We start from the raw sequence: 144179 nt of genomic DNA, 5'->3' as shown, positions 1-144179 counted from the left end.
ACCCAGAGGAATCGGGTGGAGAGGGAGGTGGGAGGGGGGATCGGGATGGGGAATAAGTGTAAATCTATGGCTGATTCATATCAATGTATGACAAAACCCACTGAAATGTTGTGAAGTAATTAGCCTCCAACTAATAAAAAAATTAAAAAAAAAAATACTGTGTGCACAAATTTAATAGCCGTATTGCAATAGGCAAACTGACAAGGGAGAAAAGCTTGATATAGTTTTACATCTCAATCCCACCTCTGCCTAGCTGTGTATTCTAAACTTAGGTTTCTCATCTAGAAAGTGGAGGTAATAATAACTTTCTAAAGAAATTGTTAAATGAATTAAGTGTGAAACTATGAAGAATATGCCTGGATCATAGTAGGCATTCAATAAAACACATCTTTGTAAAGGTTGAAGAGCTATAAGAATGTGTGTGTGTGTGTGTGTGTGTGTGTGATGTACAGTACCTGGAAGTGGGTGACAATTTCAAACAGTATTGTCCTGACCAGTAAACAGGGGAGGAGGAGCAGGAGTGGGACAGCTGGGGTTTTGAAGTTTCATATTACCAGTGAGAACATTCCCATGTATTAGGACATTTGGTCGAACATAGAGGTGTTTCCAGCTGTTGGAAGAACCTAGAAGACTGACTTCTTTCTTTTTAAAACTCCAGGATGCCTTGCTTTCATGCATGATCTTTTTTAAAAAATTGGAATATAATTGCTTTGCAGTGTTCTGCTAGTTTCTGCTGTACAATGAAGTGAATCACCGTATGTATACATATATCCCCTCCCTCCTGGACCTCCCTCCACTCCCCAACCCTACCCCTCCAGGTCATCACAGAGCCCCAAGCTGAGTTCTCTGTGCTATAGGGCAGCTTCCCATTTGCTATTTATTGTACACACAGTAGTGTATTGATGTCAAACCTGATCTCCAATTCATCCCACCCTTCACTTTCCCCGATGGTGTCCGGCCTCCTCGTCCACCACATCTCTACAAATGCAGATCTGTTATACCCAAATCTTATTATAAAGAAAGAAAAGTTAGGAAATAGCTTTTCCACTCACAGAAAGGATTGTTTGTTTTGCTAAAAGATTGTTTACTGCTAAGGACTTGGATGATAGTTATTTTCTAAGAATGGTTCCCCAGTGAGGCCGTATCCTCAAAATTCCCTTTTATATTCAGTAAGTGATACACTCACTACATAGATTGAGGATTCATCAGGGCCCGAGAGAACGTGTGTGTGGGTTGTTCGTGCATGTGTGCTTACTCACTCGGTCGTGTCCGACTCTTTGCCTACCTACCAGGCTCCTCTGTCCACGGGGATTCTTCAGGCAAGAACACTGGAGTGTGTTGCTATGCCCTCCTTCTGGAGATCTTCCCAGCCCAGGGATCAAACCCGTGTCTCCTGCATTGGCAGATGGATTCTTTACCGTCTGAGCCACCAGGGAATGTCCCACTTAAAGGGAGACGATGGTGGTTTGAAGTGTACGGGAGTCAAGAAAGATTCGCCTAGAAGCTGAAGGACAGAGAAGTTCGGCTGAGACTGACATCCAGTAAATCACCTTCTTGCCTAAAATTTCCCACCAAGCAGAATCCTTAGGTCATGGTGGTGACTAGCCATGAATAGCAGGCCTCTAAGAGTTTCAGTTTGAATTAAGAGTTGCACTTTTGCAAATGTGACGAAGGCCTGCCCAACTTTATAGCAAACTCAGGCCCGCCCAACTTTATAGCAAACTCAGGCCCAGGGTCAGGGACACAACAGAAGGCAAGCCTTCCTGGAAAGTTCTGCTTTGCTTTAGCGCTTTATTCTCATGATTTTTCACAGTTTGTCTCATGCCACCTTATTACTTAATTCCCACACCTTGGAGGGAAAAATGTGTAATATTTTAATATTTATGTTACAGATACTTAACATTATGCTTCTGCATAGGTGTTGCCAAGATGGCAAAGCCAACCTTTATTTATAGAGGGTAGAAAATATAAATCTGTCTAAAATCTTTCGTGAAAGGAAGGTCTTAATATTTCCAGAGTTGATTTTGGTGCCTACTCTTGGAGAGGTTTAGAGAAGCGTTGTCAACACAAGGTGCCATTGTTTTAGGTTTCCTATCCATGGCTTGCGTTTTTTTCCCCCAAACTTCCCTCCCTTTTGGCAACTCTTCTTTACATTCTGTCCTACATTTGGCCTCGAGACAGTTGAAAGCTTTGCAAGTTGATTTTCCGTTCCCATCTGAATTTTAGCTTAGCCGTGGAACTGTTTTCCATGTGTTTTTAATCATTTGTCCATGTGTTATGAGCTTATAGGGACAATATGGTTCCCTCAATCTGCCTGCATTGTAAAAGCAGAAACTGGCAGGGTGGCCAGTGGGGGAACCGTTTTCAGACAGATGCCCCCTACACTCATTTCTGTTGGTGATACACCATCCCCATCTTCCAACTAGAGGAAAGCAATTTATGAGCTGTGTAAAGTTCCCTAACACAAGAGTTTGCTGGCCTGAGTTGCCTTTTCTGGGAGTATAATCATCTTTCAGAAGAGATTTGCCTGGGGCCTGCGGCTGGTATGACAAAGTTCAAAGACCTACTCTGAGACTATGGCCAGGTTGGAAAATAAAGTTTTATTTTGAGTCTTCCCAGATCTAATGGAAATTTGATTTTAAAATAGAGTCTAAACACAGAGAATTAAGGATAAGTTCTCCAGGACAAAGTGATATCTCTTAGAAAGGAAAGCATGACAAGGACCCATGGCAGAAGTTGCTATCCAAAATTTTTCCTGGATCTGATGTGTTGAAGCCAACATTCATTAACCTAAGCATAGAGTGAGGCGCCAGGAAGGGGAAAGAAGCAGAAAAATGCATTCAGCAAAATTCCTGTTCTCCAAGTTGCTGACTGTGCGGTCTCCAGCAAACATAGACCTCGCCTCTGAGGAGAGTCTCCTCCTGGTTAGGAAGACACACATGCGTTCAAATGGAGCCAACGCTGAGGAGTCACTAAATGGCAGGGTAAAGAAGGAGCTGCAAATAAATCCTGGTGTTCTGGGTAAGGTGAAAGTGAAGTGAAAGTGTTTGTTAGTTGCTCAGTCATGTCCCACTCTTTGCCACCCCATGGACTGTGGTCCACTAGTCTCCTCTGTCCATGGGATTCTCTAGGTGAAAATACTGGAGTGAATTGCCATTCCCTTTTCCAGGGGATCTTTCCAATCCAGGGACCAAACCTGAGTCTCCTGCACTGCAGGCAAATTCTTTTCTGTCTGAGGCACCAGGGAAACTCTATGGGTGAGGTGATTCCTTGTAAAACTTCTATTCCCCAGGAAGCTGGTTGGATGATAGGTCGGCTCCTGGAGGTTAAGATTTCAGGTTTCTCATAGCTCTTTTGCCCACCCTGATCTCCCATTCTTTCTCCATTTTATTTAGGACCAAATTCCTAAGAAATGAGTTTAATGTTGCAGAGCATTCTAGTAGCTACACAGAGTCATGGGTGATCCTCGGAAGAAAGATTTAAAGGAGTGCTGGAGCAAAAAGCTAGACTTCAGTGGGTTGATATGTCAGTGGAAGTGAGAAAGTGGAGTTTGGGCTTGGACAATTTTTTCCCAATATTTGTCTGGGAAGGCAGAAGACACCACTGAAGAATAGAATCTGGAAACTGCTGTGAAATCAAAGAGGCATTTTTAAAAGCTTCAAAACAAGCACACATTATATAAATGCTGATGGGAGGCAACCGGTGGAGTGAAGGGAATTGAATGATACAGGGTGGGAGAGACTATTAATAAGGGAGGTGGGAAAGGATGGATTCCAAGAACAGAGTGGAAAGGAGAAAAGAATTGTTGTGGTCTGACAGTCCAGTAAAGAAAATGCTCCCATCTGATTGCTTCTGTCTTTCTCTGTGGAAGACGGGGGTGAGATCATTTGCTGAAAATGTCGAGGAGAAATGAAAATGAAAGGCAGAGAAGTCAGAGCTGTGAGATTATTAGAGAAGACTTTTAAATGATCTACCTGGAAAATGAAGAGAGAGCTGACTAGAGAAATAAGAAAGATTGCTGGTGGAATTGACAGTTCAGTTAAAATGGGAGATAATTTATATAGAGTCAATTTTCACCATTTTGTCATTATCTCTGTCAGTATTCTATGTCAAAGTAGCCCAGGGAAGAGGGAGCGGGGTGTTTCCAGGTTTGGAATTCTACTAGGTCATGCAAGAAAAAGGGGAGCGAGGAAGTTGGGAATACTGTAAAAATTTGAAATGACGGGCCATGGATCCAAGCTGGATAGGGAAGAAAATGAAGACCAGAGAATTATAGATATTCATTCATTCATTTTAAACAAGTATTTTTGAACATCTACTATAAGAAAAGACCTGAGATGGTGACTAAGAAAGGCAGAACCCCTGCTTTCATGGACTTCAAACCCCGAAGTGGAGACAAATATTAAATGTTCACACAAGTAATTATTTAACTGCAATTCTGGTGGAACCATTATAAGGATGAAGCAGAAAACAAATGCTGTGGAGACAGTTGAGAGAATAGAAGCCACAGAAAGTTGCACTGAGAAAGTGGAATGTGACATTCACAGTCTAGAGGTGGAACAATTCCTGGGGATAACAGGGGTCAGAATGTAAAGGGGATGGAGCGGCCTGTTAAGTGGAAGTTGCCAGGCTGCAGCCAGGGTATTGAACAGGACATCATGTAACACTGACGGCAGGTTATTTGTTCAGACCTGTCCTGAATTGACCCAGGATCCTGAAGTTCATCCTGAAGTTACCCAGGCTAACAGTAGGATTTGGGGTGAAGAGAAAGGCAATGAGCCAGATGAGGAAGGCAGGGCAGGTAGTATTGTTTCTGGCAAGGTTTAGGGACATGAAGTCAAGTCCCTGAGATCATGTTGCTCATAAACTGTAAAGGCAGAGCCAGGAATCAGATAAAGCTTTTCTGGCTTCAAATCTGAAGCCACTTCCACTTATATTACTCTCTCTCAGCTTTCTGCAGTGAAAGTTGATCAGGGTAAATTTTAAGAAATAGCAAGAAGGTGATGACAGAGGTTTAGGATCAGTGAAGACATCTTGGACTGACTCTAACTAGAGGCTGTGGGTGGTGAGGGATGGATGGATGGTGGAGGGTGGGGCACAGGGTGAAGTTGCCTCGGCTGCCTTGGCCTACTTTTCAGATTTATAGGAGCCCTCTCTGCTACCTTGGTAGGTAGCTTATTTGTCAAATTTAGGTATTGTCCATGACTTGTGCATGGTAATAGATATAGCTCCAGCAGAAAAAATAAAATGCTTCCTCAAGGTATGGGAGTGATTTGGACATAGAACAGTAAGTTCGCTGAAACTGAATAATCTGACCTTAAAAGGTAATACTGGAATCCGTACCTAAATATGGAAATAGAGAAGTTTTATAATGTGGTACACCATGTGATATTTGTCCTTTGCTATTGGCTACATTTTTTTTCTTCAAGTGGTGTATTAGTTTGCCATCACTGCCATCACAAAGTACCACAGGCCTGGCGGCTTAAATGGTACAGATTTGTTTTTTCACAGTTTTAGAGGCAGGAAGTCTGAAGTCATTGTGTTTGTTAAGATTGTTTCCTTCTTTCCTTGGCATGTAGACAGCCGTCTTCTTTTGTCTTTGGTCTTTCTTCCGTGTGTCTTTGTCCCAATCTCTCTCTCTCTCTTTTTTTTTTATGAAGACATCAATCTTACCGGTTTAGGACCCACCATAGTGGCCTCACTTTAATTACCTCTTTAAAGGCCCTGTTTTCAAAAACAGTTACATCTGAGGTACTGGGGGTTATGACTTCAACATATGAATATGGAGCAGGGGGGACACAGGTAACATTTTTTTTTTATAACTTAATTTTTTTTCATTTATGCAAAGGTTTTTAATTAAAATTTGACTTAAATTTCCACTCTCCCTGACATCCCTCAGTGGCTCTTTCACATTAAAGTATTTTAATTTAAAATTTTGTTTATTTGTTTTATTTTAAAAGACTGACTATAAACAAGTTGACAACAGTGATGGCCACATGGCAGGACAGCAAGCCTGGGAGGTCAGAGGAAGGTTTACCTTTTATCATACAATTTTTTTTATGATCTCAATCTTGTTACTATACCTATGTATTACCTAATTAAAAATAAAATAAAATATTTGCATATATGTACTATACTACATTGTGCAGTTTTTATTTGCAAATATTTATCAAATAAAATGAGCAGAAACACAGTCCACTGTGCCTTTCTAATTAGTATCCACTTGAAAGTCCCCCATCAGTACTAGGAATGGTGTCTGCCTTGGTTTTCCTTGTGTTACTCATTTTGAATAAACTCCCTCTAGATCGCAAATTTCACTAGGCCTGGACAAGGACACTGTCGCTAATTTATCCCCAGGACCTAGCACAGAGTTGGCACTCAGATATATTCTGTGTGAATGAGTGTATCCATGAGTCCAATAAGTGAAAGTCCCTCCTTTGGAGAAGAAGGACTTCCTAATGTTTTCTTTCTATAGAAAGTAGCAGGGAGGAGAGTGCAGGGGGAGAATTCTATGTTTTAAATACTTTACTAAACTAAATCATGATGATAAAGGGTTTAAGGGGACATCACTTACTCTTAAACCTTAAATTTGCTGCCTTCCTTGTCCTTTGGTAAAGGAAAGATTCTGCCTTCTTCTGAGTTCTTTTTAAATAATCTAAATTCTGACGATCCTGTTGCTACTCTATATTTTGAAAAGACAGATAGTTGTGAAGCAATGGCATGTGCTCTAAACAGATTTCTTCCACAAATGCATCCACCCAGATTCCCCTTTCTGTCTCTCTGTTTAGCTCTAGTGCCTACCTCCTGCCCCAATACTGCCTCTCACCTTTTGTTGATTTAGGTCTGGGATTTTTAGAAGAGAACTGTCTGTTTTCCCTTGGAGAGCACTATACTGCTTTTAGCTTCTTTCTGAGAGTCTGGAAGAGGGACAGAAAACCTGTCTGTTACTGTTCTCTCACAGACACCCTGGGAGCTCCTGAAGACAGCCTAGCGCCCACACACACAGGTCAAGTTAAACTCGGAGTTCAGGTCGTGCCTAGTACAAGTTGTCAATTGAGAATAGTACAGTTGCATTGTTTAGTGCAAAGTGCACTATTAGTGCACTATTTAGTGCAAAGATAATAGTACAAAGCACTATTATCTGCTTTGGCATTTGCTACCAAGGACATCAGCAATTTGTGGTGTTGCCTCCACACCACAGCTCCCTGCTGTGTCTGGAGACCCCCTCCACACCTACCTCCATTTGGTTTCATCCGAATTGGAGATCACTATACGCTTATATTACCAAAGACCCACAGAGGCAACACATTTTTTTGCTGAAAAACCCCACAGTGTTTCTGTTTTGGAGAATAAACTGTAATGTATCACATACACAGCTTTAGCACTGAGGGAAGGACACAGAGGTGAACGGTGAATGTCTCCTGCCCTTAGCTGCAAAAGCCAGGGGTTGAAGACAAACGTCCATACTATCGTACTCATCACAGAAGGCTTTACTTTGCTAGGTTTGCCTTCAAGATACTTACACATTTCTCAACAGGAATAACAGAACGGCAAAAGCAAATCCTCCCTGAGCAGTTTTTAAGTGACATTTATAAATACCAAAATTAATATCAGAAGAAGAGGAGTTAGGACTAAATAAAGGTTAAATATGGATAACTGACATTCCTACAGCTAGTATAATAAAGTTATAAAATGTGTGACACCATTAGACTACTTGAGGGCAGAAACTAAGTTTTCATCATTTTTTAAAAATCATCTTCTAGTGTCTAATATGATGCCTGGCCCACCAAGTGACCCTTCTGTAAATTTAAACTCAAAAGAAATTATTTTAACTGTATCCTATGTTCAGAGACAGGCAACCTGAGACTCCAAGGAGAATTTCTGGAATAGACTTCAGTCTGGGAAAATGCTGGACACTGTGATTGATGGCAGTGGAACTTTAGGCACTGAAGAGTAAAGTCTAAAAGGAATTAGGAACCTAGAGGGGTGGGAAGGATGCTTAAGGGCAAGGCAGGGAATATATGTATACATGTAGCCAATTCACTTTTTTGTACAACAGAAGCTAATGCAACATTGTAAAGCAATTATACTCTAATAATAAAGATTTTTTAAAAAACTGAAAATAAAAAAATAAAAGGAACCAGGAACATATCATAGTTAGCTCCCATACCATATTTATAATTAAGTGGCCAGTTAATATAAATTATGCAATTAGAGTGGCCAGTTCTGAGAGGTCTATTGCATTGTATGGCTGAGGGAAATTAAGAAATTCAAACAGCAGGCAATTTTTAAAATATACTCTTAAAAATGACAAATACTAACATTTATTTAGTAGGGATCAACTGTACCTTAATTAATACTAGCACCGGTTCTCTGGGTATTTGGTACAAGTAAAATACATCTCTTCTGATTAGATTTCTGGAAAAATGATGGTTCATTTTTAAAAAATCATTATTGTAGGTAAAAGGACTTATTTGAGGCTTTGTATCTTAGAAAACTGTGGAAAATTCTGAAGGAGATGGGAATAACAGACTACCTGACCTGCCTCTTGAGAAACCTGTATGCAGGTCAGGAAGCAACAGTTAGAACTGAACATGGAACAACAGACTGGTTCCAAATAGGAAAAAAAGTGCATCAAGGCTGTATATTTTCACCCTGCTTATTTAACTTATATGCAGAGTACATCATGAGAAACGCTGGGCTGGAGGAAGTACAAGCTGGAATCAAGATTGCCGGGAGAAATATAAATAACCTCAGATATGCAGATGACACCACACTTATGGCAGAAAATGAAGAATTACTAAAGAGTCTCTTGATGAAAGTGAAAGAGGAGAGTGAAAAAGTTGGCTTAAAGCTCAACATTCAGAAAACTAAGATCATGGCATCCGGTCCCATCACTTCATGGCAAATAGATGGGGAGATAGTGGAAACAGTGACTGACTTTATTTTTGGGGGCTCCAAAATCACAGCAGATGGTGACTGTAGCCATGAAATTAAAAGATGCTTACTCCTTGGAAGGAAAGGTATGACCAATCTAGACAGCGTATTAAAAAGCAGAGACATTACTTTGCCAAGAAAGGTCCGTCTAGTCAAGGCTATGGTTTTTCCAGTGGTCATGTATGGATGTGAGAGCTGGACTATAAAGAAAGCTGAACGCTGAAGAATTGATGCTTTTGAACTATGGTGTTGGAGAAGACTCTTGAGAGTCCCTTGGACTGCAAGGAGATCCAACCAGTCCATCCTGAAGGAGATCAGTCCTGGGTGTTCACTGGAAGGACTGATGTTGAAGCTGAAACTCCAACACTTTGGCTACCTCATGCGAAGAGCTGACTCATTTGAAAAGACCCTGATGCTGGGAAAGATTGAGAGCAGGAGGAGAAGGGGATGACAGAGGATGAGATGGTTGGATGGCATCACCGACTCAATGGACATGGGTTTGGGTAGACTCCAGGAGTTGGTGATGGACAGGGAGGCCTGGCGTGCTGCGGTTCATGGGGTCGCAAAGAGTCAGACACAACTGAGCAACTGAACTAAACTGAACTGAGCTCTTAGAAATCAGGCATAACTATTAAGAAGAACAGTAGTTCTGGAAAAAATATTCCAGTGGGTCACTTCTTAGAAAAAAAGATTAATCATTACTGAAAAAAGGGGTTATGTTCCAGGATTATGTGTGTTACTGAAAGCAAGAAATATGATGATTGAATTAAAAGGGGAGAAAGGCAAGCAGGTGTTAGGCTGATTCCCAATGGAAATACTATTCAAATATTGTAGAGGGTTGATGGAACTGAATTCTGATATTCATTTTTGTGAAAATGTTTCTTTCTTACACCTTTGTCTGATTTATAATGTTTTAAAAATGATAGTCATCTAACAAATTTTCCTTTGATCCCTGAATACTCATGTTTGCCTCCATCTTTATTTAACCTGGTCATCAATTATTGCAGAATAAAGAAAATGATGTGGGCCAGCCAGCTTCATGCCCCAGAGCTATCAAACCTGGTTTGTAGAATCCACGTTTTCAAGTCTGGCTCTTTGTTTTGAGAAAAAAAAATGTCAGTAGGGTGGCTTGAGGGAAAGACATTTCCCCCTCCTCACCGAGGGCTAATGAGCTGTCAGTCTATTACTTAGAATCCTGTTGAGAGATTTGTGTGAACAATTGAAAAAGTTTATCTGATGATTAATCAGTTGTGAAATTTAGCACCAAGTATTTGATTCTTAAGGTGAGGGGATTATTTGGGAATTGTGAGTTTCCATGTGTGGAAAAGGAGACTATACTCCCGTTACTGTTACCACGCAAAAATCAACAACCCCAACCACATCTCAGTAGTAGGAGCATCCCCTTCTCAATGAATGTAACATCCCTCTATTCCTTTCTCTTTCTTACAACTTTTATATATTTCTTTGGCTGTTCCTGTGTGTGTGTGTAGAGCCTAATGGCCTGAACTTTGGTTAAACGTATACATTAATTTTTACCTGATACACTTCTCTCTTAAAGAGGAGAAGGAGGAGAAGGGGACAACAGAGGATGAGATGGCTGGATGGCATCACTGACTTGATGGACATGAGTTTGAGCAAGCTTCGGGAGTTTGGTTGATGGAAAGGGAAGCCTGGCGTGCTTCAGTCCATGGGGTCACAAAGAGTTGGACACGACTGAGAGACTAAACTCTCTCTTAAAATCATGTCAGTTCGATCTCAGCACAAAGCAGATGCACCACAGATGTTAGCTTACTCTGGCCCTAATAACAGTGATGGGAAATCCAGGCAAAGAAGTGTTGTTTTCACTAATACTGCTCCTTAAATCTCAGACGATAAAGTGTCAGCTAATTACCCCCTGGGTCCCTGGCTTTCACTGGAGCCTTCTAAAATACACAAAACCAAAATGAAGGCAGAACACTATTAGCACTCCATAATTCAAGCAAACAAGAGATGTGTTTACTCTGCCTGGCTACTGACCACCTGCCTTCCCATCCCACAAGGCAGGTATCCATATATAGCATCTCCCTGGTCACATTCCTGCAAGGAGTGAACCTCTTTCTGGGCCTCACAGTCTGTGAATCTGCAAGAAGCGGGCCCCGACAGCATGCATCTTCTCTTCCTTCAGCTGCTGGTGCTCCTGCCTCTAGGGGAGGCTGTGCAGCACGGGGATGGTCGCCAGAGGCAGAGTTCTGTCTCTCTTGTGCTCCTAGAAAGGAATCGCAGAGAGCTCTCCATGGGCACTCAGGAGGAAGCAGAGGAGAAGCCAGATCTGTTTGTGGCCATGCCACATCTGATAGGTGCCAGCCCTGCAGAGGAGGGCCAGAGGCAGAGAGAAAAGATGCTGTCCAGGTTTGGGAGATTCTGGAAGAAGCCGGAGAGAGAGCTGCACCCATCCCAGGGCTTAGTCAGTGAGCAGTTATTCCCTGGGACTTGGGGCCTCACTCAGCCCAAGGATAGGATGCCGATGGAGAAGTCTCCTCTCCGGGAAGAAGCCAAGAAATTCTGGCACCACTTCATGTTCAGAATGAGTCCAGCTTCTCAGGGGATCATCCTGCCTATCAAAAGCCATGAAGTACATCAGGAGACCTGTAGGACAGTGCCCTTCAGCCAGGTATTTGTTCTGGGTGGGGGCGGGGATCCAGATTTTCAGGAGGGAGTAGACAGCTGGGGTGGGTGAAAAGCAGGGATGAATGTGCCAGGAGTCTGAGTCTCCTAATTTCCAGATTTGGTCCTTGGACCTTCATCATGAGATTTGGCAAAGTATGCTCATATTCCCTAAATTTGTTTCTAACCTTGGAAATGCTGCAAAGATGGTATGAGGGTAGTGCTAATGTTAGTAATCATTCATATTGATCACACAGAGCTTTGTGTTTTTTTTGGGGGGGGGTTATTTATTTGTTTTTACACTGGTGTGGTCTATCTGGAGAAGTAATTGATTGTACCCCCAGTTACGAAATTGGGAACGTAGAGTGATCACTGGAACTTCTCCCTAGCTGCATCTCTACACTCCATTAGACATGGATGAGCAGGTGGGTTCCATCTGCAGATAAGTGGGATATGCTGGACTCCTCCCCAAACATGCATGTATGATGGTCTTAATCTCTGTATTTCACACCCAGCTACTTCATAGGTCTATCACCTATGTCCAGGTTGTCAGGCAAAAGTTGCCAGATTATTTCTAGCATTACATAGCAAAAATGATTTAATACAGCAGATTTTCTCATAAGCTTTCAAAAAGTAATCTTGATATGAAATCACATTTCCTCCCCTTAGAAAAGCCTGTCTCCCAATTCATGTGGTGTTGGCTGATTTGTGGTTAGGATGATTGATTCCACACTATTAAGACCAGGGAGCATTCTACTATCTACTTCCTCCAGTCAGTCTGGCAAAGCCCACGCTCCAAATGTTAGATTAAAATTGAGAAATTGCATCAGGTCCTTAAACACAGAGATAGTGAACCAAAAGCAATGCAGGGTAGAATAAAATTTTACAGTCCAGTAAAGCTACCCAATTAAGCAGGCAGTATTATAAGGTAATTGACTGTGCAAGGCAGTTAAGTATTCTGAAAAGGCAAGGATACGTACAGTGACGAGGCAATGATCAAATAATAATGACTGCTTTGTTGGCCCATGTATAATTAGAAAATTGCTCCTAAGAACTGGGCAATCAAGTTTCCTTTGAACTCTTATTTTGAATTCTATTGCTAATCAAATTAAGAGTAAGGTGTTTGGCTCATATATTTTGAAGGGCACATAAAGCTAGGTGTCTGGGGTTACGGGAGAGGCAGAGATGATGTCACACAAAATGATTTAGAGGTGTAGGTGCTGCAACTTTGCTCCATGCAACTTTAATAAATTTGAATGTACTGTAAACACTGCAAAATAGGACAGAATTAAACTCTTGATGTTCTGATCTATTCTGTGAGCTATTGAACAAATATGTAATGAGAATTTATTATGTACAATGCACCGTGAAGAGTAGAAGGGTGAGACACATTATTGACAAGAAGCAAGCCATTAGAATTTTTCAGACCAGTAACATCAAACTTAGAGTTTGGCATTCAAGTGTAAACGTTTTCATATTACCTTAGGTATTTCCTACAGGTTAATTTATTAATTTACCCAATAAAAGAAATTTACTTGAGGTAGCTCTATGCTCTTAAGATACCATCACTTGGATATTTGCAAAATGTATCCAACATTGGAAAGATTTTTAAATTTTAGTCTAAGTTATCCTCAGGCTTGGAAAGGCCTCCATGGTGGCTCAGATGGTAAAGAATCTGCCTGTAATAGAGGAGAACTGGGTTCAATCCCTGGATCGGGAAGATCTCCTGGAGAAAGGAATGGCAACCCACTCCAGAATTTTTGCCTGGAGAATTCCATGGACAGAGGAGACTGGTGGGCTACAGTCCATGGGGATGCAAAGAGTTGGACATGACTGAGCAACTAACATCCTCAGACTTAATAGTCTAGAGCTTCTGCATCATGTATGTTAAAGAAATGATTCAAGATAATTTAATGGAGATGTGTTTGCCTTTTAGACTATCACCCATGAAGACTGTGAGGAAGTGGTTGTACAGAACAACCTCTGCTTTGGAAAATGCGGGTCCCTGCCTTTTCCTGAAGCTGCGCAGCATCCCCACACATTCTGCTCCCACTGCCTGCCTGCCAAGTTCACCACGAGGCACTTACAGCTCAACTGCACCGGCCTGGCTATGGTGGTCAAGGTGGTGATGCTGGTGGAGGAATGTCAGTGCATGGGGAAGACAGAGCATCAGCATGGCTACCCCGAACAGGCTGGCTTTCGGGCAGAATTTCATGTCCAAGATCCCTTTATCCCAGGATTTTCAACATAAAAAAAAAAAAAAGAAAAGCTATCTTACCATTATCAGCAAAATTACTGGTTACTCAGTCTGAAATGTTAAATGGGTATGTAATATTTTAAGAGAAAGATGGTTTACAAAATAGTTGTGAAAATGAGTTAGAGGTCATGATATTTATTCATCCATTTATCAGTGCACATTTGGGATCTAGTCTCGACTCTGACACTAACTGGGTATAGCACGTTAATGAGCTGCAGAAGCTTTTTCCTGAAGTTTTTCATCTATAAAGGAGGGACTTGAACTAGACAATTGCTAAGGTCCTTTCTGCTACTATTATTACATGATTTATTGTCTACAAGTTTTGGTAAGAGCCCTCCATCTGAAGATGGAAAAGAAATAAACTAGACCATAAAATGGGTTTCTTTAATAGCTTGTCAAAGCATTAGCAAATATACATATGTATTTATATATACATATATATACGTATACATCTGAGCCACAGTCAGCTCCAGGTCTTGTTTTTGCTGATTGTTTACAGCTTCTTCATCTTCAGCTACAAAGAATGTAATCAATTTGATTTGGGTATTGACCATTTGGTGATGTCCATGTGCAAAGTCATCTCTTGTGTTGTTGAAAAGGGGTATTTGCTATGACCAGAGGCTTTCTCTTGGCAGAATTCAGTTAGCCTTGGGAAAGCTGGAGAAGATTGAGGGCAGAAGGAGAAAAGGGCATCAGAGGATGAGATGGCTGGATGGCATCACTGATGCAATGGGCATGAACTTGGGCAGACTCCAGCAGATGGTGAGGGACAGGGAGGCTGCAGTCCATGGGGTCACAAAGAGTTGGACACGACTGGGCGACTGAGCAATATATGTATGCATGTATGTATACATATCTATGTGGTGTTTGTAGAGAGGATTCCTGATCCTTGTAGCTGTCTTTGCTCTCAGGCCATGTTTTATTTGACTTCTATCAGATGATTAAGTAGGTCCATAAGTGGAAAGAGTTTGGTGTTTGGTTGCCTCATTACTTTTTATACTTCCCATATAAAATTCTTAATGTCAGGTCTCTAGCTTTGAAGAAGGAACACAGATGTTACTTTTAGTGGTTTACATGGGCAGAAGGAACAATCAATCATTGGTAAACAAACCAGTACCTAAATTATGGGGAAGGAAAATATATGATCAGTATCAGGTTTAAAGGTTAATCCAGAGATGTTGATGCAAATAACCAAGGAATTCCTGTAGAAGTCAAATTAAGTAAACTGCAAATGATTTAAAATTTAAAAAGCAATTTACAGGTGGAATCCGTTTTCTCATGCATTTTGGTTTAGGTAGTTTAGTAATGGTTCTGTGTTTGTATGACTGTGTTTGTGTTACTTCATAAATACTCTGTTACAAGTTTTATTCTGTAAATGCCACAGTTGCAAATTCTGAAAAGATTCCAAATATTTTAATGTATTAAATTTTCACATATGATGCATTCTGGGAAATGTTATAGCATTCATTTGTCTTATATTTTGCCCTTATTTGTTTTACCTCTCCATTAATTTAAAGGCACTATTGGGAGATTATCTAGTAAGAGTATTTCTGAGATGGTTTCACAGGCTAATGACACTGGCCCAAGTGTTTCTTTTAACACTGCAAACCGCTTTCTGTTAAGGTCCTTCAATCACTGTCCGTCAGTCATTTCTCCTGTGTGTATTTATTTGTATGAAAAGCGTGCAGAACTAACTTTCCTTAGCCACATTTCTTTTTCTAAAATCATTCTTTAAAAATTCATCTTAAAAATGATTTTATTTGAACCTCTTTACTTTCAGTGTACCCAAGAATGCGTATCCTGGAACAATAATTTTTTTTTAAAGAAATTAATGTCTATTTTAATTCTGTTCCTCTTTAGTCACACCATCTAACCTGGTGTTCTAAAGAAACAAATGCATTTATATTTAGTGTATACTCTACAACACATCAGTGCAATAGAATATGTGCTACAGAGATATACATGCAACATTTATATTAGAATATATTATACCCTTCTGTGGTCAAAGACAACCTAATTGGCCAAGATATGGTCATAAGGATAAAACTGTTAAGCATTAATGATATCCCAGCTGGTCAATATATTTTGGTGCCAAAAGCTATTGAGCAGCTGTCTAGTTTGCAATTTCCTCACCCTGATTATGTAAACCTATCTCTGCCAATTGACTATCTTTCTCCTCCTCACACACTTGCAAATCCCTTTTATCTATCCTTGCAAATAGACTCTCCAGCCCAAGCCCCAAACAATCATCAATTTTATTCAAATTCTGCTCTGCCCTTGTTCATGTGTGAATTTGAGATGAGATAGCTGATGGTTGTAGCGGAGGTCACATTCAAAGAGCAGCAGCATGAAACTCACGAAATTGCCCACATTCGATGAGTTTTATTTACAAAAAAGGCAGTGTCTAACTGTTTGACATAATACATGGCAGCATAAGAAACAGAGGAAACACACAAATGTTGAACAATCTATTAAGTGCAGATACTGTCCTGAGTCTCTTAAATAAATTGTATAATTTAAGTCATGTGTAAATACAGAAATAGTACAATACTAACAAGAATCACATGAGGTATGTAAATACCCTATTTTGGAGGAGAGGAAAATAAGCCTAAAAATTTTATGCAACTTGACTAAGATCATGTGAAGCATATTTTCTACTTGTATTAAAATGTTTGCCGATTTGCTGTTTGTCAATTTAGATTTAACTCCTCTAGGTCTCTTGCCTATAGCTCTCAAGGCTAATTTATTTTTTGCCTCTGGTCTAGCCCTCATGTTTGAAGGACAGTGATATTATCTCTTGAAAGATAGGTCATCCCTAGGTCAAGTTCTCAGCCAAGCATTGGCTTGACTTAAGAGGTGGTCATGGCAAGCTCCCTTCCTCAATTTTGGTCTCATTTTCCTCCTGTATAAAATAAGGCTGGTAATAATTACTTCAGAATTACTGTGATGATCAGATTTAGGTAACAGCACATTAGAGAGCTTTAGATCCTATAAAGCTAGGATAAATTCACTCTTCTCTATTCAGACTTTTAAAAAAAAATTGTTTTGAGACATTTAAAGGACATAGAAAAGTGCAAAAAGCAATACAACAGACCCTTAATTTCCCACTACCAGAATAGTTAACGTTTTGTCATCTTGTGCTTCTTATCTATTTTCTTAAAAGTATGAACCGCTTCACATATATGTCTTCTCTAACTACCATGCTGATCTATCCCCCAAGTCCCTGAGCACGCAATACTTACCACCCCCCAGTCTTGTTTACACTTCCAATACCTTTTATATTTTTGTAAAGGTACATACACATCCATAAGTAATGCATACTATTTTTGTGTATATGTTCCTTTACTCAGCAAGTATTTATTTGTCCACCAGTTCTGTGCAAGACAGAGCTGTAGGTCTATAGCTGTGTCCACAGCAAGGAAACAAGTCAGACAAGGTCCCTGGTCCTACAGAGTTCATATTCTAGTGCAGGGAGACAACCAACTTGAAAATCAATCAATTCATCAATCAATCACCTGAAAAGGAAAAATATCAGATGGCTATAAATGATAAAAAATAAAATAGACAAGTGTGCCAGAGGTTAATTATGTTAGACTGAATAATCTGTGAAAATGTGACAATAAAGCTGAGTTTTAAATTACTACAAACATGATATTCTATATAAATTGCTCCATGGTTACTCTTTTCTCCATACAGGATTCCAGCTTGTTTTTACAACAGTTTTTAGAGGTGTTTTTTCTATACTATTTTATCTCTATTAGAAAGTATAGCATGAAGTATTCCTTACAGGGAGTGGTTAACTTAGCTTTGATAATTTATTTTTTTGGTGTGTATAGTCTCCTTAACCTGTCAGTTTAATTCTTAATTAAGAATGTTATGTATTCTCTGAATTTTCACTGATTATTTATGCTATACATGACATTATTCTGAGGACCCTCAGATAAGCAAACATAGATAAAACACATTTCCTCCCACCCTGTAGCTTATAATATAATATCAGAGATAATATATGCAAATTATAAAGCAATAATAGTGAGCAAGTCCTATATATTATACATCTTTGTTAGTCTCCCATTTCTAAAGTTTTATATATTATATTATATATTACAATATATATATTACATTTATATATTACTACTATATATATAGTCTCCCATTTCTAAAGTTTTATATATTTACATTACATTTATATATTACATATAATATATTATTAGATATATTTCTTTTTATTTCTTATATAATAGTATTATTATTTACATATTTTGATATTTTTATATATTTGCATATATTCAGAAACATACATATATGCCTACAATGTATAATTTTAATATTTTGTAAGGAATAAAAACTCAATATTTGTAAAGGTAAATGAATGAATTTTGGGAACTACTCTTGAAAAGGTCTGTGGGGTACATAGGGTGGGGAACTTGGAATGGCAGCCAACAGGCTTAAAAATGTATTTGATAGACTGTGGAGAGTTTTTGAAGATTTCTGAGCAGATTAGATGGTATGGATTTACACAGTAGATTCAGAGGGCCTCATGACTCCCCCCCCCCCAAAATGTGCATAATTGTTGTGGTTATGGTCACACTTCAGGGGAGATCATCTAGAATTTTCCTGAGCTTCTACAAGATTTTCATGAGCCAAACATTTTAACAGTGGAGCTGGTCAGTTGGAATGGAGAGAAAGCATGGAGGCCAGAAGAGCTGGAAGAAAACTTGGAAATCATGTTCACAAACCTCTTCCGAGCTAATCTCAAGAAAGTCAAGTTTCCATTTCAAGAACAGAGAAGGAGTTTTAAGTATACATCAGTGGGTCCTCTTCGCCTTGTTTAATGTTCACTTTCAGGAGTTGGCAATGGTGAAACGGGTGAGTAATCATACCTTAAGCAAAGGAATGGACTTTCCCGTAATACGAGTTTTCCAAAGCCAGGCCCTAGTCATCCACCCGCGTTTCCGGGAGAGAGCTCAGATTCTCATTTTATCGCCGTGCTCCCTCCTGTTTGTTTCATTCCTCGTCCTTTCGTCCAAAAGAAACAACCAGTGACCCATCTCTGGGTGTGGACTTGGGTTAATGTTTCTCAAGGAAATGGTCACAATTTCCTCTTGTCTACCAGCCGAGGGAAACACGCCTATTTATGTTCAATATCCCAGGAATAAGAGTTTCCAGTACATGCCTCTTTATGTCACAGTTCCAGTAATGAGGGGAACCTGCATCCTGCCTAAACCCCAGACAAGAAATAGGTAAAAATTTAAATGGATGCACAGATTTTACCTCTTATGGCTGTTCACATAAAACACTAAAAGGATGCCTCCATCAAGGTCCCTGGGATCCATGGGATTTAGTAATCTTTGAACATTTAAAAAAATAATGTCCTGGAGCTTCTTGGGACCATGAGAACACAGGGTGAAACTATCATTGAAGGGGCCTCCTCCATGTGCAGAGATTGAAAAAAGAGGCTTTACGCCCCTCATCCCCCTGTGCTATGGCCATGGCTGTGCTGAGTCACTTCAGTCATGTCCAACTCTGTGCAAACCCATGGACTGTAGCCCGCCAGGCTCCTCTGTCCATGGGATTCTCCAGGCAAGAGTACTGGAGTGGGTTACCATGCTCTCCATAGGGGGATCTTCCTGACCCAGGGATTGAACCCATGTCTCTTATGTTTCCTACACTGGCAGGCGAGTCCTTTAGCAACAGTGCCACCTGGGAAGCCCCCTAATTCCCCTGGCCCTCTGCAAAGGTGACTATGAGTCCAGGCATAGCTCTAAGGAAAATAGTTCAAAGCAGGTGGAATTTTCTTTGGTGTCTACTTTTCCTCCTTTCTGCTTCACCCTTGAGCTCCCTTCCCTCTCTCACCTTGATTCTAGGATATTCAAATTGTCTACAGTTGCCCAGGGCTCCTAATTCATGTGCATTCATCTATGTAGTTCATCCAGTTAACATCTATTCAGAATGGATTAAACGTCAGGCACTGAGCTGACCCACTGAGGTACCAAGATGGCTATGACAGCTTCCTGCCCTTGAGGATACAGAATTTACCAACTGGAGAGTTCAGATTTCCTATACAGGTAACTACTCCTTCACCTTGGCTGTGTGTTAGAATGGTCATGAGCATTTAAAATACAGAAGTTCTGTTCCAATAATTAGAGGTAGGTGTTGGGGACATCAGACAATTGTCAATGTATTTTTAAAGCTCTGCTGGTGATCTTTCCACCAGGGCAGATGATGAGTGGGTGGGAGCTACTGCAGAATCAGGTCACAGGAATTCTGAACACTGGCTCAGGTTTCTTCTTGAATTAGAACATCATGCTGTTCTCTCGGTCCTTCTTGATCCTCCTGTTGTTCACCAAAACTCTCTTCTAAGTTCCTCAAATTTCATTTTCAGGCAGCTTATGAATACCAGTTCCCTTGCTCAGTTAACTAAACTGCAGTTTTTGCCCAGAGGAAATAGAGGTGTTCAACTGAATTTTTTTTTCTCCCCCAAATCATTACCTCTTTTTTTTATATACCTATTACATGTACCCCTCTATTAGCATTTAGCTCTATAATTCGTTAACTCTCATATTTTAGCATGCCTCAAACTTACTTCAGGTGCTCACAAGTAAGGCTTTTTTGGTTTCACACCCAAGGCATCTGATTCACTGGGTTTGAGATATGTTCTGGCATCTAAATTTTTTCCACTTCTTTATCATGAAGATTTTTCAAACATACAAAATAGTTGAAAAAAATTAGATCCCAGAAGACTTCCATAGCCTCCACTTCAACTGAAGTGACTGTTATGTTTGCCATATTGACTTATCTTTCCATTTGTGTGAATGTGTGTATATGTGTGTTCACTACATATTTTTATACTGTAGGCCCATTCAAGAGTAAATTGCAGATATCATGCCATTTCACCCTTAATTCTCCAATACGCATCACCCAAAAATGAGGTTATTTTCCTATGCAATTAAGGATAATAATATCATTATCACCCCTAAGAAAATTAACATTTCCAAAATGTCATCAAGTTATTTGCAGTTTAACAGTCACCATCTGGATCTTGCTCTCTCTCAAGTAGAGAGCTGGAAATTTCAGACTTTATGATAGGCTCATGGAGGAGATCTCAGGGGAGCAAGCAGGACTTATGAGACAGCCCCAATAAGTCTTGAGTTTGCTCTGAGTAGATTTCACAAATCAGGACATCGATCCCCTGGAGTAGGAAATGGCAACCCACTCCAGTATTCTTGCCTGGAAAATTCCATGGTCAGAGGAGCCTGGTAAGCTACAGTCCATGGGGTTGCAAAAGGTCAGATACAACTGAGCACATATAAACGTAATGTCCCAGCTGGCCAGAAGGCCCATTCCACTTGACACAAGGCCTAAGAGAAGCCAGACAGTCATACAACTCCTAGGGTACACTCCCACATACTGGCTTGAACTAGAAGGAAGGAGAAATGTTCTCTCTGGCCCTGGGAAACTTCAAAGAAAATCCTCCTGTCTTCATGTTTACAGTAGAAGTTGGGTGATGAGTGTAGAGAAAGGCTTCTATAATCATTAAATACATACCTAGTTTAAGGGATAAGATCGGCTTCCGTTGAAATGATCAGTTGAATGAATCTTTGCTGTGATTAAAGCTGCTTGACACTGCGGCCCCGCGTCAGGCTTCAGGAGAGCCGTGAGAAACAGAGATGGTGGGAGTTGGAGTTTGATACTTCTGCACACTCTCTAATATTGCCTCCATAAAATAGCGTCAGCTGTTGCTGCACATGATGTAATATTAACATGCTCCTTTAATATCTACGGCATGCCCGTAAAAGACTTCAATGATGACAGCTGGCGATTTCCGTGGTAGTTAATGAATGATAGCACAACGGTGATCAGATTGCTTCAGGAAGGAGTCTCTCAGAATGCTGGTATTCACAGATCCAGACCACAGCATGAATCTGGGTGCAGGACTTTCTAAACCTAAGGCTGACCCATTTCATTGTTGCCTACATGGTTCTATAGGGTCGTATCTCTAGGTTCTCCCCAGACAGTGGATGTGGACTGGGAAAAGGTGAAGGGAACAAGGGGGTCGCTTGCTAGAATAGGTATGAACTTAGGGCAGACTTTTTGTTTTTATGATGCAGTTACAGCGAAAGTATTTTTTTTTCTTGTTGCTGTTTAGTTGCTAAGTTGTGTTTGACTCTTTTGCGACCCTGTGGACTGTAGCCTGCCAGGCTCCTGTGCCCATGGAATTTTCCAGGCAAGAATACCAGAGTGGGCTGCCATTTCCTTCTCCAGGGGATCTTCCTGACCCAGGGATCGAATCCTCATCTCCATTGACGGGCAGATCCTTTACCACTGGGCCACCAGGGAAGCCCACAGTGAAAGTTACTGCTTGATTAAGAGAGCAAAGAACAAAGACGTGTGTGTATCTCGTATGCACGTCTATCAGTCTGGCAGGCATTGCTATCCAAAGCAGCACAGGTATTTAATAAACTGAAGATGTGGTCAGTGTATTCTAGCTGTTCATTAATCTTTCACCATCGCTTGCACTGAATTCCTCAATTATGCATTTGCTTGCTTCATGCTCATCTCCACTGTAACACTCTAAACCTGCATTGCCTATGGAATTTTCCCGGGCATCTCTACTATTCCACCCATGGCAACTATATTTTTACCACTGAAGGCTGTGACTCCCTGCTGTGGCACTGCAAGTGTCAAAAGGTGAAATATCAGGCATTCTCTCTTTTTTTTTTTATCTATTAGATGTAGATTCCACGAACCCGAAGCAGGTCTGTTGAGTTAGTAGGCTCGGAAACCAACAAAAGTTAAGTCTCTAAAGTGTTTTACAGCCATAAATATGATTATGCACAACAGCTGAAAGTACTATTTTCATTACCTCTGGCACCTAGGTTTTCTTTGAAGGACTCAGAAACGATGTTCTTCTCCTGCTGCTGCTGCTGCTAAGTCACGTCAGTCGTGTCTGACTCTGTGCGACCCAGTCGACGGCAGTCCAACAGGCTTCTCTGTCCCTAGGATTCTCCAGGCAAGAACACTGGAGTGGGTTGCCATTTCCTTCTCCAATGCATGAAAGTGAAAAGTGAAAGTGAAGTCACTCAGTCGTGTCCGACTCTTAGCGACCCCTTGGACTGTAGCCTACCAGGCTCCTCCGTCCATGGGATTCTCCAGGCAAGAGTACTGGAGTGGCGTGCCATTGCCTTCTCTGGTTCTTGTCCTCGTCAACATTACCTCCACATGAGCCACATGGGCTGTCCCTTTCAGTCTCCTCATCACCTTTCCTGGTGCTAAACAGTCTCATGTTTTCTCTTCCTTTCAGAGAGCCCAGCATCTCCTGGGCTTCCCTTGTGGTTCAGCTGGTAAAGAATCCGCCTGCAATCCGGGAGACCTGGGCTGGGAAGATCCCCTGGAGAAGGGAAAGGCTACCCACTTCAGTGTTCTGGCCTGGAGAATTCCACGGACTGTATAGTCCATGGGATCACAAAGAGATGGACACAACTAAGTGACTTCACTTTCAGCACCTCCTGTTCCTGTTTCTACACAAAGATGGAAGCCATTCAGTTTTAACCCTTCGTTTTCCTCCTGTCCCCTTCAAAATTTCCCGCTTGCTCATCCTTTGGCTTTTCTTTGCTTCTGACTGAGAATTAAGCAACTGTTTCTTTTCTAGTAAAGATAGCCCTCCTATTTGGACTCTTGATTCTCCTGGTGCTCCTGCCCTTCACTTTGTTCAAGTTTCCAATTCTGACTTGTATTCTGCATCTCTGTTTTTATGGTCTTGTCAGTTATCTCCATCTCTTTTTGCTATTTTCTTTATAATAACATCTCTCAAAGAACATCTCACTCAATTCTTTCTCCATCATGCAAAGAGGTCAGCATCATCAAAATTGCCCTATTTTTAATATGTTCTTTGCATTGAATCAGAGCAGAACTTGCCATTGTCTTTCTAGGCCCATTTTATTTCTGTCTTGGAACTCTGTTAATCCTGTTTACTTAGAATAAGCTGTTTTCTGAAATACCACCCACAAAAATAGTTTTTCAAAGCAATAAAAAGCCTTCTACTTCAATCCATGTTTCTCCAAAGGCTCAGGGCAGGCTCTGCCCAAAGCATCACTTCCTCCCATGTTGGAAGAATCCATGTGGGAAACTGCTGAGTCTCCCTGCTGAGGATTGCAGTATTTTGCTGTGCCTTTGACACAAAAAGGGAGACCTCTTTCCTGAAGAATCTTGATTGTTGAGTCCTGGCAACATCTGGCTTTCATTATCAAACGGGCTCTTAAAACTTACTCAGCCCAGGACTACCAGGAACAAGTCTGTAGCATAACAAAAGCAGATTTATTGCCTTGGGAAAAGGGAGGACGCATCAGAGGAGTGCCTGCCACTAGGCTGGTGGGAGGAAGCAAGCATCTTTGTGAACTGGGCTTTTACTGAAGGACTCTGAAGATGGTCTGAGGGAAGCAGGGATCAGCTTCCCACTGGTTGCTCTTCTGAGGTGTGATTTGAAAAAGAAGGAACTTACTAGGAATTGGGTGTTGTTAGCAAGTGAAGGTGTCAAGAAGACTGAGCAATTGGGTATCCCTAGTAAGAAATGAAAAGAGCACGTGGTCTGGGGCATCACTGGTCAGTAACCACCTAAAGAGAGGGTCATTATTGTAATTTCTAACTGCTGCATGACCTTGGCAGAAACAGTGTTTTCTATTAACGTTGCAGCTGCCTTCATCTGTGTCTGTCCTCCCAGCCTGATTAGTGGCAGGGCTTTTTTTTTCTCCTCTTTTCAGTCCAAGTTAATTTTCGCTCTTTCAATTCCAAACAGATTTTAACTCTTTCAGCATCGTAGACTCTAAACTCACCTGATCATTCACTGGGATACATTTCCCCACCTAAACAGTTGTAAGCATTTTAGTTCATCTTGGTTTAAATTAGTAGGAACTTGTAGAGCAAACATCAAGCAACTTAAGAGCTTGAAGCAAAGTCATGTGGCTTCACTCATAGGTTCCATTTTAGGATATTTAGAGCTTTTCCAAATGCCCCACAACTCCCCACAACTTTTGATAATGCCACTGCCCTCACAAAAAGTCTTTCCAGAGTACAGCAGGTCTATTGTTGTTCAGTTGCTCAATTGTGTCCAAATCTTTGCAACCCCATGGACTGCAGCACGCCAGGCTTCCCTGCCCTTCACCATCTTCAGGAGCTTGCCCAAACTCATGTCCATTGAGTTGGTGACGCCATCCAACCATCTTGCCCTCTGTCGTCTCCTTCTCCTCCTGCCTTCTATCTTCCCCAGCATGAGGGTCTTTTCCCATGAGTTGGCTCTTCATATCAGGTGGCTAAAGGATTAGAGCTTCAGCTTCAGCATCAGTCCTTCCAATGAATATTCAGGGTTGATTTCCTTTAGGATTGACTAGTTTGATCTCTTTGCAGTCCAAGGGACTCTCAAGAGTGTTCTCCAACACCATAGTTCAAAAACATCAACTCTTTGGTGCCCAGCCTTCTTTATGGTCCAACTCTCGCATCCATACGTGACTACTGGAAAAATCATAGCTTTGATTATATGGACCCTTGTTGGCAGGTCTATTACTCTACTCTGAAAGCTTAATGACTCCTCACTGGAAATCTCATTGTCTTTGAAGCTCACCATAATTGGGCTTTTTTCTACCTTTCCATTCTCCTCTCTGTCTTTCTCTGTGTTTTACATTTGAGCCACACCAGAGGGACTCTTGCACTTCCACACCTCCATGCCTTTGCTTACACTTTCCCACATCCTGGAGGGATCCTCTGTCTAATCAAAATCTTACTCTCATTTATCTGATGCAAGAACTTTCTCCATGAACCCACCCCTGAATCATCTTGTTGACACTGTTAGCTGCTTCTTTAGCACTTCCCATAGTAACTTGTCCATACCTCTGGTTAGCATTGCTTTTCTTCTGTCTCCTAAGAATGCAGTGGTTTTTAGAGTTATCCTTAATATTTTGGGGGAGAAAAGAGTTATTTTACCTACTGTCTATTTCCTAGGGAAAGTTCTTAACCTGAAGCTTGTTACTTCATTGTGGTTCTTTGGGAACATGGGAAGGTAGAGCATTTTGTGAAACTCTAGGTATAAATCTGGAGAAGGCAATGGCAACCCACTTTAGTATTCTTGCCTGGAAAATCCTATGGATGGAGGAACCTGGTAGGCTGTGGTCCATGGGGTAGCTAAGAGTCAGACATGACTGAGCGACTTCACTTTCATGCATTGGAGAAGGAAATGGCAACCCACTCCAGTGTTCTTGCCTGGAGAATCCCAAGGACGGCAGAGCCTGATGGGCTGTTGTCTGTGGGGTTGCACAGAGTCAGACATGACTGAAGCGACTTCACAGCAAGTATAAATCTAAATGTATAAAACATATATGTACATGTTTATATACTTGTGTAATTTGTTAGGAAGAGAGTCTATGACTTTCTGCAGATGCTCAAAGAGATGCATAACCCCAAAGAGGTTAAGAAAAACTATTCAAATATTAGATTGTTGTGGAATGGGCACTCTGCCACTCAAACAGATGGGGGAGATGACTATAAGCAACCAAGAAATCATGAATGTGCATCAAATGTGGGTGCTTAGGGCATGGTACCCAGCTGGGCAGGTGGAGAACGCTATCCATCCCAAGCTGCCAAGGGCTATTAGCCAGTACTGATTAAACTCTGGACTGCACTTGTACTGACTTTGGGAAATTGCAGTAAAATTCTGTCCTCCCCAGTCAAGGCACAGAAGCACAGTCGTTGGCTGAGTTTATCCACATAAATGCCCTGACTGTGCCTTTGTTGAGAAGCCAAATTGGCAGTGGCAGCAGTGCTACTTCTCCTTTCTACTTTTTTCTATTCCCAGATAAATATTAGTTTGATTAATAATCACGTTTCAGTCAGTCACAGGCACCATGAAAAACTAAAATTCTGAAGGGAAAAAAATAGTGCATGGCATATGTCTTCTCTAAAACTAAGTAGAAAAGCTCCTCAAAAAGATTACATGATGCCATATCTTCCTATTCTTTCTCTATAACATAGGTTTCTAAGTGTATATGTTGCAGCACAATATAGTCAATGTTTAGCATGAATGATAAAATTATGACTTGACCTTCAATGTAAGGGATAGGCCCTTGATGATACTTCTTAACTGCCCATGCAAAAAAAACAAAAAAAGACTCATGATTTTGAGAATATCTTTCCTGCCACTTATCTCCTTCCTTGCCTTCCTTAGAAAATTCTTCATGGAACTGATTTGGCTAATAATATTTTAAAGATGCATGATTACATGCAAGATTACACTTCCATAGTCATGTGCATTCACATGCTCATCAACTAAGTCTCATTTTGGCACCTGTTGAGATCATTTGCCACAAATTATTCTTTCACAAGGGTATACTAAGAGACAGCCAAATAATATGCACTTCAGTACCAGGGTTTAAGGGGGTAAAACTTCACATGTTTCCTCTTCCTCAAAATGAGTATCATTATGACTTCTTTCTTTTCAAACCAATCCAGTTATAAAAATCCTACTACATAAAAAGCATTATGATAAACAATGATAATTCTTCCAAAAGCAAGTGTGACAACCTTCAAACCTAGCTATTTGTGAATGAAGGAGCTTAGTTCTCAAGCTAAAATGCAAAAAAAAAAAAAACCCCAAAACAAAAATAAAACCTTGCATATAGCCAAATCAACCCCAATCAATGAGTTCCTTTGGGATTAACAGGTAATGTTCCAACTCAGTAATTTCATTTTTTATTTATTTAGTTTTGGTTGTGCTGAGTCTTCATTTCCGCATGGGCTTTTCTCTAGTTGTGGCAAGCAGGGGCTACTCTCTAGCTGTGGTGTGCAGGCTTCTCATTGTCGTGGCTTCTCTGGTTGCAGAGCATGGTCTCTAGGGCACGCGGGCTTCAGTAGCTGTGGCTCCTGGCTCGAGAGCACAGGCTGAACAGTTGTGGCACGCTGGCTTAGTTGCTCCTCAGCGTGTGTGATCTTCCAGATGAGGGATTGAACCCATGTCTCCTGCACTGGCAGGCAGAGTCTTTACCACTGAGCCACCAGAGGAGCACTCCAACTCAGTAATTTTAACATGAGCATGTATTAGAATCATCTAAAAGGCCTGTTAAAATGCCGATTGTTGGGCTTCACCCCCAAAGTTTCTATGTCAGTAGGTCTGGGTACAGCTGGAGAACATGAACTTCTCACAAGTTCCTAAGTGATTCTGCTGCTCCTGGTGTGGGGACCACACTTTGATAACCACCAATGTAAGACTTTAAGATTGCAAGGTCTTATATTTGTAACTAATTCAGAAACCAGGACATAACACCTTTGAAAATACCTAGCAATACAAGGTAACATGAGGGTCCAAACTAAACTACAGTGTGTGAGATATTGAGAGAGAGGAACTCTGGACTGGCAAGATTTGAGCTGAGTCCCAGGTCTGGATAGAATTAAGATCATGAGAGGAAGATGGAGGGCATTTTAGGAAGGGTAGATTCAGAAGCAAGATATGTAGAGATAAGGCTAGAGGGATAGGTAGGGACCAGTTTGTGAACAGCGTTCAATGCCATTCTGTAGAGTTCAGATTTTAGAGTTCAGCAAATAGAATTTTTTTTTTTTTTCTTTTCCATCCACACATTATTCTTCCTGTGGCAGACAGGCTCAAAGATCCAGCATACTGCAAACTTTTTAACCTTCCCAAAGTACTGTTCAGCAGAGGTGAGGGGGAGAGGAAAGCTTTTGATTTATCTTTGGTGTTGGACAAAGATAGGAATTGAGATTGAGAGGTGGATTATTTGCAGTGTTGAGTCAATGTGTTTTTCGTAGGTTGCAGGGATGGGAAAGCCAGTAATTTTTGGATGACAAACACAAAGCAAAGCTTGTTTCACTACGAATTTTGGTTGCCGACAGGAAAAAGAAAAATCTTGGTTGTCTTGGGCAACTTTGGCTCTTGTTACACAGAGGGTCTGAAGTGGGCAAAACCATTCACTAGAGTCCAGTGCTTTTCAACCTTCAAGGTGCACGTGTGGGCATCACTTGTAACCCTTCTTAAAATGTAGATACTGATTCAGCAGGCCTGAAATGGCGCGTTTCTAACAAGTTTCCAGAGGATACTGATGCTGGGGACTGCAATTTGAGGCAAGGTACCAGGGGCCATCCAGTGTGAGTTAGGGGTAGAGAGGCCCGCGGGACAGCCCTTTCGAAGGAAAGAGGATAAACGCGATCCTTAAAGAAAGGCCCCTCTCCAGTCACTCAGGAGAGTGGGGACAATGGTGGGGAAGGAGGAGGAGGAGGACGGCCTGGGCAAAGCTGGGAAGGTGGCAGCCCGGGAGGGTGGCGGCGCCGAGGTGCGTCAGGTGCGAGTGTTCGGGGAGCGGCTGTCCGGGGGGCACGTGGCCGCGGCGCGTCAGCGCCCGCCCCAAGCGCGATTTGTGGTTTTTGGGCCCTCGGCGGCTCCCATCGCGGCCCCCCGGGCGCGCAGCGGGGACCGCGGCGGCAGCCGCAGCCGCAGCCGGTCACTCCACCGCGCGGGCGGGTGCACCTCTCCCGCCTGCCCGGCGCTCTGGCTCCGGAAGCGGAAGGGGAGCGCAGGCCCGGCTGGGCGGCGGCGGCGGGACTAGAGGAGAAGGAGGCGGCGGAGGTGGAGGTGGAGGGGGACGAGCCGCCTGCAGCCGCGAGAGCAGTCGCGGGGAGAGCGAGCCCCCGGCGCCGGTGAGTGTGTGCAGGCGCGGGAACGCCACGGCAGCCCGGCGCCCGCCCTGCCCCGCGCGCTGTCCTCTGCCGGCACCTGCCCTCACCCCTGCTCAGAGCCCCGGGGCTTCTCCGTGCCCTGCACCCCTGGGGTCTGGCCTTTCAGTATCTTCCGCCAGGGAGCTGCAGCCACCCGTCAGCTGCCCCTCCCATTACTGGTAGTTTGGTGGTTTCCTGTTCCAGTCTAGGTGATTTGGGGTAGTTTTTTGTTTGTGTGGTGGTTTTTTTTTTTTTTTTAATTAAAAGAAAAAAAAAAAAAAATCTGTGCCCTGAGCTTCTCACGTTTGAACTCTAGTTTCCCGTCTCTGTACGCACGTCCGGGGACCTGCTAGAGATCTGGGATTTGTTCTTGCGATCTCAGCTTTTCATTCATTCCCAGATCGCTGGGGTGAGGCTTCAAAGAATTTGCGGGAGGAGAAACAACTTGCTCCTTTGCTGACCTTCTGCCTCCCTCCCCCAGATCCAAGAGTGGTTTTGAGAAAATGGCTTATGGATGGCAGCAGTTTGCACTTGTTACCATTCACTATAATAGGCCACTGAATTTTAACCATTTAATGCTGTGGTCTTTTTCAAGCTGTATTTGGGTCATGCATTAAGATCCTTTGTGAGTCTGTGGAGGATGTCGGTACCTCCAGGGCTAAGGGAACCTGACTGGTTATTATTTGAAAATATTGCAATATAGCCATCTATAAAAGTACAAGAGGAAAAAAAGTCAAGGTCGTTGTGGGCGGGTCATAAATCATAGTGTGAAGTTACAGTATAAAATAAAGACCAGTAAGTATAATTAAGCACACAGGTTAAAACTATTTGTCAAATAGATCCAAGATCTGTTATGCTAATATGCGTGCTTTAAATATTCACTACCTTCCTTGAAGTAAAAAGTAATAATGATAATTTTCATTTGATGACTATTTGGTACATGCCATTCCTTGACTAAAGACTTTTGGTGTAGTGTCTTGTTAAATCCTTCCAACTCCTCAGATTTTTTTAAATTTTAAGAATAAAATCCGGAGAGTTGCTTTATTTTGCCTTAGGTGTGCTGTGTTGTCATGGCAAAAAGTATTTTTGAAAAGATGAGAAATCAGTTGGAAAGAAAGAACCAAATAATTTGGTGTTGTGGAAAGAAAAACTCAGACACTATCTAGCTGTGGTTTCCTGGGTAGGTCAGTGACCAATGACATTTTTCATCTATACAACCAGGTGAAGTGAAGTCACTCAGTCATGTCCAACTCTTTGCGACCCCCATGGACTGTAGCCTGCCAGGCTTCTCCATCCATTGGATTTTCCAGGCAAGAATACTGGAGTGGGTTGCCATTTCCTTCCCCAGAGGATCTTCCCGACTCAGGGATTGAACTTGGGTCTCCTGCGTTACAGGTAGACTCCTTAACAGTCTGAGCAACCAGGAAGTTGGGCCAAATTCTTTAAGCCTTATTTTAGCTGTCCCATGCTTATTTGGAATATGCTAAGTTTGTAAATAATTTAAGACCCTTTAACATGTTAAAGATACCCAAAGAAGTATTAGTAAAATTATATCAAAATAGAACCAAAAATGTATAATTCTATACTTTTAGCGTAATATTTGGTGTAGTACTATTCCAGAATTCCTCATTTGGAGATAAAACAATAGGATTATATAAGTCCTTTCAAACTGTTGTGATTTCTGTTTAACATACTTTTGAAGCCATAGTTGGAATAAATGAACTAGAGTGTATTTTAAATAAAATGATAACTGTGTCACATTGCCTACCTCTGGGGTGTTTCGCTTAATGAAAGAAATTTAAGCATTAAAAAATGCAAACATGGAACCATCAGCTTAACAGGTAGGTTCTTAAGAAGTAATCAGTGACTCATAAAATTTCTTACTTCTTATTTACTCACTGCCTGATTTCTCTAATTCGTAGAGATGGATTCAGAGCCTGTGGAAAAGCACATGGGTAAAATAATGTCATGTATTAGTGAAGAAATGAGTTGAGAAGTCTAGTAATGTCTCTGTGGAGCTTTTTTTTTCAGGAATTGTAATTGAATGTGAGTCGATAAAATCTTTCTCAGTGTAGAAGACTACATAGTGATGTTATCAGTTCTACCAGACATAGCAGGGAAGGCGAAGGAAAAGCTATTTGTATTCCCAGGAAGTTGTGTCCTAAGCTTAGTTGTACTTTTGCGTTAAGGAATGAGGGCATTTTATCTTACTGGAGTGAAACATCAAGACTCCGTTTCAGATTCTCAAACACACTAAAAACAAATGGCACTTTAGCATTGAGAGAAACCAGTGCATTAATACATCTTAATAAAGTTGAAAATGTTAAAAAATATAGATAACTGAAAAGAATAAATGGAAAAACACGTCTTTCTCATTATTAGAATATTGATTTTTTTTTTTTGGTTAAGCACCTGGTAAATTGAGTTTTCTGAATGTTGAGCTTTAAGCCAACTTCTTCACTCTCCTCTTTCACTTTCATCAAGAGGCTTTTTAGTTCCTCTTCACTTTCTGCCATAAGGGTGGTGTCATCCACATTTCTGAGGTTATTGATATTTCTCCCGTTAATCTTGATTCCAGCCTGTGCTTCTTCCAGCCCAGTGTTTCTCATGATGTACTCTGCATATAAGTTAACTAAGCAGGGTGACACTATACAGCCTGGATGTGCTCCTTTTACTATTTGGAACCAGAAAGTGAAGAAGAACTAAAGAGCCTCTTGATGAAAGTGGAAGAGGAGAGTGAAAAAGTTGGCTTAAAGCTCAACATTCACAAAACTAAGATCATGGCATCTGGTCCCATCACTTCATGGCTGATAGATGGAGAAACAGTGGAAACAGTGGCAGATTTTATTTTTGGGGCTCCAAAATCACTGCAGATGGTGACTGCAGCCATGAAATAAAAAGACGCTTACTCCTTGGAAGGAAAGTTATGACCAACCTAGACAGCATATTAAAAAGCAGAGACATTACTTTGCCAAGAAAGGTCCGTCTAGTCAAGGCTATGGTTTTTCCAGTGGTCATGTATGGATGTGAGAGTTGGACTATAAAGAAAGCTGAGCGCCGAAGAATTGATGCTTTTGAACTGTGGTGTTGGAGAAGACTCTTGAGAGTCCCTTGGACTGTAAGGAGATCAAATCAGTCCATCCTAAAGGAGATCAGTCCTAAGAGTTTATTGGAAGGACTGATGTTGAAGCTGAAATTCCAATACTTTGGCCACCTGATGCGAAGAGCTGACTCATTTGAAAAGACGCTGATGCTGGGAAAGATTGAGGGCAGGAGGAGAAGGGGATGACAGAGGATGAGATGGTTGGATGACATCACTGACTCAATGGACATGAGTTTGAGTAAACTCCAGCAGTTGGTGATTGACAGGGAGGCCTGGTGTGCTGCAGTCCATGGGGTCTCAAAGAGTCGGACGCGACTGAGCAACTGAACTGAACTGAAATTGAGTTGGCCTAGTTTGAAAAGCATATCTTAATAGATACAAAACAGCACTACTTTCATTGGTAGCTACCTATCCCAAAGTAATGTGATGGTAGTTTATTAACTTATTTCCCTCTTTTGATGTGCTCTGGTGAAAAAATGTGATATTTGCAAAGTTTGTCTTCTGCCTTTTAGACCTCTGTTTCCTGGTGCTTTTTCTCTCAAGTGGATTAACTTTGTCCATTTAAGGACTGAATAAGTTTCTGCTCTCTTGTCTGTTGCTACTAGTTCCACAAAAAGGCAGGTTAGGTAAAAATTAGTATTTTACTACTCACTGATTCATTTAATTTTAATTTTAACTTAACGTGCTCCACTGTGGTCTCAACCTGGCTTCTGATTTTAAGCCTTTTATCAGTAATTATGGAATAAATAACCTTTTTTTTTTTTTTTCTTTTTTTACTGTTGTAGGATTTTCAGCTTCAGCAAGCAAGGAGAGATTTTCTTTTTTCTTTCAGTATTATTGTTTTTAAATCATGTCTGCTTTGGTAAAGCCTGGTGTGACGGAAATCTAATTTAGCCTTTTGGTTTTTTTTTTTTTTCCCAATCTGTTCTTGGTGCAGTGGTTACTAGATAGGGGTAAGTAGCTGTTGCCTTTTCTCATGGAAGAACATGCCTAATTCACAGCCAGGAAATGCCAGAGCCTTATTTCTGGCTTTTCCTGTAGCTGAAGGTTTTTTTCTTGTGCTATTGTTTGAGCAGAAGTTACCTGCGTTCAAAGGTAGGGAGCTTCTGTCCCTGCCCTGCATTTAATACCAGCTCTTTCCTGGTTGCCCTGTCCCTTTTCCTAAATGAAGAGTCCCACATGGGCAGTTTGTGCTGACTGAAACAATATTAGGTAGTCTTTAATCATATCATCCCACACCTTTTGAGTTATTTTTGTTTTTTTGTTAGGAGGTTTGTTTTTTGTTAGAAGAAGTTACTGTATTGCAATACTTTTAATAATGGTATTAAATTTACTTTTTTTTTTTCACCTGTGAAGCAGATATACAGAAGAGCCTCAGCTTATGTTCAGTTCTGCCCATAATATAGTGACTTAAAGACTTGTTCTAGGAAGTGGATTCTTGAAACCATCAGTGGTACAGCTTTGACACTTTGTTCACCCACATTTTCACAGGATCTTGCTGGAGACCTTAGCAGATGGGCCAGAATTCCCAACTGTAATTCTGTATTTTTCTTTAGCTTTTGAAATCAGGTCCTTATTTTCTCCCATGCTTCATTCTTTAACTCACCAGGCCTTCTACTTTTTACCTGGAAAAGATTTAGCTCAGTCACTCTATTTTTAGATCAGATCTCTGTTTTTGGTTTTTTGCTTGAAGAGACCGCCTTCATGTCTGCCTGGTGGAAATACAGCCTCCCTACGTGCTTATAGTATGATGCAAGGGAAAAGGCTGTATACTGTCTGAGGTTTCACATCCCTTGACAAGTAGTTCTTAGACTCTGGTGTTAGAAAAAGTAGATAGCTGGGTATAGTTAAATTGTGTGTGCCTGCTAAGTCATTTCAGTCTCGTCTGACTCTTTGCGACCTGATGGACTGTAGTCCACCAGACTCCTCTGTCCATGGGATTCTCCAGGCAATAGTACTGGAGTGGGTTGCCGTGCCCTCCTCCAGGGGATCTTCCCGACCCAGAGATTGAACTTGCGTCTCTTACCTGCCTCTAGCGCCACCTCAAATCACTGCTTTAATGATGGCAACATAGAAACATTGTTTCATCTTGGAGGTTTTAAGACTAGATGTAAAATTCATCTTTAAGTCCTTCTTTCCCCTTACAAACTCCCATTTAAAATTACCATTGTTGGAGGTGTTTCTTATTTGCCAGGCAATTTCTCCTTTAGGTATGACAGTCACCTTGTGTGTTGGTATTTTAATCACCATATTAGAGATGGTTAAACTGAAGCTTCAAAAGAAACTGAAGCTTGAAGAGCTAATAAAGGCTCTGTAATAATTTGAATGTGACTCTCTTAAACATTAATTTCCTACTCTATTAAAATAAACGGAATACCTCTGTGATATTTTAAAAATTGCGTGACCTATTTGGCTAATTATTAATGACAGCTGTATCCTGATATTTTAGGTAGAATTACTTGACTAGTTTCTCAGAGTCGATAAAATTGGAAGTTAAATAGCTGTATAAATATATACAGTTATATATTTATATTTTTAAGATTTATTTAAAGCTGCATTTATAAGGTTTACATTTTATATATTTGTATAATATGTTAACCATTTTATTTTGACACTGGGGGGGGGGGTTTTTTTTTTTGGTTTGCCCTGTAAATCATCAATTGCAGTCTTTCACACACAGCAATGTTAAAAATAAATAACATTTTGTACTTACAGAACTTTGAGATATTCTTTGCTGTCATAAAATTTGTTGGGTTTTTAAGACTAGGATTGCTTTTATATCACATGGGTGAGATTTGATTCTACAGTAATGGCCACGCTGAATAGATAAAATGCTTATCTCATTTTCAGTGCTATGGCTGTGATGTAGTTCTAATAACTGTAAATACAAAGTAGGATTTTTTCCCCTTGATTTTAAGCTGGTGAATGCCTAGGGTTTGACTCATGGTTGGTTGACTTGTGCTGTTACTAATGTTACTGACAGAAACTACTGTTTCGCTGTAATGCTAAGAAGCCACGCTGGAGGCATAGCCCTAGCAGAATTACTGACTTTGGCCATGTTTCAGAGCACTTCCTTGGACCACACTTAATTCTGTTTGAGGTCTTTTCTAGAAGATGAGTTCATCCGTTGCTGTTAGCATAGCATCTCTTTTGCTAAGTCATTCTGTATTTGTCCCTGAGAAGCAAATGTGCAGCCGTGGAGACCACTTTAAATTAGCTTAGCAAGCTAGAGTAGAAACAAGTTACATTTCACAATCGAACAATCATGATCCATAGAAAAAGTGACCCTGGGAGAAAAATGCAGTTAAAAAAAAAAAGAAGTCTATAAGGGGAATGGAAATGCAGTGATAATGATTTTGATATTTTCTTCCACATCCTCTGTATGTAATAGGTTCCTATTCCTATGGTAAGCAGCATGCATGGCAAACACAACTCGTCTTTTATTTCCTTTCTTGGGGAATGGTACCACCGTTCACCTAGACTCTAAGCTAAAACTTGGGAGTCATCCTAGAATCTGCCCTATGTGTGATTGATCACTATGTCCTGTTAGTTTTACTCTTTAAGTTCTTTTTCTGCCCTTTTCCAGCATACCTCCTGTCTTAAGTTTTCCATCTTCACCCCTACTCCTTCCCACTTCCCTTAGAAACTACTGCTTTTGGGGTACTTAGCATATGCCCTCATCTCTCAACTGAATAACCAGTAAACCTAGCTTATTTCATATAGTCAGTCTTGGAGCTTTATCCATCCACCCAAGTTTGTTCTTCAGAGTGTTGCTCTTCTTTCTAAAATGCACATTTCACCATGGCATTCTTTTGCCTATAATCCTTTAGGGTTTTCGAAACCACCGTCTTCAGGGTGAAGTCCAAACTCATTGGCGTGGTTAACAGTGTTTTTTACTTTGTCAACTTGTAGGTCATGAAATCAGTCTAGTAGGCTGTGACCAACACTATATATTTTCATTAAAGTGAAATACAATATAATAGTGCAGTCTATATCACATATAGTATGGATAAATATCACTTCATTAAACTTTTTCAGTTATATATTTTATACATATGCAGTATATAACTCACATATCTCATGTATTTCTGTGTATTTGCTGCTAGATGTTCTGAACTATATTTCTTAAAGATGATTGTTCTCGAAAGGTTAAACATGTTTTATCTGATTCTTGCATATGAAATGACTCTAGTCATTTCAGTTTACTTAGATTTTCTTTGCCTGCCCTTATACTTTTGCTTACTTTACTTGCTTATTCAGAAGAGCCTCCGTTTTTCATCATTTCATTTCGTAGGTTTCACTCGCTCCAGAAATCTTTTCTTGGTGGCAACACCAAAAGAAATAAATTTTTCACCGCAGCCTGGTAGACACATAAATATTCACATGACTGAAAAAAGTCCCATGAACCAGTACCCATCCTCTATGAGATACATTATTGCCCCATTGCCCGCTATCTTACTTTGTCTTGGTTGCTGTTGATCATGTCTGTTTACTAGTTTGTCTCTGTTGAGAATAGGGCTGGTTTCTCTCTCTTTTTTTAAATCTATACACAGTGCCAAGGCTTGGTATATAGACAACAGGAAATGGTTGAATTAGTGAAATTCTGGATCAGTATATTTTCTAGAACTCTTTACAGTAACTCTTAAACTCTTACTGTTTATGCCTGAACTATAGAAATTAATGATTGATTCTTTTAATGATTTCATTATAGGAGGATAACTTTTTTCCTTAAAACATTTAAATTAATATGTGCTTCTATTTTTAAACTCCTTATTTTACGTTTATCAATTGTGATTAGATAGTCCTGGCCTAACGCTTCCCTGGTGGCTCAGCGGTTAAAGCGTCTGCCTGCAATGTGGGAGACCTGGGTTCGATCCCTGGGTCGGGAAGATCCCCTGGACAAGGAAATGGCAACCCACTCCAGTATTCTTGCCTGGAGAATCCCATGGAGGGAGGAGCCTGGTAGGCTACAGTCCATGGGGTCACAAAGAGTCAGACACGACTGAGCTACTTCACTAAACTAAACACTAAACATCTTGATAGATATTACATTGCATTTTGTCACATCAGTGACCTCAGAATCTACTGTTATTTTGTGATTTGTGGTCAGGAAGTTTGATGAAGCCAAATGCTGGACACACAACACTTAATTTGATTTTATGGGAACTGGGTCATTTCAAAAGAGAAAACTTTTATGTATAATGGCAGTCAGATAAAGATTTTTGGGGGCTGGCAGGATTAGGTATGAAGACAGAATTAAGTGGAGTTGGATCATTTTATTTCTAAATTTAAACTTTTTGTAATTGGTGATTTTGCAGTTAGAATATTTAGTTGTTTACAGTTTGTATCATTGTTGTGAGATCATTTTTATTAAACCATTAATAGAGTCTCATGGAGAACCGCTGTTGAGGAGAGATCCATTTGTTGGGATGCAATAAAAAAAAAAGAATAAATCAAGATAAAACTGCTAAATTCAAGTACCAGGACAATTACAACACATCTCAGTGAATTTGCAAGTGGTAAGTGCATTTAATTTTAATGGGAATATGTTTCTTATTCTTAGTGTCCTTAAAGTGTTATGTTTAGATGAATTTTAACAATCTTTCATTTGTAAAAAATTATAGTTACTGTATGTTTATGTTAAGTTTTTCATATTAAAATCTTAACTAAACATTTTCTTAAACAAGGCTTTTTCCACAGAGGGAAAAAAATCTGTAAATAATATTGAAACATCTTCCTGAAGTGTATGTCTTATATGGCTTTATCGCTAATGCTTCTGTGCTGCATTTTTAAAGATACTAATTTGAAAAACATTCCAAGTAAAGATAATGCATAGTGATAAAGAGAGGCTAAAATGAAAATTTTTGGTGGGCATGGCAAACCCACTCCAGTATTCTTGCCTGGAGTATCCCATGGACAGAGGAGCCTGGCAAGCTATAGTCCATAGGGTCGCAAAGAGTTGAACACAGCTGAAACGACTGAACACAAGCACACTTATTTCTTAATGAGCTTAGACTTATACATAAATATATGTACAAAATGTGATGGCATTCCTTCTCTCTACTCTTTCCTTCCTCAGCCCAGTGATAACCACTGTTAACAGTTTGGTAGGTGTGTTTTCTTCCACACATACAGAAATAACTTACACATTATTTTTTTTCTAACAAAAAAAGAATCACATTGCACAAACTTCTCTGTAACTTTCCCCTCCAACATTTAATTATGAAAGATTTTAAGCAGAGGAACTGAAAGAATTTCATACTATAATACCTTCATACCCATCACCTAGATTCTACAACTAATGTTTTACTGAACTACATCACATGCTCATCCATCTCTGAGTCCACCCATTAATCCATGTTTTTTGGGATTCATTTGAAAGTAAACTGCAGTCATCTGTACACTTCTTTCCCCCTCTCCCCAGTACTTCAGTGTACATATCATTAACTAGAGTTCAGTATTGGTTTAAAGGATTTTTTTTTTTAAGGTGAACTGACATACCATGAAATGCACCAATATTAAGTGCACATTTGCTGGGTTTCAACAAATTTATAACCTGTATATCTCAAATTTGTGTCAAGATAGAGATCTCTATCAGCACCTCAGAAAGTGCCCTTATACCTTTTCCTAGTTCAACTCTATCCTGCCCTCCTTTTAGGAAGATATGCACCCCCTATAGATTTTGCCATATAACTCTCTTCTTTTCACTCAACACCTGTGTGGGTAGCCATATGCACATCTTGATCAACTTGCTTTTTTTCTTTAAAAATTGCAGTAGCTTGGAAATAGTCTATGCTGTGGATATATTATGATTTACGGTATATGACCATTTCCCTCTCTCTGTATGGGCATTTGTTGTTGTTTAGGGCTAAGTTGTGTCCGGTGTTTTGTGACTCCATGGACTGTAGTCCACCAGGTGCCCAGGCAAGAATACTGGAGAAGGTTGCCATTTCCTCCTCCAGGGGACCTTCCCAACTCAGGGAGAGAACCCCTCACTTCTGCTTGGCAAGTGGATTTTTATCACTGAGATCACCTGGGAAGTCCCTACATGGGTATATAGGTTGTGCCGTATTTTTGTGACTATAAAAAGTGCTGTATATATATATATATATCTGTACACTCTAGTGAATATTTTTATAGATATGACTAGAAATAAAACTGCTGGGTCAGAGTTTGACATTTTAGTAGATACTGCCAAATTGCCCTCCAAAGATGACTATATCAGTTTACATGCTTATCAGCAATGAATTGAAAGTGTCCTTTTCTCTGTGCCCTTTCAACATTGGGTGTCATCTGTCTTTCTAAAATTTTGTCAATACAAAGGATGAAAAATACAACTAGTGATTTCGCATTTTTCTAGTCAGCAGTGATTAACCATTGGATTTTTTTTTGTCCTTTGTGAATTTCCTCTCCATGTATTTACTTTAATGACTCTTGCTAGAAACATGGTATATTCTTTTTTCCAAGGATGCTTTGTCTTTTAATTTTGCTTCTGCTGTGTTTTGAGCTTCAGAGATTTTAATCTTTCTGTGATTAAACATGGCTTATGGGGTCTTACTAAAGATCTTTCTCATTCTAAGATTATAAAATCACTTACTATATATAGTCTTCTGTTAGTTTTTCTTTTTATTTGAAATTTTGAAGAGAAAGAGAAATTCGCTGTGAACTTAGGTGCCAGTAAAAAAATTTCATATGGAGAGTGAGATTCAAATTGACCTTGAAGTATGTGTTGAATTTGAATGGAGCAAACAAAATGGCAGGGACATTTTGGACAGAAGGAATGAGAGAGGTATATATATTCTTATTCATGGAACAATAATAAGACCACTGGATGACATGGTGAGTCATATAAACTGTGAATTTAGAGATACTCATTTGGCTCAATTTCTTGTAAATTATTTTGGCTCACTTTTATCATTTTCCAAAATCAGCATTCTGGTGTTATAGTTTTGTCATAGTTTTCTGATACTTTTCATAGTGACTTCAATATTCTTCCTGAGGAAAATACATGAAATTATTTTAGGTGAAATTTAGTTGCCTGAAGAAGGCAGAAAAGGAAAGGTGGCTTCCTACCAGAGTAGGTTGAACATTGTAAATATTCACATGGCCTAGTTTATTAGAGTTGAGTTATAATTTCTTTGGGAAAAAAATGTTGTGCTGTAGTAATTTATATTATTAATGAAGTTGGTCACAGCACCCAAGTATAGTTACCAGATAGCAATCTTCAAAAATGTTGAAGGACCGGTGTGTCCACTAGTTACATCAAAGAGTTATGAGCTCATCATTTAATACACAAATTAATACGTTGAATTCTCTAGCTGATGAAAGTATTTACAGATGCCACCCTTAAAACCATGTAGCAACATAGTGTTCAATTTGGTGGTTGCTCAGGATGTGTAATAGTTTCTGTTCAGCCGTGAGCCACGCCTGGTAGATATTAACTGAGAGGCGCGACCCTGCAATCCTACCAGTTACATGTTTCTGGCTGTAATCTGATTTGGAGCTCTGTTTTCGTCTCTACAATCCAGTGGCACTAATTTTCACTGATCAGGTATTTTTTAAAAAAATATTCAAAGTCTTACTTGTTCATTCTTTTATATTTCTATACTCAGGTCACTTTTCCTTGGGGATTCTTGTTCTTTTAGAGCTTGTTGTCTGTGTATGTTTATATCCAGGAAAAACAGACACATTTTAAACTGTACTTTTCATTAATAGTTTCTGTTGTGAGAAATGTGTTGCAGTGATAAGAAAAATTTGTTCTTCTGTGGTAGAGGAGAATGAAAATAGAGTTTAAAAAATGAGTTAAGTGTTTGATCATTTTGCTACTTGTTTTGCTGGGTTTTATGCATCTCTGTTTCTGATACTTATATATTTAGAATTAAGTAATGAAGTTACTCTGTTATATATAATTATTAAAATTCACTGTCTGTTTTTTAGTTCTGAATGGAACTGAAAGATTAAAAGAAAGAAGATACGTGAAGTTAATGATACTGATCATGTTGAGAGACAGAGACTTCTGTCATTTCTTTTAGCACTTGATAATTGGCAAGATTGTAAAAATAAACATTCTTTTTAATGTTTCTCTTTTTTAGGTATGTTGATAGCTTATTATTTGCATTTGAGTTCATTTACTTTTTAAAATAATGATACCTAGAAAATTAAATAGCATGCTTTATCCTCTGTGGCTTTCCTTACTTTAATGATACTGATAGATCTTTTAATTTTTTAGTTAAAAGGTAATGAAGTTCAACTTTTACTTTTTTAAAGATCTAGGCATTATTTCAGTTTTAAAATTCATGCATAAATACTAAGAGACCAAATCTGATTTAAAGGGTTGGGTTGTGTTGCATTTGATTTCTTGTCTTTTTTTCCCTGCATTTCAAGTGTTTCAAGGTTCTAGGGATAATAGGATAAGTGTGTTCTTTTAGAATTAAGTAATCCTTAATCTTTTTTTCTTTGTGCTGGTAGCTTTGTAACTTAAAGAACATTGGCAAAGTCTCTAAAGGGTAGTTCTGTGAGGCTCTTCAACTGATGATAAATTATTCCTAGAATGAAGTAGTCTGATATATGTTAGAGATCTGGGAGATACCCTCCAAAAGCTTACTGGTTTGATTCTACAACTAATTTCTCCAAAACTAATTTTGACTTCTGTCTTCTCTTAGCCCAAATGAATTGTCTTTAATTTCATCCTCCACACCAGAGCTTTAATAATTTATTTAAAGTATAAACCTCACTATGTTACCCTGCCCCCCTGCTTTAGTAGCTTTCCAGTGTCTAAGAATGGCAATTTATGCCCATCATGATATAGCCCCTCATTTCTTACCGCTTGCTCTCCCTTAAAAGTTTTTAAGTCTTAAATACCTTCTACACTTCCTTCTGTTTGCAGTACAGTTGACACTTTTCTTTGGTTGGATAACTTTTACTCTTCTTTTAAGATTGAACTCTGCTCCAGGGAGTCTTGTCCTGATTTAATTAGTCCCCATCTGTGCCTATCAGTCAGTTCAGTTCAGTTCAGTCACTCAGTCGTGTTCGACTCTTTGCGACCCCATGAATCGCAGCACGCCAGGCCTCCCTGTCCATCACCAACTCCCGGAGTTTATTCAAACTCATGCCCATCGAGTCGGTGATACCATCCAGCCATCTCATCCTCTGTCATCCCCTTCTCCTCCTGCCCCCAATCCCTCCCAGCATCAGGGTCTTTTCCAATGAGTCAACTCTTCACATGAGGTGGCCAAAGTATTGGAGTTTCAGCTTCAGCATCAGTCCTTCAATGAACACCCAGGACTGATCTCCTTCAGGATGGACTGGTTGGATCTCCTTGCAGTCCAAGGGACTCTCAAGAGTCTTCTCCAACACCACAGTTCAAAAGCATCAATTTTTCATCGCTCAGCTTTCTTCACAGTCCAACTCTCACATCCATACATGACCACTGGAAAAACCATAGCCTTGACTAGACAGACCTTTGTTTGCAAAGTAATGTCTCTGCTTTTTAATATGCTGTCTAGGTTGGTCACACCTTTCCTTCCAAGGAGTAAGCGTCTTTTAATTTCATGGCTGCAATCACCATCTGCAGTGCTTTTGGAGCCCAAAAATATAAAGTCTGACACTGTTTCCACTGTCTCCCCATCTATTTCCCATGAGGTGATGGGACCAGATGCCATGATCTTAGTCTGAATGTTGAGCTTTAAGCCAACTTTTTCACTCTCCTCTTTCACCTTCATCAAGAGGCTTTTTAGTTCCTCTTCACTTTCTGCCATAAGGGTGGTGTCGCATATCTGCATATGCATATGCATATCAATAACCTGCATATCTGAGGTTATTGATATGTCTCCCGGCAGTCTTGATGCCAGCTTGTGCTTCTTCCAGCCCAGCGTTTCTCATGATGTATTCTGCTTATAAGTTAAATAAGTGGGGTGACAATATACAGCCTTGACGTACTCCTTTTCCTATTTGGAACTGGTCTCTTGTTCCCTATCCAGTTCTAACTGTTGCTTCCTGACCTGCATACAGGTTTCTCAAGAGGCAGGTCAGGTGCTCTGGTATTCCCATCTCCTTCAGAATTTTCCACAGTTTATTGTGATCCACACTGTCGAAGGCTTTGGCGTAGTCAATAAAGCAGAAATAGATGTTTTTCTGGAACTCTCTTGCTTTTTCGATGATCCAGCGGATATTGGCAATTTGATCTTTGGTTCCTCTGCCTTTTCTAAAACCAGCTTGAACATCTGGAAGTTCACGGTTCACGTATTGCTGAAGCCTGGCTTGGAGAATTTTGAGCATTACTTTACTAGCATGTGAGATGAGTGCAATTGTGCAGTAGCTTGAGCATTCTTTGGCATTGCCTTTCTTAGGGATTGGAATGAAAATGGACCTTTTCCAGTCCTGTGGCCACTGCTGAGTTTTCCAAATTTGCTGGCATATTGAGTGCAGCACTTTCACAGCATCATCTTTTAGGATTTGAAATAGCTGAACTGGAATTCCATCACCTCCACTAGCTTTGTTCGTAGTGATGCTTTCTAAGGCCCACTTGACTTCACATTCCAGGATGTCTGGCTCTAGCTGAGTGATCACACCATTGTGATTATCTGGGTAGTGAAGATCTTTTTTGTACAGTTCTTCTGTGTATTCTTGCCACCTCTTCTTAATATCTTCTGCTTCTGTTTGGTCCATACCATTTCTGTCCTTTATTGAGCCCATTTTTGATTGTAATGTTTTCTTGGTATCTCTGATTTTCTTGAAGAGATCTCTAGTCTTTCCCATTCTGTTGTTTTCCTCTATTTCTTTGCATTGATCGCTGAGGAAGGCTTTCTTATCTCTCCTGGCTATTCTTTGGAACTCTGCATTCAAATGGGAATATCTTTCCTTTTCTCCTTTGCTTTTACCTTCTCTTCATTTCACAGCTATTTGTAAGGCCTCCTCAGACAACCATTTTGCCTTTTTGCATTTCTTTTCCATGGGGATGGTCTTGATCCCTGTCTCCTGTACAATGTCACGAACCTCCGTCCATAGTTCATCAGGCTCTCTGTCTATCAGATCTAGCCCCTTAAATCTATTTCTCACTTGCACTGTATAGTCATAAGGGATTTGATTTAGGTCATACCTAAATGGTCTAGTGGTTATCCCTACTCTCTTCAGTTTAAGTCTGAATTTGGCAGTAAGGAGTTCATGATCTGAGCCACAGTCAGCTCCTGGTCTTGTTTTTGCTGACTCTAGAGAGCTTCTCCATCTTTGGCTGCAAAGAATATAATCATTCTGATTTCGGTGTTGACTATCTGGTGATGTCCCATGTGTAGAGTCTTCTCTTGTGTTGTTGTAAGAGGGTGTTTGCTATGACCAGTGTGTTCTCTTGGCAAAACTCTATCAGCCTTTCCCCTGCTTCATTCCGTACTCCAAGGCCAAATTTGCCTGTTACTCCAGGTGTTTCTTGACTTCCTACTTTTGCATTCCAGTCCCCTATAATGAAAAGGACATCTTTTTTGGGTGTTAGTTCTAAAAGGTCTTGTAGGTCTTTATAGAACCGTTCAACTTCGGCTTCTTCATAATTACTGGTTGGGGCATAGGCTTGGATTACCGTGATATTGAATGGTTTGCCTTGGGAATGAACAGAGATCATTCTGTCGTTTTTGAGATTGCATCCAATACTGCATTTTGGACTCTTTTGTTGACTATGATGGGTACTCCATTTCTTCTAAGGGATTCCTGCCCACAGTAGTAGATATAGTGGTCATCTGAGTTAAATTCACCCATTCCTCTCCATTTTAGCTCGCTGATTCCTAGAATGTTGACATTCACTCTTCCCATCTCCTGTTTGACCACTTCCAATTTGCCTTGATTCATGGACCTAACATTCCAGGTTCCTATGCAATATTGCTCTTCACAGCATCGGACCTTGCTTCTATCACCAGTCCCATCCACAACTGGGTATTGTTTTTGCTTTGGCTCCATCCCTTCATTCTTTCTGGAGTTATTTCTCCACTGATCTCCAGTAGCATATGGGCACCTACCGACCTGGGGAGTTCCTCTTTCAGTATCCTATCATTTTGCCTTCTCATACTGTTCATGGGGTTCTCAAGGCAAGAATACTGAAGTGGTTTGCCATTCCCTTCTCCAGTGGACCACATTCTGTCAGACCTCTCCACCATGACCCGACAGTCTTGGGTGGCCCCACACGGCATGGCTTAGTTTCACTGAGTTAGACACGACTGAGGTCCTGTGATCAGATTGGCTAGTTTTCTGTGATTGTGGTTTCAGAGTGTCTGCCCTCTGATGCCCTCTCGCAACACCTACCGTCTTACTTGGGTTTCTCTTACCTTGGACGTGGGGTATCTCTTCACGGCTGCTCCAGCAAAGCGCAGCCTCTGCTCCTTACCTTGGACGAGGGGTATCACCTCACGGCCGCCCCTCCTGACCTTGAACGTGGAGTAGCTCCTCTCGGCCCGCCTGCGCCTGCGCAGCAGCCGCTCCTTGGAGGTGGGGTAGCTCCTCTTGGGTGGGACCCCTGACCTCCGGGGTGGGGGTAGTTCCAATATATTGTCCACATCCCTGGAATGCATTATATTAAACCCATTTTATGACTTTTTCCTCCATTAGACTGTTAGTTCCTTCAAGCAAAGATCATGTCCTATTCATTGTATTTACAGTGTCTAGCAAGTGACAGGTGTATGGTGGAGGCTCATTGAATATTTGTTGAAATGAGTTTAACTCATTGCTCTACATTTGAAGTCATAGTGAAGCTCCTGGATTAGTGGTTCCTGGATACCAGTCAACTGTATCAGAGACACCTGGGGACCATTTTATCAATAGAACATTTTATTGGTTTTTGGGCATTACTCTGTAAAGTATTATGATTCAGTAGTTCTGGAATGAGGCCTGGGAATAAGTGTTTTTAAAAAGCGCCTCAACTGATTCCTGTTTGCTTACAGGTTTGAGAAATATTGAACTAGTTTATTACTGTTTTATTCCATTGTATTTTATGTAAAAAATGTTGCTGCCTCGACCTTACATGTATACTCAGTCGCTCAGTTGTGTCTGACTCTTTGCAACTCTATGAACTGTAGCATGCCAGGCTCCTCTGTCCGTGAATTTTTCCATGCAAAACTACTGGAGTTGGTTGCCATTTCTTATTCCAGGGGATCTTCCTGATTCAGGGATCAAAACCACGTCTCCTGCATTGCAGGCAGATTCTTTACCACTGTGTCACATGGGAGACCCAAACCTTACATGATAATTTATTATTGAGGGTTTATAAGTTGTATCTCCTAAAGGACATATTTTAAGTCACTTTTTCATACCTGTGTAGAAATATCTTAACTTCAAGCATCTCATTGTGAGATGTATTAGCATTTTGTTAACACTGAACTGAAAAAAGCCACATTTTAAGCAGGAGTCTTCTTGAATTGGTAGTATTAATAATATTAGTTGGGCTTCATTCCATGAACTTAAGTATTTCTGGCAATTTGTATTTACTTTTCATTTTTTATTATAATTTTTCAAAATGATTTTTAAGCATTTTATTATGATTTAAGAATTAAATTGAACAAATCTTAAGTGTATTGCTCAGTGAGTTTTTACATATATACATACCATAAAGCAACAGGTCAACATATGAAACATTTCTAGCTCCTCAAAGTTTCCCCCATGTCCCGTTCCAGTCAATTAAACATACTTCCCATCATGAGATGGGTACTCTTGACTTGGATGACCATCAGCTAGTCTTATGTACAAGATTTTTTTTAGTAGTTTTAATAATATCTTTTGGTGAATATATGCACTATGTCTCTTGAACTTACACATGGAATTGCTGAGCTAAAGACAGACTTGTGTTTAACTTCAGAAGGTAATGCCAGTTTACACTGTGATCTCAATCCATAATAGAAATTGAAATTAAATTATTTGAAGCTTATGGTGAAATTTGAATAGCCTAAAACTTCCCTTTGTTTTCCAAAGGGTTTTATAATGTCAAAAATATATGTACAAAGGAAATTCGTGTCATTTTATAGTTGCCAATAAGGTAGTTTTGTTTTAGTCAGATAATTTTTCCTATATAAGCAATTTTTTTCTTTTTCCCTTTCCTTAGGTTCATCTTCGCTTGTGGATTGGTAGGCAGTCACAGGGCTGCAGAATGGGTCTCCGGATTCACTTTGTTGTTGACCCACATGGTTGGTGCTGCATGGGTTTGATTGTCTTTGTCTGGTTATACAACTTTTTTTTAATTCCCAAAATTGTCCTCTTTCCTCACTATGAAGAAGGACATATTCCAGGCATATTAATAATAAGTAAGTTTCTAAATCTTTATTTTCTTGTATAATTAAAGATTTTTTCTCATTGTGAATATTTTTGGAGTGTAATACCACTATAATAACCTTCCTTTTAATATTATTCAGTGCTATTAATATGAAATTATTTACTCATTTTAAAAGAATGACCTTCATATATTTTGCAGCGTAAGGTAATTGGTATATTTTCATATCTAACTCTACAAAATCACAAAAACCATTTTGTTTAAAGCTACACTGGCACAATAGTTCTATTTATGTAGGTGTGTGTGTATTTTTAATGTTTCTGTTATACAATTTAAATTAAGATAATTAAAGTACATGTATAAATGTATATAGTTTAAAGTGTTATTCATTGTAAAATTCAAAAGTTTCTAGATTCTTTATTTTCAAATTGAGAATCTCAAGATCTATTGAAAAGAGCAGTTGAACATCACTAATCCAATGTAATTTTGAAGCTAGCCAGTTAGAGTTAATTAAGAAGTTTAATTGTAGTATAGGTTTAAAAATGCTGCTTTGATTCTATCAAATATAGTATATGTAGTAATTTAAAAAGGAATTCATTTCTGTTAGTTAATATACCATTAATTTCTGTTCATAACGAATCTGATTTACAACAAGTTTGTCAATTTTATACAAAATAACTGTTTAAAATTAGTATATTTTAGAAAGTCCTCTTGGCAGTATTATTTGATGAATGAAATGAGTTAATCATTTTTCCATCTTATCTCTGAGAATTTAGGCTGATGCTATTAATTAAAATATGCTTTTAGCCTTTAAATATGCTTCTCAAAAAACATTTTGAAGGGTAAATACTAATTTTATTTATTTGCTTATTTTCAAGTATTCTATGGCATTGCCATGTTTTGTCTGGTTGCTTTAGTGAGGGCCTCAATAACTGATCCAGGAAGACTCCCTGAGAACCCAAAGATCCCACATGGAGGTATGGTGCTCTTAACATTCATCACTTTTACTATGCCAGAATCACCATCTTTATTAGTGTGTATTATTGCCTTTGGTATATTAATTACATATGTCATCTAAGCCACTTTCGTGTCTCTTCTCAAGTGTTTTCTTTCCAGATTTCTCAATTTAAAACCACAAATCCCAGCTTACTCCTCGTATCTGCCCTCTCTGGCTCTCCTTTTCAGTTTAGCTGTTTATTTGTCTCTCACTCCTTCCACTCTAGAGCTGTATAACCTCTGTGAGGGTGTAGATTTTTTGTTTTGTTTGCTTATTTGTTCAGTACTATATCCTTAGGGCCTAAATAGTCTGTCACTTAGTAATAATTGCTGGGGTAAATATTTGTTGAATGATATTACCTGAAAAATCACATTTTTATTTAGTAGAGGAGTTTTTCATGGTGCCACTTACCTCATGATATTATAAATATAATATTGCTTACAATATATTTACAAATATTTACAAAATAAATATGTGTTTTATTATAATGCTATTGCTTGCTTTTCTCCAAGTTGGAACAATTCAGTGAAAAATTTGAAAGCCTTTTGTTCTAGTGTCAATGGAAGTAATTTTTGGTCACCTGATTGCATAGTAACCATTTAATCACAGAAATAAATTTAAAATGTATTGCTTGCCAGATATAGTAAACCTCCCTTATCCTCTTTCCTAAGTTTTGCTTTTGAACATTTGCTATGTAATCTTTGAGAACCCTGTACTTTCTTCTAGGAAGAAATTCACATGTCTTTTCTATACATTATAGAACCAGAATATTTTTATAGTAATGCAGTAGTTTCTGAACTTGCTGTACATTAGAATCACCAAGGGAGCTTTAAAAAACCTCAATGTCCAAATCACATCCTATATTAATTAAATCGGAATGTCTTGGGGTAAGAGCCAGGTATCCATGCTTTTGAAAGATCCCAGGTGACTCGAATGTATAGAAGTTTGGAAAGCAATGTAGTCGTTCTTTCCAAAATTAGAAGTGGCAAGTCACTTAGAGAGCCTTCTTTGAGTTTGTGATTGGTTTTTGAGATCCATGATTTTGGGGCTTAATGGACCTTGCACATTTAATGATTAAGTGGGAATGACACTGATATTTATGTAGTTGTAGAAATTTCTGAAAATAATCTTGAGTATTTTTATTAATTTATAGAACAGTATCACTGTCACTTAATGGTTATTGTGGGTGTGTGTATGCCTGTGTTTGGGCAGGGAGGATGGCAGTCTGTAATTTGTATAGAATCTCTCTTCTCAACTAACCTAAAACAAAAGACTGTCTAAAATACTGATACATGTATTTTTCTACTTCAACTCTGAAACTTGATGTTCCCAGAAAATCAAGGAAGCAGGGTTTTCCTAACTCAGGACTCATTTCTGATGAAAACTTCAGTTTGCTGTGGTCAAATATTCAAATGCCTACATCTGTCAGATAGTACAAATCAGTGAAAGGGGCCAGGAAGGAACTATTTCATCTTGAACATCTCCTATCCTATCTAAAGGAAGTGGCACTAATCAGCTACACTGAAATTGTCATGCAGGACGGGTATTTTTAGGTCTTGGAATTTTTGAAGAGAAAACACGGAATCTCAGTTTTTATGAGACATTTTATGATTTAAAAAAATATTAGCAACTAATTCAAAATTTTAAAAGCATTGTTTTTAAATGAATACCAAACAAATTATACCTGAGGGCCAGATTGAATCCATCTGAAGCTGCTGTGTTACCTTTAATTTTTAGGCTCAGGTGATGAGGATACCATGGCATCTTGCCAGCCTTTTGGTTATCTGCATTATATCTGCTCTCATTGACATTTGGGCTGTTTTTCTTCAGTGGAGAGTTCCCCTTTGACCAACCAAAAAAAAAAAAAAAAAATCCACGCATGTATTTATCACATTTTAAAGTTTCTAAAGTCTTTTGGTATCTCCTGTCATATGATCCTCAAGGTGGTTGTATGAGGTGGGTAGACTGGGTAAATCAGGAGCATAGATTGTCCTTCACAGGTCATACAGTAGGTTGTTACAGAGTTGCTGTGAAGCCCAGATCCTTGTCTCCATCATCTTTTTTACCATAAATCCTCTTACAGATGAATTATCTTACCCCTTTATTCATCTTTGCTTTGGTTTGAAGGAAATTAATTAAAGCTATCATGTGCTTTTTGCTCAGTTACTTGATAATTGTATAGATACAGTTTTAGTTAAAAAAATAAAAATTTAATAGTGAAAAATAATGACTAAAGTGTTGGGTTCTACAAAATAGTGACCCTTATTCTGCATTGTTTTAAGGGTGAACAGTTTTATGTAATTGAACTCCTTAGAAATGGAAACTTAAACCCTAATGCTTTTATTATTTTAGCTACTTTAAAAAATTTTTACATGCCTTTCTGAAATATTTTACATGCCTTTCTGTTTTTTTAAACATAGTAACTTTAGTTTCTATATGACCCACCAAGTATGAGAAATTTGAATATAAGAGAATGCTTCCGTGTGAAGATCCCAAGAATTTGATTTTATAAACTTTGGGACATGTAGATGGAATAGTCAAATGAAACTATTAAATGTCTATTTAAATTACATGCATGTTTGAAATACAGAAATATTACTTTTTGTCATTTTTGAATTTTTTTAATATAAATTTATTTTAATTGGAGGCTGATTACAACATTTTTGAATTTTATGAAATTATTTTATTCAGTCTCTTAACTTTTAAAAAACAACTTTGAGTGTAATTCACACATCATATTATTCACCTATTTAAAGTGTACAATTTAGTGTCTTTTATATATACACAGAGATATACAACCAATACCACAATCAATCTTAGAACATTTTCATCATTAAGCTCTTCACTTGCATGTTAGACTTCTGTTTTTGTCATCACTAGTGCCACTTTGTTTTTATTTTTTTTATTGTTGTACATACCCCCTGTTGTACCTTGCATCCCTGAGTCTTGTTTATTTTATAGCTGAAAACTTGCACTTCTTAATCCCCTTCACTTACTTTGCGCGCCCCCCCCCCCCACCAGCCACTAGTTTGTTCTTTGTTTCTTGAGTCTGTTTCTGTTTTGTTTGTTCGTTGATTTCTTGCATTGCCAACCAGTTCTGCCAGAAAACCTCTAGTAAGACTCAGTCCTTGTATTGATTTTTGTTAGTTTCAAGTTATATTTTTCTCCCCAAAACATTACTTTGTGATCTGAAACATCGTCATTGAAAAAAGTCCCCCTAATATGTGAGTCTTTGAAAAGACTCAAAGGGAAGGTGATTTGTTCCTTTTTGAGGGATAAACCAAACCAAACCGTATCTGGCTTTATAGTCTTTCATGCAGTTACAGCATTAATAAGTTTCCCTGTTAAACAATATGACACTGTTTACCTTATATTAAAGAGGATCATTTATAGAGTTTACCTTTTTTCTTTTGTTTTATGTTTTGACTTTTCTTTCCTTTGAAAAATGTTATCTTAATTGTTAACTTTCTATATAGCTGCCATAAATTAGCAGGTGGATTCTGTCTCCCATAGGCTTTTATTTTATTTTGTTAGATGGGTAGTGCAAAAGTCTTGTAGGTAGTCATCAGACACTAGAATGTATCAGTCACCAAGATACTATTAGGACTTGAATAAATCCTGAAGAAGAAAAAAAGGAGAAGACTAAGAAATGGTTTCTGGATACATAGGGTAGGTTAAGATGGATGGCTTTTTTCTTGTTCTGCAAAGCAAAAACATAGATGATACTTTAAATTTCTGAATTTTAAAAATAGTGATTTTTTTTTTCCTTTCTTAAGACATAAATGTGTGTGTGCTTGTGTGTGAAAAATGTCCATCTTCATTTTAGATTTTTGTATCTTAAATTGAGCATTAAGTGACTCAAAGTCTGTTTGAACAAATTTATGGTCCAGACCATAGGTCAGCAAATTCTACTGTAGTGTTAGTGCCAGATAGATATTTTTAGGTTTATGAACCACATGGTCTCTGTCACAACTCCACTCTGTCGTGGTAACCCCAAAGCCGCCATACACGGTATATAAATGAATGGGCATGGCTGTGTTTAAATAAAGCTTTATTTATGGACATGAAATTTAAATTCCAAGATTTTTACATGCCACAAATTGTTATTGTTGTTATTATTTTCTATCATTTAAATTGTTAAAAATACTCTTAGCTCACACATGCATGCTAAGTCGCTTCAGTTGTGTCCGACTCTTTGTAGACTGTAGCCCTCCAGGCTCCTTTGTCCATGGGATTCTCTAGGCAGGAGTGCTGGAGTGGGTTGTCATGCCCTTCTCCAGGGGATCTTTCTGACCCAGTCATCTCTTATATCTCTTGCATTAGGCAGGTGGGTTCTTTACCACTAGCGCCCCCTGGGAAGCTCATGGATCACCCGAAAACAGGTGATGGCCTGGGTTTGCCTGTGGACTGTAGTTTGCCGACCGTAGTTTACACCACAGAATGAATTACAGTCTTTCTCTGACTATAGCCAAATTCTGTCTTTTTTCCTGAGAGTACAGCATTTTAAGTATGAAATAAATGGTTTATTCTTTGGACTGTTTTATGCTGAAATTGCCAATATTTATTGCCCCAAATTGCCCATGTTTATTTTTTAAAGAAGCTGGTTTAAGAACATAGTTTTCATGTTGTCTTTCAATGAAAATGGGCTCACCTTCACATATTCCTTGAAATATGTGAATTCAGAGTTTAACATTGGAATATTTTGGAACATCTAGTTAAGTGGGGAAAAAAGTGATATGTATGTGACATTGTATTATGCTACATATGAAATGAGTGTCTATGTCACTAACAGTTAAATAGCAGTAGTTTAATTGTACCTAAATTAAGCTTCATTATTGTTGCTCTCTCATGTAATATGTTTTCATTAAAATAAGAATTGTAAGTAAGAAATGGAAGATAATTTTATTTTAAAATGAAATATTTTAAATGTAAAAGATAATTTCTCAACTTTCATGTTATTGGAGCAATTAATTTGGTATAGCTGTTATTCATGCTTTATTGATTTCTTCAGAGATGTTTATAGCAGAATGTTTTTCCAACACTTTACCATAAAATTCCAGTATATTGATCTTACTTCTGGTCATTAAACTAGAAATAATGGAAATAAAGTAGGGTATGTTTTTAAAAAATTGAAAACTACCTACTCTTCTCTTCTATTACTTATGTTTAGAATCTTTCATTTAAAAAAAATTAAACTTGTCATGTTTTAGCAAGGATTTAGTGACTACCTATGGTGTGCTCGGTCACACTTTGCATATACTAATATTCACTTGGAGCATTGAGGTTAGGTTAATTTTACTATACCCATAATTTTAATGAGGTTAGGGTTTAGTGAGGTTTTCCATAAGTGATACAAAGTTTAAGAATTCTTATAGAGGTAAAATTCCATGTCAAGAAATATTAAGATTATATATCCTGTATAACAGTTGTCTTGGTAGATGACAGTCCCATAGAGTTTTTAATGGCTCTGACTACAGGAGTTCTTAATGGAAATAAATTACTTTTTCCTTTATTCCTGTAAACTTCATGTTTTGAGCACAGAGCCTAGTCGTGTGCACTTTCACAACAGACTAGAGGAAACTGCTCCTTGGTAGTAGGATAGAGTTTTGTAGAGGACTCCTTTATTTCCATTAAATAGTGATTTTCTTGTAATCCTCTTCACTTCTGAAACGATTCTAGTACCTCTTAAACGCATCTGAACTGTTTTTCCATCCCTCTGTCGTAAATATTCCCAAATAAATCCATTCAAAAAATGGTTTTGTGTGGGAAGTTTGGGGGGATGCCATCTCTGTTTATGCAGTTGATTTTGACTTTCTAGTCTATGAAACCAGTACTCAGCATTATCTCTTCTTTAGAACCATTAGATAATAAATTTCTAGAAATTAACTTGTTTCAATAAAATTCTGTTTTAATGTAATAATTTGCTTGTAAATAAGAGTTTTGTCATTAAATTTTACTTACAGCAATATACTTAAACCCAAATATGTTGTTTTTTATCCCTTAGTTTGACTATTAACAGTCTTATTTTATAGTGTTTAAAATTAGAAACGTACAAAATAAAACATGCAGAGAATAGAGAAGCAACGTTCACGGCAAACATTTACGGTAGAGACTTAGGCACATATCTCGAAGAATTCCTATAAACTCTTCGAAATACTTGTTGCTAAATTTCACCATTACTCATGTTCCTTTACTAAATGAATTTTAATTTCCTTCTCTAGAAAGGGAGTTCTGGGAATTGTGTAACAAGTGTAATTTGATGAGACCGAAGCGTTCCCATCACTGCAGCCGCTGCGGCCACTGTGTTAGGAGAATGGATCATCACTGTCCATGGTAAGAAATGAATAATTCACTTTTTGAAAAAAGAACGTAGTAAAAAATAGATATTAGTACTTAGCAGATTTAAACAAAAAGGTTATATCAGAGTTATACAGTTTAAGAAAGCCTTTTTATAAGGAGACCTTTAATTGATTATATGGTTCTATCAACTCCCAGGGTCATTTTTTGAGATCATAGATTTTTCTAACAAGGAGATATTTGAGCAGAAAACCAAAAATTAACACGCACCCAAATATACAAAAGAACTAAAGTGGTTTTATTAAATGAGGCAGTGTAGGTAAAGCATTTAGTATAGTATAAGACATACAGAGAGTACTTAAATTTAAATATAGTAGCTGTTACTGTTTCTAACTGTAATGTAAACCATATACATCTCATTGTTTGTATTTCCCTTCCAATTTAATTAAAGAGTAACATTTCAGATACTTTATACCTCTCTTCACTTCCTTTCAGCCTTTTTTTTCAGTGTTATGTGTTGGATATAGGGATTAATATTACATGCTAGCTAGAAGCAAAAAAAAACCAGAATAGTTGATTTTGCTGAACTGCCAACATTTTTGGTCAGTAGGGGGCTCTCTTGTAATATTTAAATAAAATGTTCAGTTGAGAAATGGAATTTTTGAAAACAAATGCTGTGAGAGTTCTGCATTGTATCTCATTTCAAAGCTGTCACAAAAATCTGTGAAAAGATATTGTATTTAATTCTGTTTTTCTAGCATGGGATCTCTGCATAAATATTTAAACTGGTATGGTGTAGCACTTTATAAATATATCTATATACATGTATATTTATGTTTATACACACATGTATACAAAGTTAGCTACATAATAATCTTCTTAAATTTATAATTGCATTTATCTGAGATGTCTCAAGGGTAAATTTTAGTTTTGTCTAGTAATGCTAATCATTTAGAGCTGCCTTTATTTTTGATACACAAGTTATCAGCAAGCTTTTAGTGGGAATTTGGTTTTCACTATAAAATGATTATTTGACTAGAAGATAATTTCCTGAGATTCAGAAAAAATAAGAGCACTGTGTTACTATGTAAAAGGTTTAAAATTCCATCACAGGATAGTTTAGTATATAACATACAGTTGGTGTGCCTGGAATTTATTTGGATTAATTCTCAAATGATTTTATAAACCTCAATGATCTGTTTACAGTTATAATAGTAATAGGGTTTGCTTTTTAAAGCTGTGTAAAGCATGTATTCAGGTAAGTGATAATCACACTGAAAAACTCAATTTTATATAATTTTTGAGTAACATTTCTGATTAAAAATATAATGAATGTTCATGATGGTTGGATATCGATATTTCCTTTTAAGTGAATGCAGTAATTTAAGCTTAAAAAATAATCGATATTTCCTTTTAAGTGAATGCAGTGATTTAAGCTTAAAAATAATCAACTATTTTATAACTTTTATCTAGATTATATATAGATTATATAGATTAGATTAGTGATATTATTTATTTATTTTCAAGGAATTAAGACTGTCTTGGTGACCAAATAAAGTTCTTTTTAACCAAAATTCTAGAATTGGGGTAAGCTCTCTGTTCCTAGGCCTTCTGTTTCCACAGTTTAGTCACCTTCTCAGAGCCCTGGTGAGAAGAGGAGTGGAAGGTCAAAGAGCTATAGACAGGAAAAGAGGGTCGATCAGGGGCATGAATAGATATAGGGACTTATGTGCTTGAATTCCCTAATAAAGCATTGCTGAGCTATTCAGAGAGTGAGGGAAATGTACAGTGTGAAGCAGAAGCAAGGAGAATTTTCGATATTTTCAGAAATTGCATTATCTTAACTGTTTAACAGCTTTAGATTTAGAGGTCAGTTCTCTTGATGACCTCAAGATTTACTCTATTTTTGACTCTGATCACTCTTTCTAAGGAATTCCTTACCAAAACAGTTTTTACATGTAGATGATAGTAGTGTTTCTTACAGTTCTATTCTTAAGAAGAATGCAATGTTCATAGCAGTTGTATCTCAGATTTTGGGGAGACAGAAAGGGTGGGGCAAAGATAAAGCATCTTTTAAGCAGTAGCTATTGGGGAGTGTTTTTGAGTGCACACAGAAGTACTCTTCCCTGGTAGCCCTGCTTACAGATAACAAAACACAGGAAGTTTTCTTGTTTATTCAGCATGATTTCTTCAGTCTAAGAAATGCCTCTTTCAGGTTTCTGTTCAGTTATATATCTGCTTTTAAAAAATAGACAGCACATCTTTAATACAGTTTAAGTTAGGAATTTGGCCCTATTATTTTTTCAAACAGTGGCAGTATAATGCTATAATATGTTGAAATTAAAACATTGTGAAAGATAATTTGTAGTTTTGAACTAGGAATTGAACTGCTGGAATTGTAAAGTATTTAGAAAATTTAGATACAGTAACTTTGGAACAATAAAATATTCAGCTTGCATTAATCTTGAATTTTTGGAATGCTAACATTAATCCTTTTTCCTAGATTTTGGTTCATTGTTGTATTGGTGGAAACGTAGCTCTAAGAACTTATACGTACTTTTGAATATATGTTTATTTTCAGCCACCAAGGGTTAGACTGTAAAAGTAAGAAAAATTGTGAATGCTTAGCAGTATGTCAGAATGGCAGGTTTAAGTTACTTTGCTTTTACATCATTCAACTTGATCTCCACAGCTGGAATGCTGCAGTGAAAGAGCAGTGTACAGAAGAGGGTTCTTGTTCTCTTGACCACAGTCTCTCTTAACTGTACATCCTCTGGCAATTGTCCTAACTCCTCTGTTCCTCTTTTGTATCAGTGAAGCAAGGAGACTGCCATCTGTTCTTCCTGCCTCACTGGCTTGTTGTTGAGTTGAATGGGGAATCATATACAGGACTCCTTTGACAAGTAGAATGTGCTTTACAAATGTGAGGTGGCATGTTTATGTCATATCTTTTCTTATGTACTCTTTGCTTTTAGGTTTGAGTGGGTTGGACTTATCTCTATGAACTTAAGCACTTAAGAAGTTGTTTGTGCTTATTTCTAGTTTTACCATCCTAAAATTAACATCTTATTAAAGTTTGAAATATTTTTTCTTTTTCCTTTTTTTTTCTTTAGGATTAACAATTGTGTTGGTGAAGATAACCATTGGCTTTTTCTGCAGTTGTGTTTCTACACTGAACTTCTTACTTGCTACGCACTGATGTTTTCTTTCTGCCACTATTATTACTTTCTTCCGCTAAAAAAGCGTAATTTGGTAAGAAATGTTTATATCCACTAATGTTAGAACAGCTGTAGTATATAGTTATTAACATGTGGTGCTTTTAAAAGTGTAGAAAATTGAGAACAAAAGTAATGAACATAAACCCTCAAATTGGTGCGTTTTAAAATGTATTGGAATTAAGAAAATGGACCTATTCTGACATTGCCTTTTAACCAAATCTATTTATGCTTACTTGTTAGTGTCGAGTTCTTTAAAAAGTGACATATTAGATCTCTCAATATATAGATATTTTCGTTTTAAATCTGCAGTAGTGAAAAGCAAAGTGAAAAAGGTTAGCTTCTTATTTCTTTTCAGGAGTGAAAATAGACTTGTTTAATTCTTAAAAGTTCTCAAAGGAACATTAAGTTCTTGAGAAAAGGATTCGTTCCCCTGCACCCCAACTCCAACTTTTAACATTGGTGATAAGATGAATTTTCAGATGCTTTTAAAAGTTGTTGTTATATATCCATTTGAGGCAATGCTTTTCCCACTTCGTAGAGGAACTACAATATATGTTAATAAGATTTGCCCAGAACGCTGGTGTTAAAGGTAATAGTAGTAACAGCATCAACCAGGAGTTTTAAGTCTTGACTATATGTCAGCAGTGTGCTATGGACATGTGATTTTAATTCTCACTTAAATGCTCACCACAATCACATGAGGTGGATGTGATTTTTCCTCCATTTTTTATAGATGAGGAAATAGACTACTAGAGGTTAAATAAGCAGTTACTGAAGGAACAAAGCTAGGAAGTGATTATTTAACTGGTTTTAGTTGTAGACTGGGATTTGAATCTGGGTTTGTGTTTTCTGAATCATATCTTGCGTGCTTTGTTTGTAGAACTTGTATTCCAGCCTGATCCTGTGTGCCATTTTGACTTAGATTGTGTTTTTAGAATGCTCTGTGTATGTGTGTGTGTGTGAGAGAGAGAGAGAGAGAGAGACAGAGTTTGGGTACTTACAGGAAGCAAGATAGGGAAGGAGACAGGGAAGAGGAATAGAATTTCTGATGAAGAAGGGTGTTTTTTATTTCCTATTTAAGTCATTTTATACTCTTTAAACCTTTTCTTTTAAAAATAACAAGCTTAGTGATAGCACATACAAGTAAATTTTGTAATAATGGAACAGTTGAGAGAAGGTCTTTGAGTTCTGTGTATTTAGATCTTTTTTGTACACATGATCATTTTGTATAATTCAAAGAGGATATTTACTGTTGTTGCTTGGTTGCATATATTAGTGGGCCTTGTCAAGGTAATTCTACATATTAAATGCAGAATGAACCATTAAAATTAGATGCAAATAACTGAAAAAAGTTCAAGGAGGAGAACTGTAAATATAGGTGTTTGACATTTATCACACTAAGAATTTAGTGCATACTAATACTAGAGTCTTAGAAATGTTTTATCTTATAGATGAATTTCTTTTTTATGCTTTCTTATATTTTGATTTTACTTTCTGATAAAACCAGGTACAAAAGAATGGTCACCCAAAGCATCCAGATCAGAAGCCCTAAAACAATAGCAGTTAACATTTAAAGAATCATTTAGGGTTAGCAAAGTACTTTCTGCACGTGTCATTTCTTTTAATTCCCACACCATGTGAGGTGGCCAAGATGTGAGTGTGACTTTAAAGCCAGACTCGTTGGGTTTGAATCTCAATGATAGATTAATTTCTGATGTATTTGGTATTGTAGTTAGAACATGTAAAATGTTATATGTATTCTCCAAGTAATCTGTTTCAAATATTCAATAGATTGAGCCTAATAAGAAGAGCTTTAAAATAAAAATGTACCTGTAAGATGAAGATCAGAATGTTTTGAGAATGGAGAGAGAGGTAGAATCTCATAGTATTAACGAAAAGCTAGCAGAATTTCTCTAGGAGGGAGTGCACTGTGGCAGTGTGGAGGGATTGGCACACTGTGGGTGTTGGGATAAATTTGACGCTCTACCTGTTTTTATTAATCAAGTTTTGTTTGAAACATAGCTGCTCTCATTCGTTTATGTTTTGTTTGCAATTGCCTTTGCAATACAACAGCAGAGTTAAGTAGCTGTGACAGAGGCTACTGAAAAGCCTAAAATATTAGGTATCGGGCTCTTTATCTTGCATTTACCAGCTTCTGGTAGTGGAAAGATCTTGATTTTATAAACAGACACACCTAGAATTAAGCCTGGCTTTTCTTATTGTGAGTATAAGCTTTGACACATCATTTAACCTTTCTGAATTGTAATATCCACTTGAAAAATGTGAATAGTAGTGAGATTTAATGAGATAGCATGTGTAAAAGTTCTTGGTAGATAAGAAATTTTCAATTTATGTTACATTTGATTTTGGTGAAAGCTCTCAGAAGAAGGGAACAGTTTTTCTTTGCCCCTTTAATTTTTATGAACATTTAACAGACTGTTTAACAATGTTACCAGGAGATCGATGACAGAATAAAAAAGTTCCATCACTCAAATAAGAATATAATGATAATATTTAAGTGAAGGATTAAGACATTACAAATTACAAACTGATTTGTCTCTCCAAACGAAAGGTAGAAACTCCGGAAAAATTGCTATCATTTAGAGGAAAGAGCACTTTTTTTTTAATGGAAAAACTGATTACAGATGATACTAACATACTTAGAACATATACATAGACATGTATTTACATGCATAATGACAAAAGACTAGCAGCATAGTAAAGGTTGATTAAGAAATGTAAAATCCAGGATGAAAATATAAAAAGGCAGTACAAGTTGGTTTTTAAAAATTCTAACCTGAGTTTCCTTAGAGCAATCACTTGTAGAAACAATACAGATACTTTTAAAATTCTTAAAAATCATAATTATTGTTAGTCAGTAGGATTACCAGGTGAAAATCAAATAATTAACTCTATCATATTGGTTGTAATAAAGCTGCTTTGGTAATAGTAAATTACAGATAGTTCTATGGACCTGACAGAGTTTTTAGCTAGCAGTGCTGAGCAGGAATTGTTCAAGGTTTATAGTATCCTTGTTGTATTAAGTAGGATGTTTTTAAAATTACCTTCATGTTAGAGAGAATGGAATTGAAACCCAAAGCGTTTATGTTATGATATTTCTGAGAGCATTTGGCATCCTATTGAGGAATCCATTGTGTTTTAACCCTGTTTATGGTGTATTTTCTGAATGAAGTGATTCATAATATTTTAAAGTTAGGTATATGGAGAGGAGAATTTTACCATAATGTTATCCAGTATAAGAAAAGACTCTTTTGTTTGACTAATACTGTTTTTATATAGTATGTTTATCATTGGTGTCTTTAACCTACTGAAACTCACTAGGTGTGTTAGTTGCTCAGTCGTCTCTGACTCTGCGACCCCATGGACTGTAGCCCGCCATGCTCCTCTGTCCATGGGGTTTCCTAGGCAAGGATAGTGGGGTGAGTTGCCATTTCTTTCTCCAGGGTATTTTCCTGACCCAGGGGTTAAACTTTTCCTTCAGATCCTTGGAATATATAGCCCTAAATATTCCAAGGATCTGAAAGAAAATGAATGTTCAATAGTACTTAGCATTCATTGAAATGAATTCTAATCATTTCATTGATTAAGATGTTGATGATTTAAAGCTATGTTTCCAGGTACATAGGGCTTCCCAGGTGGCACTAGTGGTCACGAACCCACCTGCCAATGCAGGAGACCTAAAAGACTCAGGTTCGATCCCTGGGTCTGGAAGATCCCCTGGAGAAGGGTGTGACAACCCACTCCAGTCTTCTTGCCTGGAGAATCCCATGGACAGAGGAAACTGGTGGGCTACAGTCCTTTGGGTCGCAAAGAGTCATGACTGAAGTGACGCACCAGGTACATGCAATCTTAGAATTCTAATATTGTTCTAATGAGTTTACTCTTGTATCATTATAAATTATACCTTTTTATCTGCAGTAATTATTCCTGCCTTGTAGTGTTTTCTGTTATTAATTTAGCTATGTTATTTTGGTTAGTATTTTCAACTTTTTACTTACAACCTTTATCAGTTGTCTTTGTGTCTTGTAGACACCAAATATTTCTCTTGTTTTTAAAGTCTAGTTTGATAATTTTTGTCTTCTAATTGAAATGGTCTATTTCATTTATTTTGACTAATATTAATCCTATCTTCCTACTATTTATTTTTTATTTCACCCCTCTGTTCTTTGTTTACATTTTTCTCCTTTTCTATTTGCTTTGAAATTTTCAATTAAAAGAAATTTCTAACATACCCCTTCTGAGGCTTTTTCTCTTTTACTCTTTTAAAAATGGTATTCCCAGAGATCAAAACATTCTTCCTTGGTTTTCTGAAGTTTAATATAAATTGGTACTTTAAACATTACCAAGATAATAAATGGAGTAGCCTTAGAACCCCTCCTATTATCATCATTTTTGGTATTGTGGGGGCATAAAATAGATGTAGAAATAAAACTCATGACAATTATCATTTGATTTTCATTTATAAATTATGTGTTATAATACATATGTTATATAAAGTCAGTATTTGTTTAGAGTTACCCACATATTGATGCTTTTTTTGATCCTGCATAACTTCATAAGTTCTAAGCTTCTTTCTGAGAATATTTTTTCCTGCTTTTTGGTGGAAGTGTACTGAAACAAATTTTGCCAGTTTTTGGTTCACCTGAAAATGTCTTTATTTCTCTTTCATTTTTGAATGGTTTATTTGCTTGGCATAGAATTATAGGTTTAGAGTTATTTTCAGGTTTTAAAAGATATTATTTCCTTGTCTCCTGGTTTCCATCAGTTCTGTTGTAAAGTCAATTGTTAGTTTTATAGTTCGTTCATTGAAGTAATGTGTCTTTCTCTCTAACTGCTTTTATGATTTAGTTGTTTATATTATTTTGGCTTTGTTGAGGCATAATTAACGTATACATTTATAAGATACTTAAATTGTGCATTACGATAATTTGATGTATGTATACACTTTGAAGGGCTTCCCTGGTGGCTCAGCTGGTAAAGAATCCGCCTGCAATGCAGGAGACCTGTGTTCGATCCCTGGGTCAGGAAGATCCCCTGGAGGAGGGCATGGCAACCCACTCCAGTACTCTTGCCTGGAGAATCCCGTGCACAGAGGAGCCTGGCAGGCTACAGTCCATGGGGTCGCCAAGAACTGGACAGGACTGAAGCAGCTTAGCACAGCACATATACTTTAAAAGGATTCCCACATCTAGTTAACACCTCTGTCGCCCCACATATTAATCTTTTTTATGAGAACATTTAAGTCTTCTCTCTCAGTGAATTTCAGTTGTGCAATATGGTAATAAAACAGTAGTTACCATGTTTTATGTTAGGTCCTTAGACCTTATTCATCTTACACCTAAAATTTGTACTCTTTTATCTGTCTTTCCCTTTTACCCCCAACTCCAGCCCCTGGGAACTTTTCTACTTTCAGTTTCTAGAGTTAACTTAAAAAAAAATTTGCACAGATAAGTGATACCATTTGGCTTATTTCACTTAGTGTAACGCCACCAGCGTACATCCGTGTTATCAGAAATAGCAGGATCTCCTTCTTTCTCATGGCTGAATAGTATTACATTGTGTGTGTGTGTGTGTGTGTGTGTATAAAATGTCTTTTTTATTCATTCATCCATTAATAGATTCCTCGGTTGCTTCCATATTTTGACTGTTATGAATAATGCTGCAGTGAACATGAGAATGCAGATATCTCTTTGATATTCTGTTTTTATTTCCTTTGCATATATGCCCAGAAGTAAAGTTGCTGGGTCATATGGTAGTTCTATTTTTAATTTTTTGAGAGGTCTGCATACTGCTTTCCATAGTGGCTATAGCAGTTTACATTCCCACCAACAGTGCAAAAGGGTTTCCTTTTCTCCACATCCTTGATAACACGTACCTTTTACTTTTTGATGATAGCCATTCTAATCTAACAGGTGTGAGGTGATATCTCATGGTTTTGATTTGGATTTCCCTGATGATTAGTGATATTGAGTACCTTTTCATTTCCCTGTTGGCTATCAGTATATCTTTGGGAAAATGTCTATTCAGGTATTCTGCCATTTTTTAATCATTTTTTTTTCTGTTGAGTTATATGAGTTCTTTATGTATTTTGAATACTAACCCCATATTAGAGAGATGATTTGCAAATATTTTTACACATCACATAGATTGCCTTTTCATTTTGTTGGTGGTTTCCTATGCTGTGCAAAAGGTTTTTAGTTTGAAGTAGCCACACTAGTTTATTTTGCTTTGGTAGCTTCGTTTTTGGTGTCAAATCCAAAAAATCATTACCAAGACCAGTGTCATGGAGCTTACCCAAAACCCTTTCTTCCATGAGTTTTATGGCTTCAGGTTTTACCTTCAAGTCTTTGATTCATTTTGAGCTGATTTTTGTGTATAGTGTAAGGTAGGGATCCAGTTTCATTCTTTTGCATGTTACTGTCCAGTTTCCCCGAGGACCGTTTATTGAAGGGACTGTCCTTTCCCCATTGACTCTTCCTGCCTTCTTCATCATAAATTAATTGACCATGTAAGAGTGTTTTTTGTTTTCTTTTTCTGAGCTGTCTGTTCAGTTCTGTTGATCTCAGTGTCTTTTTATGTCAGTATCATACCATTTTGATTGCCATAACTTTGTAATGTATTTTCAAATCAGGAAATGAGATGCTTCCAGCTTGGTTTTTCTTAAGATTACTTTGGTTATTTGAGATATTTTGTGGTTGTATACACATCTTAGAATTATTTGCTCTATTTCTGTGAAAAAAGTGAAGTCAGAATTGTGATCGGGATTGCTTTGAATCTGTAGACTGCTTGAGTAGTATGGCCATTTTAAGAATATTTAATTTTTCCAGTCTGTGAGGCTTGAAGAGCTTTCCATTTATTAGTTGTCTTCAATTTCTTTCATCACTTTCTTCACTGAACAGATCTTTCACCTTGTTGTTTAAATTTACTCCTAGGTATTTTATTCTTTTTGATACAATTATCAATAGGATTATTTTCTTAACTTTCTGATAATTTGCTATTAGTTTATGGAAATGTGAATGATATTGTATATTAATTTTGCATTCTGCAACTTTATGGATTTGGTTATTAGCTCTAACACTTTTTTGGCGATCTCTAAGTTTTCTATATGTAATACTGTGTAATCTGCCAATAATGTCAGTTTTACTTCTTCCTTTCTAATTGAATATCTTATTTCTTTTGCTTGCCTAATTGTTTTGATATCCAGTGTTGAATATTCATGATGAGAATGGTTGTTCTAGTCTCATTCTTGATCTTAGAGGAAAATCTTTTAGCTTTTTATCGAGTGTGATATTTCTGTGGGCATGTCATATATGGCCTTTATTATATTGAAATATGTTCCCTCCATACCTGGTTTGTTGAGTTTTTATCATGAATGGATATTGAATTTTGTCAAGTGCTTTTCTGTGTCCTTGGAGAAGATCATATATTTATCCTTCAGTTTATTAATGTAGTGTATTGATACAATCAATCACTGATTGATTTGCAGATGTTGAAACATCTTTGCATCCCTGCAATTAAATCCCACTTGATCATGGTGTGTGATCTTATTAACGTATTGTTGAATTTGACTTGCTAAATATTTTGTTGAGGAATTTTGCATCTTTGTTCATCAGATATATGGTTCTATAATTTACTTTTAGTGTTATTTGGTTTTTATATCTGGTTAATACTGGCTTTGTACAATATTTTTCACTGTTAGAATTTTCGTTTGTTTTTTTTTTCATAGATCACTTCTCTGGTGAAATTCTTCATTTGTCATTAAACTTTGAACATTTTAATGCAAGTTCTTTTAATGTTTATGTCTGAGATCTTCAGTGTTGAGATCCACTTGTGAATCTGCTTCTGTTGACTTTTTTCTTCTCTCTTTTAGTTTCAGATATTTGTCCTTTCTTCTGATATATCTGATAAGTTTTGTTAGATACTAGGCATTTTATATGACAAATTGTAGAAGACCTGGTTGATGCTTTCTTTTTCAAGATACGATTTACTTGTCTTTGTGGACAGTCAATAAGAGAAGACTCATCTTGATCCAGCCAAAGATTTATGTAATATGTATTTCTAAGGCAAAATAACAAAACATCGGTCTTAACACAGCAGTTCTTTTGAAGATGAAATTTACGACATCCGTTGAGCCCTTGTAGGGCTTACGGTTTGGGTTTAGTCTTCATGAAGAACTGGTTTCCGTTTCTCCTTTCTCTCACGTTGTAGCCCTTGGGGGGATTTTCCAGCTGGAAACTTCAGCGTGTGCAGTGACTTCTGCCATGGCGTCTCCCAAGCTCTAGGGGATTGTAGAAGGCTCTGAGCCTCCACGTCTACCTGACCTTTCATGCAGTGCTGTTTATGAGCTGACAGTTACCTTTAGGTAAAAAACAGTGTGGAATGTAGAGCTCACCTTAGTGCATGTCTGCCCTTTCTGGGATGCTAGTCGTTTACACCCTGGCTGGTTTGGCTGCTTCTGTGTCTTCAGTCAGCTGTTTATTTACCAATTAATTGGGTTTTGTCTGATTTTTAGTAGTGTTTTTATTGGTAGGGTTATTCTCATACAATCTCCTCTTTCATAAGTATCATTGGCATACAGTTTTGTTTAAAAACTTCTTCCCAGGTGATTTTATCATTGCTTCCGAACTGCACAACTCCAGGAGACAGCACTCATATCGCAATCTGTGTAAACCGGATCCTTTGAAGTTGTACCGAAAAATGCTCCTGTAACTGGAAGGTTTGAGAGCTCTTGTTGTGCTGTAGAGAATTAAACTGGCGGTGGGCCTTATCATATCAGTAGTGTTAAACCAGATGGAGAAACGGAGGAAATCGTTGCTGGACAAGAGAATAACAAAAGGCTAAAAAGCTTGAGGCAGTTAATTGGAAATTGGTTTTAAGGTCACATTTGTTCTAAGATACTAATAAACTCTATAGAAAATTTTCTTAAGTCTAAATAATAGAAAACTCTCCTTACTATAGCAGGTTTTTTTTTTTTTTTTTTTTTTTTTTTTGGTAATGACATTTATCATATTTTCCATAGAGGTAGAAAATTGCCAGTAATTTCAGTACAAAAATCACTATTGGTGTTTTTTATAAAGTAGTGTTTTGTAGTGGAATATTCTTCAAACAATCCAGCCCCAGCCATTTTTACCTAAGCCCTTGCCTGTCTCTCATTTTTCTCTAAAACAAACAAAAAACGTATATCCAGTTCTTGTTTTGTATGTAAAGTTGTCTTGATAGTATCAGAAACCTTGTTCGTAAAACTTGCTGTTCTTTCTGTTATTTGGGATATGGTATAAAGATCCCCAGATAACCCTAATTATCTTTGGAGATCATGTTTCTGGTTACTGTGCTTCTTTCTTGTGGAGAAAAAGTACAATCAGAGTATGCCATGGTCTTTGACCCTGTATTCTGTCAGCCAGAGGAAGTGAAAGCTTTAGTCTGTATTTTTCTTTATGCCCCTTCAGGTAGATAGATGGCAGCATATATCTTTTCTAGACCATCTTCAGTTCTAAAGCTGAGTGCTTATTCTCTAGGTGGGAAAAGAAAGTGTTAACAACTCTTGTTTAGGTATTTGTTTCTTTTTTTCTTTTTCTTAAATGTGAAAGTATTCATTAAACAAAAGAAAAAGACTGACTTTTAAACTTGTGGTGATGTTACTTAACCTGTATTTAGGAGAAAACTGGTAGATTGTTGGTTAAGTGCGTAGGAGAGAAAGAATTGAGAGAAAGCAGGCGGGTTCACAAACTCTGGGATGTAAAGGGTTTGGAACCTGATTTTCTTCCATTTCTCTCTTCTCTTGGCTTTGTCCTTTCAGGAAAGTACAGTCTCTGCTGGATTGTTTTAATAGCTTTGCAATAACCCCTTTGTTTTTGAGAGTAACTTAATGCTTTTTAGATTTCTTCTTAATCTTTGCTTTTAAAATATCCACCTATCATGGGCTTCCAAGGATTTATGTGTTTTTACTATGTGAAATTTTAAGGAAATGCTTTAATATATCCCTTAGTCAGAGAAAGGGGTAATACGAAAAAGTGAAGGCAAGGAATTTATTCACCATGTATCAATGCCCCAAATCAGTATTTATTTTTGTGTTGTAAATATTGATTTATAGCCTGTCTTACACTAAAGAAGGCCTACAAACCCAAGAAGAATTAGTATTGCCATCTTCTTTGTGAATAGTAACAAAAAAAATCTCTATAAATTCTCAGGTAACATTGAGACAAAAATTCATATTTAGAAAATTGCAGAAACATAAATAATAAGTGTCTTTCTAAATAAATGGGGATAAATAAAACATTTTCAGTTAGAATCACAGAATCCAAAATTAATAAAAATTATAAACTTGGAGATATTTGTAGATATTTTCAAATGTTAGATGTCAGATTAATTCAACCATCATTTGTATTTATCATGCCACTATAATGTTATTTTTTATTTAAAATCCTCTTGAATATAATGTCTTCCTTTAAGTATGATTGGGGTGAAAATCATCTTAAAGATTTAAAAACTTGTAGATTGGGGAGCAATTTGGCATTTTAAATTAACAAAATGGATAGATATTAAAGAAAATAAATTTTCTTTAGTCAGAGACTCTATTTGACTATATTTTACATTTTAAATAAATTTTAAATGTTTATAAGCAAATGTCTGGTCATTTGGCATCTTGTTAAATTACAAAAATGTAGTTGATCTTATTGTATGCTAATTGTTTACCAAAACCATTATTAGAAAATTATAAAATTTTAATCAAATATGAGGGAAAGTATCATTATAATTAGAGAATATGCTTTCTATAGTTCATTATTTATTGATCCATGAATATTTCATTCATTTCAGGAATTTTACGTTATATTTTTCTTGATTTGTAACAATTGAATTAGTGGAAAAGTCAGCTCTTTTAAAATACCATGAGAGGATAAGTAGTGTGGTTCCCATTGTACAGAAAAGGTACTGAGATTCAGAGAGGTCCAGTAACTTGTCTAAGCAGAGAATTATCCCACCTGGCAGAGGGGTGTTTGGGTCCCTTTCTGTCTATCCCTGAATCAATATTCTTTTTTTTTGTTTTTTTAATTTTTTTTTTTTAATTAGTTGGAGGCTAATTACTTCACAACATTTCAGTGGGTTTTGTCATACATTGATCCCTGAATCAATATTCTTTCTGTACTTATAAAGTTACTATTTCACTGTTTGCACTTTACCCTGAGGAAGATTTTTCAGCAGTTTAAAAAATAGTCAAACATCCACAAAATCTCCAGAGAAATCTTATTGAATCTCCTGATTGGTAAATTCATACTTGGCTGTTTCCATTTTTAATTGAATCAGCACATTTTTAGTAGTTAATCTAATGTAAAGATTGTCAAAATACATGTTATAAAAGCATTATAGAAAGTTAAAAATATTTTTAAAAATATGTAAATGCTGACAATCACACATTGTAGGCAGTACTATCTCTACATTCTACGTGAGAAAATAAGAGATTATTTTCTTTCTTTAATAATTTCTAACTGTTAGCATAGAGTTTATGCAACTGATCATTTGTGGCACAGTTCTGAAGTTACATCTTTTAAATTGTTTTTAGATGAAGTAGATTCAGATAATTTCTAGTTGATTCTTTTGTATCTGTTTTTATATGAAGGGCAAAAACTAATATATTAACTGCATTTAAGGCTATGGGGTAAGTGACAGAAGTGGGAAAGGATGGGAAAGGATTTCAATAAAGGACATGCTGCCAGTATTCAGAAGAGGAAAATAAATAATGTTTAGCAGTCCAGCCAACTCTTCTGCTAGGAAGATGCATTATTATTATTCCAATTAGCTCCTATCTAATAGTGTTGCTAGGGATTGATGTCAGATAGAACCTTGCCATGGGGTTATTTGCATAGAGTTTTGGCTAACAAAGAATAGAAGCAGCTAGAGGACTTGGTTGCAGGTAGCTTTGAGTATTAATAAATCTCTTTATAATTTAGTTTAATCTTTTTATATAATCAATCTTAAAGTATACTGAGTACTTCAATTATTTATTGCTATTTTAAAAAATGATTTAGGCTTTATATTTATATAGAGTCATTTAGTGTGGACATTTTAGAATGAATAAAATTTCTGGAAATATGTACTTAGTTTATTTTTGGCAAGAATAGCCAAGAATAGTGTGAAATTGAGATAAATATGAAATGAAAATTATTTCATTAACAAGTATAGAGATAATTTTTTTTTTTTTTTGGTCTCTTTCCTGAAATGCTAGTTGAAGTACCATCTCTTGGTAAATTTTTCTTTCCTTTTTTTTGGCTTGGAAGGTATGGTGTCAGATGTATAATTAGTTAATATGTGTTAAAAAAAAAACTATATAAGAATACCTTACTGTTCTAACAGTTGTCAATTCTATATGTCGTATATCCTTGTGCTTTTACTGACAGGTGGAACAAAGAAAGCTTATACTAAATCTTGATCTTGCCTTGCAGTACCAGGTCTCCTGAATGTATGTTCTCATTAAATTCTATATAGCTAATTATTTATGAATATTATAACACTTAATGTAAAAATTTAGCAGTTTTATTTCTCTATGAGAATATTTCAGTCACTGTGAGTTTAAGTGGTTAAATGCTGTCAGCAGTTTTACAATCTCACTCATCTCATTTTTTATCAAACACATATAGCAAGAACGTATGGTATCCTGCTTTCTTACCAATTTGCTCTAACTTTTCTAGAGTTTTTCCTGCTAAAAGATAGGAAGGCAGACAAAATTATTTTTCTGAGATGTTTTACCCTCAGCCATGAACCTGGCAGTCAGGTGCCAGTGAAATTTGCTCCCTGAGAAAGCTGCATTTATATCTGTATCCAAATTTAATGTAGGATTCTGATCACTCAGCAAGAGCCTTAAGTCAGGTATGAAGAGTGATTTTTTTTCCATTCAGATATTAATTTGCACTAGAATTTGACAAAACTGTAAAGTACATTTTACCTGGGGACTGGAGGTGAGAGTGCTATACAGAATAATCCTGTAACTTGTCTGTGATTTTGAATGTAATGGTGAAACTGAAGGTGAAGCCCATTCCAGAAAGTGCTGCTAACTGTACATATGTGGTAGGATTTCACTTTATGCAAAAGCAAGGGCCACATGAACCTAACCTCAGCATGTGCAGTTGGTTATTTAGCCATTTTCAAAATTCAAATCGGTATACTCTAGATACTTTGGTTGTGATCTCAGCTATTTTCATCTTTGAAAAAGAGGGAAAACAAACCCCGTGCCAGGAGTGCAGTGGGGGAAGAAGGGAGAGTTTGATAAGGATATCTGGAGATACTTGTGATTGTCACAACTGGGAGAGTGCTACAGGCGTTTAGCAGGGATGCTGCTAAATGTCCTGCGTGAACAGTGCCAGCCCTTACAAAAGGATATTTTGGCACAAAGTGTAGTAATGTGGAGGCTGAGAAACCCCTTCACAGTAGCAGAAGGATCACAAATACCTCTCGTGTTAATTTTCAGGCTAGTCTCATAAAAACACAGAAAACGGGGACCTCTGTGGTGGTCCAGTGGTTGCTACGTGCTTGCACTGCAGGGGGCACAGGTTTGATCCTTGGTCAGGGAACTAAGATCCCACATGCCGGGCCAGCAAAAAAACAAAACAGAAAATAACTTACAAATAATAGTTATAAATAAAATTGCTTTCTACTGATTACTCTGAGACTATCACCACTTTGGATGTAAAATTTTCTTTGTAAAACAGTTATTTTCAAAAATTTTGAAGAACACTCATGAATCATTTAAAAGATATTTGTCGAGTGTCTTCTCTGTGCATGGTGCCTCTTCTAGGCTCTGAAGATGCAGCAGAGACCACAATAAAGTTCCTGCATTAAGGAGCCTACATCCTAATTGGAGGAGCCAGGCGATAAGCAAATGTATGGTATACCAGGTTAGTATTATGAAGTATAATAAAGGTGGGTAAGGGATAGAAAGTCATGCTGATACAGTCACAGGAGGCCTTTCTCATATTGACACTAGAGCAGAGACCTGGATCTCAAGCATGTCACTGATACTGGAAGGAAGAGCATTCCAGGGAGAGGAAAGAACCCATGCCAAGACGGTGAGGTGGGAGCATACTTGATATTTTCCAGGTACGGTAAGGAGGCCAGTGGCTCTTGAGTGGAGTGAGGTAGGGCAACAGTAGTAGGGGATAACTGAGAGCAGTGAGAGCTGGAATTGGAGGCGAGACTCTGTTGTGTCAGGAGGTTTAATTTAAAGATTGGAACTTTGGAATCTATTGAAGGATTTTTAGCAAAATTACACAAACTCATTTACATTTTAGAAGGGAAACTGATTGCTAGGAAGAATAAATTTAGGGACAATGATGGCAGCAAAAAGATCAGTTAGACTATTAAAATACAGTCCCAACAAGATGACAGTGGATAGGGGAATAGTGGAAGTGTTGAAAAGTGGTGCCTTCTAGTTTAAGAGCTAACAGGATTTGGAGATGATTTTGATGTGGGATATGAGATAGAAAGTGACAAGCTAAGTATGATTGTAAGGTTTTATGTCCTGAACTGGAAGAATAGAGATACCATTTACTGAGAGGGAGGAGCCTGGAGGAAGAATAAATTTTAGGGAAATAAAAAATTTTGATTCTGTTGAGGTACCAACTCAGTATCCAAAAACAGATGTTAAGTAGACAGATATAGAAGTCTGGATTTCAGTAGAGTGGTGTGAGCTAGATATATAAGTTTGGGGCCTTTAGGTATAAAGATGGCATTTAAAGCCATGGAACCTGATAGGAGATTTTCTAGGGAGTGAGTATAGACAGACAAGAAAACAGATCTTAAGACTAAGCCCTGTGTGTGTTAGTTGCTCAGTCATGAGCAACTCTTTGCAGCCCCACGGACTGCAGCACGCCAGGCTTCCCCATCCTACGCTACCTCCTGGAGTTTGCTCAAACTCATGTCCATTAAGTCTGTGATGCCATCCAACCATCTCATCCTCTGTCATCCTTTTCTCTTCCTACCTTCAATCTTTACCAGCATCAGGATCTTTTTCAGTGAGGCAGCTCTTCACATCAGGTGGCCGCAGTATTGGAGCTTCAGCATCAGTCCTTCCAGTGAATATTTAGGGTTGATTTCCTTTAGCATTGACTGGTTTGATCTCCTTGCTGTCCAAGGGACTCTCAACGTCTTCTCCAGCACCACAGTTCGAAAGCATCAGTTCTTTAGCACTCGGCCTTCCTCATGGTCCAACTGTCACAGCCATATGTGACTACTGGAAAAACCATAGCTTTGACTATACAGACCTTTGTAGGCAAAATGATATCTCTGCTTTTTAATACACTGTCTGGTTTTTTCATAACTTTTCTTTCAAGGAGTGAGCGTCTTTTTATTTTGTGGTTATAGTTATCATTCACAGTGATTTTGGAGCCCAAGAAAATAAAATCTGCCACTGTTTCCACTTTATCCCCTTCTGTTTGCCATGAAGTGATGGGACTGGATGCCATGATCTTAGTTTTTTCAATGTTGAGTTTTAAGCCAGCTTTTTCACTCTCCTCTCTCACCCTCATCAAGAGACTCTTTAGTTCTTTGCTTTCTGCCTTTGGAGTGGTGTCATCTGCATATCTGACACCAGGTATGTCTCCCTTTATTGATAGTTCTCCCTGCAATCTTGATTCTAGTTTGTGTCATCCAGCCCAGTATTTCACGTGATGTACTCTGCATGTAAGTTAAATAAGCAGGGTGACAATATACAGTCTTGATGTACTCCTTTCCCAGTTTTGACCCAGTCCATTCATTGTTCCACGTCTGTTTCTAACTGTTGCTTCTTGACCTGCATACAGGTTTCTCAGGAGGCAGGTAAGATGGTCTGGTATTTCCATCTCTTTAAGAATTTTGCACAGTTTGTTGTGATCCACACAGTTAAAGGCTTTCATGTAATTAGTGAAGCCAAGGTAGATGTTTTATTGGAATTACCTTGCTTTTTTCTATGATCTAGTAGATGTTGGCAATTTGATCTCTGGTTCCTCTGCCTTTTCTAAATCCAGCTTGTACATCTGGAAGTTCTCAGTTCATGTAATGTTAAAGCCTAGCTTGAAGAGTTTTGAGCATTACCTTGCTAGCATGTGAAATGAGTACAATTGTATGATAGTTTTAACATTCTTTGGCATTGCCCTTCTTTGGGATTGGAATGAAAACTGATGTTTTCCAGTCCTGTGAACACTGCTGAGTTTTCCAAATTTGGTGGCATATTGAGTGCAGTACTTTAACAGCATCATCTTTTAGGATTTGCAATAGCTCAGCTGGAATTCCATTACCTTCACTAGCTTTGTTTGTAGTGATGCTTCCTAAGGCCCACTTAACTTTGCAGTCCAGGATGTTTGGCTCTAGGTGAGTGATCACACCATTGTGGTTATCCGGGTCATTAAGATCTTTTTTGTGTAGTTCTTCTGTGTATTTTTGCCCCCTCTTGTTAATATCTTCTGCTTCTGTTAGGTCCATACTGTTTGTATCCTTTATTGTGCCCATCCTTGAATGAAATGTGCCCTTGATATCTACAATTTTCTGGATGAGATCTCTAGTCTTTCCCATTCTGTAGTTTTCCTCTATTTCTTTGCATTGTTCACTTAAGAAGGCTTTCTTTTCTGTCCTTGCTATTTTCTAGAACTCTGCATTCAGGTGGGTATATCTTTCCCTTTCTCCTTTGTCTTTCACTTCTCTTCTTTTCTGAGCTGTTTGTAAGGCCTTCTCAGAGAACCCCTTTGCCTTCTTGCATTTCTTTTTCTTAGGGATGGTTTTGGTCACCACCTCATGGACAATGTTATGTGTTACAACTTTTTTTTTTTTTTTTTTTTAGGGCTTTTTAAAATACAAAATATTTATTTCTTTTTGGCTACACTGGGTCTTTGTTGGTGTGCACAGGCTTTCTCTAGTTGTGGTGAGTGGGGGCCATTCTCTAGCTACTGTGTGTGGGCTTTTCATCGCAGTGGCTTATCTTGTTGCAGAGCGCAGGCTCTAAGAGCATGGGCTTCAGTAGTTGTGGCTTGCAGACCCCGAGCAAGGGCTCGGTGGTTGTGACACATTGGGTAGTTGCTCCATGGCAGATGGGATCTTCCTGGACCAGGGATGGAATCTGTGTCACCTGCATTGGCAGATGGGATCTTCCTGGACCAGGGATGGAATCTGTGTCACCTGCATTGGCAGATGGGATCTTCCTGGACCAGGGATGGAATCTGTGTCACCTGCATTGGCAGATGGGATCTTCCTGGACCAGGGATGGAATCTGTGTCACCTGCATTGGCAGGCGGCTTCTTATCCACTGTGCTACCAGGAGAATCCACAACTGTTGTTCTGTAATAAATCTTGTTATATCGTATAGGAGTGTTTCTCAGCCTTTTTATTTCCATTATTTCTGTTCCCCTCAGGAGCCTTTGTAGATGCTTGCTCCTCTTCTCTCTGTGAAGTTAAATACTAAAGGAATTAGATTTTATCAGGTAGGACTGATTTTGAACAGCCACAAATCACTGTAATAGCTAAGATTTTTTATTCTCCAGGAACCAATTTTCTCTCTCCTGGGGGCAAATACTGCCCCTACTGAGAATGCATGCAGTAGAACAAATCCTCCCCTTGTTCTTTTTATATAGGAGTGCTGTGCTGTCCTTTGCCTTTTTTTTCCCCAATGAAATTTAGAAACCGCTTACTTGGCAGTTTACGAATCAAAAGAAAGTGAAGAACTCCTACCAGTAGGACTCTGCTGGTGGGGGAATTTTATTGGGATTGTATTAATTCTATACGTCAGTTTGGATAATTGACATCTGTACATTACTGAGTTTCCTGATCGTAAACATAGTATAGCAGCAGGAAGAAACTGGAATCATGGGTAATCCAATGATGATGAGTGAGTAGTTAAAACTTTTTCTGCAAGGAATATTCACGCATTTACCAGTGAGTTCTAACTCTGTCATGTATGAAAGGGAAAAACATGCAAACTTATTAAAATAATAGGTAAAGAGAAAACTCTCCCCAACTCATTTTATGTGTATAACATATGTTGGATATATAACCTATCAAAGATAATAAGAAAAAGAAAATCTGATTATGAACATAGATAAACAAAATTTTAACCGACTGTATCTGGTTATATATAACCAGCCTGGACAAGTTAAGTTTATCTTAGGAATGAAAGATTATTTTTACACTGGAAAATCAATCAGTATGCTTTATCACACAAGCAGATTAGGGAAGATTGCCAGGTGTATGAAGACTACATGTATCAGTGTATGAAGACAGAGATAAAATTCAGCCTCCATTCATGTATAAACTCTTAGCAAACTAGAACTAGAGAGTTTTTTGAGTGAGATAAATGGTTCCAAAACAAACCAACAACCACAAACCACACATAGAAGACAACACAGCAGCTGTTGCTCGTTTAATGATAAAACGTTGACCTCCAAGTTGCAGGACAAGGTATTGATGCCTTTGTGCCCCGGTAACCATTGTTATGAAACACAGTGCTAGGAATTCTAGTCTATACAGTGAAGCAGGAAGCAGAAGGAAACAGAAGAACTGCTGAAATAAATAAGCCTATCGTTACTCTTGTGTAAATATGATGTAAAAGTCATGATGGCATGATTGTGTAAATAATTTATTCATAGATTCTTCGGGATTTTTAGAGAAAGTTTAAGAAGTGTGACTCTAATAAAATATTCTTAAAAATCAGTTTTACTTCTAAATGCCAGCAAACAATGCCTTAGACAGTGAAATTAATAGCAGAGCTATTTATAATTGAATCAAGAAATAGGAAGTTCCTGAATTAAATCTGACTAGAAGAAGCACAAGGCCTCTAGTGGAGAGAATATGTCAAGTGTGTGTATGTATGAGTGTGTATGTCATAACTTGAAATCTGATTCAAAAGTTATTATGGAAATATAAATTACAGTTGACCCTTGAACAACAAAGATTGGAACTATGCAGGACTGCTTACCTGTGTGTATTTTTAGTAGTAACTACTCCAGCGGTTGGTTGAATCTCCTGATGCTGAGGAACTGTGGATATTGATTGCCTGCTGTGAATTATATACAGATTAACTCCCGTGTTGTTCAGCGGTCAGCTATATTTTGAATAACCAATAATTCCTTTTTTAATTGATGTATACTTGATTTCCCATATTATCTTATTTTCAGATGTAACACACTTAGTGATTCAATATTTCATAGATTATACTCCATTTAAATTTATTACAATACAAAGGCTGAATTTCCCTGTCCTGAACAATATATCCTTATTGCTTATCTACTTAACACTTAGAAGTGTGTGTCTCTTAATCTCATACCAAGATATTCTTGAAAAAGAACAAGTTGGGGTAATTTGGCCACCTAGGTATGGAGAGTTAGTACAAAGCCATGGTAACAAAGTTGTGCTCACTAGTATGGGGATAAACAAATAAACCAAGAGAACTGAATAGAAGAGCCCACATCAGACTCATGCATGTATGGAGACTTGACCTCTGATCACTGAGGAAAGGTCAGCTTTTTAAATAAACCATCCTGGGACTATTGAATATCCATACAATAAAAGTAAATTTAGAACCCTGTATTTCTCTGTGTACAAAAATGAGTTCCAAGTGGATTAGTGACCCAAATGTGAAAGGCAAAATTACAAAGCTTTTAAAAGCTTTAGAAGATTATATAGGAGAATGTCATTATTACCTCAGGATTGGGAAAGATTTCCTAAATACAAAACAAAAAGCACTAAAAGAAAAGATTGATAAATTGGACTACATTAAGAATGTGGGGTTATCAAAAGTTGCCATAAAGAGAATGAAAAAGTAGACTCAGAGTATGAATAGATAATTGTGATAAGCAACAGAAATGTAGTATCGAAAATGTCTGAAGAACAAATCAGTAACCTTTCCCTTAAGTTAGAGATGAGGGATTGGATGTGATGGGGAAGAAATGCACCGAGGAAAGCCTCTGTATGTTCTCAAATGTTCACATTCTTTTCTCTAAACTGAACTTGTGTTTTATGTGTTCATCTATATATAAACACATTTCTTAACAAAAATGGGAAGAAATTAAAACTATAAACACAGTTACTATATTATTAGGTTTCTAGGGCTGATACAATTTACCACAGACTGGCGGACACAAACATCAGAAACACATCTTCGCATAATTCTGGAGCCTGGAAGTCCACGGTCAGGACGTCAGCAGTTTTGGTTCCGCTGGAGGCCTTTCTGCTGGCCTGCAGGTGGTGCCTTGTTCCGGGTCCTCACAGGGTCTTTCCTCTGTGCTTAAACATCCACGGTGTCTCTCTTGTGTTTCTCAGTTTCCTCTTAATAAGGATACTAGTTGGACTGGATTAGTGCCTACCCTAAGGGTCCCATTTTAAGTTCACCTGCTCTCTTAAAGGCCTTTTCTCCAAATACGGTCACATTCTGAAGTACTGAAGATGGGGTGGGATGAGGACTTCAACATACAAGTTTTTGGAGAGCCATAATTCAGCCTTAACACTGATTATGTAGTAAAGCTTTGAATAGCAAATGGGTACTTGTGATTTAGATAAAATTTCCCAAGCCAATTTTTGGATTCAAAAGTGCTGTATCTAAAAAAAAAAAAAAAAAGAAGAAAAATCGAACATAGAAGTAAAAATGTTGTGCTCTGGAGATGTGTGTTAAATGCCTCAAAATGTGGATTTAGTACTAATGTTAATCATGTGTGTATAAAATTGAAATACATTTTTTGAAAAAGAGTGATAAAAAGCAATTCTGAATTATTTTATACAAATACTCTTAAAAATAAATGTATATCTAAGTGGATAAATGTAATTTTAAATAGATCTTTTATAGTCTCATCTTCATCCCTAAGAGGTATAAATTCTAGTTGGCAAAGAATTTTTTAATCTTTTCACTGGGGAAAAAGAGGATGCATTTTATTTGGTCACATGTGTCACAGATTTTCCTTGACTTACAGTGGGATACATCATGATAAACCCATTCTACATCGAAAATATCTGAGGCTGCACTGTCTTAAAGTCAAAAAATCATAAGGTGAACCATTGTCAATTGGGGACCATATGTTTTTTTATTAGGGTAAGCTCTACATAGCACAATGTGTGAATTCCTAAAATTTGCCCCACTATGCAGAATCATTCAAAGAAAACCATAGGGGTTATGCAAAGAACTGAAAATATTCAAAAACTTTGTCAGTGACACTTAAAAAGGACACCTAATACAAATAGCAGCATGGTTTTACATGTTAACTAGTTAAGATATGCTATAATGAACATTGCATTTTACCTTAAAAGAGACCTAAACTTTTCTCATGGAAGTGGGCATCCAGAAGGGTTGCCTTATGTGAGTTATTACAAGTGATGGGAGGAGAGTCATGTGAAATTGGAGGGAAAATTGTAATACCAGGTGTGGATGAATGTGACTCATAACACTTATGACAAGTTGAGGTAGCTGGTAGATGTTTGACAGTGTGTATTTTGTGTATTCCAGTGTGACTTGGGTGAAGATTTTATTGTTCATCTTGGGTTTCTTGCAGATAAAATCACATATAAACACATGCAAGAGTCTTGCTATGGTCAAATTGTTGCTTAATGTATCAGTCATATTGGAACATATTTGTGTTTTGAAAAAGCATTGTAGAAGAGCTTACTGTACTGATTTCGTGGTGTCATTTATAGCCCCATCTTTTCCCAACATGTTGTGTTGGGATTCTCTGTTCTCTTTTTACTGAAGTTTTTAAATGATTGCCTAATATGTGACTATTACGTGACATCTTAAGTGTCTTGGTGAATTTTAATTTCTTCCCAGCTAATAAGCTGAGTGGTTTGAGTGTGGACTCAGGGTTGTGCTTGAGCCTAGTGGATGATCACTGTGGTACACAGGAGAGCATCACTTCTTTTGTTTCAAACAAGATCATCATGTTCAGTGACCTCCCTGTTTCTGGTATTGCTACCAGAGTACTGTTAAGCCTTTACCTGAATCAGTATTAAAAAAACATGTGGATGGTTATGTTTTGGGGTCCTTCCCATTCCTTTGTTGCTTTTTATCCACCGTGACTTTTTTATTCCAAAGCTTCACAGCAACAGGCTTCCAGAAGTCTTTGTTCTTTCACTTTGTCTCCCTTGACTGGACTAGTCTATCCAGAGGAGGGAGAGAGAATGAAAGAACTGTGAGGGTAAATGAAATGGCTTCTCCTTGTTTTCCTGACCTCCCGCCACAGTTTCTTTGGATCACTTTCAAGACTCTCTTCTTCATGCCCTGGGCTGGAAAATCAGTTTTCCCTCACAGCTTTTCTCTTTCTAACCTTCCAGTCTAGGCATTCCTCTTTGTTTCTCCTGTCCTCTGTGCACACATTCCTGTTAAAACATATATCTCATTGTTCTGGGGTTTTGCAAAGTTGGCTTCTCTCTGTGAACAAATTGCATACTTCTTGAAGGCACAGACCGCATCTTTATCATTTTTACATTTCTCCTACATAGCTCAGTGCTTGGCAATGGTAGTTGGATGAGTGGATGAATGAATGAATGAGGGGGGCTTGAGGAGAGCCGTTCATGTGATCCTATTGTTTGTGTGTTCCTCTCATTTTGACTAAAATACATAATCTCTAGGTATCTTGGCCACTTGAACTTTAATATTATGAATCAGACTTGTGCATTCAAGCTTTTTAGCAGTGCCATAATAAAATTTTTGTTTGTCGAACCAGAGATTGTGCACCATCTGGTTTTTTTTTTTTTTTAAAGAATGTTTTGTTTTGTTTTTGCTCCAAATGAGCATGGGTAATTTGCGACTTTAGGATTGAGTTTTTATTTGATAATAGAGTAGTAAAATCCTGTTTCTCAGCTTGCTACTGTGAACTACAAACAATTAGTTTTGATAATTTCAGATATTTATATATTCATAAAGTGGAATAAACTCACAAAAGGGGAGTGTATTTCTTTTAAGATAATAAGGGAAATTGTTATGGCTCAGTTCTTGATTATTATTGCAATTGTAAGTAATTTTTGAATTGTTTTTAAGGCTTTCTTTTTCTTACAGGACCTCTTTGTTGTTAGACATGAATTGGCCATAATGAGACTAGCTGCCTTTATGGGCATTACAATGTTAGTTGGAATAACTGGACTGTTTTATACTCAACTAATTGGCATCATCACAGTAAGTATGTTTTTAATGTATTTATGAACATATGTCCTAATTATGAACTTAATTCTAAAAAGTTACAAAAAGTTTAGAAATTAAAGAGAAACTTACCCATCGTCATTTATATAGTACCATTTTTGTAAGCCTGTGTAATTATAAAGTAGTTATAATCAGTGTACAGAGTTACATATAATTTTGTATCCTGCTTTTAAAAATTAGCTTAAAGTAGTTTTATATGGCTATAAACTTCATGCTTATAGTTTTTAATAGTTTGATATACTGTTGATATAGTGACTGTGTCATATTTCAATTAATCATTTTTCTGTTGATCAGTATCTACTATGCAGTTTTTTTTCTATATTACAGATAGCTCTTTGAACATCTCTATTTTTCTCTTTTAACTTCTAATCTAAGGTAAATTCTAAAAAATAGGGCTGCAGGTATAAACATTTTATTAGTAAGTAAAGGGCTTTTTTTTTGCATGTGTTTGTTAGCCAAAGTGAACTTGTCACAACAGAAAAGATTTTAAAAATGTGAAAAATAACACTGAGAAAAATAAAACAAGAAAAAAACAAACTTTCAGAAAACGTTTGGAAATACACTGCATTTCAGATGTAAATAGGCTTTCTCATTTGTTATTGGTGGGTGTATAAATTAGTACAAAGTTTTTGAAGGTCAGATTGTCAGTGTCTATCAGAATTTAAAATGCACAACCCTTTTGGCCAACCTGAATGGCATCTGAATGGCATTTCTTCAGAGAAAGTACAAATGGACAATAAATACATGAAAAGATGTTCAACATCATAAGTCATCAGGGAAATGAAAATGAAAACCATAATTAGGTTATCACTTCTTATGCATCCTTGTTATTCTATAGTTGCTAGGTCTTATTCGACTCTGCAATCCCATGGACTGCAGCCTGCCAGGACCCTCTGTTCATGGGATTTTCCAGGCCAGAATACTGGAGTGGGTTGCCATTTCCTTCTCCAGGGGATCTTCTTGACCCAGGGATTGAACCTGCATCTCCTGAATTGGCAGGTGGATTCTTTACCACTGAGCCACCAGGGAAGCTCTCTCACAGCCACTAGGAGGGTATCATAAAGATAATAACAGAGGTGAGGATGCAGAGGCATCAGAACCCTCATACACTACTAATGGGAATGTAAAATTGTGCATATACTTTAGAAAATAGTCTGACAGTTCTTTAAAAAGTTAAACATAAATTACCTTTTATTCAGCAAATCCACTCCTAGGTGTATACCCAAGAAAAATGAAACATATATTCACACAAAAATTTATATATGAATATTTATAGCAGCATTAGTCATAATAGGCCAAAACTGAAAGCAGTCCACATATCTGTCAGCTGATGAATGGATACATGAAATGTGGTGTGTCCATAAAATGGAATATTATTTGACCATGAAAAGAAGTGGAGTATGATACATGCAACAATATGAATGAACCCAGAGAGCCTTATGCTGAGTGAAAGAAACCAGTCACAAGAGGTCACAAATTTGTATGATTCCATTTATATGAGTACCGATACAGTACTTGTATCTAGAACAGAAATTCAATGGGGGAAGGAAAAGTCAACAAATGCTGCTGAGACAACTAGGTATCCACATGCAAAAGAATGAAGTTGAGCCCTTAACTCATACCATGTATGTAGATTTACTCAAAATGTATTATAGACAAGATTTACATACAATGGCATAATTGCATACATGAGCATCGCAAACCTCTTTCTCACTAGAGCTGCTACCGTTACCTTAGGACGTTCTCTCATGCCTCTTATCAGTAGATCCATGTGCTATGAAGAAGCAGCATTGATCTGGTTTTTTTTCCATCATAGAACAGTATTGGTTATAGAACTTGATTCACATCCATTTATCTAGGTCTTCTTTCATTCAGCGTAATATTTTTTGATTCATTCATGTTTTACATGTACTAATAATTTCTTTTTATTACTGAGTATATTCCATTGTATGACTATACCACAGTTTGTTTATACATTCTATTAATAGACAACTCGTCTGGTCCCAGAATTTGGTAATGGTGAATAAAAATGCTATGAACGTTCTTGTTCAAGTATTTTTGTGGAAACATGTTTTCATATCCTGGGGTAAATATCTAGAAGAATTGCTGGTCACTTAAGATAGGTTTATCTTTTATTTCATAAGAAACTGCCAGGCCTCTTCCCCAAGTGATTGTACCATTTTGCACTCTTGCCAACAGTGTATGAGAATTCTGGTTGCTTTACATACTCATTAATATTTATTGTGCCAGTCTTTTTAATTGCAGCTGTTCTATAGGTTTTAATAATAAATGGTTGTTTTAATTTACATTTCCTTGATGACTAATGATATTTTACACTTCTTCATGTGCTTATTGGTCATTCATGGATTGGATGATGTCTGTTTAGATATACCTTTGTTATTATTCAGTGGCTTGATTTATTTTCTAATATCTCTTGTGATTTGTCTAATGGTGATGATAAATAATATGATATTAATCACATTCCTGTGGACAAGAATAGATGGTTCCCTAAAATCTTTTTTCTCTGCTTTTACACTCACTCATAATTATTACTTTATAGTCCACTCATTAAGTTGAGTCTAAATTATGCTTGCATTTTTAAATTTCTACTTTTGAATTTTTCCAAATCATATTTATATTTCCTGAAATGAAGTTTCTCTGGTTTCCCCAATTTCCTATGGTTAATGACTGGAAATGGACATTTGAAAGCATTGCTGTTAAGACTATGAGTTACTTCTGAGAGTCATCAGGGTTATATCTGACAGTAACAATTTCCTTCTCACCTAAGCAGTTCTAGTAGCTTCAGAAAATGGGGTTTGGCAGCATAGGCTTTAAGATCATTTAAGAAATTCTGCTCTCAAATTTTAGTATCACTTCTGAGTTGGACATAAAACTATTTATCTTATTCACTTCTGAGTTGGACCTAAAGTTTTTTATAGTATAGTTATATAATTTATATATATATATATATATATATTTATGCTTTTTAAAGGACATACAGTATCAGGTTCCTTTCTGACTGTGTTCCATACTACCAGTACATTAATATTAATTTTCAAATTGTATGATGTTCTCTTTTGCTATAATATTGAACCACATTTCATTGTCTTTCTTAAGATAGGGATATTGGTTTTAAGGTTGTGACATTTCTAAAACTGAGTATGTGTTTGTTGCTCAGTCGTGCCAGACTCTTTGCAGCCCTGTAGACTGCAGCCTGCCTGGCTTTTCTGTCCATGGTATTTTCCAGGCAAAAATACTGGACTGGTTTGCCATTTCCTTCTCCAGAGGATCTTCCAGACCCAGGGATCGAACCCGGCTCTTCTGCTCTGCAGGCAGATTCTTTATCTGCTGAGCTACCAGGGAAGTCCTCGAGCAGAAATTCCATTTGTTAAATAAAGCTCTCTCCCAGAGTTTCATCTCTTTCTGTATACATATAGTATAGTAGACAGGTCTCATGTCTATAGAAATTAAACATTTGTGAAACATTTAAAAAAGAATGCAAGTATTAAGAGACAGAATACATTCCATTTGCTAGTTCAACCTTTAGTCACTGCACTTCCTCTTGAATCTAAATCCCTAAAAAAAAAAAAAGTAAATTTCAATTGCATTTACCTGGGCTCTCATGGTGTAATTAAGTAACACTCTTTGATGAAAAAAAATTTTTTTTCGTTTCCAGAATGCACTACTAGCCACATTGATATAAGATTCTTTAGGGCTTAATTATATAAAGTTGTTATGCATTCATTGTTTAATTTTAAATCTAATGAATTGATTAGTATTTAAAATAGTATTTAGTGTTAAAGTTTAAAATAAAGATTTTTGCTTCCTTTCTTTATAAAATTTGCTTGCTGTTTATATATTCCATTTGCTAGTCCAACCTTTAGTTATTGTACTTCCTCTTGAATCTAAATCCCTAAAAAAATTATAGTAAATTTCAATTGCATTTACCTGGGTTCTCATAGTGTACTTCAAGGACCACTCTTCTTAATGAAGAAAAGATTTTTTCTTTTTAGGTTTCCAGAATGCACTACTTCCCACATTGATAAAAGGTTCTTTAGAGCTTAATTATATTGTTAGTGCATTCAATATTTAATTTTAAATTTAGTGAATTACTTGTATTTAAAATAGATTTAATGTTAAAGTTTAAAATATAGATTTTGCTTTCCTTTCTTTGTAATATATGCCTCCTGTTTAATTTAATGAAAAAAATGGATACTATCTATAGGATATTTCACATCTGGACATCTTTTTGTCACTGTCAGAATCCATGGATCTCTCTTTACAATGTGAAAATAGTGACGAATTTGTCAGGTAGCATAAAAAAGAAAAGGAGGAGAAGGAATCATAGTAAATTTAATGCTTCCATTGATGGGTTTCTCCTTCCCCTACTCCTGCACCCCAAAGACCAAGATAGATTTTGGGAAAACACTGGTAGGAGTATCGTTTCGTTATAGAAATTATGTAATTACATAGTTTGAATTAGACAACAAACAAGCAGAACAAGTGCTATTTCTGTTTAGGTTTAGGTTGAAGTTTTGAGGAAGCTACATGTTAATTTTCGGTAATTTTTTCCCATTATCTGCCCTTATGGAAAAATAAACCATTTCCTTCCTGTATAAGAGGAAAAATCCCATCTTCTTACTGATAGTTGAAGGTAACAGGATAATCATAGTAATGATAATCCAGTGTCATTTTAGACCTAGCAAGAGCAGATTACTGTGACCCAGATAAAATAATTAGAAATTACTTAAATTTAAAAATATTGGATTTGTGATCTCATTTCCAAGGTTAAAAGATTTCAACCCAGCCAGATGTTTCTATGAAATAACTAATTTTAAACCCAATTTTCAAGGATTGCCTTTGATTATTTTTAGACTTAATTTTAAAAACAAGGTTTAAATACATATTCTTGCTCCTTTTGACTACAATTAATATTGAAGTTAAAAGTGTTTTTCAAAGTCTGCTTTGAAACATTCTTTATTCAGGGAACAGATTATTCTAATTATTCCTCACTTAGACTATTTAGCCTTTTTGTTTGTTTCTGAATGAAATGGATAGTGATGTTATTAGTGTAATTGCTGCTGTCAGTATTTCTTATCATGCAGTAGTTCACACACAGCCAAGAACAATGTCCATTCTGATGAGCACCAACACTAATGGTGCTGGGTGATTGTATCAGTCATGTTTGCAGTCACTGGGCTTGGAGAGAGTTAATCAAGAAGCCTGTAACAGCTGGTACAGTGCCTTCTGGTGAGGGTCTGACAGTGAGCTATTGTATACCATGACACTGTTCTGACAGTTTATCTCAATTTTGTATACACGCATTTTTATTTTCAGGGCACCGTGGAGTTTGTGTAAAAGCTGAAGCTTTTGATGGTGTCTCTGGAGCTTAGTGCTTTTCTCAGTCCTGGTGAGGTTGAGGGTAGGCTGGGGAAGATATATTTAGTTGCAATTTTGTAAAAGGCTTTAAGTTCCCAAAGAAAAAATTTTGAGCTTTTTATATTTGGTCTCACAGGTACTATTTTTGGACCACTACTTAAATTACTGAAGATAGCTTAAAGCAAAGTATTTCAAAATAAAAGGAGAAAATGTTTTCCTCCCTAAATACTCACTCATGGTTACCTAAATAAATACAGACAGAATCACAGATGCAGGAGTGACTTTAATTTTAACTTTTTATGTTTTACAGTGAAAAGTATCTTATGTTCAAAATGTTAAATTAGCTTAAATGAGATTATCTATTAAATAGCACTCTTATTAATCAGAGTTAGTGAACTTACCTGCCTTTTAGACATGTACCCAAAAATGTAGTCCTAAGACTTATAATGAAATTTTGCTAAGTATCCCCTGAATCAATGCGATGAATTAAGTGTTCAGTACAGTCTCTGTACAAATTATGTTTGGTTTACTCAGCTCCAAATCAGCATTGCAAATATGGATATCATTGCCAATTATGCTGAACCTAGCTCACTTACATTTCTATAAAGGGAGTTCTGTGCAGCATTTTGTTTTCCTTTCTGAATTATATTTTCATTTAATAAAAACAAAATATGTTTCTAATACAGCATTTCTAATCATAATATTACAGGAAGTACCTGTGTAGCTTTTTAAAACCTAGAAAAATCATTAAAATTTAGAATGTTACTTCTTACATGCTTTCAGTATCATATTCTAATATTGGCTATAGTATTTCTTTGAATTTTGGGTACAGTAGAGACCTGTATAGAAACTAGGTTCACTCTAGCAAAAGAATTAGTTTAACTACATGCTAAGTTACATTGCGTAGTAATAGAAAAGCTTTCTTGCTAAAAATGCCTGCTAGCATCATGATTATTATGTATGGAATTGGATTGCTCTTTAGCATAAAACTGTTCCTGTGTGTGGAGAAGGCAGTGGCACCCCACTCCAGTATTCTTGCCTGGAAAAGCCCATGAACGGAGGAGCCTGGTAGGCTGGGGTCCATGGGGTCGCTAAGAGTCGGGCATGACTGAGCGACTTCACTTTCACTTTTCACTTTCAAGCGTTGGAGAAGGAAATGGCAACCCACTCCAGTGTTCTTGCCTGGAGAATCCCAGGGACGGGGGAGCCTAGCGGGCTGCTGTCTATGGGGTCATACAGTCGGCCACGACTGAAGCGACTTAGCAGCGGCAGCAGCAGCAGCAGTTCCTGTGTGTAAATGTATTTATATTATGTCCTCTGTCTTTACTCAGTGTAATTAATTATTTCTGATAAGATTAAAAGTCATTTACCAACTTAGATCTATTTCTGTACTTTTTAAAATAGGAATAGTGCATTTTAATTTTCTTAAGGCATGACTAATTGCTTCAGTGATTAAATAGATGCTTTTTTTTTTTTCCTGGTAAGGAAGCTAAACATTTATGAGTTTCCCTCTTACTTACGATTTTTCCCACTTTATTGTTTCATGTTCTGAATCCACATGACTTTTTACTCTAACTTTACAACTTATAGAATTGAAGAAAACAATGAACTTTATATTTATAATTAACTTGGTAGATCTTTTCCCACAGTGATTCTTTGTTTTTCTCTGTCACTATATTACTTACTCCTCAAATCCAAGCCAAAGGGGCACATTAGCCCATCTTCTACTGGTAACAAAAAATCTTCTTGAAAGTACAATTTTGTATTAAAAATGTAAGGATAATTGACCTTGAGTTGATTGTTGATTGCTGTTTCCAAATAGTGTATGGCTTCCTTATATGTTGTTATATATGATCATCCTCTCTGACATCTTCTTTATGTTTCTGTATAATTATTTCTTATATATTTAACTGTCACTAGCCTGTAAGCTCTTTGTTACTGTATAATATGTACTTATTAAATTTTTTATAAGAGGAATAAATGAGTAAATGAATAATGGTTTATGTATTAACTACCTATTTTTTCAACCAGATTATAAGTCCCTTGTGGACTATTTTATCTGTGTAGTCTTCCACAGTCCATGTCATTTTAATTATGAAAACCACTTTTGTTTAAACATAATTTTGCCTAGTTACAATCTAATATAACTGAGATATCTCCAAGTCCTACAATAAAAGCTTAGGTTTGCCATTTATTGAGTTATTAAGGGCTCTAACATATTAATTCATTTGATTCCTACAAAAGCCTAGTAGTAGTATTTGAACAACCAGAAAAAGGCTGATTAAGAGCCTGAGTAGCTCAGCTGGTAAAGAATCTACCTGCAATGCAGGAGACCCTGGTTCGATTCCTGGGTCGGGAAGTTCCCCTGAAGAAGGAATAGGCTACCCACTCCAGTATTCTTGGGCTTCCCTGGTGGCTCAGATGGTAAGGAATCCACCTGCAATGCAGGAGACCTGGATTTGATCCCTGGGTTGGGAAGATCCCCTGGAGAAGGACATGGTTACCCACTCCAGTATTCTTGCCTGGAGAATCCCCATGGACAGAGGAGCCTGGCACGAGCCCATGGGGTCACAAAGAGTTGGACATGACCGAGCAACTAAGCACACACACAAAAGGAGTATAGAAATTCTTTTGGAAAGAAATTTTCAGTGGCTATAAATGTAAGATCTCCTGCCTTCTCAGTTTGGTTTCATGATTGATTAAATGTTTATATGAACTTAAGATCTCTAATAAAAGATACAGCTGATCCTTTGTGGAAGATGGATTTTTAAACAACTATCTCTTCCAAGTGAGTAATATAGTGAGTTTGGCTTCAAAGGATGAGAGAGGTCTAAAGTTAGGAGGAAGTTTTCTCTCTCTGGATTGAAGAAAAATAAAGATAAGGAATAATGTTATTTCTGTCCATTTTCAATTAGTGCTGCAAACACATATTGACTACCTTCTTTCTGTGTGATTTGGTGCTATGAAAGATACAAAGTGAAATGAGTTGCTGTCTGTATGTTGATCAGAAATTATAGGAAGTCAACTAACGTCTGTTTTAGAATTACAGAAATTATTAGTAGACACAACAGGTATATCATCTCTAGTTGAAATAAACTTTCCTTAATAGTGTTTTTTACTCCAGGTTAAATCAGCAGAGTCATTGAGTCAGGTATGTGCAGCAGAGTAAAAACTATCAAGAAGACCTACACTAAGACTAATGAGAGCAGGCAGTTAGGTCGAACTGTCTTCTTTCTGATAGAATGTTCTTATTTTCCTCAGACCTTTGTTTTGATAGCTCTGGAAACTCCATTTTGAAAATGTTTCCAGGATTAATCAGGCCCAGAAGCAGTAACTCTTACTTCTGGATGTAAAAGTGATAGTTAAATAACCAGGGTGACTGTTTATTCCCTTATGTACAACTGTCAGATACCAAAGGACTCTGCAGTACACTCTCCTCTACAACTGTGTATGCAGCCAAGTGTTGCTTGGTGAGGATGAACTCAAGGCAGAGCGAGCTCGTTGGATGAATTGTATCATCAAGCAGTCTATCCCAAGAGGACTAGATTCTCAGATCTGTTAACCAGGAAATGTTCGGTTATAAATTCTTGCTCTTTGCCTCTTTTACCCCCATTTTTTCCCATATGCAATAATACCTCCCTCTCCCTTCCCGTTAGAAACTTTTTTTTTCATACCAGTTATAATCTTATTAGATGAGATACATCGTTTTTTTATAGTCAAACATATTTCCTTAGACTGAACCTGAAAGATCATTTCTTAGAGTAAGGTCGGCCATCAGGAGAAGACAAAGTATATTTGATAAAATACATGAGGGCTATATTTCTGTAAGTCTTGCTTATTTCTAGATTTTTTTTTTTTTTTTTTTAGAAAATAAACTTCTGGTTTTTAAACTAGGAAAGTATTCTCATATATCTCAGTTATGCAGACTGACACAAGTCTTAGCTATTTTGATCATTAGACCATAATCAAGACATAAATATTTCACTGGAAATAAGGTATTTTGATTGTAGACAACACACAATAAAAATGTGTTTCTTATCATTCCTTGAAGAATCTGATTTTTTCTAGATAGCTGTCCTACATATAGCAGGAATTTATAAGGCTGAATTATTCCTCCTTGAAGATAGTAATTATCTTATTGGTCCTTTTGTGATAGTCACTAAAGGTTATTGAGTCTTTTATGTTCAGTGGAATTATTTGCAACGAAATCTATTTAAATTACTTTTAGTTTTTCTGTGAAATATCCCACAATTCCCTGCATAAATAAAACAGAAGTTTATTGAATGTAGTTTGGCACTTGAAAATAATTTGTAATTGTCAACGTTCCTTCACTAGTAATCTCTCTTCTAGTTTACTGTTTCTATTGTGTGTATGAATGTGATAGCTGATAACTTTTGTTGCCCTGAGTGTGTTGTATAGAAGCCAGTGCAAAAACTTTGTGACTTGTTTGGCCATTTGTTGTTCTCGTAATAGTATTTTGGATAGCTGAGAGGTAAGCATTTGCCATTTCTAGAGGGAAAAAAAATAGTTCTTTATAGGTTGCCTCACAAATCATGTTCATAAAGTCATGGTAACCAATAGATAGAATGACTGTCTGTTTATGATAACTTGAAAAGTAGTGTTCCTGTTATTTCTTGAACCAGATTCTAGAAAGATAGCAACAAAAGCACTTGAAAGTAACCTCTTTCCCCATAGGAAGTCTAAGTACAAAGTCTTTTAAGTTGATCTTTTATTGTCACAAAAACATTCCTCAAAATTATAATCAGGTTGTGAGTTTAGGCATGGTAAAAAATTTCCTGTACTATTAGCTAGTTATAATAGTCTAACCTTATAACTGCCTTCCTTATCTCGAAATAGTTTCTAGTTTCAAATATTATCCACACCTGGAATTCAGGGTCATTTATACACCTTTCCTCATAACACTTTTAAATTTCTTTTCTGTTTCTTCCTTCACATTTTTGTGCAAACTGTCTTAATTGTTTCATAATGACCTGTCATCATCAGTTCTAAGAAACCATTTAAATTACTTCATTCACTTTTTTTTTCAGATATAGAACCAGAGTCCCAACTTTTCTCTAAGCCTCTAATCAATGTTTACAAGTATTTGCAGACGATGTTTTCACGAAGTAAAACATTATTTTGAGCAAATTATGCAATAGAACCAGGAAAGGTTAATTATGAGTAGAATTGTCATTGGATATCATGAATTTCAGAAAATGCTAGGAACATTAGTGAATATAGAGTAACTAATTCACAGCCTCCTCACACATTCTGACAAATCTGGAAGTGAAGCCCTGTTACTGGTTACTAGTCATCTAAAAAACCATAGATTTGTTTTCCTGTGTGTGGGCCAACTGAAGTTAGACAGCTGTTCATACAGAAGAATTTAATATTATGAGCCTTCATGTAACTTCTTTTAAAGAGTTTTTTGAAGCAAAGGTATTTTTTAGTAGTAGTATTGGAAGACAGTCACATCTAAAGAAGTTCTTGGAATTGGAGTTGGAGTTAGAAATATTTGCATGAATAGTACTGCTTTAATAATAGTGCAGGCCACCTGCTGTATATGAGGAAGCTAATAAATAGGGTAAAAGGAGGAAAACTCTTAACTTTTTTGTATATTTAAAAAGAATATTTTTTGTACTATTTAAAAGTATTTTTAAAATGTAAATATATATCTAAAATAAGATTATGTAACTTGTGTTTTTAATTATTTCTATGTTCCTTATCCATCCCAGTGTCTCAGTCTAATGATGAGTCTTCCATTAACATGAATTAGACTAGCATGTCTAGAAACTTTATTCTCTTTGTTGAGTTCTTTTTCTTATATGTTTGTGTTAACAGCCTTTTAGAAAACACATAATGAGATATTGCATTATTATGAAGGGACTGTTTTTTTTCTTTTGAAGCAGTTTTTACTGAATACTAATCAGTTAGCTTTACTTTTCGAGTAATAGTATTGTAGCGCGGTAAATGCATCCATTGCGTTGTTGAATTTGTGTTGGTTTACAGAAATCCATAACCAGTAGCAATTTTTGACTCTTTAAAGTTTTCTGTCCACTAGTGTCTTTAATTTAATATTTTGGTATTTAATTTTGAATGCATGTGACAGTTAAATTAAATATAGGCTTTTAAAAGAATTATCAAGAAGGCAAATGTAATGAAAGGTATTTTTTAATGAAGTGAGACTCCTACAATTTGGGGAATGGGGTTTGTAATTGAATTTTTTGGTTTTTTTTAGCATATAAGGTAATATTGACTCTGTTTTTCCAAGGGAATTTCAGCAATGTACATGGATAATTTAGAATTCTTAGTACATATATATAGACTGTTTATATCTTCAGAATATTCCCTTAATATGATTAAAAACATCATAAAGTAGATATAGAATAAAGCCCATAAAATAGATATAAAATAAAGCCTTGAAAGCTTTGTTATACCTGAGTATAATTTTTTAAATTTTTAATAGGATACAACATCTATTGAAAAGATGTCAAACTGTTGTGAAGAAATGTAAGTATTAAAGTGAACTCTGTAAGTTTCTTATTTAAAAATGTAAACAACTGGTTACCTTTGAAAAATGTGTGCATGTAGTGAAAAGATAATATAATGATGGCTTTTTCTCGGTACCTTATCTAAGGTCTGAGCTAGACAAGCATGACCCAGTCTTACAGTAGGGGTCTTCTAGCTGTGATAGTTTTCAAACAAAATAAGTACTGATCATTCTTGTCCCTTGTCTAACTGAAGTAAGTTAAATTATTTGTCCTGAAAGTACATCAAAAGAGATTTGCTACTGTGTTGTTGACACACATTCTGTTAATCCTGAGATTCTCCTCTGCTTCAAAAGTTGCCTAGGTTGATTGACGACACAGATACAATATCTGCTATCCAGAGTTAAAACTCAGCTGCATGCCATAATGAAAGAAAAGCTGTATTTGTGATGCTGGGACACAATTCATCAGAGTCCAGTAATGGATCCCCAGCCAACCTGTATTGTTTTAGCTTACTGGAGTGCACCATGGGAGTGCTGTCTTTCACTAATAATGCTGTCTTCTGTAGATCGAGGCCCCGAAAGCCATGGCAGCAGACCTTCTCAGAAGTTTTTGGCACTCGTTGGAAGATCCTGTGGTTTATTCCTTTCAGGCGGAGGCAACCACTGCGAGTTCCCTACCACTTTGCCAATCACGTCTAAACAGATGGATGGTGGGCACAGATGGGTCCTCCATGCTGGAAATGCGTTACAGGTTTTCTGATAATAGAACTATGACAGTCTTCAAGTCAATTAAAATCCACCCACCAATCTTAAGCATCATAATGTGCCCCAGGCTTTATTTTAATAGTGATCTTGATCCTGTTGTGGGACTAATACAAGATCTATATTTAAGTTTTAAAGCATGTTTACTTTCAAATTAGCTTTCCACAGGGATTTCTTTAAATGCTTTTGTTATTAAACTCAAAAGGCACTGATTGGGATAAAATAATTGTACATAATTTCTTTTAGTACTAACAGTGTTACAGGTTTCAATTTATGGGAAACTTCAGATGTTTATTTAAAATTTTCACTCTTAAGCAGTACTAACCAAATCTGAATTTAATTCTTCACATTTTACAAAAGTTGATATACCTTTTATGTAAATTTTCTTTTTCAAATACAGTTTAAAATATGATATACTCCCTTTTATATGTGCTGCGAGATTTTTTTTAAATGCAGCATATAAGATTGAACAGCAACAAAAACCAAAAGCAGCAACACAAAAAAAGGACTGTGTTTTCTTAGAAGTAGCTTTCTGATTTTTTTTCTCTTCACCAAAAACTAAATAAAAACACCACTAAAGTAAAATACCAACTACCTACCTTATTTTAAAAGAAAAATTAATTTTTTCCACATTAACTTTCCTATTTCTTCTCCCTCTACTGTTGTAATTATTGGTTTTTGTTGAGATATTTGCTCTGAGAAAGCATTTTTGACTAAACAGACGTGTTCCTATTTTACCCTAAGATTTTGATGAGCAAAAGCATAAAGAATTTGCAATAATTCCACTGATACCTTTTTTCGTGTAGTTATATTAGAATGTGTTATGTTTTTTAAATGCTTGTAAACTAGATAACATGTAATGTTTAGTATAAAGAGGAGTATTGTGCTTTTGAAAAAATGTATACTTTTGACTTTTGTTTACCTATTAGATCTAAATGACACCTTTAAGATTTTCATGTAATAAATATTGGCCAACTAATATTGAAATTTTATTTATAGAAAGTTACTAGTAAAAGTAAGTAACTTTTGTGTACCTGTAATCACCCAAATTGAAATTAAATTTTAATTGCCCAGCTGTAATCTGGATGGAGAGACCTTTCGTCGTAGCTCAGGTTAGGAAATGACCTAAAAATAAGAAAGTATAGTGATCTGTATTCATGATTAGCCTTATAAAAATTTGAATTGCTGATAGTGATGGTCTCTTGGAAAGTATAGAACATTTGTGTGAAAAAAATATTTAGCATGTTTTGAAAAAAAATTCAGTTAACATTTTTTTTTTCCATTAGAATACTGCAAAATCCATGTATCTTTTCTAAAGAAATTATGTATTCAGTCTTTCTCTTGAAGAGAGGATTGAAGGGGTGTCTAGCGTTCTTGGAGCATAGCAGTATTTCCTTTTTAGTTAATTTTGATAGCAAGGAGTCATACCTGAGAAATCATGAAACAGAAGGTTAACCATTGTCAGCAAGTTAACTGGACTGTGTTTAGTTTTTAGAAACTGTAAATAATCTTCTAAAGTAATAGAATAAGGTCTTCTCAGAGAAATAAGTACCATGTCTCTCATGTTCTGATTACAATGCTTTATTATGTAAAAACCTAGACATGGCAGATAAAAATATTTATTGGTGCTGATAAGTTGCATAGTAAATTTAATATAAGAAATATATTTATAGAGCTTAATGAACCACAAAATTAGTATATTCATGCCAGGCAAATAAATGGGTAGGGTTTTGTGCAAGCTAACGTATTAACCAAATTTGGCCTAGTGACAGAAGTTATAAGAAGTGTAGATAATGTAGATAGATATCAGTCAAATGCCTTATGCTGTATACATTCCTTTCAAATGAGGACCTTGAGCAAACAGCATAGCCAAGTGAGGACTCCTAAAGAGCTTTATGGATGTATTTATACTTCATGTAGTAGCAGTAGCTACCTTGAAAGGTAGTGGGGAGGTCAGTGCCAACCTCTGCCTCGGTGATGAGAACCAGAGGTGGTCTCTTTCCTCATCTAAGAGTCTCTGTTTCTGGCTTTCTTAGATTGCCCAATTATAGGGCACATTCTTTTCGCTTCTTTCTCTTTACTTTCCCTGATCCTGATCCCACTGTAGCTGATTCTTCTAAGTTACTGAAATACAGACCAATACGCTAGGCAAGGCATATATTTATTTTTCTTTGAATGGCAGAAATGCTACATATCAATATATTTATATAAGAGTCTATATAAAGTATAGCTATATATACTTATGTTGTAACTTTAAGTATTTTCAAGTTAGCACACCTAACTGGGTTTTGTGATTCTTGGTGGACCACGTGAGAGAAGCCCCCTGGCACTTTGCTGGGGCGTGCATGAACTCGAGCGTTCTCGCTACGCCCTCTTTTGGCTAATTGATGTAATTATACTGGCTTTAGAGACTTATTGCCCCACAAGTGAATTGTATAGTCAAATTCTGAACATATCAAAGGTACAAATTTAAGGGAAGTCTATGTAAAAAATTTAAGGTTTTATGAACATTAATGTGTTCCTATTTATGATTTTGATGTCTAGTTCATACAGGTATGACCTCTTTTCCTCATTTATGTGTATTCATATTGTATTTTTTTTTACTGTCAGATTTATATCAGATGAGGATAAATACACATGAAACCATTTCAGGAATTTTATTTTGAACCTTATTTTGGCAAATTAAGCCTTAGAATTGAAAAAACCATTACCTTAAAATTACCAACTTACTACAAAACAAATTTATTGTAGTTAAAATAGCAAGCGTCTAGTGTGTTTTACTGAATATATAAAAAAATACATTTAGTTTTTAATCCTAGTTTTGGAATGAATTTTTTTTACTGATTCAATTGCATTAAAATAATGAGATTACTAATTCTTTCTGTAATTTTCTTCATTCCTTTTAATTATCCTACTGTGAGTTAGAACTGTACCTTTAGTAGCTGATTTATTATGTATTCTGGATAACCTTGAAAATAACTAATGATGTTGAACATTAGAAAAATAATTATGAGCAATGAGATTATTGATGTAATCTATTTATTGGATGAAATATTTCCTTATAAACATTCCATTTCATTTTAAGTGAAATGTATGTTAAAGGATGTTTTATGTCAGCAAAGTCATTAATTGGGCTTCTGGAAATGAAAGATTTTTAAGTAGTTATTAGAATTTACACCTCTTGAACAATTATGTTTGTTGCTATTTCTTTCTGCAAACAAAAATATTTTATAGGCTCAATATTGTGGGCAAAAATTGACTGAGTTCAAAAATTTAAAAATATTAAGTCAGCTGACGTTCCACTGTAAGAAAAATAACTATTTTGCTTAAGAATTGTATTAAAAATATTTGTGGTTAACTTAAGAAATAGGTATATTTAAAATAGTAATATATTAATCTCTTTGAGCAGAAGAAAGCATAGTTTTAAATAATAGAAATAGAAAACATAAGCATAGATAAAGTTTAGTGTAACAGCTAAGTTAAAATTTCTGTCAGAATGGGCATTAGTGATTGTTTGCTAAAGCTTAGGAGTATTTTTCTCTAGGACGGTGGCTAATTATAACTATTCTTTATCGGGCTTTTTCAGGCCACTTTTGTACAAATAATAAATTGAAGGTATGTCTCACCCCAAAGGGTGTTTTGATGCTAATCATGAAGACTTGCGTTAGGAGAACACCTCCACCCAAGACATATGAAGTAATTTTGATTTTTAACCATGTAGCTTTCTATGTGTTAGATGATGGAGTGGTTTGAATGTTCTCACTTATGTTGGTATAAAATCACAATATATGCAGCTGTAGTTTACAGAAGCATTAATATTAACAGAGCTGCTAGTCTTTCCCTGGACTTTTCTCTAGTGTCTACTTCCCTTAGTGCTTCTTGTATGAATAGACTACTTAGCTCAAGTTTACTGAACTATTGCTGCTTTATTAAATAAGTTTTTGACATGACCTCTATATGTGTAGATATATCTAGAATTTATTTGGTACAATTTATACTTATAAACATTCAATAATTTATTAATAGATATGAGATTTTTTTACCCAATTCTCCTACTGTTCCTTTAAAAAAAAAAAGTATTAGCAAATGTAGTTAGTAAGTCATGCACATTTAGTATGTTCTACTTGCTAGTATTAGTAGCCATAAAACTAATAAATGAATGAATGTAGTATTTAATGTCCACATTTATTACTTTAGATCCTAAGAATCCTCTGAATTTCTCTGTAAATCACTAATTTCATTGAACTCTGAATTTAGCCATTCTCAACTGAATCCTAGAATATTCTTCAGTAGAACATGAAAAAGTAATAGAATCAACTTGCTTGAAGTATTTTGAATCAATGTTGTTGTTGTGTCTATCAGTCAATATTTAACATTTCTGCTGTGTTGGGGATGGTGATGGTTTAACTTCAGGAAAGTTTTCTCTTATGTCTCCTTTCATTATCATTGTGTAATTTTTAACAACTAAATTTAGTGCATTTTTGTCTGTTCTTCAGATGTTATCGTATACTGCCTGCTAGTGCTATTTTGAAACAGAAATAGTAGTGATCTTTATTCTTACGTTTTTGGTGTTTTCCACTATCATTAATTTTTTTTTTTTTTTTTTGCTGTATTATTTCCTTTTTCCTTTTTCTACCATAGAGTACAGGTATAAATGAGGAGTGAGTAGCCAAAACTGGATAAAGAGAGTAGGGGAACATAATGAGATAGAGAGAAGGCTAGACAGACGATGTATAATCAGCATCTTAACAGCAGGGTTTACTGGACACAGAATTTCCCTGCTACAATCACTTCAGCCTTAGCTCTTGTTGATACCGTTTACTGTTAGAGTTGTTAATGCACGTAAGCATTTCGTTTGAGTTATTTTACCTAAGGAGTTTATATTGCTGATTCTTGTCAGCTAGTCAGATGCCTTTGAGAAATTCTTTTTAATTTTAAACATCATAATTGTATAGTGTCTGCTGTCAGGAAGTTTCAAGAATTATGCGGTAGTACAGCTATTTAATGCCAAGGAGAAGTGAATAGGTTGCCTAAAGTTTGACTGAAAAAACTAGGACCTTTTCATAAGTCTCCTATTATGGAGAAAGGATACTATGTATTAAAGTAGAATTTGTCAACAGAGAGAAAATCAACTGTTTGTATATGAAGGGTGATTTTTCACTCTAAATTTTGGACTGTTTCAGATATTTTGAGATCTTGAGGGTCTCCATAGCTATTGGTATTGTGAATTCCTGTAACATGTAATATGGTGCCTACCACAGTCGTGCACACTCTGATCTTTTTGGTATTGATAGCTTTATATATAAACAGAGACGTGGACAAACCAGTAGCAACAAAAGGTGTGTTTCTTTTTGTGGCTTTGCTTGTCTGTTGACTAAGTACAGGGTTATTTGTGTAGGCTGTTAACTAAAGGGAAAGCTTGTCTGCATATTGCAAGCTCATTCTTGCCAGTATGTGTTGGGTGATGTTTGCACTACTGGTGCCTGAAGTTAGTGTTTTACAACCTCAATAACTAAAACATCCTGGTGCTACTCACTTTAGCCTTGAGTGACATTTTTAACTCCCGTACCAAAGAGTTAATTTTCTTTTCAGTTCCCAGAGGGTTCTCTTCTCACATCCTTGTGTTTATAAAGGAGAATTTGATGTTACTAAGAACAGTTCTGCTTAATAGATGTTAGTTTTTGCACACTGCTGCCTCAATTTAGTTGGCTTTAAATGTCTCTCATTTGGACTTTCTATTTTTTAGTTAGGAAGATTAGTATGATGTTTAATTTTGTATTTTCATATAGATTGGCCACTTTAAAAAGTAGTTTGGTAGGTTGAACTTACAAAAGCTAATTGAAACACTTTTCACAAGATTTTTTTTTTTGTCTTAATCTGCAGGAATAAATGAGAAATAATAAGAACTCCACTCTTCCTACAAATGAACTGTATGGCTTGTTGGGCCCTTTTAATCAATTCTGAAGCAAAATGCTAAAAGGAAAAGTTAAAGGCCCATTCTGATAACAGATGAAGTTTTCTGCATCTGTGTGTGTATTAGTGGTATTAAAGAATGATATTGCCATTTTTCTATTTTGCAAATAAAGATAAAATCAAAGGAAATGTTAAAATATACACATATATATGTGTGTACACACACACACCACATGCACACAAGCACACATACGCTAAGAGGAAACGCAAAACTTTCATTTAAACAAAACTAATAGGAAATTGAACTTTATGTCCCCCCAAAAAACCTAGATGTTGTTACTCCCTTCACGTAAGTTATAGTTAAGAGTATTTTAAAAACTAATTCTGCTTAGTGATTCATTTTGTGAAAAATGAAAGAAAACACCCTTTAGAAGTAGTTGTAACCGTCCAGTGTAATACTGAATACTGTTATGCTTACTCTCCTGTTTCCCTGTTTTTTTCCCCACAAACCTTTAAAGCATTCATTTAGTGTCCTTGAAAAATGTAGCTGAATTGATTAAAAATTCTGGCAAGAAGATAACTGAGTGTGTGTATTGGAAAAGTAGACAATCACATTTGAGAATGTTCTGCATAGTTTTCAATCAACTAAAATCGTTCTGTCTTTGAATGTAGATATAATATATGGTTTTGCAGTGAATTCTGAATGGAAAAAAATCATGCCTGAAACTAATGTGAGATGTGACTTAGGATCATGTGAATGGCATATTGAAATACAAATGTACATATTATTAGGGGGAAAGACAAAATTTAAAAGCAAACTGGGAAGAAACAACATTGTCTCTAATTATCCAAATATATTTTCTAGGTCTTGTTGCTGCAGTATCAGTTCTGAGTTACTCAGATTAGATTATTTATGTGTCACTTAATTTAATGTGGCTAAATGCAGTCATTTATTTAAATTGTTGGGTAGTAGGAGATTCGCAACTGTTGTCCTCTAGAGTATTAAAAAGAAATGTCTGCTTTAGCATAGGTAGAATAAAGTGACTAAATGAAATCATAGGAAGAATTTTCTCTACAACTGGAGATACTCAGGCAAATGAGTTGTAAGTTTAACCTGAGGGAATAAAATAGACCTTTGAAGGAACTGAGTGTAGATGATCTTGCTTGTATGGGCTTTGTGTCCCTAGAATTAATCTTTTAAAATGTGACTGGCAAGTTTAATGAATTGGCAAAATTTGTGATATTTTGAGGCTCTTAAAATTTTGTGTCAGCTTCAAGTGATGTTTAATATTATATCCTCCCTAAAATAAAAGACTTTTCCTTGATAGTGGTATGTTCCAAGCGCCATGTGGCGATTCTGTTCTTAAATTTGTTGGGCATTTTTACATTTAGTGCATCTGTTTAAATCTGAGTGTTATTCTGCTGCATGTCTGCTGTGTTAACTTGTCAGTTCCCCTAACAACATTTAAAGAAATATTGTCACTGATGTTTCTTGTGCTAAAGGTAATAAAGAAAATAGTAGTTGAGGGATATGAAACTAGATTGAGAAGAGGGAGGAAAATGATAAGTGGGAGCCATGTATCCGAGATACACTTGTTGAAATGAAAAGTCTACACTGGTTTTTGAATGAAAAACAAACCATGTATCTATCTACCTTAAGAATGATGTTTTGTTTTGTTTTTAATTTATTTTGTTTAGTTTTATTCATGTAATATTTCTGTTTTCTTTGCAGATTGTTTTTTAATTTAAATTGTGAAGTTTTTACTTCTCTCAAAATGTATTATGTACTGTATTTTTAGATATCTTATTTTTAAATAAATATTTTTTAAAAACATAGGACTGTTTTTCTTTCGCACCTCTGTATTTATTAAAATAAACCCAAATTCTAGAATTTAGGACTGTCAGTATGACTGGCCACTTTGTTTAGTTTTATATAATTTGGATAATTATTCATACTTAGTACCCTTAAGATTTTGTTTTGTTATAATCTCAGAATTGTTTACATATTCAAGAAAAACTCAGTATACATAGTAGAGTTGAAATTGACAGAGTACTTCTAGTTAGGCATATTTGTGTAGAGATGACCCAATTGACTATATCCAGTCACCCCTTTAACATTTATTGTGCCAGACATTATTTTATGGAAATATTTTCTCTTTGTGGAGTAATCTATGTAAGGTAAAATGCAGAGAGTATATGTCTAGGCATTGTTAATTTTCTAGGGGTATTACTTAGAGTTTTTGCTCTCACTGAGTTATGTTCTAAAAATACCTTCCTAAGTCTCGACTAATTACATGTATATGCAAGAAATCAGAAGAGAGACATATATATTAGTGAGTATAAATGGGTCAAAAATATCATCTGAAAAGACAAATCAGTGTGTGTTAGGAAGAATGAAGAAGTAGAAACTGCCCTGAGATTGATAGATAGGAGCTTAACTCTTATTTTTAAAACCCCTTCTTAAATTTTTATTACCAGAAAAATAATTTGATAAATAGTCTGAATTAATAGATAAATAAATTGGTAGGATTTCAGATGAAACTATAAACTTTGCTGTGTTGGTAATTCAAAGCAAATTGTTGCATGCTGACAAGTCTTAAAGGATTATAAAACTTTACTCTTGTTCCTTCTTCAGTTTCCTTGGCTCTGATTCTAAGCAGCATATACGATAATTGTGGTTTCTCAGTGATGATAAATTGCAATTCTCAAGTGTTGGGTCTCAGAACTTCTTTATTTTCATAAAAATTATTACACGCCCCAAAGAGTTTTTGCTTATATAGAATGTCTTTATCAATATTGACTATATTGGAAATTAAAACTGAGAAGTATTTTAAATGCTTATTTATTCATTTAAACATATAATAAACCTATTGCTTGTTAACATAAATAATGTTTTTTACTTAGAGAGTCATGATTCTAAATTTTTTTCAAAGCTCTTATATATGGCTTTAAAAGAGAAAGTTGGATCTTCATAGAACACTCAATCCATTACATTGTTATTTTGGTTGAAGTATCTAGAAAAAGCTCATTCAAATAATGGAATTGGAACAAGGAAGAATATTTTAATAGTCTTTTCAATTGTCTGTGGATATTCTTCTTTGATAATATAAAAGTCTTAACAAGTCATAGTTCCTTAAAGTTTAGTTGCATTGTAGAACCAGAAACAATACCAAGGACTTTTCCAACTCTGTTACATTAAAAGCCACTGGGTTTTTTTTTCACTTTGGAAAGTTCTTTTAACCCATACATGATTCTGTGACATCATTCATTAGTCATTTGGAAACTATTGGAGTAACACAGATCTTTCAAGTGTTGACATGTTCATTCTATAAAAATAAAAATTAGATTAAATTAAAATTTAAAACTAATATCACCACTGATCTTGTTTAGGAAAAGTAAGTATTAGACCACTGTTTAGCTCATGCATTAACATTTTGCAAAATCCTAATTTTCATGTAAAAGCCTGAGTTTTATTACCGGTAACCACAGTGTCAGTGATTTCCCTTAATGTGGCAGGTTCACTTAACTCATCTTGAGAGAATATTTGCCATATATCCCTGTCTGAAAAATGAAAGTTTGTCAGTTATTCTTTCAAGTGAAAAATGCTATCCATGAAAAATGTGGTTAGTTCAGCTTGCAACTCAAAAATTACACCAGTGCTTTTTTCTCTCAAGAATGAAGAGCCATACTTTGGAATACAGGTAGAGTGCCTCATGTTTACTTCCTATGCTGTCAAAGAAAATATTGAAAATGTACTCAGAGGCTGAGGTTTAGTAAAATTATTATTTTTACTGATTCATCAAGGGCATTTTAAGTGAAACTGGCTTGTCATTTTCTTTTTTAAGCTGAACTTTGTTTGCATCTACTTAATTTAAGATCCCCTGGAGAAGGGCATAGCTATCCACTCCAGTATTCTTGCCTGGAAAATCCCATGGACAGAGGAGCCTGGCAGGCTTTGGTCCACAGGGTTGCAGAGTCGGACACGGCTGAAGCAACTGAGCATGCATACACAGGGAGGAAAGCAATGAGGGAAGGTAAGACAGAACATGATCCACTTGAGACTCCAGTTCATTTACTCTTCGTTTGATAAGTGAAAAGGAACATGAGCTGCTTAAAAAGAGAATTTGTATTTCTATATGCCTGCTTTTGAAACACTTAAAATATAGCATTCTTAAGGATTCACCTCTATTTAGCTAGTTATAAAGAGACAAAAACTAAAAATACATGACAGTATTAACAATACTGCAAAATCATTTGAGAAGCTGCCAGATACCGTAAGTGAACAAATGCATACAAATGCTGCTCTAGGCTGACCAATTACCCATATGAGCAGCAATTATATTAGCGTGCAAGGGCAATTGGAGGGAAAATTGGACCCTGTGGACATCCAGCTGAGCAAACAGGGCTCTGAGGAAGGATAGAGGATGTGTGTTGCTTTGGGAAAAAAATACATCTAAGCTTACTTAAAAAAATACTTGTATCAGTCACAGCACATTCTTTATATGTCCTCTGGTTGCCTAGTATTTTTCAAATTAGTCCTTTTTTCCAAACAAAAGCGTGCCTCTGCTTAAAGATCAAACACCCAAATGGTAATGTGTTTTGCATGTAAAAAAGCCAGAATATCAAGAAATAGAGAAACTTGGAATATACAAATCCAAACATTCAGATGGTACTGTGCATAAGTGCTTACGTGTGTTGTTAGTAGTAAATTGTGGAATGGTTCAGATGATACTTATCCTTCTTAATACTGAAATTTATTATTTTTATAACTACAGCTGGCCCCTCTAGCTAGTGCTGGTTCTTGGCATATGTTGAATGATTGAGGATCTAATATAATGTGGAGTTTTTATAGTTCAACCTTGGAACTATGGGTGAGTAATCTTGATGAATAAGGAATGACCATCAAGTTAATAAATTTTGTTCTATAAATTATGTAAGCTGTGTAGCAGTTGGGCCAAATAACCCTCGTTCCATTTAATACGTTCATATTTTAATGGTAGCTAAAAATAAGAAATATCAAAATTTTGGGGTGGTCTATCTACACTATAACTTGATGTCTGATTTAGAGAGTTCTTAAGTGTTTGAAAGCATTTCAAATCTTCTCAATATGGAAAATGCACCCACAATATGGAAAATACCAATCAATACAAAGTGCTCTGATTTTTGCCATTCATTTTCTGTTTGTATTTTTTGATATTTGAAAATAATTTCAGTAATTTGGGTGATCTCTGTGGTAGATAATCTCTAAGAGGGCCTCAGGTATCCACATCTCCTGGTTTTCAGACTCTTAGAGGATTTTCCCCTTTTCCCTCCATTGAAGTAAACACTATTCTAAGTTTGGCATGTATTATTTCCAAAGATGTTCTTGTAATTTCATGTGTGTAACGCCAGTCAGGATGACTGCTATCCCAGAGTCTACAAGCAATAAATGCTGGAGAGGGTGTGGAGAAAAGGGAACCCTCTTACACTGTTGGTGGGAATGCAAACTAGTACAGCCGCTATGGAGAACAGTGTGGAGATTTCTTAAAAAACTGGAAATAGAACTGCCATATGACCCAGCAATCCCACTACTGGGCATACACACTGAGGAAAACAGATCTGAAAGAGACACGTGCACCCCAGTGTTCATCGCAGCACTCTATGATTGCCAGGACATGGAAGCAACCTAGATGCCCACCAGCAGACGAATGGATAAGGAAGCTGTGGTACATATACACCATGGAATATTACTCAGCCATTAAAAAGAATTCATTTGAATCAGTTCTAATGAGATGGATGAAACTGGAGCCCATTATACAGAGTGAAGTAAGCCAGAAAGATAAGGAACATTACAGCATACTAACACATATATATGGAATTTAGAAAGATGGTAATGATAACCCTATATGCAAAACAGAAAAAGAGACACAGATGTACAGGACAGACTTTTGGACTCTGTGGGAGAAGGCGAGGGTGGGATGTTTCGAGAGAACAGCATGTATATTATCTATGGTGAAACGATCACCAGCCCAGGTGGGATGCATGAGACAAGTGCTCAGGGCTGGTGCACTGGGAAGACCCAGGGGGATGGGATGGAGAGGAAGGCGGGCGGGGGGATTGGGATGGGAAACACATGTAAATCCATGGCCGATTCATGTCAATGTATGGCAAAAACCACTACAATATTGTAAAGTAATTAGCCTCCAACTAATAAAAATAAATGAAAAAAAAAAGTATTTTTAACACCTCTACCCATTTGAAGCAAGGAATTTTTTTATTTTTTCTTTCCATATTTCCACTTATTTTTTAATGAATATAATTTGAAATTTTAAAGTCAGATAATATTTTGTATCTTTCGTTTTAAAATCAGTTTTACTGAGGTAGATTGCATGAAATGTAAGGTACCGATTTTACATGTACATTTTAGTTGTGTGTGTGTGTGAAAGTGTTAGTCACTCGGTTGTGTCCAATTCTTTATGGCCCTCTGGACTTTAAGCCTGACAGACTCCTCTGTTCATGGAATTCTCCAGGCAAGAATACTGAAGTAGGCAGCCTTTCCCTTCTCCAGGGGATCTTCCTGACCCAGGGATCAAATCTGGATATCCTGCATTGCAGGGGGATTCTTTACTGTTGAGCCACCAGGGGAAACTCACTTTTCAGTTGGTTTTATACCTTGTGATGACTACAGTCAAGATACAGAATATTCAGTCACCACAAAAAGTTCCCTGGGGAAGCTCACTCCCAATTCCAGAAAACACTGGTCAGCTTTCTCTCACTATAGATTAGATCTGCCTTTTCTAAAACTTCACATAGACGGAATTATATTGTATGTCCTTTTTGTTTTACAGGTTTCTGGTCAGCATTATGTTTTTGAGATTCGTTCATGTTGTGAGTATCAATTTGATTCCTTTTCTTACAGTGGTATTTTGTTTTATAAATAATCCTAATTTTTAATCTAATATACTTGCTGAAACACTTAGGAAGGATTGGTATTGTTTATTCAAATGTTTGATTTCACCAGTGAAACTAACTGGACCTAAGCTTTTCTCTGCTAGAAAATTTTTAGTTACTTATTCAATTTGTTACTTTGTTAGAGATCTACTCAGGTTTTCTATTTCTTCTTTTTTTTTTTTTGGAATTTTTAACTGAAATAGTTAATTTACAATGTTAGTTTCAATTATACAGCTAAAGTAAAATGATTCAGTAACATGTATGTACATATTATATAGTATATAAATATATATTTTTTCATATTCTTTTCCATTATATATTATTATAAACTATTGAATATAGTTCCCTGTGCTATACAGTACGACCTTGCTGTTTATGTATTTTATGTATAGTAAGTAGTGTGTTTATATTAATCCCAAATTCCTAATTTACTTCTTCCTGTGCTCCCCTCCTATTCGTTGGGAAATATGTTTGTTTTCTATATTTGTGAGTCTATTTCTGTTTTGTAAATGAGTTCACTTCTATCATTTTTTTTTAGATTCCACATATAAGTTATGTCACATGATATTTGCCTTTCTCTTTCTGACTCATTTCACTTATATGATAAGCTCTAGGTCCATCCTTGTGCTGCAAATGGCACTATTTCATTATTTTATATGGTTGAGTAATATTCAGTTGTATATATGTACCACATCTTCTTTATCCATTCTTCTGTTGATGGACATTTAAACAGCAATGTCCCATCTTTTATTCTTAATTTTTAAAACCTATTTTTCTTTTTTGTCAATTTTGTGATTTTTTGTAAAAGATATTTTTTCAGTAATTTTCTCTGTTTTTTCTATTTCATTGATTTGTACTATTATTTCTTATTTCCACTCTCTTTTCTTCTGCTTACCTTGAGTTTAGTTTGTTTTTCTTTTTCTAATTTCTTAAGGTGAAAGCTTAAATTGCTGATTTGAAACCATTATTCTTTTTTAACATAGATTTTTCAAAGCTATGAATTGCCCTCTTAGTATTGCTTTAGCTGTATCCCATAATTTTGACACGCTGTAGTTTTTCACTCAATTTTAAACACTGTAATTTCCCTCATGACATATTTTTTGACCATAGATTATTTAGAAGTGTGTTGTTTAATTTGAAGAATTTAGGAATTTCCCAAATTTATTTCAACTATTGAGTTCTAATTTAATTTCATTATGGTTGAAAAGTACACTTTTTTTCAACGTTTACAAAATTTTTTGAGATTTATTTTATGGCCTAGCATATCATACCTCTTGAAGAATGTTCCAAGTATGTTTGAAAAGCAGGTATATTCTGCTGGTTTTGGATGCAGTGGTCTACAAGTGTCAGTTTTGGAATGTTGATTAATATGTTTGTTCAAGTCTCTATCCCTGATGGCTTTTTGCTTAGTTATTTTGTCAGTTATTGAGAGTAGACTATTGAAATGATCAAATATATTGTTGAACTGTGTGTTTCTCCTTTCAATTCTTTTAGTTTTTGCATCGTTTTATTTTAAGGTTTTGCTGTTAGATGAGAATGGACTTGTAATTGCTATAACTTCCTAATTATAAACATATCTGTTTATAACTGTATCAATTACTATTTTATAATAAATTGAATAAGAACTATCAAAAGGCACAGATGGTCAGACTGGATAAAAAAAAGCAAGATCCAACTATTTGCTGTCTACAAGAGACAAAATTTATGTTCAAAGACATAAATAGATTAAAAATAAAAGGATTACACAAGATATACCATGCAGACAGTAATCATAAGAAAGATAAAATAGCTCTAATGATATCAGACAAAATAGATTTTATGCCATGAAGTATTACGAAAGACAAAGAGGAGGGAGTATTTTATAAAAGAGGTACTTAAGGGTCATGATTTAATAATGTCAATAATTTGTACTGCTACATGAAGCATTTTCTTAAGTGAGACTGAGTCTTTGCTCTGTGCATTTAACGATAATGAACAGTACAGTGGTTGCCAGTACAGTTTGATGTTCTATGCTGATTTCTGTTGAGGGGCCAGTAGACCACAGTTTCAGAGCTACTCATTTAGGTCATTTACACTTAATGTAATTACTTTTATGAGCGAAAGTGAGTGAATCACGCAGTCATGTCCACCTCTTTGAGACCTCATGGACTGTAGCCCACCAAGCTGTGCTGTCTATGCAATTATCCAGGCAAGAATACTGGAGTTGGTTACCATGCCCTTCTCCAGGGGATCTTCCCGACCTAGGGGTCAAACCCAGGCCTCCCACATTGTAGGCAGATTCTTTATCATCTGAGCTACCCAGGAATCCCTTTTATACTTTTATAGTTGTGTTTAAATCTGTCATCTTGCTATTTATTTACTGTTTGTCCTATCCTTTGTTCTGTTTTCTTACCTTTTTGGATTAATTTAGTGTTTTCTTAATATTTCATTTTATCCCCACTATTGGTTTACTGACTGTACCTCTTTTAATTTTAATGGTTTCTTTCAAAATTATAATATGCCTTTTTAATTTATTGGTCTACTTTTAAATATTATTCTATTTCATGTATAATATAAAAATCATATATTGTTTTGCTTCCATTTCCCTTTTTTCCCCTTTTGGATCTCGTTGGCATATATTTTACTGATACATGTGTTATAAACCTCACTATGTTGTTATTACCTTTCTTTTACTAGTCAATAGTCTTTTAAAAAATTTTCAAGTAGGAAAAATATTTTAAAGATTTGCCCATCTCGTTACCATTTCTGGTGCTTTTCTTTTTTTCATTTATAGATCTTGGTGTAAGTAAATATTTTTCCTTCTACTTGAGAATTTCCTTTCATATTTATTATGATTCAGGCCTACTGGTAATGAATTTCCTGAACTTTTGTTTGTCTGGTTAAGTTTTATTTCACTTTAATTTTTGAAGGATGTTTTTATTGAATACAGAATTCTAAGTATAGGACTTCTATGCCCCCCACCTCACCTCACAAGACACACATTCAGCCTCTTCCATTCCATTGTTTTCTGGCATGCCTATTTTTTGGTGAGAATTGTGTTGTAATTTTTTTACCCGTTATCTGTAGTTTGCAGCAGTTTAATTACAGTGTAATTAAATTAAATTAATTAAATTGTAGTTTAATTGTTTTGTGTTTATGCTGCTTAAGTTTATTAAATACCCTAAATCTATGGGTTTATTATTTTTATCAAATTTGAAAACTTTGGCCATTATATCTTCAAAGATTTTATCTGCCCCATCACTTTTAAACATACACTGTAACACTTTGTGTTGTTTCATAGGTTACTAAGACTTTTTCAGTCTGCCTCTGTCCTTCTGTTTGAATAGTGTCTTTTTTGATATTTCAAGTTCAGCACCCTGTCTTCTGCAGTGTCTAATCTACTATTAATCCCATACAGTGAATTTTTCATTTTAGATATTATGTTTTTCATTCATAGAAGTTATATTTAGTTATTTGTGTCATACATTTCCCTTTTTATTATGTACATATTTTCCTTTAAATACTTAAACACAACTGTTACAATCATGTTTTAGGCCCATTGTCAGTTAATTCCTCCATTTCTGTCATTTTGCATCTGTTTTGACTGACTGACCTTTCTTCCCGTTATGACTTATATGTCCTAACTTCTTTCTGTGTCTAGTGATTCTTGGTTGGATGCTGGACTTTTTTATATTTTTGAGCACTGGAGATTACTATCTTTCCTTTAGAGTGTTGGACTTTGATATGACAGGCAATTACTTGTTGATCAACCTGATCCTTTGAAAATTTTGTTTAAAGAAGGCTAGACTGCTCCTAGTACTACCGCATGTGTGTTAAGCGTGAACATTTCCAATCCACTGTGAGCTTGGAAAGTGGTTCAGCTTATAATTTCCCCAGCACTTTTTGGTCAACCTTGTGGAGTCTCATCCTACACAAAGGTGGCATAGTGTTCAGCAGGAGTCTCAGACATCCTCGTGAAAAACTTCTGGAGTTCTTGTTCTGTACGGTACCTTCCCTTATGATACTCTGCCCTGCAAATTCCAGTCTCCTCTGCCTCCCTGACTTCAGTGAGAGTACCATGCTCTGTGAGGATTCTCTTCCTTATTTAGCAACCTACAGAGTGTCTGTTAACAGAAATCCAAGGGATTTCAGGATTTACCTCATTTGTTTTCCCTTCTTTAAGGATCAGAATCTGTTAATGATATTGCCTATCAACCAATGTCTCAGAATGGTCGATTAACACATTTTTGTTCACTTTTTTCATTGTTATAGGAGGTTACATTACTTTTTTTAACATTAAAGACATTTAAAATCTTCAACATCAAGACATTAAACATACCCCTCAGTTCCCAGAGTTTCCCCCAACTTGCTTTATTATTTTTCATGTGTGTGGTGAAAGCAGTTAACATAAGATCTATCCTCTTAGAAAATTTTAAGTATACAATGCAGTGTTTTTAGTTACAGACACTAAGCTGTATAGTTCATCTCCAGAACATATTTATCTTGCATGTCTAAACCTTTGTACTATTTGGATACCACCTCTCCATTTTCTTATCCCCACCATTCCTGACAACCACTATTCTACTATGCTTTTATGAATTTGACTGTCTTAGATTCCACGTGTAAGAGAGAACATATGATCGTCGTCTTTCTGTACCTGGCTTATTTCACCTAGCTTAATACTCTCCAGGTCCATCCATATTGTGACTGAGATTTCTTTCTTGTTTATGGCCTTGATGGTGGTGATGGTTTCATAGGCGTAAACTTATCGTCAAACTCATCGAGTTGTATATATTAACTATGTACAACTTTTTAACTTACCTCCATAAAGTGGGGATTTTATTTATTTTTATTTTTTTAAATCGAAGTAAAAGTGCTTTACAGTGTTGTGCTTGTTCTGCTGTCCGGCAGCGTGAATCAGCTGTGTGTATACATACATCCCCTCCCTGCTGAGCCTCGCTCCCACCACCACCCCACATCCCAACCTTTTAGGTCATCACAGAGCACCAAGCTGAGCTCCCTGTGCTACACGGCAGCTTCCCACCAGCTATTTATTTTACACATGTAGCGTATAAATAAAGTGGTTTTAAAAAACATTAGAAATCTTCAGTTTTAGGAATGCTTTGGACTCTCGAATGCATTCCCTAGGTATATCTCTGTTTCACCTGGTCACAGGCTTCACTGAGTTGATGCCTCTTCAGCTAAAAGACAAGTCAGTGTATATTGTTTCCCTTCCAACCCTTTGTTCCCGGGAAACTTTGACCTAATGAACCTCTGCTCTCAACAGATGCTGCTTCTTTTCCTGTGTGATTCTCTGGTATTCTGAGCCAAGGAAAGGAATGAAGTATAGGGATCAGGGTACACTGTTGAGGCTGTCTCCATGTACCAGTGCTTGTGATGTGGGCTGTAGACTTCAGACAACACCATGGTTTGTCCTTAAATTTCTGAGCAAGGTATTTTGTGTGTGTGTGTTACTTGCTTGGTTACAGGACGATGCTGATGAAGACTGCTGCAGGAAAAAAATGTTTTCACAGAGCACTCCTAGTGGAGAGAGAGGGGTCGTAGCCCCGTTTTCTGGTTTGTGTCGGCTTGATCATCTGGGTCAGTGGGCTCATGGTAGAATGATTGGCATCTTTTTATGCCTTTTCTCAGACAGTTTCTGTTTCATGATTTAAAGCCAGCATTGGTTGTGAATTGAAACCTCTATATACAGTTCTCTTTTTAAATCTTGCCCCATCAGCCTTATAACTAGTAATAATAATAACATATACTTTATTAAGAAATCTCACAAAATGAATCAAAAATACGAAATTTTTTCTAAATATTTATGCTCTGTTAACTGCCACTTCCACCACCAGGTGATGGTTCCCTTGTTGGTATTTTGCTCAGATTCTGCAGTGTTTTCAGTCACTTTTGATTATTAGAATAGATTAATAAGCCTCACTCATAATCAGTTTTAAGTGTCAGTCTTACATTGAATTCAAAGCTCTTTCTATCCCCATTCCTACTGCAAATTGGGCTAAAGATGGCCCTTCAGAGCTGTCTCCTCTCAAGGGATTTAAGTGGGAAAGAAGGACAGGACAGAGGACAAGAGGCAGGTCCTTTCATTCTTCATTGTCTCGGCTTCTCTGACTGCATCCAGTGGATCGTTGACACTTCTATGTGTGGCCAGTTTCCCCTTGCTGGCTCTGGCTCTCTGATGGTCTCCTTGGAGGAGCTGGGAGACAAAGGATCCTGAACTCTGTAGAGCCCTTGACTTGAGGGATTGGATTTCTCTCCCACCTTTTGATTCCAGCAGCCTCTGTGACTGACTTGCTTTTACATGGTAGATGGGGCTCCTTGTTGACACATAGGTGAAATGAAAAAAGGCCAGCCATCTCAAAGTGGTGTCCATGCAACCATGGAACATTGTTTTAGCCTTGCCATGAATGCAGTGGAAACCTAAGCAGTCGCTCAGTCACTTCTTCCCTCAACTCTACCATCTCTTTCTTGTCTTTTCTCCAAGACCAAGGGACACATTGGATACTCAGCAGACCTGTTGCCTCACCAACCTTCAGGGGAAGGATAGTCATTTAGTCAATGAAAAATGGAGGTGTTGGAAACCCCAAAACATAGTTAGAATTTTTCTTAGGATCTCCCTCCCTCAACCTCTTAGAGAAGAAACACCAGGTGTCTTCCCCCATGGGGAAGGGGAGGTTATTATAGTCTCTTTTTCCAAATATTCACCCAGAGGACACACTTCTCTGCCAGTTTCTCCTTTATATTAGTTGCAGATAGGACTGGGACTAGGAATAGGAGATAAACTAAAATGAGCACCTGTCAGTAAATCTAGAACATTCTTTGCCATTACTTTCTCCATTTGCTACAATTTCAGGACTACAGAGGAAATCCTGTTTTATAATGACAACATGAATAACCATGAAGCTATGCTACTCATGCTAACATTTACTAAGTATTTACTTGATGTCATGCATAGTGGTGAAAGCTTTACAGGCATATCTTCTCCAATCCTCATAACCAGCCTATGAAAATGTCCCCATCATCTCTACTCTGCAGGTGAGAAAAAGTTACTCAACTATTAAATAGGAGAGCCAAAGTTCAGAATGCGTCTGCATTTTTAGCCATTTCCCCCATATTGTGCATTGGACTGGTCGTCTTTGATGCTATTGAAAGTTTCTGTTTGGGTTTATCTTTATAGGTATGGACTGGAGAAATTGCAAGGGAAGCAGTAGTCCTGTTAGAAGCCATTATCAACCAGAAGTCTCATTTTTCCCTTTTATAACTTTAGGATTCTGTGATTCAGATGTAAATAATAAACATGGTTTGGCAAAGGTTAATAAAATACTCATTGACTTACTGCCAACTTCACTCCAGGTTCCAGGTTTTTTTTTGTTTGTTTGTTTCTAGGGTTTTGTTTTGTTTTGTTTTGTTTTAGGGAATATCTACCTCTTTGGCAATTAATTTTCCCATGTGGGTTTGAATGAATTCCCTCAGGCCATAGAACTGTAATCTGGAAGAGTTCATTTAGCAAATGGCACCCAGCTTATCTCACCCTGGTTTGCCAAAGACACTGGGAGGCTTTGTTTGAACACAGGCAACAGTACTGGATGGCAGATGTTTGCAAATACCATTTGTTTAATTACTCAGGCACTTTATAATATATTTTTCTCCTAAGCTGAAACACATCCTTTTATCAGCTTTAAAACACAGTGCAACTTTTCAGAGCCATTCTGTCTGCCTTTTTCCCTTGTGCATTGGTCCAAACAGATCAAGTGAACAAAAAGAAGAGAAAGGAGTAGCCTTTGGCAGTTACCCTCAACTTTGTCTTTTAGTAGCCACAACAGTATAGAAATGAATACCTTTTCTCATCATGCTCCCCATCCCCTAAAACATACAAAACCAACCAACAGAAAAGAACTGCTGACTATCAAACTGCAAGGGTGAAAAGATAGTCAAGGAGGAGGAGGCTCACATGGCAGTAGCCCTTCCTAGCAGCCCATCTGACAGCAACTATAGTTAGTGGCTGAATTCTGGCAACTTCGTAGGGATCCGGCCCTGCCTCGTGGCTGGTGTGTGTGTGCTGATGAGAGGTTCTCATGGGCTCAGTGAGTGCCCAGCCTGCCCTGTCAGTCTAAACCCCATCCCTTCAGTCTCTTAAGCATGCAAAAGAGCCCCTGACAGTTGTACTTAGAGGATGTGGGTATGTGTTGAGTTTATCTAGGTTTCAGGAGATTTGGAGAAAAAAAAAGCATTAGGAATCAACATGAAGGAGACATCTAAGGCAGTTATTCTAAAGAAAGTGGATAAAAAATACAACACCTCAGGCTGGCAATGAACTTGTAACCTAATAAAAGATCACGTCTTTGGCCTTTATACCACATTCCACTAATAATTAGAAAACCAAAGCCTCTGGGGGAAGAGATACTCAGGTCATTTCCAACCCAGACACCAAGTTTCTGGAAAGAGTTAGCAATGCACCTGGCAACACATGGCCCTTATCTTGTAGATAAACAAGACTATTTCCTCCTAGTGACACAGTATTCAGTGTTCTCCTGTTAAATGCTTTGTTTCAAAGCATTCGTCACCTCTCTTCCAATGGATTACAATAAAAGGACAACATTCTTTTGTTTTCCTTTGATGCTTTTTTTGCACACTGCTGTCTCAGTAATGTATTATAGTGATGGTCAGGTTTAAATGGGCCCTTTCAGAAACCCCCAGTTGACACTGGCATATTTGAAGAGGATTCGCAGACTTCCAGTTCATAAGCTGTGTGGATGTGGTAATACTATTGTGTGCTTTGGAATCAAACCAGGTTATGCAAAGAAGAGACTCATCCCAGATGGTCCAGACTTACCTCTGACCTTGAAAGAACACACACACACACACACACACACACACACACACACACACAAATAGCACAATTAACGAATCAATCTTCACTTCTCTCATTGAGGTATCAAGCTCTCTCCTTGGGGGATATGGGAATCTCAGTTTCCTATGCTTTTGGCATATGGCTTCCTTTAGATGGGTTTTTCTTCTCTCTTCCTGTACTTAGCCAGGAAAGAATCAGGAAACCAACGAAATGCTCATTGCTTACTTATTCAACCTCCCTGCTTCAGGCCCCTACAGCTAAAGAGACCCCTGTTTGCCCTATTCTTAAGTGTCCTTTTATTTAGAATATTGTAGGATGTGAAAGAGTTAATTCATTTTTAATGTTATTTTTAAAAAATTATCTATTTTTAATTGAATGATAATTGCTTTATAATGTTTATTGGTTTCTGCCATACATGAACATGAACCAGAAATAGGTATATACATGGTTCCTCCCTCTAGAACCTCCCTCCCCATTTTTAATAAAACTGCTTATAGAAGATCTGAAAACAAGAAAAATATCTATAACTACATTCTAAGAGAGACTACAGCCTTTATTTGGATGTATTCCCATCCAGTCTTCTTATGCTATGGATAGTTATTACATAATTGTACTCACTGTCTAATACAGTTTTATATTGTTTCTCATTTTAGTTTTGTGTCTGAAGCACCCATTCGCTCTCCATGCCTCATCCTAAGGAGTGACACAAAGGTTTCATACATTGTCACGTAAATTATTGGGAATTGGGTATTTACCAACTCTTCTCTCTTGAGGGAAATGCATTGGTTGGTTAGGTCTTATTTATTTATTTATTTGGGCTATACTGGATCTTCATTACTGTGTGTGGGCTTTCTCTAGTTGCAGCGAGTGGGGGCTACTCTCTAGTTGAGGTGCTTGGACTTTTCATTGTACTGACTCCTTGTTGTTAAATTGCCAACCTCCATTGGATCATAGAAAAAGAGAATTTCAGAAAATCATCTACTTCTGCTTCCTTGATGACACTAAAGCCTTTCACTGTGTAGGTCACAACAAACTGTGGAAAATTCTTAAAGAGATGGGAACACCAGACCACCTTACCTGCCTCCTGCAAAACCTGTATGCAGGTCAAGAAGCAACAGTTAGAACTGGACATGGAACAACGGACTGGTTCCAAACTGGAAAAGGACTACATCAAAGCTGTGTATTGAACACCCTGCTTATTTAACTTATATGCAGAGTACATCATGCGAAATACCAGGCTGGATGAAGCACAAGCTGGAATCAAGATTGTCAGGAGAAGTATCAGTAATCTCGGGTATGCAGATGACACCACCCTTATGGCAGAAACCAAAGAGAAATTAAAGAGCCTCTTGATGAAGGTGAAAGAGGAGAGTGAAAAAGCTGGCTTAAAACTCAACTTTCAAAAAACAAAGATCATGGCATTTGGCCCTATTACTTCATGGCAAATGCTTGGGGAAACAATGGAAACAGTGACAGACTTTATTTTCTTGGGCTCCAAAATCACTGTTGATGGTGACTGCAGCCATGAAATTAAAAGACACTTGCTCCGTGGAAGAAAAGCAATGACAAACCTAGACAGTGTATTAAAAAGCAGAGACATGACTTTGCCTACAAAGGTCCATATAGTCAAAGCTATGGTTTTTCCAGTGGTCATGTATGGATGTGAGAGCCAGACAGTAAAAAAGGCTGAGCACTGAAGAATTGATGCCTTTGAACTGTGGTGCTGGAGGAGACTTTTGAGAGTCCCTTGGACAGCAAGGAGACCAAACCAGTCAATCCTAAATGAAATCAACCCTGAATATTCATTGGAAGGACAGATGCTGAAACTGAAGCTCCAATGGTTTGGCCACCTGATGCGAAGAGCTGACTCATTGGAAAAGACCCTGGTACTGGGAAGGATTGAAGGCAGGAGAAGGGGACAACAGAGGATGAGGTGGTTGGGTGGCATCACCGACTCAATGAATCTGAGTTTAAGCAAACTCTGGGATACGGTGAGGGACAGGGAAGCCTGGTATGCTGCAGTCCATGGGGTCGCAAAGAGTCAGACATGACTGAGTAACTGAACAACAATAACTCTTGTTGTAGAGCACGGGCTCTAGGGCATTTGAGCTTCAGTAGTTGTGGCATATGGGCTCAGTAGTTGTGGCTCATTGGTTTACTTGCCCCATGGCATGTGGAATCTCCCTGGACCAGAGATCGAACCCATGTCCCTTGCATTGGCAGGGAGACTCCCAACCACTGGACCACCAGGGAAGTCCGGTTTGTTAGATCTCAATCCAGCTATAACCTGTTTACATTTCTTCTGGTTTCTTAGAATCAGAGACTGCATTACCATCCAGAAGGACTTCTTGCCTCTCCTTCCATAGTGTGATAGTTCTTGCATCTTCAGGAAATCTGAAGACAAGTATGTTCTCATTTTCTATACCATCTAATGCAAGCTGACTAGACTTGCTATCCTACACTCGTTAAAAACTAGTTTGAAATTGGGATCATCACTCGCTTCAGCCTTAGCATACACTCACATCCTGAATTGCATGATATGTCCTGAGGGTGACAGATAAGGTGTGTATTTCCATTTCTCTTCAGTTGATGGTGGCTGAATAGCAGCCTAGGGTCTGTTTATGTCAGTGGGTGCGTGCAGCATGCATGCTGTCTCTTCAGTTGTGTCTGGCTCTTTGTGACCCTTATGAACTGCAGCCCGCCAGGTCCATGGGGTTTTCTAGGCAAGAAGACTGGAGTTGCCATGCCCTCTTCCAGCGGATCTTCCTGACTCAGGGATCTAACCCATATCTCCTGCTGCATCTCCTGCATTGCAGGCATATTCTTTACCACTGAGCCACCAGGGAAACCTGATGGTTTAGGTCATATAATAAAGTATGATTGTTTAGCAATGTTTGCCTCAGATACAAGAGGAAGAAGTTATATGCCTAAAGTTTGCCATACCTTGAGAGAAATACTTATTGTAAGTCTAATATGTGCTATGTATAGTACTGTTATATGAATATACTATATGCTATTTTCCTCACAGTGATACAAGGAAATGGTTTCATTTTCCCATATGAGCAGTGTGGTAGAGCAAAAATTTCATTTGAACTCAAAAATTAGAAAAATTACTCAGAGTTAATCTATGAAATCAACACAAAATGAAACACAGAGAAAAGATTTACAGCTTTATGCTAAACAAACTTGTCAGAATGGCTCCCAGGATAGTAATATTCAGTTCCTAAGTTGTGTCCAACTCTTTGCAACCCCATGAACTGCAGCATACCAGCCTTCCCTGTCTTTCACCGTCTCCCAGAGTCTGCTTAAACTCATGTCAATTAAGTCAGTGATGCCATTCAGCCATCTCATCCTCTGTTGCCCTCTTCTCCTCCTGCTCTCAATCTTTCCCAGCATGAGGGTCTTTTCCAGTGAGTCACTCTTCACATTAGGTGGCCAAAGTATTGGAGCTTCAGCATTTGTCCAATGAATATTGGACAATCCAATGAATATTCAGGGTTGATTTCATTTAGGATTGAATGGTTTGATCTCCTTGACATTCCAAAGGACTCTCAAAAATTTTCTCCAATGGCACACTTTGAAAGCTTCAATTCTTTGGCAATCAGCCTTCTTTATGGAACAACTCTTACATCCGTACCTGACTACTGGAAAAACCATAGCTTTGACTATACAGACTTTTGTTGGCAAAGTGATGTCTCTGCTTGTTAATACACTGTCTAGGTTTGTCATTGCTTTTCTTCCAAGGAGCAAGCATCTTTTAATTTCATGGCTGCAGTTACCATCCACAGTGATTTTGGAAGTCTGTCACTGTTTCCATTGTCGCCCTATGTATTTACCGTGAAGTAATGGGACCAGATGCCATGATTTTTGTTTTTTGAAAGTTGAGTTTTAAGCCAACTTTTTCACTCTCCTCTTTCACCTTCATCAAGAGGCTCTTTAATTTCTCTTTGGTTTCTGCCATAAGGGTGGTGTCATTTGCATTGTTGATATTTCTCCCTGCAATCTTGATTCCAGCTTATGATTCATCCAGCCCAGTATTTCACATGATGTATTCTACATATAAATTGAAAAAGCTGGGTGATAATATACAGCCTTGGCATACTTCTTTCCCAATTTGGAGCCAGTCCGTTGTTCCATGTCCAGCTCTAACTGTTGCTTGACCTGCATACAGCTTTTGCAGGAGGCAGGTAAGGTGGTCTGGTGTTCCCATCTCTTTAAGAATTTTCCACAGTTTATTGTAATCCACATAGTCAAAAGCTTTAGCATAGTCAATGAAGCATAAGTAGATGTTTTTGGAATTCTCTTTCTTTTTCTATGATTTGGCAGATGTTGGGAATTTGATCTCCGGTTCTTCTGCCTTTTCTAAATCCAGCTTGTACATCTGGAATTTCTTGGTTCACATACTGATGGAGGCTTGCTTGAAGGATTTTGAGCTCTATCTTGCTAGCATGTGAAATGAGTGCAATTGTTCGAAAGTTTGAAGATTCTTTGGTATTGCCCTTCTTTGGGATTTAAATGAAAACACCTTTTCCAGTCCTATGGCCACTGCTGAGTTTTCCAGTGTGCTGGCATATTGAGTGCAGCACTTTAACAGCATCATCTTTTAGGGTTTGAAATTGCTCAGCTGGAATTCCATCACCTCCACTAGCTTTATTTATAGTAATGCTTCCTAAGGGCCACTTGACTTCACGCTCCAGGATGTCTGGCTCTAGGTGAGTAACCACACCATGGTGGTTATCCAGGTCATTAAGACCTTTTTTGTACAGTTCTTCTATATACTCTTGCACCATCTTCTTAAACTCTTCTGCTCCTGTTAGGTCCTTACTGTTTTTGTCCTTTATTGTGCTCATCTTTGCATGAAATGTTACCTTGGTATCTCCAATTTTCTCGAAGAGCTATCTAGTCTTTCCCATTGTATTGTTTTCCTCTATTTCTTTGCATTGTTCACTTAAGAAGCCTTTCTTATCTTTTTCTTCTATTCTTTGGAGCTCTGCATTCAGTGTGGTATATCTTTTCCTTTCTCCTTTCCTTTTCATTTCTCTCCTTTTCTCAGCCATTTGTAGGGCCTTCTCAGACAACAGTTTTGCCTTCTTGCATTTCTTTTTCTTTCGGATGGTTTTGGTCACTGGCTCCTATACAGTGTTATTAATCTCCATCCATAGTTCTTCAGGCAGTTTGCCTATCAGATCTAATCTAATAGCTGTGTCTAGTAATTAAACATGTTTTAAAGAAAGATCGTCAATAAGAGGATGATTTGATTAATAATGGAAACTTAGATAAGCAGGTACTACTGAATCCCATATTGGCTGTGTATACCCAAGCAGGACTGCTCAGTTTCTTATATTCAGCAAACATTTATTAAACATCTGATGTGGGCTTTGTCCTTGGTGCAAAGATAGCTTAAGATAGAGTGATACAGTGCTTGCCCTCAAGAAGCTCACAGTTGTTGGAGGAAACAGTTACAAACGGATACTTGAACTGCACAAGGTCAGAAACTTGCTTGGCTTTGTGGAAGTATAGACAAGGAGAAGCACCCTCCCCGAACCTGAGAGAAAATAGTAAGGCTTCCTGGAGGAGGTGATATCTGAAAGGAGTCTTAAAGTAGCTTTTCAAACTATACTAAAGGCCTAATGCTGTTCTCTTTTTAATTTTCAGTCTACCTTGCAAATACAATAAAATGATTGACTAGGAAAGTAAAATTTTAAAAAAAATCAAGCGAAACTTTGTTATTAGAGTACAAAGATATGAAATTAACATATCATAATATAACATATCTAAATGCTGTCCTTCAGCTTGCAGACTTACCTCAATTAACTGGTTTAAAATCGCGAATGGGAAGCTGCTGCACATGGCTCAGGGACCCCCGCTTGGTGCTCTGTGATAACAGATGGCTGGAGTGGGGGGTCGCAGGGAGGTACCAGCGGGAGGGAATATACTTGCACAGACAGCTGATTCACTTCATTGTGCAGCAGAAACTAGCACAACAATGTAAAATTTAAAAAATGCAGAAAACAGGTGCACATCCACGGACTATACTTTGGCTGACCTGGTCTTATAGGATGAGTCGGTATCAGTCATTGGCCAGTGGAAAGGACTGGTTAGCACAAAGGACAGACAGCCTGAGCGAAGAGCTGGCTGTGAAATTTCCAGAGTGGATGGTGGGGCGGATATGAAGTGCAAGCATTGGGCAAATTCTTTTGGCCATTTGAGTGACTTAAATGTCCTTCCTTCCTGCTGTCTTGCTTGTGTTTCTCATCCCTCTGTCCCCAATCCTTCCTTCTTTCTTGTTTTAAATAGTATGTTGGTGTGACTTTTTAAAGACAGGCTTCCCATGTGCCCTGATTTCTTCACTTTTTTTTTTGTACCTGGATATGTTTTAACAAGTCAGCGTAGATTCCTTTTAGGAACAAGACTAATTACAAATTGATAAATTAAAAATAAAATAGAAAATGAGTTAAAGGGAGAAAATTTTGCCTTATGAAGTAGCTGTAATTTAATCTCCATTCCCTACCCCTCATAGGTAGGGAACATCTTCTGAATGCCCAATGCTAAATTAAGGCTTAGCTCTGACTTCAAAAAGCATAAAGTCTAGTAAAAAGGTAGGCAGTCTAACAGATACATTACAGATAAAACATGGTTAAATGCATGACTGTGTTTTCCTCAATGTATTCATTCATGACTTTCAATAAACTATGAGCATAGTTCTTTGAATGTAGTTACAGGAAAACACATAAAGTATAGCCATAGACTTGCTTGGGAGACTGCGAAGTCTTTTCAGAAGAGAGGATGTTTAAGTAAGTGTTGTTTATTTAAAAAAACAATAATCTTTTCTCCTGACAAACTAATGCATGTACAGAGTTGAGTCCATCTAATAGTTTTATAAGACTTTTCATGAAATCAGCCAAGCCCTCTTTTTCCTCCTTAGAAACAATGATTTCCAGCACTTTCCAGTTTTAATTCTGCTACCAATATATTTCTAACTAATATGCCTATGATGCTACTGCTTAATATTTTCAGAGGTAAGTAGTATATATTGACTTTTGTTTATACAGACTTAGACTTGCCTTTCTTATTACCCGACTTCTGCCACCCACCTCCCCATCTCTTTGGTTGTTGTTGGTTTTATTGCTGTCTGTCATAGCAGAGGCTTTGTTCGAATGTCTCTTGACCTTGGCAAATAGTTCCTGTTTCAAGCTGCCTGGAACAACCTGTATGGAAGAGCTAGCTAGGGCTGTGCATGGAGGCTTCCCTATGAGGGAATCAGGCAGCTATCCTGATAATTTTATTGAGCAACTCACAAATGTCAGCATTTTAACATCTTCTTTTTGAGTTGGTCCGTTTCCCTAAAGAGGAATCTTTTGGGCTCTTGCTCAGGAAGTATAAAGCTGGTTGCCAACTTTTCCAGAGCCAGGCTGGGCATGCAGCTGAAAGTTTCACCCTCTTGTGCATAGACATCTCCTTAATCTCTCTTTTCAGAATGGCGCCATGAGCTATGTCTACCCTTCCCAACTCCAGAGTTCCTCAGGCTAAGCCTCTTCAGGATGAAACCTATGAGCCTCTGGGTGAAGAAGGCTATTCACCTGCCTGGGTGGGGAGGATGGGAAGATCCAGGGATCAGTGGCTTCCTGTACACTCAACAAATGCACAGTTGAGCGCCTCCCACCCCGCCTTGCCGGGCGCCCAGCCCCTGGTTCCTGGCTGCTCGGGTTCTGCTGGAGACTGATCGCTTGATCACACATCCCTTTCTGGTCTGCTCAGTTAGGCACTGTGCATCTGCTTTCCACATCCCTGCATTTTGTTGAAATACTTTACCAGCTGTCAGTTTCTCTTCTCTTTGCCTTTGTGGGTTTATGCATCTTTATAGAAAGTCCCCTTTATATCCTTTTCCTAGGTTTTCAAGAGGGAGCAGAGGAGAAGACATCTTCAATCAGCTGCTTTAAACCTGGAGCCATCAGTTACCCTTTCAAAGACAGTTTAAGTAAGGGTGAAGGCATGAGGGGATGAAAAAGGCACTTGAGGTCAAAGAAACAACAAGTCCAAGCAAGAACAGAGAAGTCTGAAAGCGTTTGGCATCGTGTTTGGGAAGTGAGGATTACAGTTTGGCTGGAGTCTAGGCTATAATGGACAAGGGGTAACTAAGGAAAGTATTCAGCCCCTGTGATAGACTGGTTTTTAAAAATGGACCGAATTGTTTCCCTCCCTTGAGGCATAGGTCTTACCTTATGACTCTGAAGCTTCCTCCGTCAGGAGAGAGAGTCTGTTCCTCAGCCCCTGGAATCTGGACTGGCCTGGTGATGGCTCTGGTCAACAGAATGTGGCAGAAGGGACAGTGTATGGCTCTGACTAGGCCGCAAGGGGCCTTGCACCTTCTACTCGCCATTTTGGAACCTGTCCACGTGCCACGAGCTCAAGTTTGCTGCTGGAGGATGAGAGACATGCAGCCCAGTCTTCTCTGTCCCTCTCCCTGATATCCTGTCGGTCCCCAGAAACAGACATTAGGGTGACTTACAGATGACCACACACACAGGGAGCTTAACTGAGGCCAGACAAAACACCCCTTCCTAGGACAAACCCAGGGGCCTCTCCACGCCAGGCTGGGTGCCGGGACCACAGTGTGAATCAGACATGAGGGACACGACCACAAAGAGGGAGACAGGCTGCTTTGGTGCTCTAGGAATGAGCTACGTCAAATCAGGGGCTGCAGGACTCGGAACCATAAGCACGTTCTTCACTCGATGTGTCCCTGCCTCTTAATCTCTCCTTTATCCAGCACCCCAAAGAAAATTAGTTCAGAATGTCAGAGCCATTCTGGCTGAGCATTCTCCAAGGTAGCACAGCCCAAAGGAAATATAATATGAGCCATATGTACCATTTAAAATTTTCTAGCAGTCACAATTATTAAAAAGTAAAAAGGTAAAATCAGGTAAAATCAATTTTTGCAGGTAAAATCAATCATGTTTTATTTAACTCAGTATATCCTCTCATAACAATTCAAAAGCTCAAAACCAGTTGTAAAATTATTGAGACATTTCACAGCTCCTTATTTTGAGCTCACTTTTCTTGGAATTGCCTTTAAATTGTCAGCACACCTCATTTCAGAGCAGCCACTTTTTCGGTCCTCAGTATGGGCCTTTGGCCAGTGGCCGCGTGGTGGACAGCGCGGTCCGTGGCGCTCAGAAGTGCCTCAGAGAACAGACTGCCAAGCAGAAGGGCTTGTCTCTCGTCACCTGCACCTCCCTGCTGGGCGCCCAGACCTGGGGAGGCCTGCCCAGGGACCTGCTGAACGCCTGCCTGCTCCCATTATGTTTTCAGGGGAGGCTGCGTCGCCCTCGGGCCACGGGGAAACCTTTGCCTCCCTCAGGCCTGGCTCCCTGCAGGCCTCCTCTCCTGACGGTGAAACACGACCGCTGGCCCGGCGGGGCCTGCAGGCGCACCTCAAAGCCAGGTCCTCTGTGCAGCTCTCGTGAATCGCTCTTTCTTTTCCAGGGCACACAGAAAACATTCCCTGAGTCCTTTCCTCCCCTTGCAGCTTGAGAACCACCTGTGGAGGGAGCTACACAAGGCGCCCTTTGTCTCTCAGCTTGTGTTGAACAGTGTACCTGCTTTTGATAAAAGTCTTACCCCGAAAAGCCACATTTTTGTCCCTTTTCTTCCTTTTCCATTTTTGCGGAGCCAACAATCAAATCCACTTTCAACATTTAACCTTATAAAACGGGAGCAGGTCTTGGCTTTCGAAATGGATTTTAGAGTTCCCCGCCCCCGACCCGGGTCTGACTTTCTGAGAGGAAGGCTAAGAACTGGGCATTAGTTCTGAAGGCTCCAGGAATCCTTTATGATGCCCCTTGATAATGTGATTCTGTGTCGTCTCCATTTCTCAGTAAAATCTTTTCCAAACTTGAGGGGAGGTGTCTTTTAAAGAAATGGGTCTGATAGAACAACTGTGCCCATAGGTAGTTCAGAGAGAATGGGGGAAGCATGGGCGTAAGTGGAGGATGTGAATGCTGTCCCTGAGGGTGACAGCTTCCAGGGTTTATGCGTGAGGAAACCAAGCCACCCCCTTGTCACCCATTCCCCCGCTCAGGTAACATGGCGCCAAGAGAGTGCATATGATGTGGGTCTTCAGGCCACTGGTGCTGACTTTGTTCTCTTATTTTAAACCTAGATGCCTTGCATTTCCAGTACAGCAGGAGAGTTGGAAATCCTCCCAAAAGATTTTCTGACATGGCCTTAGGGACACCTTAAAAACAACGAACACTGAAAAGAAAGCTGCTCCGTAGAGGAGACAGACATGGTGGCTTTTCAGAGGCTTATTAAGGGTCCCTGGACATGGGATACCTTTAATGTGGGTGATTGGAACTTTTACTTTTGGGGGAGAGCCTCGGTGTTACCGAAACGAGTTTTCCTCCAATGGAAATGATGTTTGTTACTCCTTCCCTTCTTTCCCTCCCTGTTTGATTCACTCCAGACTCAACCCTCTCCAGGACTCTGCAGTTCAGGAACTACAGTTCATTCATCGAATGTGTGCGGAGCGTCTGTGACTGACCACCCACATGGCCGAGTCTCAGAGATTCAGAGAGGCCTCCAAGATGCCCTGCCTCCACAGTGCTCACCAACGCTTAATGCAGAAGTTTTCTTTCTATTCTTTGATTATCATCACCCCTAACCTCAGACCAGGGGTTGGCAAACTATGGCCCAAGGCATAAATTTGGCCACTGACCTGTTTGCTTGCTTAAAAAAAAATTTTTTTTTATTGTGGCAAAATATTTGTAACATATAGTCTATCATCTTACCTATTTCTGAGTGTACAGAGAGCAGCCCCAGAACAGGAGCAGTGGGCGGTAGTGGTTTCTTCCCTGAGGAGCGGCACGGGTCTTCCATGGAGCACAGATCTGATGTGCCTGTAACAACGGCGCCCATTTCTCCACTGCTTATAACTTGCCAGGTGCCAACTGAGAAATATGTTGCCTCCTCTCACTTCATCCACACAACAGCCCTGTGAGTCTGAACCACGAGGGTTCCAGTTTTGCAGAGAAGGAAACCTGTTAGCTTGCCCGAACTCACACGGCTAGACTAGAATTTGTGGGACTCGAGATCTGAGCCTAGGAAGTCCAGCGCCAGAGCCCCACACCTCCCTTGGTGCTGTACTGCTCTTGATCTTAGAAGTGATGCACAGCATGTGAGGCCCACTGATAGAGCAACGAATGATTGAAGTGAATGCTGAAAGCGTGTGGAGGAACACTATGCCACTGCGTTGCAAACATTGGACCATGGGAATCTTTTTATGTTCATCTCCTTGTCTTCAGGATAGCCCTAGGCATATTTGCTGAATTTAATTGAGTGGAATGCACCATTTCCACAGATATGTCAGCATAGGCCTCTCTGAAAAAGGGAGAAAGGATGCTCACATTTAGCAATCCCTATAAGGTGCTGCGAAATGAGAGCTAGCGTCTTGTTCTGGCCTCACCTCTAGACGTAACATGATGGTTCCAGGTCATTAAACCTTATTTCCTCACCTGTCCTTGCCTTTCTCACCTCTGTGCTTCTCCTATTGCTGTTCCACCACCACGAATCCCTTCCTGTTTATCTCCACCTAGAAAACACTCATCCTCGTGACAGTTTGGTTGTTACCTCCTCCAGAGACACTCTCTATGAACCTCTCAGAGGATTTCCTTCTCTGTGTCCTGCAGGGACACACTTTACCTTGCCTCCAGGAGACCACACCTTCTACATCAGTATCTAGCCCAGCACTCGACTCTCTGAAGGAATGTAGTAAAAGTTGACTTAATGAGCAAATGAATGTATGGGTGAATGTTCTTAGGAAGTTCTTCATGCACAAAGAACCTTTAAAATTCTCCAGAACCACTTTCCCTGAATAAGAAAAATGTCCCAAGTGGTTTCCCCTTCGCGATTTACCTCCTCCTATCTTTATTTTTTATTTATTAAAAATATTACTTAATGGAAAGTGACTGACCCTTAATTTCCGACTGTTTTTATTATGCCCAACTGAGTGCAAATAATGCCTTTCACTACTTTGTTACTTTTTTTTCAATATTCAACACACATATTACTCATAAAAATGTGACTTCCTGCTTTATTTCCAGTGTAACACATGAGGGTTCCATAAAATCTACTGGAGAAAATGAGATGTAGTGCAGACAGGAGATTTTATCTATTCACTGTGGCTCCCCACTGTCGACTTGTATCGTGTAATTCTACTTAGCACTTCTGGGCCCATTTCCTCCAAAGTACTTTCCAAGCATTACCTAAGTGATGTGGTGAATGTGAGCGGATGGGACGCCAGGAACTTGAGCTGTAAATGCTGAACTGTTAAACACAGTTCTGAGGAAATTAGATTTTAGAGTTGGAAAAGAAATATGGTCCCGACACTTACACCCTGTCTCAATTCAAATGACCAAACCTCCACCTTCCTCCAACATCTCCTCTGTGGGGACAAGGAGATATTATATTAAATGCAAGGGCAACCGCAAAGTGGTGTTCCAAAGATTATGGAAAGCTGTAATCCCCAGTGGGCAGCCACATGAAAAGACAATTTTTTTTCCAGGATTGTTGGAAAAAGAACTGCCATCACGCCATAATCAAGACATAGAACCCTATACTTGGAAGAGCTGGTACATTTTAAGAACAACCAGTATTTTAAATTATAATAATAGCAGTCAACATTTATTAAGTGTCTACTGTATGCCAGGTGTTCTGTATACAGTATCTTTAATCCTTTTCATGAATCTTAGAACAAGGTAATGATTCTACAAAACTGAAGAGTTTTGGCCAGCCTCTATGATTCCTGGTAGCTTCAATCTAGGAAGATTCTCTCACAGAAGAAGGAATCCTTTTAGAAAATGTCACTGAGGGGAGAAGAAGGCAAGAGACTAAGGAATTCTGCACACAATCAATTTGTTCAGTGCCTTCTGACCTCATGGAAAAGTCTGGAAGGTTCAGGTTAGCCCAGTTGTGACTCTTGAGGAGTTGGGTTAGAGGGTACCAGCTTACAGTTATTGGTTTACAGACTTCATATCACTTGCAAGTTCTAAACAGTAAATGTAGTTGACTTAGAAATTTTAAAATATTACCATGAGAAGAAAATGTAAGGATTCTTTGTAACCAGGTCCTGTTTTCATGTATTGCTTCCCTGTCCCAATGCTGTGTCAGCTGCAAACCCCAGCATCGCCAGTTCAGTTCATCCTGCAGGTGGGGGCATGCTCAGTATAGTCCATCAGTGTTCCTACAGCATCTAGCAGCTGCCCAGCACCTTGTTGGTGCTCAGCCGTTCTTGTTTGAAAGAGTTCTCTATAGGAATCGGAAACTTTCTGCTTTCCTTTCAGTGAACATATAAAAAATGAAAGCTCTAGTTGTCTTGACACCAATGTGGTATTTGGTGCATGAGTTTCCATTGGTGTTAAAGACTGCCCTTGTAACAAGTGGTCCAGGCTGATGAGAAAAGAAAATTAGGCAACTGGGTGGGTGTGTGCCAAGCTGAGCTGAGGCTGACGACACTGCATCAGGCTGAGGAAAGATGACTCACAGACATCCCCAAGCCCTTCTAGGATTACCTTACAGAGCTCGAAAGCACCCACTGTCACTGTCAGGACCACGTGAGCTCAACCAGTGATTTCATGTCAGCCAGAGAATATCACCTGTCATGTTAGTGCTATTCACTTGACTTTCATGGGGTTTGCATTTTATTTTTAACTTTCAGCTTTGGAGTTATATAAAAACCACCAGCAACATTGAATCTTATTTGTGTCTATATTTAAGTAATATTAAAATAGTTTAAGTCAAACACTGCATGTGTATATGTGCTAAGTTGCTTCAGTTGTGTCCGACTCTTTTGAGACCCAATGGACTGTAGCCCATCAGGCTCCTCTGGCCATGGAATGCTCTAGGAAAGAATACTAGAGTGGGTTGCCATGCCCTTCTCCAGGGGATCTTCCCAACCCAGGGATTGAACCTGTGTCTCTTAATGTCTCCCACCTTGGCAGGCAGTTTCTTTACCACTAGCACCATGAGGGTCTGTCAAAATTTTTTTTAAAAGAAATCACTTTGGAGAAATAAAATTTCAAATTGTGAATGTATTAAACCAGAAAAAAACCAAAGACAGAGCCCTTTGACATATACCCTGAACTATTAATCCATAGTATGGCTGTCTTTGGTCAATCAGGTAAAAATACACATAAGAGAGCTCTTACCCACCCCACATAGTACCCTTATCACAGGATATACTCACAGACTTTCATCCGCTTGATTTTGTTTGTCAAAATCAAGATACACAGTGTCCTGAGCACCTGTGTGCTTTTACCTGTCTAGTAACCCTATTAGATGTTCATGTGACATATTTACTGAGGGCTCACTGGGTACCAGACCCTATTCTGTAGCCTTGGAATCCCAACTGCTGGGACCGTGAGCACAACCCTTTCAGACTCTTAGACTTCCAGCCAATAAGACCTACCATGTACACCGCTTACTCAACTGCATACAATTTCTATCATTATATGTTAAATACAGTGATATATGTGTGTGTGTGTGTGTGTGTGTGTGTATATATATATATATTATATGTTAAATATAGTGATACACAGGCAACTGGAAATGGGATGTAGGCAGTTTCCGCCTTCCCGGAGACTTGAACTCTGCTCAGTTAAGCTCCCATTGTGTCTTTCTGGCTTCAGACCTGAGGCGAAGCACTGCCCACTTTGCTGGGCTTTCCCTTCGTGCTCAACTGCTTTCTCTGCTGGGCCCAGGAGACCTGTGTGATTTTGCCTGAACTGAGCCACGTGAAGGAGTCCAGGACAGCCCCCTGGAGGATGAGAAGCCGTGTGGAGAGAGGCCCCAGCTGTGTCACCTGTGACAACTCCTGTGGTTTCCTCAGAGACTGTTAAGCTGAAAAAGTGGTTGTTTTCATTTCTGTTTTGTATTGGAGCATAGTTGCTTAATAATGTGTTAGTTTCAGGTATGCAGCAAAGTGATTCAGTTATACATGTATCTATTCTTTTTCAAATTCTTTTCTTATTCAGATTATTACATAATACTGAGCAGAGTTTCCTATGCTATACAGTAGATCCTTGTGGGTTATCTGTTTTTAATACAATAGCATGTACATGTCCATCTCAACTCCCTAATTTATCCCTTTCCTCCGCCTTTCCTCCTGGTGATCATAAGTTCATTCTTTATGAGTCTGTTTCTATTTTGTAAATAAGTTCATTTGTATCATTTAAGATTCCACATACAAGCGATATATGATACTGTCTTTCTCAGTCTGACTTACTTCACTTAGTATGATGATCTCCAGGTCCATCCATGTTGCTGCAAATGGTGTTATTTCATTCTTTTCAATGACTAACATTCTACTGTATGTATGGACCACATCTTTATCCATTCTCTGTCAATGGACATTTAGGTTGCTTCCATGTATGTCTTGGCTATTGTAAACAGTGCTGCAGCAAACATTGGGGTGCATGAATCCTTTTGACCCTTGTTTTTCTCTGAACATGTACTCAGGAGTGGGATTGTTGGACTATAATAGTAACTATATTTTTAGTGTTTTAAGGACCCTCCATGCTGTTTTCCTTAAGTGCTCTACCAATTTACATTCCCAAAAACAGTGTAGGAAGGTTCCCTTTTCTCCACACTCTCTCCAGCATTTATTGTTGGTAGACTTTTTGATGCTGGCCATTCTGACTGATATGAGGTATACAGTAGTTTTGTTTGTATTTCTCTAATAATTATCAGTGTTGAGCATCTTTTCATGTGCCTCTTGGCCATCTGTATGTCTTCTTTGGAGAAATACCTATTTAAGTCTTCTGCCCTTTTTTTTGATTGGGTTGTTTCCTTTTTCTGATGTTGAGTCACATGAACTGTTTTTAAATTTTGGAGGCTAATCCTGTGTTGGTTACATTGTTTTCAAATATTTTCTCCAACTCTATGGGTTGTCTTTTTGTTTTGTCTGTGGTTTCCTGTGCTGTGCAAAAGCTTTTGAGTTTAATTAGGTCCCCAAAAATGGCTGTTATTTTAAGCTGTGAAGTTTTGGGGTGGTTTTGTTATCCAGTGAAAGCTAATTGATAAGGCACTATTGCCAAAAACCAGTCCACTTGCATGTCCGACAGGAGACTGGTTAAATGAAACTTCATTCACTCATGTATTGAAAAATGAGATAACCATCAAGAATAATGACATTGATATATGTTTACTGATGTGGGAAGCTATTTTTGATGTGCTATTAAGTAAAAAAAGAAAATTATAAGACATTATATAAAATATTTTCTTTTGTATAAAAAGTCAAAACCTAAATAAACAAGCTATGAATATGCCTGGCAGGTTATACTCTAATGTGAACATTAGATTATTTCTAATGTTTTGTTTCTGATGATTTTAAAAAGGTTTTAATATTAATTCTTTGGGTATCTCTTCTATCTTGTTTATCTACTTGAAGGAAAAGAAATAATAAGGAGGGTTTTGTTTTATGTAGAAGAGATAGTGAGTGCAATCTGATTTCTATAGGTAATATTTTAATTAACTAACTTTTAAAAAAAGCCATTGTCTATATCTACACCCTGGCCCCCAAAACCATGCTCATTCTTTCTCTCCCCTCTGTTTTGTGTCTTTTTCATCCCTGCTCTCAGGCCCCCTTTTGTATTTCTCTGCTTTTCCTGTTTCCTCCCTGATGTTGTTGGCCTCCGTGAAAGCATTCATTTTAATTTTATTCTTTGCTTCCATCAAGCACCTTTCTATCTTGGGTTCCTGTGCCAGATCTCTGTTTGTGGATGAAACCTAACCACACTTGGCTACAGACAGACTTTTGTCTGAAAGCAAAGTAACATGAGAAGACTGAGGACAAGACCAATACTACCAAGTGCATGGGGATGGCACTGATGGGGAGGTCGGAGTTGGCAGAGTTAGTGGATGGGGAAAATGCATTCAGGTTCAGGGCCAAAAAAGAAGTGCAATGATAGCATGTTGCAATACATGCTGTCCCCAATACCTGTTTAGTATTTGTACTGTGGCTTTGACTAACAAGCTGAATTTCCTTAAGTTCTAATCTTGAGGTAGGCACACAGTCCCTTTTTTACTGATGGAAGTACTGTGTACCAAAAATAACTAAATGACATATCTTAGGGTAAAGGAAAATGTAGTGTCAAACTCCATCATCTGATCACCACCAGTGGCCTGTGTACTTTCGTACAAATAGACACTCTGAAAGAAATAGTGTGGTTACACTGCTGGGTATTTCTACAAGCAAAATGACAATTTGCTATTTAAAATGTGAAACAGCAATGAAAATGATTAAACACCAAAAATAATACTTAATGGACTTAGATTGGGAAAATAGCTATAGTATTTGTCCCTACATTTCTACTTATCTTCCTCTGTCTGCATTCATCTTTGCCTAGAGTTTACATAAGTAAAAGCACCATGTTTGTGATGCATTTTGAGGTAATTTCTGAGTCTTTGTATCAGGATTTTCAAACAATCAAAATGCTAAGTGATGCAGTTTAATTATGTGGTTTTTGTGAGCTTCAGGAAGGTTTTTATTTTTTTTAATTGGTTCAGCCTCACATTTTCCCTGCTGAGGCTTGGAGCTGTGAAATCTGCTTAGTGGAAGGTAATCCTGCCCAGGGAGTCATTCACTGTGCCTGAGGAGAGGAAAAAGGAGGGTTTCATACATTATCAGTGTAAATGGCTGTGCCGATGCTAAATTGTAACAACTATTAAATGTGTATTTCTCCATAATCACAGATGAACTGCTTTCCTGGTATAACCAAAGATTTATCTATTTTGGGTCCTTTAGTACCATGTGATAAGTATGGAAATAAATTCCCCAAGCTATATAAAATCAGACTAAAGCATATCTCCCTTAAATGTGCTAAAATCTGTGCCTAAGTTTCTGTCTTTTATTGGAAACCACATCTCATTGAGTTATGCATTTTTCTGGCTGTGTTTCCTTATAACTTATTACCTTTAAGTCTAAATATATTGAAGGAGCAGATAGCAGTGATACTAAAATAATGTTGGTTAAACTAAACATTTTATTTTTCATCACATGGAAATTGTCTCATACCTCTGGTGAAATCCACATATTGCTCCCCACCCCTCCCCATGAGTGAAGGTTGGAGGCTAAAGCACCACTCTGGGAGAATGGTGGGTTGGAGTGCTTAAATTCAAAGGGAGAATGGGGTGCAGTTAGTTACTAAGTCACCTTAGTGCTTTCAGATATGATGTGCAGAAGCTGTTTGCTGATTCATGACATCCTCACTAGCTATTATGTACCAAGAATTGTGCTAGGACAGAATCTTAGGAAGACATAATTCAAGTCTAATGGGAGATACAGGCCCTCAAACTTCTCTGCATTGCAGTGTGATAAGTGAAAATGATGAAGTATGTATTACAATTATTTGGTCAACAAAGAAGCCTTCAGAGAAGAAATGATTGTACACACAGAGGTCCCCAACACAGGCAGTGGAACAGCCTGGATGTAAATCACACTTCTACAGAGAAAATAACTCCAGGACCTTGGGCAGATTTCCTTATCAGTAGAAATGTGATAAATAATACTAGTGAGGAAATTCATGTAAAAAGCTTAGCACATCCCTGGTTCATAGTAAATTCTCATTAGATGATAGTTAACATCATCATCATCATTACTCACCATTCTTACTTTATAGATAAGGAGACTAGGTGAAGGCCTATGGAGAAGTGAGTTAACCCAGTTCATACAGCTGATTGTAGAACTCCTGGGAGCAGAAGGAATTGCAGACTCTCAGTTCAGTTTCTTCCATTATACAGTGACATCTGCAAAGATAAGACCACTGAGAAGCCAGCCTTCTGGCATCTTCCAGGCTTGATCCAGGCTCTGCCCCACTGCGTAACAGCAAACTAATGACCACATTCCCTTTGTAGTTGTGGAGGTGACATTCCGCTGGGAGGGCAGGAAGCTGCAATTCTTTTTCTGTGAATTGTGGTCTGAGATAAGCCAAGTGGGGAAATTAGAGGAGGAGATAGAAGAGAGAGAAGGATGGACTGCATAAGGACCACAGTACCAGAGAAAAGGCTCTCTATCTCAAGTGATAGATGTTAAAAAACCCAGTACAAAACTGGTCTGTTGTCTCCAAAGTGCTTAAAACAAAGCAGTATTGAGTCATCTTTCTTCTCCATCATGCCTTTGCATTTAGGGGAGAATAGACAGAGAAATGGGTCCCTTCTGAAACATTGACCTTAACAGTTAATGGGGGTGGGTGGTGTCCAGGTAGGATTTATGAGTGGATTTGGCCTTGGGGGTATAGCAGAGAGAGGGAGGGGAGAGGATTTTTTCCCAAGTGTTGCTTCATTTGCAGAAAGTACGGGAAAATGCATAAATCAAAAGCAAAATAGGTTTCTGTTGGCCCAAAGATCTGTGGGCTTCTTTGATCAGAGATCCTTGCACCTGTCCAAGGTTCCTGAGTCCCCTGTGCGGCAGCAGGAATGAGGGGGTGATTGGGGTTCAGTTTCTTGGTGACGTAAGGAGAAGGAAGCAGAAAAAGACCCTGTACCTCCTAAATCATCCAGGAACTCCCAAGAGCCGAACTGCAGCTGGCAACGCCCATGTCTCTGTCACAGTCGAGCCAAACTGACCTCATTCAAATTCCATCCTCCCAGGAAATTTATATTGGTGCTGCGCTCCACAGTTTCTTGTCTGAACCTCCAAATAATCCATGCAACTATCAGGCATGGAACACTACCCTACAGGCGAGAGGACCTGGCAGTTCAGAGAAGTTGAATGATACATGCTGTTGATAAAGCTTTTACGGGTGAGCCAGGACTTGACCTTTTTCCCACTTCTACGCTCAATTCCTTTCCCCACTACGGCCTGCTCTACAGTCATTCGTGTTTCTGTAAAAGTGGATTAGCTCATGCGCAGTTGGTCAAAGAGAAATGATGTTGGTTCAATGAGGAAATTGTGCTGGTTCATATACACACAGTTTATCCTTAGCAAAGGAATCTGGAATAGTGAAAATAGAATTTTAATCTTTAAGTGGGAGAGGGAAAGAAGCCTTAGCTTGTTGTTGTAATGGCAGAAGGAGCCCCTGTTGGTTGTAGTTTTAAATATTCAAGATAGACACTGACCCTGGGGCTCCAACCCCAGGCTTGCAAGGCCTCCAGGTGGTACTCCTCCCATGCCCACCCTCATGGCCCGTTGCATGGCTATACCCTCCACTTCTGACTGCACTCTTACATCTCATTTTAGTCTTGCTCTAACTTCCAGCATTTCCACTCTATTATTTTGTGCATTTTTTTTTTTAATATCTAGATGACAGCCTCCAGCCATAGTAACCTGGCTACTGCGCAGTCCAATTTCTCTCCCACTGATCATCAGGTTTGTTGGTACTCTGGTTATAAAATTGATAGAGTTTGAATGGACTGTCCCCAACTTGATGTTTACCATTAGTCCTGTTATATAATCTCTCACCTTCTGAGAAGGAACGTGTATTTATTGTGTTAAACACTTTATTCACATTATCACATGAAGTCATAACAAGAACCGGTAATGTAAAGTGAGTTCTGTTTTTGAGTTCTATTATTACTCCCACTTTACAGAGGGAAAAATGAAGACTCTGAGTGGTTAAGTAGCATTTCCAAGTGGCAGAATTGGAGTTAAAGCCAAGAGCTGCCTGACCATTCAGATGTGTGACTTGTGGCTGCCATGTTGGATAGCATAGCTCTAGATTCCTGTACTGTGCTCCTTGGTATCTGTTCTCTGGATTTAATGGTATTCTGAACTTGCAATTTGTGAAATTTTAAAGTAATGCCAAATGACCTGCCAATCAGAAATGCAGGATCAATGCTCAGAGTCACAGAATAGAAGTTTTATAAGGGACCCTTTGTTTTGTTATTAAGAAGTATGGTATTATTATTATGGTATTATTAAGAAGTATGGTGTTAGGATTTAAAAGAGTATTACCTTTTTTTGTTTTTCTCCCAAGAGATTACCTCTTTTGTTTTTCTCCCAAGGTCACATAGATATGGTTAGCCTGAGAAGGAGAAAAATTGCCTGAGAAGGCAATTTTATGAGAAAGCACTAGGTTTCTATATGACCAAAGGGTCATGGCTGGGAACAGTGGATATGACCACAAGGATAGCAATGGATAAAAAAACAGCTCTGTGGGAAGAGAGAGAAGGCCAGCTTGGAAGACAGTGGACCCCTAGAACTGGAGCTGTTCATGCAGGGTACACAGTAACTTGGTGGGCACATTGTAAAGTCAACCCATGCATGGGCAAATTATTGGCTTACATTTCTACATCCCTAAGAGTCTGTGAGTTGAAATGACAAAGTATGTTTTTAAGCTTTGCATGATTCCCTTCTAAATCTAAATTTAGACCTCAGTATATGAATTTTGGCACCATTGTGAAGATGTCTGTCTAGTCTAAATGTCCAGCATTCAACAGATAAACTCCCTTGTGTGATGCGTAGCAGTAGGTAGAGCTTGGATCTCTGCAAAAGAAAATAACATATGCTCTTGTTTTATTTTGGAAGCATCCAGTAAGGATCCTTTAGCCTTTGAATTGATGTTGGGATGTCAAGACCATACTACCAAAACAAAATCTGCATTTCAGAGCTGTGCCATTGGTTTCTTATCAACCCTCGGAAGTAGAATATGGGAGCACTTTGAGGATTACTTCTTTCAAAAACTGATGGGAAGGTGGGTCTAAATGATTATAAAACACCCAAAGTCAGGAAGGAACCTTGCAGTTACGTTAAATTAAGCACAAATTTTTGAACTGTGGTGTTGGAGAAGACTCTTGAAAGTCCCTTGGACTGCAAGGAGATCCAACCAGTCCATCCTAAAGGAGATCAGTCCTGGGTGTTCATTGGAAGGACTGATGCTGACGCTGAAACTCCAATACTTTGGCCACCTCATGTGCAGAGTTGACTCATTGGAAAAGACCCTGATGCTGGGAGGGATTGGGGGCAGGAGGAGAAGGGGATGACAGAGGATGAGATGGCTGGATGGCATCACTGACTCAATGGACATGGGTTTGGGTGGGCTCCGGGAGTTGGTGATGGACAGGGAGGCCTGGCATGCTGCGATTCACGGGGTCGCAAAGAGTCGGACATGACTGAGTGACTGAACTGAACTGAACTGAATTGAAGCAGAAATCAGACCACAGTAGTCATTGTATAGTCTCAGGATGACATTTTGCTATTCATTTGGCTAGGTCAGTGTTCCTAATAAATATGAATTGTTAGGGAAAATTTGTGTTCCCCCCAAATTCCGGTGTTGATACTCTAAACACCCAAATACCTCAGAATGTGACTGATTTAAAGAGGTAATTAAGTTAAAACGAGGCCACCGGGGAGGGCCCTAATCCAATCTGGCTCGTGGCCTTATAAGAACGGGAGATTAGGATAACACCGTGAATTCATGCACACAGAGAAAAGGCCACGTGAGGACACAAGACGGCTGCCAGCCATGAAAGCCAGGAAGAGAAGCCTCAAGGGAAATCAGTCATTCTGACATCTTGATCTTGGGACTCCAGAACTGTGAGAAATAAAGTTCTGTGGTTTAAGCCACCTTTTCTGTGGTTTTTTTTGATATGGCAGTCCCAGAAAACTAATATATAAATTGTCCAGAGATCTTCTTAAAAGGCGCACTCTGATTCAAGAGGTCCAGTGTATAGACTGAGCTTTCCCCAGTCTCCGAGTGATGCTGATGCTGGTCCAGGGATGATGCTTTGAGTCAGAAGGAGCTGGGTTGGGTTGCAGCAACAATTGTATCCTGAAACCACAATGGCTTAACAAAATAAGGTGTTACTTCTTGCTGTATATCTAAAGTGAGTCGGGTTGGTGATGCCATCTGCATAGCCATTCAGGAACTTAAACTGACAATGACTTTCCAGGTAGGAAATCGTTTGTTGCCAAGTCAGGAAAATAAGATGTTGAAAGGATGCCTGTGTACTATTTATTACCTTAGCCTGAGTGATGAGTGAGTTGCTCAGCTGTGTCTGACTCTGTGTGGCCCCATGGAGTGTAGCCTGCCATGCTCCTCTGTCCATGGAATTCTCCAGGCAGGAATACAGGAATGGGTTGCCATTTCCTTCTCCAACCATAACATGAAGTGATTCACATAATTTCAGTTTATATGCCATTGGCCAGAACTAGTCATGTGATCTGGTCTAGAGGTAGGAAGTCTGGGAAGTGTAGTCTTCCTTGTGCCCAGAAATGAGAGGTTACCTGGATACCAGGGAGAGTAATTGCACAGCACTAGTAATTTCCACTCTACTTCCATTTCGATTTTATCCTTTCACACATTTTACTGCTACCCAACAATAGTGCTAAGTGGCTGCAGGAGCGTACTTGAGTTTCCATTTGAGAAACAACGGCAGTGTCTTCTTACAACTCACTAAACGTGACTAAACAGATGTTTGGGATGGTGAATACAACCCACACCTTCAAGATACTAATATTAGGCTAGCTTTCCCTTGTGATGATCTCGTTTCAGATACCATTTAAGATGTAAATCACTGGAGGAAATGTTAAAGAGTTCATTATTATTATTTATTACTATTGTTATTCTCAGTCCATGTATTTCTCTATGATATATAAAAACATAAACTTAACTCCCAGATTTCCATTTTCTTAGAGGTTTGGAATATATTCCTGAAAGCTATCTTTCAAAGAATCAGTCTGATTGCAAGCCTTTGAAAAAAAATCTAAAGTTTAGTTTACATAAAAAGAAGAGACGCTTGTAAGGAATACAAGGCTGTGAGTCTGGCGCTTGACAGGTGTTTCAGCAAAATAAGAAGCTGAAAGGCCAGAGTGTGGAAAAGGGTGGGAACATGAAGACATGAGCAAGAGATTCAGAGGACCACATTTTAAGGGTCTAAAAGCAAGGAATAATAGTATCCTAGTCTAGGCCATAAAACAAATCTCAATACATTTAAAACAAAGAAATTATATAACAGATGTTCTCTGGCCACCCAATATGAAATTAGGACTCAACATAAGTAAACTGTCTGTAAAATATCCAAATATTTGCAAAATTGAAAGTACACTGGAACATAATCTATGAACCAAAAAAATAGACATTAGAAAATATTTTGAAATAAATGCTAATAAAAGATAATATATTAAAGTTTGTTGGATGCAGCTAAAGCAGTGGTTAGAGGGAAATTTGTAGGTTTCAGTGACTATATAACAAAAGAAAAAATGTATAAAATCAGTGATCTGTGGTCAATCTTAAGTAAATAGGAAAAGAGAAAATTAAATCCAAAGGCAATTTTTACAAAGGAAATTATAAAACTAAGAGTGGCAATAAATGAAACAGAAAGCATGAACAATAGAGGAAACAGTCAAAGCTAGTTGTTGGAGAAGATGAGGAAAATTAATTGAACCTTAGCTAGGCTGATTATGGGGCTACAAAGGGTTGGACAAAACTGAGTGACTGAGCACACACAAAGGCTAAGCAAAGGAAGAGAGAAAAAGAATGACCGATTTTGAGAATGAAAGAAGAGTTACTGTGATATTTTCTGCAGATATGAAGACAATAATAAGAGAACACTGTAAATAATTTAATGAATTACCAATTTCATGAATGAACTATATCATAATATGTTCTACAGACATGAAAACAATAATGAGAGAATATTATAAGTAATTTTCTACCAATTAATTTGGAAACTTAGATAAAGTGAATGTATTTCTTTAGAACATGATTTGTCACAATTGACACAATAATGAATAGGAAGTCTGAATAGCCTGTAGCTGTTAAAAACATTATATTTAGTTTAAAACTTTTCCAGAAAACTCCAGGCTCAGATGGCTTCACTGGTGAATTCTACCAAATATTTAAGGAAGAAATGACACCACTCTCTTTCAGAAAATAGAGGAACAGAACAGTTCCCAGTTCATTTAATGACGCTTGGTTGCAATGATATAAAAAACAGACAAAGAGCTTACAAGAAAATTACAGAAAATGCCCCTTATGACTACAGATACAAAAGTTCTTAAAATATTAGCAAGTCAAATTTGGCAATGTATAAAAAGAATAATATTTCACCAAATGGGATTTATTACAAGCATGCAAGATTGATTTAACATTCCAAAATTAATTATTAGTCCACAATATCAGGAGATTAAAGGAGAAGAATTTTATGATTGTCTCAGTAGATGCAAAAAAGCGTTTGACAAAATTCAACTCACATTCTTGATTTTTTAAAAAGTACACTGTTTTCCAGCTAGGAATAGAAAGGAATTTCCTCAATGTAGGTCACTTTGGAAAAATTATAGCTTCCATCATATTAATGATGAAATATTGAAGCCTTTCCTTTCAAGGACGGGAACAAGAAGGTATTTTCTCACCACTATTATTCAACATTGTACATGGAAGCTATGGTCATTGAAATAATGGAAGAAAAAGAAGTAAATAACATACAGTTTGAAAAGAAGAAAGTACAACTCTCTTCACAGATAGCATGATTGCATATAAAGAAAATTCTAAGAAATGTTCCAACACACGCACACATACCAACACCACCACCACCAAGAATTTATGAGCAAATTAAGCAAGGTTTCTGAAAATTGGAAGTCAGTATATAAAAATCAATTGTATTTTTACAGTCTAGCAATGAACAGTTGGAAAGGAAAATATAAAATTTCATTGGCAATAGCATCCCAAAATTTGAGATAAATTTAAAGAAAGACATGTGACACCTCTACAGAGAAAACTATGAAATATTGCTGAGAAAAATAAAAGAAAATCTAAAGGGAAATGTATAACATATTCATAGATAGAAAGACTCAAAATTGTTAAGATGTCAGTTCTCCCTGAAGTGATCTAGACAGTCAGTGCAGTCCCAGTAAAAAATCTAAGCAGATATTGACAAGCCAATTATGAAGTGCATATGGAAATGCAATGAACCTACAATTGCCAAGATATTTTTGAAAAAGGAAAACAAAGTTGATAGGCTTTCACTTTTCAAAAGTGACCATAATCAAGACAATGTGTGTCTTTTGTTAGAGGATAGAGAAATCTAGCAATGGAACAAATAAAGTCCAGCCATTGGTCCACATGTATAATAAGACCAAATGCTTTTTGTCAAAAGTACAAAAGCAATGCAACTATTTTCAACAAATTATTCTGGAATAATAGGGTATTCATATGAAAAACAAAAACACCTCTGCATATGAAGACATATCTCTACCTTAACTCAAACAGAAAAGTTAACCTTAGATGAATCATAAACTTAAATATAAAAACTAATATTTTACTTCTAGATGACAAGACAAACATCTTCATGAACTTTGGGTAAGTAAAAATTTATTCAATAGGAAATAGAAAGCACTAGTTATAAAATGCAAATAAAAAAAGATAAATTGGACTTCATCAAAATGAAAAACATGAAAGTAAAGAAGCTCTGGACTGTGAGAAATATTCATAATACAAATATTTAACAAAGGACTTGTATCCAGAATATACAAAGGGCTTCCACAGCTCAATAATAAAAAGTTGAAGATTGGCATTAGACTTCAGTAGACCCTTCACAAATGATGAGATACAAATGGCTGAGTGAAAAAGGTTTCAAAACTATTAGTCATCAGGTAAATGCTTGTTGAACCACAATGAAATGCCTTCACACATTCACCAAAAAGTCTAAAGTTAAAATGTCTGACAACACAAGGAGTTGACAAGGATTTGGAATGATAGGAACTTTTGTAGATCACCCAAAGGTGTGTAAAATGGTACAACTCTTTTTGAAAGCTGTATGGCAGTTTGTTATTAAATATACATTTATCTTATGTCCCAAAATGTCATTACTTATTTACTCAAGAAAAGTTAAAAACATGCCCAGAAAATGATTTGTCCCTGAATGTTTATAATGTTTCTCATGATAGTCAAAACCTGGAAGCAACCCAAATGTCCATCAACAGGAGACTGGATGAGCAAATTATGGTAAAATCATACAATAGAATAAGATTTAGCAGTAAAAAGTAACAAACCAGTGGTGTACAATAATGCAGATAAATCTCAAAAACATTATGTTGAGGGGAAGAAGCCAGACACAGGTGAGGGGAAGAAGCCAGACACACAGATACTGCATCATTCCATGTATATAGATGTCTAGAAAAGGTATACATAAATAGTGATAGAAATCAGAACAGTAGCCATGTATGGCTTGGGGGAAGTGGGTATACCATGAAGAGGGCAATGAGGAGTTTTTCAGGGCATTGGAAATGTTCTGTATCTTACCAGGAATGTGGATTATCCAGGTGGATGTGTTTGCAAAAACTCATCACTTAAGATTTGCACAGAACATTGTATGTAAATGGTATCTCAGAGGAACTTTGTGTGTGTGTGTGAGTCGCTCAGTCATATCTGACTCTTTGTGACCCCATGGGGTGTAGCCCACCAGGCTCCTCTGCCCACGGGATTTTCCAGGCAAGAGTACTGGAGTGGGTTGCCATTTTGTTGAGATGATCAGTGGCAGCAGGAATCCTGTCTTTATGGCTTGCAGTCCTCCTGGGTGCATTGTAAAAGGAGGAGCTTTGGGAGGACCCTCAGCAGAACTTTCAGTTCTAATCTTCGTTTTCTCAAGACAGAACTGCCCCTCGAACATGGTGAATCAAAGATGCTTTCATCCAAGCTTCTAGTCCCAGAAGGTGATCACCCTGTCAGCTTGTTTTAAGGAAGACTAGAACCTGAAACATAGTATCAGCTTCTGAGAAAAAAGCCCGGCGAACTTCAGAACAATGATTAGTTTTAGAGTGTGACAGACCCGGTTTGCATTCCAAATTCTAATATTTACTCTGGGACAAATGACTTAATTTTTCCTGAGCCTCCAGTTCTGTACATTGAAGAGGATTAACCTTGTCTTGAACGCCATTGTGAGGAATAGTGTTCAGCTCTCTCCTTTGGTCACTTCTGGGAAGATTTTCCCCATTTCCCTGAGTCTTGCAAACCCACCGCCTTCCCATTTACAAATGTTCATGGTACTTCTCTGGCAAAGCACCCATATCATAAATGTCATTTTGTATTTACTTGTATTTAACAGCACCCCTTGACCCCAGCCCTAGATTATAAACAGCTCCAGGGAGAGCAGCATGTAGTAGTTTTGCTCACTAGCACATGGCACAGTGCCTGGCACAATAAATATTTGCTGGATCAATTGTGTCTGGGAAAAGGAGGGGAAACAGTGAAACTCTGCCATCCATCCTTCCCTCCCTTCTGAGATTCCAAATACACATTCCCTCCCCCCAGACTGCCTTGGGGCTTTCTTTTCCCCTTGGCCCTTTCCCTAAGTTGGTTAGTACCAACATT

General features: G+C 37.6%; 2 protein-coding genes across 6 annotated transcripts; both read left to right on the top strand.

The window, feature by feature from the left end:
• The first annotated feature begins 11080 nt into the window (after window positions 1–11080).
• Window positions 11081–13831, top strand: CER1 (cerberus 1, DAN family BMP antagonist). The gene is made up of 2 exons (XM_043486758.1): window positions 11081–11587; window positions 13517–13831. Exons 1-2 carry the CDS (start codon window positions 11081–11083, stop codon window positions 13829–13831), a joined length of 822 nt encoding a protein of 273 aa, XP_043342693.1.
• A 15403-nt stretch (window positions 13832–29234) lies between these two features.
• ZDHHC21 (zinc finger DHHC-type palmitoyltransferase 21) lies at window positions 29235–101931 on the top strand. 5 transcript variants are annotated; one of them, XM_043486952.1, is made up of 9 exons: window positions 29237–29530; window positions 38037–38170; window positions 47725–47923; window positions 48768–48866; window positions 55108–55219; window positions 58297–58435; window positions 81413–81529; window positions 93399–93442; window positions 93989–101931. In XM_043486952.1, exons 3-9 carry the CDS (start codon window positions 47770–47772, stop codon window positions 94119–94121), a joined length of 798 nt encoding a protein of 265 aa, XP_043342887.1. In that variant the 5' UTR covers window positions 29237–29530; window positions 38037–38170; window positions 47725–47769; the 3' UTR covers window positions 94122–101931. The 5 variants fall into 5 exon arrangements, with proteins under 5 accessions (XP_043342889.1, XP_043342887.1, XP_043342888.1 ...); XM_043486953.1 differs by lacking the exon at window positions 29237–29530 and adding an exon at window positions 37578–37613; XM_043486954.1 differs by lacking the exon at window positions 38037–38170 and having other exon boundaries at window positions 29235–29530.
• Window positions 101932–144179: the final 42248 nt, after the last annotated feature.

Source organism: Cervus canadensis, chromosome 14, assembly GCF_019320065.1.
Source record: "Cervus canadensis isolate Bull #8, Minnesota chromosome 14, ASM1932006v1, whole genome shotgun sequence".
Classification (NCBI taxonomy): domain Eukaryota; kingdom Metazoa; phylum Chordata; class Mammalia; order Artiodactyla; family Cervidae; genus Cervus; species Cervus canadensis.
The sequence above is the reverse complement of the archived record's forward strand: the minus strand, read 5'-3'. Positions and strand labels throughout refer to the sequence as shown.

What these genes read in the sequence shown, in the direction of transcription:
- ZDHHC21 (XM_043486954.1), top strand. Translation starts at nt 47,770, where the DNA reads ATGGGTCTCCGGATTCACTTTGTTGTTGACCCACATGGTTGGTGCTGC. An exon ending in CCCAAAGATCCCACATGGAG is followed by an intron (nt 48,867 to 55,107) that starts GTATGGTGCTCT and finishes TTCCTTCTCTAG; the next exon opens with AAAGGGAGTTCTGGGAATTG. An exon ending in TCAAACTGTTGTGAAGAAAT is followed by an intron (nt 93,443 to 93,988) that starts GTAAGTATTAAA and finishes TGTCTTCTGTAG; the next exon opens with ATCGAGGCCCCGAAAGCCAT.
- CER1 (XM_043486758.1), top strand. Translation starts at nt 11,081, where the DNA reads ATGCATCTTCTCTTCCTTCAGCTGCTGGTGCTCCTGCCTCTAGGGGAG. An exon ending in GGACAGTGCCCTTCAGCCAG is followed by an intron (nt 11,588 to 13,516) that starts GTATTTGTTCTG and finishes TTTGCCTTTTAG; the next exon opens with ACTATCACCCATGAAGACTG.